The following is a 138,415-nucleotide window of genomic DNA, read 5'->3' as shown; positions in this document are numbered from 1 at the left end:
AAGGAGTCAGAAGCCTGGGAGGGACAAGGTTGGTTTCACTGGCTGGAAGTTTTCCCAGCTGGAAGCTTTCCCTGCCCCCCTGCTTTCCCTCACGGTCACCCCGAGTCAACGGAACAATTGGGGGAGCTTCTCGGGGGCCCATTATAACTCACATGCTGTGTTAAAAGAAGCTACGAAGCAAGGGAAGCCTTGGAAAACACAACTCCTTCTCGGGGCAATTGAAGTCTTAGAACAATTAATCACATTACGGGGGGACTTTTGTGTCTTCCTGTAACCCTCGTGACAGGGCAATGACTCAGGCGGGTGAATTCCTCCATCGCTCCGGGAGGTGACGAGGTCAAGCCGGAATCACATGGACCCCCGTTTGGCAGGACGAGGAAACCGAGGTTCACAGAGGACCACATTCTTAGGTGCGCCTTCAACAGGAAAAGCACATCGGTGTGGCTAACAACGGCCGCGTCGAGTGACCTGAACTGAAACGCACCCCGTGTGTAGAAGGAGGCGCCCCCGGATGAGGAGAAGGAGGCGGGCTGTGGGGGGGCTCAGAGTTAGCCGGAAGTGGGGCTGAGCCGGGCCAGGCCTGCACGGCCTCCTCTGTGCCTCGCACGGCAGCCACTTCCTGTGATGAGACTGGCCCTCTGCCCGGAAAGGGGGCCGACGGGGCCCCCGCCACCCACCCCTGCTTGGCCTGGGGCCCTGGGGAAGGTGTGCTCAGCTGGTTACGCCCCCCCCCCCCACAGCAAGCACCCGCTTCTGGAATTCTCTTTGGCCAGCTTGGGGTTGTGTTTCAAGTGCCCAGCGGTGTTTGGGGTCACCAGGGGCTCCCCTTTGGTGGGGTAGATGGTGGAGCGGCTTGCGCGTGGCCCTTGGTCCTCGCTGGCCTCGGGCCACCGCCTGGGCTGCCGGGGAGAGCCGCCTGTGGACAGGCAGGGCTGCCCCAAGCTCTCGGGTCCAGCTGGCCTCTGGCCAGGAGGGCCAAGAGGCGGCTGCGTGGCCAAGTCCAGCTCACACCGAGCGTGTCCTGGTCGTCGTGGGTCTCTCTGGTCCAGGCAGACCCCTGACAGCCGTGGGCGACTCGGGTCTGGGCGCAGTGCTAACCGGCTCCCCTTTGGCAGAATTCTCACACCTCTCTGTGCAAGAGGTTCTTTTTATTTATTTTTTTAAAGATTTATTGTATTTATTTATCTCTCCCCACCCCCTTGTTGGTTTGCACTTGCTGGGTCTGTCCATCTTCTTTGTTTCTTTAGGTGGCACCGGGAACCGAACCTGAGATCTCTGATAAAAATTGTATTTTATTTTTTTAAGCCTCCTCCATTCCCTGCTTTGTTCTGTCTCTCGTTATGTTTTCCCTCTTGTGTCTCTTGTTGTGTCCACTTGTTGCGTCAGCTTGCCATGCCTGCTCACTGTCTTGCTCGTCCTCTTTAGGAGGCACCAGGAACCTCTGCTCCCTGCTTTGTTGGGTCTCTCATTATGTTTTCCTTCTTGTGTCTCTTGTTGCATCACCTTGTTGTGTCAGCTTGCTGCACCTGCCTGTCACTCTAGCTCACTGTCTTCTTTAGGAGGCACCAGGAACCCAACCACGGACCTCCCCTGTGGTAGGCGGGAGCCCAATCGCATGAGCCACACCCGCTTCCCTAGAGGCTCTTCAGTCAACTCTGGGGGCTCTCCCTCTTGGCAGAGTCAAACATATAAACACTCTCACACACACGTGCTTGCACACACGGGCCACGATGCACACTCACAAACACATACGCACCTGCACTTGGCACATACACTCACACACACGTACACAACAGCACACACTTGCATGCCTACTCACACTTGCATGTGCGCGTGCAAGCTTCTCCTAAAAGCACTTGGGCAGCGCGTGTCAGGAGCCTTCAAAACCGTGAGCTGCTTTGGGCACCGCCACTGCCTTTCTGGGCATCTGTGCAAAGACCAGAAAGACAGAAAGGCTTGGCGGGCAGAAATGGATTTCCCGGCGGTTCTTCTTTCATTTTATTTTATTTTTTAAAGTTTTATTTATTTGTTTCTCCCCCCAACCCCAGCCGTCTGCTTCCTGTGTTCACTCACTGTACATTCTTCTGTGTCTGCTTGTCTTCTCTTTAGGCGGCACCGGGAACTGATCCTGGGACCTTCCGGAGTGGGAAAGAGGCGCCCAATCTCTTGTGCCACCTCAGTTCCCTGGTCTGCTGCGCCTCTTATTGTCTCTCCTCTGTGTCTCTTTGTTGCATCATGTTGCTGCACCAGCTCTCTGCGTGGGCCAGCTCGCCTTCACCAGGAGGCCCCAGGAATTGGACCCTGAACCTCCTTTATGGCAGACGGGGGCCCAATCTCTTGAGCCACATCCGCTTCCCCTCGGTGGCTCTTTAAACAGCCAACAATTAGCTGTTGCCTAAACGCCCCACAATGGCGTGAGAGCAAAATAACTTGTGGTAGAACCATAGGTTAGACTGTGAAATCAGCCACAAAGGAAGTTCGCAACTACCTTCTGAGAACTGCGGGCCCAAAACAACAAAATACGCGGTAAGACACGTCACACAATTCTGTGAAAACTTTAAAAATGGAAATACATGTGTAATAACGGGAAAAGAAAGATATTGGAATGTTAATAGTAGCCACCTCTGGCTGGCTCTCAATCATTCCAAATTTTCTCTGTTGGCTGATATTACTTTCACAATAAGAAAAGCACGGTCCTTGAAATGTACTTTCTCTTTGGGTAAATACACTTATTATTCATGCACATAAACAACACACCAACAGGAAATACACGGAGGGAACAGAGGCGGTTCAAGCCATTGGGCACCTCCCTCCCACACGGGAGGTCGCGAGTTGGGTTCCCGGAGCCTCGTAAAAAGAAGACGAGCTGCACAACGAACAGACACAGAGAGCAGGCAGCGAGTGCAAACAACGGTGGGGGATAAATCAATAAAATGAATATTTACAAGGAAATACATGGGGGGCAGAAGTAGCTCAGTGGCTGAGCATCTGCTTCCTGTGTACGAGGTCCTGGGTTCAATCCCCGGTACCTCCTAAAAAAAGAAAAAAAGGAAATACACGGCTAGGGAAGAAGCCAGAGACGCAAGGCCACATATCTGACTCCAGGCATATGAACTGTCTAGGAAGGACAAATCCGGGGACACAGGAAGCAGACGCTGGTGGTGGCTGGGGGCTGGGGGAGGAGGGGGACCCCGGGTGGTGGCTGAGCTAAACAGGGGATGAAAATGTTCTAAATTTGGTCGTGGTGACGGTTGTACAAACTGCACGAACACATTCAAAACCACTGGGTTGTAAGCCTTAAGTGGGTGAATGTTCCAGCACAAGTGTTAAAAAAAGTTTTTTAAAGGCAAAGAGAGTGAATGCAAAGGAACCGTCACGTATCACCCGGAGGCGGAGCCCCCTGTGCAGAAGGGGTCCACTGTGGACGCGAGCTCCTCGGTGGGAAGTGGAGCCGCCCTCTGAAGCCCCTGCCGGTGCTGCGACACCCTGGGTCCCCCAGGGATGCCTCCCTTGGCCCCCCGCCCTCCGGCAGCAGCCCTTCCTGCCCCCCCACCCTCCCCCAGTGATGCCCCGTCTCACAGGGCCTCTGTCCTGCAGCTCACAGGCACCCCAGGAAAAGAAAAGCAGCCTCTGTGGCTGCAGCAATGTCAAGTGACTGCAGCGGCCTCGGGGAAGTCAAGCCGCACAGCCGGGCTGCTCTGTGCCTCCGGGGGCAGAGGGGACACTGCCAATGGCCTCACTCTTCCCCAGCAACCAGAGGGGACGGAGTCTGCAAACCAGACCAGCTTTAGCAGGAAGAGGCTCTGGTTGACACTCCCTCCCACCCACCATGTTTTACTGACCTGCCTGAGAACTTCCTGCACGTGTGAAACCCAAGATGTTACCCCAAATCAGGCACGGGTGCCCCTGATCTCAGGCCATCTGCCCACCTGTCCATCCATCCACCATCCGTCATCCATCCACCATCCATCCACCTTCCTTCCATCCATCCATCCATCCATCCACCATCCATCCATCCATCTGTCCAGCCATCTCTCCATCCCTCCATCCATCAATCTGTGTATGCTTCCATCCATTTGTCCATCCATCTATCCACCTGTCCATCCATCTACACATGCTTCCATCTGTCTGTCCAATGTCCACCCACCATCCGTCCACCCATCCATCCATACACCATCCATCCATCCGTTCATCCTCCATCCCTCCATTCATCCGTGAATGCAAACTTCCATTCATTTATACAGTCATCGCCATCCGTCTGTCCATTCATCTGTCCATCCACCATCCATTCATCCATGCATGCCTCTGTCCATCTGTCTGCCCATCCATCTGCCTATCCACCATCCATCCATCCACCCACTCATCCATCTGTCCAGCCATCTGTCCATCCCTCCTTCCAATCCATTCATTCATCCATTCATCTGTCTGTCCATCTGTCCAGCCACCTTCCATCCACCCATACATCCATTCACCATCTGTTTGTCCATCTAAGCATATTCCATCTGCCTGTCCACCCATCTGTCCATCCACCATCCATCTATCCATCCATCCACTATCCATCCATCTGTCCATCTGTCCTTCTGTCCATCCACCATCCATCCAGCCATCCATTCATCCATGCATGCCTCTGCCCATCTGTCTGCCGAGGGGTTGGATTCCAAGGAGCAGCATTTTCCCAAGGCCCCCTCCTCAGCCCGGGCTCACCTCTGACAGCCTTCCAGGGGCCCCAAGCCCCCCGCCTGGGTGCATCTCCCCACGCCCCATCCTCCGGGGCGCCCGCCTTTCCCCAGCCTGGCCTCGGCCGCCCCTGCGCCTTCCAGCGCTCGCCCTCGCTCGCGGTTCTGTCTCAAAGGGTTTGAGGTGCCTCATCTCAGCTAAAGGGCTCCAGTGTCGGCTGTGTTTTCTTGCACTTGTTCCTGGGGGCCCTGTCTTGGGGGGCTCTGCCTGGGACCCCCTCCCTGGACCTGGCGCAGCGCACACCTTCCAGCCCTGGCTGCCCGCATGCGAGCCGCGTAGGTGCCCCGCTGAGCCACCGTCCGGCTGGCCCCCCTCGCCTGCGCGAACGCGCGTGGTGGGCAGAAGCCACTGGGGTCCAGAAGCTTCCATGTCGTAATCCCCCCTGGGGCTGACGGACTCAGAAGCCTCGGGCGAAAACAATGATCCCTTCCCTTTTCTCAAAATAGCCGGGCTTCTTGAGAAAGCATCGCGGAAGGATGACACCTTCGGTGCTGGGGTGGCCCGAAGAGACTTGACCTTAGACCCCAAGCAAGCACCCACGCCGCAGGAACGACCCGGGGCCGCTTCCTTCTTGGCAAACAGCTGACAGGCAGTCAGGGCTCCGCGGGGGAAGCAGCGTGAGTCACGCACCTCCACGGCCGCGGCGCTCTGACTGCACCCGGCAGAGCTTGCCACACTCTTCCCTGGAATCCCAGCCTCATTTCCCGGGAGCTTACAGGCAGCAGAGCCAGAGCAGACAGCTTTACCAGGCGCCCCCCAAACCAACGGCCGGAATCAATCTTCTGTAGAATAAAAACACCTCTGCGAAAGGCACAAGAGCCTGGAATGTCAGTGGGTTCTAGGGAAAGGAAAATAGGGGAAGGGGGGGTGTGCTGATGGCAAGTTGGATCTTTGGTGTGCAGGCTCTTAATTCAGATGTGGCCACTTCTTTTGGGGTGAGTCTTAATTCTCTTACTGGAGTCATTTATAAATGGGATGAGGACTGAGAGAGGGAAAGCCATAGAAGCAAGACGCCGAAATCAGCGGAACACTGATGAGAAGGGAGGGGCCGGCAGGTGCGCCCACGTGCCCTGCCATGTGTCGGGGGAGCCAAGGGTCTCTGGCAGCCGGTCTTCGGGAAGAAAGCATCGCCTGATGACGCATGCCTTGGTTTGAATACTTCTGTGGCCTCAAAGCTGTAAGCTTCTGAGCTAATAAATTCCCATTGCTCAAAGCCAACTCAGGGGGAAGCAGATGTGGCTCAAGCGATAGGGCCTCCACCTACCATAGGGGAGGGCCTGGGTTCCATCCCTGGGGCCTCCTGGTGAAAAAGAAAAAGAGAATGTGTGCCTGCGCGGCGAGCCAAGTGCCCGCGTGGCGAGCCGAGGACCCATGCAAGTGCCAGCGCAGCGAGCCAGTGCCCGTGCAAGGGAGTCACACAGCAAGACGATGACGCGCGACAAAAGAGAGACAAAGGGGAGAGTCAAGGTGAAGCACAGCGGAGACCAGGAACTGAGGTGGCGCAAGAGACGGGGAACCTCTCTCCACATCAGAGGTCCTGAAGATTGAATCCTGGTGAATCCTAGAGGAGAGAGGCGAGAAGACCAAAAGAGAAATAGATACAGAAGATCACACAGCAAACGGACGCAGCAAAAACAGCAGGGGGGGAGAGGGGGAAAGGAGGGGAAGGATATAAAGAAATAAAATAAAAAAGGACTTTAAGAAAAATCTTTAATTTAAAAAAAAAGCCAACTCATGGAGAGGATTAGCTCAGCGGTTAAGCACCTGCTTCCCATGTACGAGATCCAGGGTTCAATTCCCGGTACCTCCTAAAAAAACCACAAACATAAAGGCCCGTCCATTTCATGGTATCTGCTTTCAGCAGCCTAGGAAACTGAAATGGTAAATACGGTAAGCCCCTGAGGAAGCAGCCAGCAGCTGAGAGGAACGGAACCTGGAAGAGAAGGGAAAGGCCGGGAGAGGCTGCCACTTGCCTTGTCATGTGTCGGAAAAGCCAAGCCCCGAGGGCTGCCGGCAGCCGACCCCAGAACGCCGGTCTCCAGGAAGAGAGCCTCTCCTAGATGGCACCCTGGTTTGGGCTTTCTCTTTGCCTCAAAACCCTGAGCTGATAAATGCCCCTTGTGTACACAAACCCATTGCATGGTACTTGCTTGAGTAAGCAAGGAAACCACTCAGCCCGCGGTAGCACTGTGCCTGAAAAAGCAGCGTACAGACCCTGATTAAAACACGGCCCAGAGCCGCAGAGCGAGCACGCGCTGTGGGGAAAACGGCGCCGGTCGACTCGCCTGATGCCGGGTGGCCCAAGACCTTCGATCTGTAAAAACCGCAATATCCACGCAGCGCCGTGTGTCAGGCAGCCCAAAGGGGTGCCGAGGCAAAGCACCAGAACTCCGTCGGCCTTTATAAAGGGTATTCATTTGGGGTCGAAGCCGACAGTCAGCAGGCCCTGAAGAGTCCAACTCAAGGTACCCTAAGAGGCACTTTCTCCCCCAAAGTCACTGGCCACGTGTTGGGGCAAGACGGCGGGCGACGTCTGCGCGGCCCAGCCTCCCTCTTCCTCCTAAGGCTCTGTGGGCCCAGCGTCCAATCTCAGGTGTCGTCTGGCGTAGGACTCGCCTCTCTCCCCGGGGCTCGTTTCCTTCCGCGCTCCGCTGCTCTGGTCTCTCCATAAGGTCAGCTGTGGACTAGAGGCTCCTCTCTCTTCCTGGGCTGCAGGCTCCTGTGTCCACTTCCGTGGGAGAGCCCAAGGGGCTGCAGCTCCACGGGGAGTCCCACTCTAATGAATCCTAGCACAATCTTCACATAAGTTAATCAAAAGTCCCCACTGAATCTAATACAGTCAAAGGCTAGCAAGCCCAGAGGAAGAGACCAGTTGACACACACTATCCGTATCTCTTTTTGGAATCCACAGAGAATATCGAACTGTCACACGCGATAAAGCGGAACACGAGAGAGCAAGGCGCACCTGTAGCCCCGAAGAGGAATTCCGGGGTCGTGGGTCAGTGCGGCTGAAATTCCACCCGTGGCGGGAGGGTCCCTGTGGTTCAGGCTTCTCACCCAATGAACAGTCAAAACCAAAAGGCAAATCATGCATTTGCACCAGCTCCGTTCCGGACCAGCTCTCTCCTTCCCCGCCTTGTCTTCCGTGCCTCCAGCACCTCCGGACGGCGTGCTGACCCCAGGAGCCATCCGCCCCGCTGTCTGGCTTTCGTTTTTGCCCCGTACAGCCCTTTCCCACCCCAGGGGCTGGCTGGAATTATCTAGAATAAAATTCTTGCCGAGACTTGTGGGGCTTGGCCTGGCCCGGCCCTCCCCGGGTGAATGTCCTACTTCTCAGCCTCTCATTCCCTTCCTATTTGTTTCTCAAACACCCCAGGCAGAGCTGGGCCCAGGGCCTTTGCACACGCTGCTCGCTCTGCACCCGTGCCTGACCTGGCCGGCTCCTCCTTTTCATCCAGATCTCGGCTCACGCGGTACCTTCTAGAGAACGTTCACCGGCTCGCCTGCTCGTCCTCCTCTTCTGGCCCCGTTGCACCTTCTTCACAGCTCGCACTCGGATCTGGAGTTGGGGTTTGTTGACAGGCTTACTGTCTGTCTCCCCTTCGACCGAGGGCCCCAGGAGGCCAGGGACACCCCCACTGGGGCTGCTAACCTCCAGCACAGGAACGGGTCCTTCGGGGAGCACAGAAGGAGGAGGGCGCTCTCGGGAAGCGGGGCGGAAAAGCAAACGTCCTGGAAAAGCGCCTGGGAACTTGGACTCGGGGGGTCCTACCCCCCGTCTGGTTCCCACCGGTTTGTGCTGGACCCCTACTGCCCACGTGGGGACTTGGAAGTGGGTCTGTGCCAGGCAGAGCTGCCCACCTGATCGGCCCCTGATAAACACTCTGGTGGCCTGGGAAGCGGGTGTGGCTCAAGCGGTAGAGCGCCTGCTCCCCATGTACGAGGTCCCGGTACCTCCTAAAAATAAAAAAATTGTAAAAACCCAGTTCCATGTACAAGGTCCTGGGTTCAAGTCCCAGTACCTCCTGAAAAAACAAACAAACCAAAACACGACTCCGGCTGCTGAGTCGCTCACGAGCTTCCCTGGGAGATGGAGCCTCATACGCGCCGTCACCCCGCGCTGCTGGAGGAACTCAGCGCACCCCGCACGATCGCTCTGTGAAGAAGACCCCGAAAGCTTCTCCCGGGGACTTCGCCCCCTGCGCCGTTTCCCTTTGCTCATTGTGCGCTGGGCCCTTTTGCAAGGATAAATCGGAGCTGTGAGTCAGACGATATGTTGGGGGGGGGCGGGTGTAGCTCTGTGGTTGGGCGCCTGCTTCCCACGTACAAGGTCCCGGGTTCGATCTCCGGTACCTCCTGAAAAAAAAATAAAAAATAAAAAAAAGACGATGTGCCTGGGACTGTCAGACCCCAACCCAGAGCTCACGGGTTTCGAGACCTCCCGGTGTAATTGTTCGCACGCCAGCTTGTTAAACTGCCTTTCCCCACGGCTCGCTGACGTGACTGATACTCCGTCATGCCGAGAGAACGAGAGCCTCATCTGCCCCCGCAAAAAAAACCAGCTTTGGGATCGTCCTCTCCAAACGGCTCTGGGCCAGGCAGGTGGGTGCCCCCGATTTGTGATAAAGGAAAACCTGGAGTCTACGAAGAGCCCAGCAGCCTCCCCCCAAGGGCACCCAAAGTTAGGGACAGGACAGAACCGGAATATTGGGGCTCCGATTCCACAGTCCCCGCTGGGTTTCCTTCCATCGTGCTACTCAAATCCCAGGCTGCTGCCCCACGTCGAGGGGCGCCTTAGGCCCCACCCAGCCTGGAGGTCTGTGGCCTCAGACCCCTGCTCGGGGCGAACCCCGTCTAGCGGGCGCGTGGTCTGGCCCTGCCTGGCCCCGCCAGCCCCCCCAGGGCTCGGGGTCCGCTCCGGGCAGCCTCTGCCACCTTCTTCCCAGGAGCACGGGAAGTCTCTTCCCGAAGCCCCCCCGCCCCGGCCGGCCTCTCCTCGCAGCCTCTCGTCCAGGCTGGGCCCCCCATGTCCCCCCGTGTCCAAATCAGCCGCAGGCGAGGGACGTGAGGCCAGGGTGGCTGCCTTGGGTCTCGAGTTGCAGGGAGAGGAGTGCGCCCCACACAGAGCCGGCGAGGAGACGGGGCCCCACGACTCCGGGGACCCCAGCCCAAGGGGGGCGATCTGCTCGAGACACAGCCTCCGGGGCACCCAAATCCAAGGGCAATCACAGCTCCTAACCCTGCACTCAGGCGAGCTTCCTCTCGTGCACAAAGAGGCTGCGGTTCTTCCCCACAAAAGCGTGAGAAGCTTCATGTGGGGAGTGAAATTCTCTCCACCCCGACGTGCAGCCCCGGCCTCAGGGTGCTGCCCACTGCCAAGGCCCTCACGGGGTGGGAGGCCAGTGCCACGGCCTCGGCCCCGAGGAAGGAGGGATAACCAGTGAGACTTTCTCCTCTGGACTCAGGCCCTTACCGCAGGGCCCCAGCGGAGACGGACGTTGTTGGACGTGCTCCACCTGCGAGGTCAGGCTTCTTGGCTGGGCCGCGGTGGATCCCGGGGGCCGGGTCTTTGGGGTGGGGGTGGCCCGTGCACTGTGGGGGGCCGAGCCACCTCCCTGCCCCTCAGCCCCAGTTGGGACAACCCGAGGTGTCTCCGGAACTTTCTTGGGCTGAGAACCCCTGGTCTAGCACGAGCGCCGTCCTGGGGCGCCAAGCCTCGAACCTCGATAAAGGACACGTTTTGATTGTGTGTGGCCCTGAGCAGTGACTCTTAGCCCCACTGAAGCTCGAAGCCGGGCTGAAGCGGGGACAGCACGGGCGGCAGGCCCCGTCCTGCCTTCTCCAACAACTCCGAGGACAAGGACTTCTCCGGCGTTTTTTATTATTTTTAAAAAGATACTTATATTATACAAAAGCCGCATAAAAAACATAGGGGGGAAGCGGCTGTGACTCCATCAGTTGGGCTCCCGCCTACCATATGGGAGGGCCTGGGTTCGCGTCCCGGGGCCTCCTTGTGAAGGCAAAGCTGACCCGTGTGCCGTGGAGAGCTGAAGCAGCAAGATGACGCAACAAAGGGCGACAAGCAGACACAGAAAAAATAAAAAAACACGCAGCGAATGGATGCAGAGAACAGACAGCAAAAGATATATATACGGGAGGGAGCGGATGTGTCTCAAGCAATTGGGCTCCCGTCTACCACATTGGAGGTCCAGGGTTCGATGCCCAGGGCCTCCTGGTGAAGGCGAGCTGGCCCGTGTGGAGAGCTGGCCCACGCGGAGTGTTGGCCTGCACAGAGCACTGCCCCGCACAGGTGTGCTGGCCCACGCGGAGAGCTGGCATGGCAAGATGACACAACAAAGAGACACAGAGGAGATACAATAAGAGACACAGCAGATCAGTGAGCTGATGTGCGCAAGAGATCGAGCGCCTCTCTCCCACTCTGGAAGGTCCCAGGATCGGTTCCCGGTGCCGCCTAATGAGAAGACAACAGACACAGAAGAACACACAGCGAATGGCCACAGAGAGCAGACAGTGGGGGGAGGAGGGAGAAGTAAATAAGTAAGTCTTTAAACATATATAGGAGATTCCCACATGCCCCGCTCCCATTTTCCCACATGAGCAACATCCCTCATTAGTGAGGTACATTTGTTGCAGTTGGTGACCACATTTTGGAGCATGGCCACTAAGCATGGGCTAAAGTTTCCATTGTCCTTGACACTCTCTCCCACCCAGTTCTGGAGGTTATGGCAAGATTTATAACGGCCTGCCTCTGCCATTGAAATGTCATCCAGGACGATTCCCAGGTCCTAAAAATGCCCCCGTATGACCCCTGTTTTCCCTCCCCCTGCCCTGAGCACCTCCGGCGGCACCGCCTCCACATCCATGATGTAATTCCTTCCATCGCTGGAATCCCACTAAGTCTAGAGGCGGACACCAGTAAGTCCACCCAGGCCGCAGCTCATCCCCTGTCCGCCCCCTTTGGCTTGCCCCGCTAAGGATTTCTTCATCCGGTTTTAGCATTAAGCAGTGGGGAGGCTCCGGGGCCAGGCTCGGGGTCGGCCTGACGTACGGGGGACAGGGGGACGCCACCGTAGGGCACGGCCGCCCCGTCCTCCCCCGCCACGCGGTCATCGGCCCGATGGCGTTCGCGGAGCGAGGCTTCCGGGCAAATGGCCGGGATGCTGGGGACAGCCTAGGAAGTCCGCGACGCGCCACCTGGAGGCAAGGTGGCCGGGGAGGGGGGCGTCCGCGAGGAGGGGCCCGGGTGGCACGAGGACGGAGAAGGTGAGCCCCGACACCCACCGGAAGGGGAGCCGGCCAGGAAATGGTCGTGGGGGCTGCGGGGAGAGGGTGGGGGCCGGGATGGTGGGAGGGCCTTCCCAGCCAGCAGCGGGCGTCATTGTGGCCGTAGGTGCGAGGGGAGAAGCTGGAGGCCACGCGGGGACCCGGTGCACCCCCTCATCTGCAAAGCCCGCGCCCCGCAGGGGGCTGCAGAGCAGAGCTGATGGCGACCGAGGCCACGACCCCGGACGGGAACACGCCTCCCGCCTCCTCGGTCGCCGCAGCGCCCCCGCCAGCGGCCGGTGGTCTGGGAGGGACGGTGAGTCACCGTGGGGGAGGAGTGAGGTCCTCGACTCTTCTTTTTTTCCGGATGGCTCACCTTTCGCAAGGTTTTACGAGGAAGCTGAGCGCTTCCCTGGAAGGGGGTGAGGCTCCCCCTCCCCCGTTCTCCAAGAGGGTCTGGCGAGGCAGGAGTGGGGGACGGAAGGAGGGGTGGGGGAGAAATGGAAGGTTCCGTGGCTTCCCTGAACTTGGCAGTGGCCGGAGCGGGCGGAGACGGTGAGACGAGGTTCTTCCGGGGGGGCGACGGGGCTCCATGTCTTTAGCTCCCAGAGAAACATCGGGGACCCCGCACCCATGGAAGTTTCTAGAGACATCCCGGACGACGCACACGGCTCGGCCAGAGATCCTGCTCCAAGCTACTGTGGCCAGGGGAGAAGGTCCCGTCCTAGGTACGAGGGGCAGGCAGCATGGGGAACCGGCAGGATTTAGGGATTTCGAGCAGGGGGCAGCCAACTTTTTTTTGAAGGGCCAGAGAATAAATATTTTTGACTTTGCCACCCAGTTGGTGGTGGCGGCAACTCCTCCACGCTGCACCTGCAGCACAAAAGTAGCCACGCTGGCCGTCTTGATACAGAGGTGCAGTGGACACAACCATCCCAGGGTCCACAGGACGGAGGGATAGAGTATGGATTAGAGTGGACTTGCTGATATTCTATTCATGAACTATTGTGATTAGTAATGGAAGAAATTACAGCATTGATGTGGAGAAAGTGGCCACAACAGCTGCTGAGGGGAGGGAGAGGGAAGAAGGGGTGTGCTGTGGGGCATTTTCAGGACTTGGAGTTGTCCTGGGTGGTGCTGCAGGGACAGATGCTGGACACTGTACGTCCTGCCATGACCCACTGGGTGGACTGGGGGAGAGTGTAAACTACAACGTAAACCATTATCCATGTGGTGCAGCAGTGCTCCAAAACGTATTCACCAAATGCAATGAATGTGCCATGATGATGAAAGAGGTTGTTGATGTGGGAGGAGTGGGGTGAGGGGGGTTGGGGTGGGTATATGGGGACCTCATATTTTTTGAATGTAACATTTAAAAATAAAGAGAGAAGAAAAAAATTAATTATACTAAAAAAAAGTAGCCACATTGATGGCATGGATGCAAGAGGGTCTTTCTGTGAGCTAGAGCAGATGTACCTCCCTATTGCAGGGTGGTGGGAATGTGGAGAAGCGTGGGTAAACTACAACTGGAGTGGCCTATGGACTGTGGTTAGCAGTAATACCATAATATTTGGGCATCAACACCGAAGATGTACTGTGTTGATACTGGGGCAGTAGAGAAAAAGTGAGCCAGATGTATGCTCTGGACCATGGTTAGTGGTTAAGAGTCTGATATCATCTCATAATCTGTAACAAATGTTCCACCACGATGTGGTGTGTCGGTGAAGGGATGTTGTATGGGCATTCTGCACATGTGCGTGATTGTTTTGTAAGTCCACAACTTCTGTAATAAAAATATAGTTAAAACAAAGAAAAACAAAACAAAACATATATATATATGTGTGTGTTTTTAAAAACATAAAAAAGGGAAGAGGGTAAAAAAAAAAAGTATCCACAGGTGATATGGAAAACGAAGGGTGTGGCGGTGGGCCCATAAACCTTTATTTACAAGAACAGGCGGTGGGCCGGATTTGGCCCGAGGGCCGTCAAAGGGCCGGCCCCTGATGTGGAGGGAAGAGACGGGGTAGTGCTTGGGGGCTGGATGGACCCCAGAAAAGCACGTTCTTAAATCGACTCCGCTCCTGTGGGTGTGAGCAGCTAGTAAGGAGGACATTTTGCTGAAGGGACTTCAGTTAAGGTGTGGCCCAGCTCAATCACGATGGGTCTTTTTTTTAAAAAAAAAAATTTATTTTATTGATTTCTCCCCACCCCCTTGTTGTTTTGCACTTGCTGTGTCTGTTCATCGTCCTCGGTTCTTTAGGGGGCACTGGGAGACGAACCTGGGACCTCAGATACGGGAAGGAGACTTCTAATCGCTGGAGCCGCCTCCGCTCCCTGCTTTGTTGTGTCTCTCCACAGGGAGGGGAGGGGGCGCAGGCGGTTAGGCTCCTCCCACCCACATGGGAGGCTGCGGGTTCGGTTCCAGGCGCCTCCTACAGAAGGAAGACGCGCACACAATGAACAGCCAGCACAAACAACGAGAGGGTGGGGGGAATAAATAAAATACATCTTTTTAAAAAAACCCTATATTAAAAGAATAGTGATCTTGAGTGGCAGATCTCACTTGGGGACTTGGGGGCGACTCTGGACCCAGGGGCCACTGGGCGGCGTCCATGGGCAGTTTCGGTGGTCAGCGAGGGGCACCCAGGACGGCCCCTGCCACGGAGCATGATCCAGTGCCGGGCGTCGACCACGCCGATGCCGAGAGACCCCAGGGGAGGAGGCAGGGCTGGGGTCCCCCGGGCCGGGCCGGGGGGGCGGTCTTGGGAGCCCGGCCTCCCACAGCGAGAGCGGCCGAGGCCGCCGCCCCTGCCCCCGCGTCGGGCTCCAGGCCCAAGGGGCCTCCCACGGCTGAAGGCCGTCACCTCCCGTCTTTTCTCCACTCCGGCGCCAAGGGAGCTCAGGTTCAAACAGCCTTTTCCTTTTAAAGACAAAGAGTCGGATGAAAGCTGGGCCCGCCTGCCCTGCCCCGGCCGCCCGGGTGTCCCAGCCCGGCTCACGCGTCCCAGGCGTCACGGGTCAGCGCGCACGTGCCTCCGGCGGCCCCGCAGCTGCTGAGCACCCGGGCAGGGAAAACTCGGAAGCTGGGCCTTTGTCCTACTGTTCGTAGCAAAAGAGCTACCAGCAGGCGACCTTTACTTTTTTTTTTAATGGACCCCCGACAGCCTGTATTACTCAGGGCTCTCCAGGGAAACAGAAGCTACAAGAGCTATCTGTCAATAGTATGCGATTCTCTGAGAGTCTGTCACGCAGCCGTGGGGACGCACGAGTCCACGTTCCGCAGGCAGGCGCAACCAGAGGCTGCAGTGAAGGCTCTTGACGAGTTCTGGGAGATGCTGGCTGTCCAAAGACGAGCTGGGAAATTCTCTCCCAATGCTGGAATCACTTCCCCTTCTAAGGGATTTAACTGATTGGGTTAAGCGTCACTCACTGCTGATGGCAGTCTCCCTGACGGATGTCATTGTAACCAGCTATCTATGATTTACCACCGCAGTAAAGTCACTGGTGACGGAAGTCCACAAATGCCCTTGTGGTACAGTCAGCCCAGGGCTTGCTTGACCAGACAGCTGGGCACAATTACCTGCCTGAGATGATACAAGAGCCTAACCATCACAGCACCTTTTTTTAAATTAAGATTTTATTTATTTCTCCCTGCCCATTGCTTGTGCTTATTGTCTGCTCTCTGTGTCTGTTCGTTGTGTCTTCTTTTTTTTTTAAGGAGGCTTACTGCGTCTCTTGTGTTTCCTTGCTATGTCATCTTGTTGCATCATCTTGTGCATCAGCTTGACACACCAGCCCATTGCATCAGCTTGCTGTCTTGCTCTTCTTCTTTAGGAGGCACCAGGTACCGAACCTGGGACCTCCCATGTGGTAGGCAGGCACCCAACTGCTTGAGCCACCTCTTCTCCCTGCTGTTGTGTCTCTCATTGTGTCTCCTCATTGCATCAGCTCACTGTCTTGCTCGTCTTCTCCAGGAGGCACTGGGAACCGAAACCGGGACCTACCACGTGGCGGCGGACACCCAATTGCTTGAGCCACATCCGCTTCCCTGACCTTTAGATTTTAATTCAGAACTCTTCCTGAACTCCCGTCTCCTTTTCACTTATACTCAGGCTCCTGAGACTCACAGAACCTGGGAGAAGGGGAGAGGGGAGAGAGGGGCCATTGAGGACGGGGCAGTGAGCTGCCCTTTCTAGGCTTTTCTAGCAACCAGGACACAGGGACAGATGGCAGCCGATTCCAGCAAACACGAGAATTCACCAATCCCTGAGCAAACATGGAAGTTGGTGATGGCTAAGCGAGGAGAACAGAGGGGAATCTAAGACATGGCGGTTGGAATCGTGAAGCAAAGCGAGCTGGGAGAAACGAGGCGGCCCTCTAAAACCACACAGAGGACACGGGCAGGCTGCGTACCAAGATGGGGTTTTTACTTTAATCTTAAAATCTTCGCTTTGTGTTGAGAGTCGGTGCTTTGAAAACGGAGGGCGGGGCGAGCCTTTTCCAGCTGAGGAATGAAAGGTCACTGTGGGCCTTTGGAGGTGCCATGGGACCTGGAGAATCTTTTTTTTTAAAGGAGGTACTGGGGATTGAGCGGGCGGCCTCGTATGTGGGATGCAGGTGCTCAACCAAGAGCGACATCTGCTTCCCATTGAGAGTTGTTTTTTTTGTTTGCTGTTTTTAGGAGGTGCCGGGGATCGAAGCTGGGGCCTCATATACGGGAAGCAGGTGCTCAACCGCTTGAGCTACATCCGCTCCCCCGAAGAATCTTTCATTCATTTATTTTTATTGAGGTGCCAGAGCTGGGGATTGAGTTGGTTTTTCCATTTGTTTGCTTGTTTGTTTTTTTTATACTTTGGGGAGGTAGCAGGGATAGAACCCGGGACCTTGTACATGGGAGGCAGGTGCTCAACCACTTGAGCTACCTCTGCTGCCCTGAAGAATCCGAAAGCTCATTTTGCTTTTGCAGGCTGCTCTAGGGAAAATTCAGTCTGAACAAGACACGTGACGGGAACCTGGAAGGACTTCTCGGTGGCCTGCGACTGAATTCATCCACTCTCGGACAAATTCCTCTGCAGGGGGTCAGGGGTTGTCCCAAGAGCTGGGGGTGCAGCAGGGAACAAAACTGGGGTGCTTGTGGGCTCTCTGGACAACCGGGGAGACTTGCCATACTGGGTTCTGGTCCCACGTGTGCCAACGACAGGTGGGAGGGGGGCACGCACCCCCGTTTGGACAGGGAGGGGCGCAAGCTCAGTCTGAGCCGCTGCCCGCACTCTCCACCGCTTTACGCTGCACCCACTTCACCTTCTGAGGGCGGCGTGCAATCCCTGACCTGAGGTTTCACGCACATTCAATCTACTAACCTCAGAGGGGAAAGCAAGGAGCACGAGGCTTAGGAACACTCCTTCCACGCGTTTTCCTTATTTTCCCAGCACTGCTCAGTTATTTACCCGGGTCACGGGATCCTCATCCTCTCACCTCCACAACCACACAAAAGAGCACATTCTCCTGAGAGAGAAAGTTAAAGGAGCACTTGAAGATGCTTTTAATTGGATGCTTTTTTTTTCTAAAAATTCTCAATATATATGTTGGGAGACCTGGACAAAAGATAAACTATAAAAGAAAACTGTTAAAATGAAAATAAAAAATAAAGAGACAAGCGAACAAGAAAAAAAAAAAAGGAAGAGGAAATGAAAACTATTAAAAACTCTGAAACAGACTACGTTTAGAAAAAACATATATATCTCTGTAGCAGTTTGGTATGGTTATGAATTCCAAAACTAGATATTGGATTGTGTTTGTCATCTGATCTGTCCCTGGGCCTGATTGAGTTATGATTAGGGCTTTGATTGGGCCACGTCATTAGGGTGTTGTGTCCCCACCCTTTGGTGGGTGGGGACTCACAGATAAAAGGCAGGGCAAAGGACAGAGTTAGAGGTTTTTGGTGTTGGAGTTTTTTTTTTTTTTAAGATTTATTTATTTATTTAATTTCCCCCCCTCCCCTGGTTGTCTGTTCTCGGTGTCTATTTGCTGCGTCTTGTTTCTTTGTCCGCTTCTGTTGTCGTCAGTGGCACGGGAAGAGTGGGCAGCGCCATTCCTGGGCAGGCTGCGCTTGCTTTGGTACTGGGCGGCTCTCCTTACGGGGCACACTCCTTGCGCGTGGGGCTCCCCTACGCGGGGGACACCCCTGCGTGGCACGGCACTCCTTGCGCGCATCAGCACTGCGCATGGGCCAGCTGCACACGGGTCAAGGAGGCCCGGGGCTTGAACCGCGGACCTCCCATGTGGTAGACGGATGCCCTAACCACTGGGCCAAGTCCGTTTCCCTGATGTTGGAGTTTTGATGTTGGAGTTTGATGCTGAAGCCTTAAGCTGGAGCCCCGGGAAGTCAGCTCACAGAGGAAAGAGAAGCCAGCCCCAGGAAGAGAAGAACCCTGAACCCAGAGAGAAGCAAGCCCTGAGAAGACAGGAACCCCGAATCCAGAGAGAAGCAAGCCCTGGGAAGAGAGGAACCCAGGAAGCCTGAACCCTCGCAGACGTCGGCAGCCATCTTGCTCCAAATAGACTTTGGTGAGGGAAGTCACTTATGCTTTATGGCCTGGTATCTATAATCTCCTACCCCAAATAAATACCCTTTATAAAAACCAACCCATTTCTGGTATTTTGCATCAGCACCCCTTTGGCTGATTCTCTTTTGGGAATCTACTTATGCCCTAACGTTTATGAATTAATTTTTGGTTCTAAAATGGATACATTCAAAGTCCAAAATACATACTTTGAAAAAATTTAATTTACCATTTTACCTGTGATAGGCTCTAACACAGCAGAGTTCTTTCATTTGAACAGTTTTCCTTAAAATACACTTAACCGGTTAAGTTTTCATTTACAGTCCAGAGCTGCCACTCAAAATTACCTTCGAAGGAATTCTTTCAATTGATCCCCAAAATATACTGAGAGGGGCCCTTGAAAAAGAAACAACAGGGAGCAGCTGTGGCTAAGGCAGTTGGGTGCCCACCTCCCACATGGGAGGTCCTGGTGCCTCCTAAAGAAAAACAAACAAACAATGAGGAAACAACAAGCAGACATTGAGAGAAAAACGAGCAGATGAGCATACAATGAGCAAAAACGAGCATACGACGAGGAAAAAAAAAAAAGCAAGCGAGCAAGACACATTAACACTCTAACAGGAAAAATTCATCTTAAGCAATCGTGCGCTAGAATAGTGAGTGACATGAAATGTAGGTCTTCCGAGGTGTTTCCCAGGTGTTTCACGCAATGCTACTTTTGGGCGCCGCGTTGGAGGAGGGGTCCATTTAGGGCCCCCCAAGCACCTCCAGCCTGTGCGCCTGTGACTCGAGCTCCAGCAGACGGGGCTGACCTTGGCGTGTGAGGTTGACGTGGAAGTGTCTGGAGACCCGTGGGAGGGTGGAAGGTGGAGGCAGATCTAGGCGAGACCAGGACATTTTAAATCTGGTTGCAGTCGTACCTGACAGGGCGGGGGCTCTGGGGCCTCTCAGGAGCTCTGTGGCCCCTGGGAAGATTTTTGGGAGCTCTGGGTCGTCACTCCTATGCCAAAGACACCCGGTCACCTATTTTCTTGGCTTGCCCACTCAGGGCAAGGCTTCTCAAATGGTTTTTTGATGTCTGGAGAATATCGTCCTCAACCACAATCTGATGAGTGGGCCAGGGGGCAGGCAACGGCGTAAAGAACGGAAAAGAGGGACTTGGGGTTGTCCTGAGTGATATTGCAGGGACAGAGGCAGGACATCATATACCCTGCCATAATCCACTGAACGGAGTAGGGGAGAGTGTGAACCACAATGTGAACTATAATTCAGGCGGTGCAGCAGTGCTCCAAGGTGCATTCAGCAAATGCAATGAATGTGCCACAGTGAGGAGGGAGGCTGTTGATGTGGGAGGAGTGGGGGGGTGTTTATGGGAACCTCTTATGTTTCTTACTGTAACATTTTGTGTGATCTATGTATCTTTTTAAAAAAAGATAATAAAAAAGGAGAGAGGGAAGCAGATGTGGCTCAAGTGATAGAGCTTCCACCTACCTTATAGGAGGACCTGGGTTCCATCCCTGGGGCCTCCTGGTGAAAAAGAGGAGGATGCTCATCTGCATGACGAGCCAGTGCCCGCGCGGTGAGCCAGTGCCCGCGCGGTGAGCCAGAGCCCGCGCGGTGAGCCAGAGCCCGCGCGGTGAGCCAGTGCCCGCGCGGTGAGCCAGAGCCCGCGCGGTGAGCCAGAGCCCGCGCGGTGAGCCAGTGCCCGCGCGGTGAGCCAGAGCCCGCGCGGTGAGCCAGTGCCCGCGCGGTGAGCCAGTGCCCGCGCAAGTGAGTCATGCAGCAAGATGGTGATGCAACAAAAGAGAGACAAGGGGAGAGTCAAGGTGAAGCGCAGCTGAGACCAAGAACTGAGGTGGCGCAGCTGACGGGGAGCCTCTCTCCCCATCAGAGGTCCCCAGGATCGAATCCCGGTGAATCCTAGAGGAGAAAAGATGAGAAGACAAAAAAAAAGGAGGAAGATCACACAACGAATGGGCACAGACAGCAAAAACAGCAGGGTGGGGGGAGAGGAAGGGGAATAAATAAATACATCTTTAAAAAAAGGGGGGGGATGGAAATGACACGGTTCTGCCAGCTCCACCGCCTCCCTGGGCTCAAATACGCTGCCCTGCGGTGGGACAAAGGCCCTGCCTGGACTTTGTGTCAGCTCCTGCACATCTGAGCCTCATTTTCCCCAAAATACCTGCCTCACAGGATGGCCGTGTGGGCTCACTGGGACTGCAAGTGTCCAGAACCTCCACAGAGCTCGAGAGCCAGAGGTTATTATTCTCCAGCACAGAGTTTGATGGGGGGCTCCAGCCGAGTTGCCAACTTCCTGACCCCCTCTAGAGGAAGGAATTCAACTTACCAAAATTTGTGCCCAGGGAAGCAGAGCGGGATTGAGGAGTTGGGCACCCGCCTATCACACGGGAGATCCCAGGTTTGGTTCCCGGTGCCTCCTAGAGAAAACAAGCAAGACAGCGTGCTAACTCAGTGGGCTTAGCGCTGTGAGCTGACACAACAAGGAGACACAAAGAGGAAATACAATGAGAATCACAAGGCAGGGAGCGGAGGTGGCGCAAGTGATTGAGCACCTCTCTCCCACATGGGAGGTCCCGGGTTTGGTTCCTGGTGCCTCCTAAGATAAGATGAGCAGACAGAGAGAGCACACAGTGAATGGACACAGCGAGCACAAACAACAAAGGGGGGCGGTAAAATCTTAAAAAAAAAAATTGTACCCGCAGCTTCTCCTTATGGCAAATCAAGTGGGACCCCAGAGCCCAGCAGTCGTCATACTTAGACTTAATCAGGAACACAGAGATGCCGAGGCAGTCCGCTACGGAGTACCAGTGGGATTCTGACAAAACTGCTAACAGAAGAAATGAAACCACAGCTCTGGCCGGCTGTCATTTTCTGCTGGTGTAGACTCCCATCTGACAGCTCGGAGATGGTGAGTGCCACTGCGACTGCCGCACTTTGGTATTTATGAATTCCAAAAATAGATACTGGCTTATGTTTGTAGACTGACCTGTTGCCTATTAGGCTGGATGGGATTCAGAGGTTTCACTTTTACTTGATTAAATCATGATTAAGGCTTTGATTGGGCCAAGTTGGGAGGATCCTGAGTCCCTGCCCCCTTGGTGGGTGGGTTCTCACAGAGAAAGCGACAAGGCAGAGGAGAGAGCGTGAGTTTTAATGCTGGAGCCCTGGGAAGTAAACACGCAGAGCAGCAGATACGTGAGGAGGGAGAAAAGGCTGCATTAGACACGGCAGAGGCCCCGGGAAGAGAGACGAACCGTTTGCCTGACAGCCTACAGCTGGCCTTGTAGAGAGCAGAGCGCCTGAGCCCAGAGAGAAACGAGCCCCGGGAGGGAGATGAGGCGTACCCCAGCCTGCAGCTGAGATGGAGGAAGCTGGGACCACGGAGCCTGAAGAGGAAGCCTGAACCCCGGCAGACGTTGACAGCCGTCTTGCCCCAACACGTGGCAACAGTGTTTGGTGAGGGAAGTAATTTACATTATGGCCTGGTGACTGTAAGTTTCTAGCCCAAATAAATACCCTTTATAAAGGCCAACAGATTTCTAGTACTTTGTATCAGCACCCCGTTGGCTGACTAATACAGTGATTTAAACACATGCAGAGCCTCTTGGGGTTTCTTTGGCTGCTTTGGCCTCACGGCCAAAAACTGCACCCAGTGCTAATTAAAAGCACCGCAGACGGCAACTGTCCACCTGGGGTTTAGCCCTAGCTCTGAACATTCAAGACCCTCACGACTGAACTCTAAAAAAAGACTTGTCAATTCGTAAGACTGTATGAAATAAAATAAATGATCATCAATGTGACCTGACTGCAAATTTATCTTATGCCTTCACAGGGAAACATGTATCCAATCCTTAAGTGACTGACAATTAAAAACTGAGACCCTCACTCTATTTATGGATGGATGGATGGGTGGAGAGGTGGATAGATGGATGGATGGGTAGATGGATGGGTGGGTGGATGGGTAGATGGATGGGTGGGTAAATGGGTGGGTGGGTGGATGGATGGATGGGTGAGTAAATGGATGGGTAGATGGATGAGTGGGTGGATGGGTAGATGGATGGGTGGGTGGGTGGCAGGAACATTTCTGTCCAGGGATAGAGTTATCAATTTTAAGAACAAAGAAAACCTACTCAAAAATCTGATGGAATAAACTGTTGTCTTTGCTTTAGCAATTCATGAATTGGGCTTTGGAAATGCCATTGCCCAAATGCTACCAGGAAGCTGGAATTCCCCAAATCTGTCACCTACTCAGTTTCTCCATAGAACATTACAAAAGAAATATATACTTTGAGAGCAGCGGAAGTCATTTTCCCCCAAGAAAGTCTGGTTAACTTAAAAAATCATTCAGTTAATGCAGAATATCTCATTCCAAGGTTCTGTGAGGATGACATTTATTTTGCTGTTTCTCATGTTTATACTGAGTTAATATGGACTTTTTACTCAAGGAATATTACACACTTTCTCGAGGACAATTATTATTATCACGGCCAAGCTTTATTTTCTCATAGGTTATCTCCGGCCAAAGACCTTGAAAAATACTGAATTTGCATCAAGTTCAATTAACCAGTGGAACACGTGGCTAAACTATTTAGTAAGGAGCCTCCGCAGGTGAAACATCTATGGTTTATTTGAATAGAATTGCAAGCTTATTCGAGGTCTACCAGGTAACCTGTTCCTGTTATTTTGAGAGAAGGAAAGTGATCAGTGGCTACAACCCTCCAAATGTCAAACTCACAGGGTATTAAGAAACACGGAATATTAGTCCTTGGAGAGGATTTTGCCTCTCAGAACTCAGAATGAGCATGGCCTCAGAGCTTCTTTTATTTATTTATTTATGTATTTACTTATTTTCATAAAATTTTATTGAAGTATATCATTCATCCATGGACATAGATGAACAATAAATGTATAGTAAAAACCGTGAACTTACAAAACAAATGTGTATGATCATACAGAGCTCCCATACATCACCCACCACCAGCAAATTGTTTTGAAACATTTATTCCAAACTATGAAAGGACATCGTCAATATATCACTATTACCTACCACCCGTATCTTACATTTGGTGTCTTTTTCCCCCAACTCGCCAGTTATTGACACCCTGTGTTAGTATTATGTATTTGTTACCGTTCCTGAGAGAACCTTCTCATATTGGCTGTTAACCACAGCCCACAGTCCCATGCCTTGGACAATCCATTCAAAGTGCACACTCGGGGAGTTGCGCTGTCATCACCTCAGTTAATTTCACAACATTTTCATTTCTCCAGAAGAAAAAAATCCCATACCCTCTTACGCCCCCTTTTGGGGAAAATTATTTTGACACTCAGTTCATGGTGGTTTCACATCCTCAGTTACATGTACATTGTGTCATCCACGCAGAACACAAGAGAAATCGCTGCGCTAAAATGCATATGTACATTAATTCAAAGAAGTGACAAACTCATCTACTGAAGCTCTCAGCAACGACCTCTTTTAACAGCGTAAATGGCTCAGTTTCTCCTCTGAAAGGTAATCTCAACAGAAAGCAGTGGTCACATTATTCTCCACACCTGGTAGAAGATGTTACTGGAGAAGGAAAGAGAGGAAAAAGACAAAGAAAAGAGCGAGCTAGCAAGCAACCATTTTCAAAAGTGTACATAGCCTCTGACAGAGTAGACAACCGAGGCCAGTTTCTTTAAATAAACACAGGCGATCAGAACATCACAAAGGATGATGGGAACAGAAGCAAACATAAAATAAAAATTAAATGCGATGTTCCAGGAAAACAGGTCATTCATTCTTTCCCTGATAGAAAATCCAGTACTAGCGAATATTACACTTGAGAAGGCACTCTGAGGGCAGGAAACATTAGAGGCACCTCTCATTTCCACAATCCTCGGTTCCAACCCATGGTTTGTTTCTCTCGATGATTTAGTAAGAACCAACAGGGCAATATCGCAACGAGTGGCCTGCAGGGAGGGCACTAGCTTTCCACCATGTGGAAGTGGAAAACACTAGCCTCTGTCGGGTTCCAATTTATTGACATGCGGCAGTGATAAAATGAGCAGCCAGCGCCTCCCGTTCAGCAGAAACGACCTCGGGCTGCCTCGGGGGCTGCTGGCATCTGTGATGGGCTCAGCGAGGCCTGGGAGAAACTCAAGAGGCTGGACCAGGCTACCAGCTGGAAACTGACCCAAGGGTGATGAAGGAAAACTTCTGGGAGGTTGGGGTGGGACGGCCAGCCCTGTATCCCTACCGGGACTTGGGTGACAAGCCAAAGAACAGCCTCCAGAGTTGCTGGAGAACGGGGGTGCGTGGGCGCAGCGCGGGGTGAACGCCTGTGCCCGCCCACCCTTCCCCTGTTGACTCTCCCCCCCACCCACTCGCCATCTGCCTCCGGGCTCCTTTCCCACCCTCGCTTCCCACGCCCAGGCTCCCGGTCCTTCACTCGCTCGTAACTATCCAAACAATACCTACTCCATCGGGTTGCCGGGTCCCGCTTCCCCTCCCGCTCCTCACTGTCCTTTTCCCTAGAAGCCCCAGATGCCAACCCTCTTATGGGGGCCTCAGGCCCCCCATTTCAAGTCTCTATCTCCCCCGTCACGCCTTAGCCTCCCCCCCCATCCCCAGGTCTCTATCAGGGAATGGGGGTCTCTGGGCCCCCCAATCAGGGGTCTGTTCTGCCCCTCCCCCTGCCCTCCCAGGTCCTCCCCACCGCCCACCGCAGGTGCCGGCGCCCCCCGGTGTCAACCCCGTCCCCAGGTCAGACCCCTCAGAGCTGAGCCCCTCTCCCAGCCCGGCTCAGTCTGCTCCCCCTTGCCAGGTCCAGGGCCCTTCTCCACGCCAGACACCCCCTTCTCCCCTAGGCAGACACAGTTCGGGGTGGCGGGCGCCCCCGCCTCAGCTGGAGCAAGCCTTCCAGCCCGCGGCTCGCTCTGTTCCGGCCGAGCCCGCACACCCGCGGGCTCCTCTCGTCACGCGGACCGCAGGCGCGCGGAGCCGTCAGAGCCGCCGGCCGCCATCTTGGCGTCTCCACGGCGCGGGACGCGACCCAGGGAGGCGCGAGAGGCGGGGCCACCGGCGCGTCCCGCCCAGGCCCCGCCCCCGACGCAGAGCCCCTCCTCCCTCCGACCACTCAGCTGTGCGGGCTCGGCTCCGCGCGCTAGGCCCCGCCCGTGACGCAAGCCCCGCCTTCGTCCGACCTCCGCTGCGGGGGATCTCTGCCCCGCGCCCCAGCCCCGCCCCTGACGCAGAGCCCCGCCCCCTCCGGCCGCGCAGCCCTGGGGATCTCGGTCCCTCCCCTTCTTCAGAGCCCCGCCTCCCTCTGACTGCGCAGCCGCGGGACCCTCGGCTCCGCCCCGCGTCCCGGGCCCCGCCCCGGAAGTGGGCTTCGAGGCTTCCCGCGCTCCGGCGAGCGGTTCCGTGGGTGCCCGCGTGCCCTGGGGCGCTTCTCTCGGCGGGGAGGTTTTACATGTGCCCCAGTTCGGTGGGTTTAGGAGCCCCGCTGCGGGGGGTGAGCAGCCCTGGGGACGACACTGCTTGTGGCTTCAGCGGCCCCTCCGGGCCACGTGGCCATGTCCGAGGACCCTGCACCCGGGGGAGGAGGGCACCCGGCAGGCTGCACGGCACGGGCGCCGCTCAGCACCCCGCAGTGCGCAGGACGGCCCCGCCCAGAGGAGCACGCGGGGCCCCAAACGTCAGTACTGCCGAGACGGCCATCGTGTTGCGAGAGAGTTGTTTTTTTTTTTTTTTAAGATTTATTTTTATTTTTATTTATTTAATTCCCCTCCCCTCCCCTGGTTGTCTGTTTTCTGTGTCTTTTTGCTGCGTCTTGTTTTCTTTTGTCCGCTTCTGTTGTCATCAGCGGCACGGGAAGTGTGGGCGGCGCCATTCCTCGGCAGGCTGCTCCCTCCTTCACGCTGGGCGGCTCTCCTTATGGGTGCACTCCTTGTGCGTGGGGCTCCCCTACGCGGGGGACACCCCTGTGTAGCAGGGCACTCCTTGCGCGCATCAGCACTGCGCATGGGCCAGCTCCACACGGGTCAAGGAGGCCCGGGGCTTGAACCGCGGACCTCGCATGTGGTAGACGGACGCCCTAACCACTGGGCCAAAGTCCGTTTCCCACGAGAGAGTTCTTGAACCATCTGAGAACGGGCCGGGTCACTTGGGAGCAGGAGTGAGCAAAACCGACATGGTGCCAGCCCTCGGGGGACTGAAAATCAGAGAAGCAGACCGGAACCAACTACTCATACAATAATGGGCCTTTTGTTGTAGTTGTTCATAACAGCTTTATTTACTGAGATGTAGTTCCCTTGCTACACATTTCACCCATTGAAACTGTACAATTCAGTGGGTTTGACAAAGTCAAAGGATTGTTCAATCATAACCACAATCAGTTTTAGGACACGTTTGTTCTCCCCAAAAGAAATCCCATAGGCACTTGCAGCCACTCCCCATCCCCCCTTCCTCCAGCCCCCAGCAACCACTAATCTACAGTCTGCCTCTATGGATTTGCCTATTCTGAACAGATCCTATAAATGGAATTATGCAATGTGTGGCCTTCTGTGTCTGGCTTCTTTCACTCAGCATCATGTCTTCCAGGTTCATCCATGCTGTAGCCTGCATCAGAACTCCATTCCTTTTTACAGCTGAATAGTGCTACATTGCATGGGTGGACCAGAGTTTATCCACTCATCCATGGATGGACAGTTGATATATTTTGAAAGCCTGGGAACTCTAGAGTGCTAAGGGACCATAAAACCCTAAAACTGTTTCCGAGCTGAGTAATGAGTAAGAGTTACCTGGCAGAGAGCTTGTGTGCAGCCAGACATCTCGACTTGCAGGTGTATCAGGCAGGAAATACAGCAGGCATTTTCCTTCATTGGGAGGAACCCTCGTTCAGCCCTCCAGTTGGCAGCTCAGATGCAAGAAGACAAGATCCCTGAGGCTTCCCAGCTTACCCCCCCCCCCAGGTGCCCGTATATACATTGTGTGACAACTAAATTGACATTGCTTCTGGGACCCCTTGAGGGACATGTCCAGTTACAAGAATATCACCACACGCAGGGGAGCCTGAAGCTCGGAGGACCCGATCAGATATTTATAGTTCATTTATCATTTCTCCAAGGCTTGATGCTTTTTAAGTCTCAGGGGCCAATTTATCATATACAGCCTTGCCTAGAAACATCATGGACATTTTAGTTTTATCCTATTACCAGGACAACAAAACTAGGAACTAGGAAACGTAATACAGTCAAATTCTCATCCAAAAGAGGAAAGCGTTTTGTTAACCTGTTCCCCACAGCAAGGATGGAAGAATGTTCCAGAGAGAGCGAGCAGATTTGGCAAAGACTCATTCCAGCCAATGTCTGGTTTAGTTCTCCTACGTGAGTATATATTTTCTTTTTGAATAAACTATGAGGACAGTGGTTGTTTCTAGTTTCTCTCTGCAGCATCCAGCTCATAGTAGGTGCACACACACAAAAAAAACATAGCTTGATGACTTACCCGTTTATTAAGCAACTATTTATTGAGTTCACACTGTGCTCCAGGTTATGTGCTTAGGGCTGGTGATGTGTAAAGGGAGGTGACAAGGAAGCAGACTTGGCCCAGTGGTTAGGGCGTCCGTCTACCACATGGGAGGTCCACGGTTCAAACCCCGGGCCTCCTTGACCCGTGTGGAGCTGGCCCATGCGCAGTGCTGATGCGCGCAAGGAGTGCCCTGCCAAGCAGGGATGTCCCCTGCATAGGGGAGCCCCACGCACAAGGAGTACACCCATAAGGAGAGCCGCCCAGCACGAAAGAAAGTGCAGCCTGCCCAGGAATGGCGCCGCCCACACGGAGAGCTAACGCAACAAGATAATGCAACAAAAACAAACACAGATTCCTGATGCCGCTGATAAGGATAGAAGCAGTCACAGAACACACAGCGAATGGACACAGAGAGCAGACAACTGGGGGGTGAGGGGAAATAAATAAATAAATAATAAATCTTTAAAAAAAAAAAAAAGGATGTGAAAAACAGGCGCTGACATCATAGAGTATTTGTGTATGCTAAACTCTTTGCACGAGTTAAACTGTTGATTTTCTTGCAATCATGCTGCCGGTATGTAGCAGATTCCTAGGGCAGCCCCCTGGACCCTGCCTCTTGGTGTGCAAGACGTTGATTATTCCCTCTCCCTGAGGAGGTGGGTGAGAAGTTCCTTAAAAGCAGGATGGGGGGCAGAAGAGGTAGTCAGAGGGATGCAATGTGAGTGTTCATCTGGCCATTGCTGGCTTCTAGGACAGCAGAAGGGGCCATGAACCAAGGCACACAGGTAGCCTTTAGAAGTTGGAAAAGACAAACAGATTCTCCCTTAGAACCTCCAACAGGCCGTAGCCTAGTGAGACCTGGCTTTCTGGCCTTTAGAACTGTAAGATCGTAAATTGGTTTCAGGGAAGCGGACTTGGCCCAGTGGTTAGGGCGTCCGTCTACCACATGGGAGGTCCGCGGTTCAAACCCCGGGCCTCCTTGCTCCGTGTGGCGCTGGCCATGCGCAGCGCTGATGCGCGCAAGGAGTGCCCTGCCACGCAGGGGTGTCCCCCGCATAGGGGAGCCCCACGTGCAAGGAGTGTGCCCCGTAAGGAGAGCCGCCCAGCGCGAAAGAAAGTGCAGCCTGCCCAGGAATGGTGCCGCACACACGGAGAGCTGACACAAGATGACGCAACAACAACAAAAAGCCGACAGATTCCCAGTGCCGCTGATAAAGATAGAAGTGGCCACAGAAGAACATGCAGCGAGTGGACACAGAGAGCAGACAACTGGGGGGAGGGGGGAAGGGGAGAGAAATAAATAAAAAATATATATCTTTAAAAATAAATAAATAAATCGGTTTCGTTTTAAATCACTGCATCTGTGGTCATTTGTTACAGCCACAGTAGGAAACTAATTCCTCAAGGCACATGACTCATTCATTTGCTCATCCAGTGGCTACTTATTAAGCACTTACTACGTCCTAGTCACTACACTTTATCCTGTTCTAGCCCCACTTTTGTTTCCCTCTTCTTTATTCCAATGAGGTACAAAAACTGGCCAAGCCTGGCTTGGGTCACAGCAGCAGCTCCTTGGAAGTGTCCTCAGCACCACGGACAGCTCCCAAGTCCCTATCCGAGGGGAAAGACTGCCCTTCAAAGGCCTCCAACCGCCCTCTGCGAGAATGTCTTCTCTCCCCCTTCTCCACCCATTGGTCTCCTACTCACTCCTCAAAGCCTACCTCACATCGTCCCCTTCCCCGCCCAGCCCCGGGAAGCCTTCCCAAGCACCCCCCGGTCACACCACTCTAAAGGGATCTAACCGTCTAGAATCTTTGCCACCGTCTCTATTTCTCTTTTGTGCCAGGTGATTCTGCCCTGTAGAGGCAAACACAACCGAGTCTCTGCCCTCCTGAAATGTATATTCTAGTGAGGGAGCCTGAGAATTAACAAAGAAATAAGTAAGTAGGGTTAAGTGCTATGGGGGAAAAATCAGATTCCTCACAAAGTTAAACGAAGTTGCCATATGACCCAGAAATATCATGCCTACGTACAGGCCCAAGATAATTGAAAATGGGAATTCGACCCAACACCTGGCCATCGCAGCGTTGTTCACAATTGCCAACAGGTGGCAACAACCAGCGTCCATCAGCAGATGGAGGGGTGAACAAAAAATATGGTCCATGCATAAGAAGGGATATCATTCAGCCACAAAAAGGAATGAAGTATGAATACCTGCCACGACACAGGTGAACCTGGAAAACGTGATGTTCAGCGAAAGAAGTCAGGCACAAAAGGCCACGGATTGTCTGATTCCACTTATATGAAATACCCAGAATAGGCAAATCCAAGAAGATTAGAGGCTGCTAGCGGCTGGGAGAGGGGAGAGGCAAGGGGCTGCCCACGGAGAGGCGGTTCCCATTTGGGGAGATGGAAAAGTCTGGAGCTAGATAGATCGATGGTTGCTCTGCATCAGGAATGTCCTAAATGCCACGGCGTTACATATTTTTAAATGGTTAAAGGGTAAATTTTATTTTGCGTATGTTACCACAATAAATAAAAATACATTATATTTAAAACACACAAAGCAGACTGGGCAGTGGGGGGAAAAAAGGTGATTGGGGGGAGGGGCAAGGGGTGAAAAGGGAAGGCCTCTCTGGGTGCGTAACTTCTGGGCTGATGCCTGAATAATGCGAAGATCTGGGGAAGCTCATTCCAGGCTGTGGGAACAGTGCATGCAAAGACCCTGTGGTGGAATCCGCAGTTGCCTGTGCAAAGGCCCTGTGGTGATGTGTCCATAGAGCAGGCAAAACAAACAAACCCACAAACCCCAGCACAGTGGTCGTGAGGGGGCGGGGGCAAGCCACGGGCCTCTTGGGGTTCTTAAAAACGCTAAGCCCCCTTCTCCTCATCCCATCAATCCTGAAGGGGCAGAAGCCCTAACGTCGCTGTTTCATAGAGGAGGAAACGGAGGCCCCGGGAGAGGCGCGATCACTTCCCCCAGCTCCGCGCTAGGGAGTGGGGGGCCGGGCTGCAAGCTCGCTTGACCTCTGGCCGTGCTCCCAACCCTGTCGCCTTCCCCCTACCCCCCTCCCCGCTCCCCCCCCCCCCCACCCGGGGCAGGGACGCCTCCACGCGCAAACCCAGGGGCCCGCTTGGGCACGTGAGAAGTTTCTGTCTCGCGGGCACCAGCCCAGTCCGCACCGGGGACCTCATTTCCACGTCCGCGTAGACCGCTCCGAGGCCGCCCGCCGCCTCGAGAACAGGGGGTGCGGTAAGCCCCTCCTCCCCCGCCCCTGCCCCGCGTTTCCTAAGGAATGGGGCCCTCGCCGGCCTCGATTTGCTGACGCGCGCGCGCCGTGTTTTGTGGCGCCACCGGGAAGCCCTCCCGGCTCGCGCCCGCAGCTCGGCGCGGCGCTCGCGGCTCAGCCAATGGCGAGGACGCGAGGCGACAGGGGGCTGGGCCAGGGGACCCGGCCTGCCCTCCTCCCCGCCCACCCGCACACAAAAGCGCCGTAACTCCCCGGCCCCGGGGAGCCGAGCCGCCGCCGGCCGGACGCTGGCACCGGGGACGCACGTCGGGGGCGGCCCGAGCCCGGGGGAGCCCACCCGCGCCCCCCGCCCCACCCCGCGACGAAGGAGCCCGCTCGGCCCGGCCGCGGCGCCCCGGATGACCGTCCTTGGCCGCGGCGCGCGCCCCTGCGCGCATCCTCCCGGCGCGCGCTGAAGGCCGGGGGGCCGCGCTCCGCGGGCGGGGGGCTGCGCGGCGGCCGCGGGCCACGGCTTTGTTCGCGGGGGTCGCCGAGAGGCCGCGGAGGCGAGCGCACCTTGCGGAGGTTGGTCCGGCTTCTCCCTGCTGCTTTCAAGCCCCCCTTCCCGGCGGGTGGGGGCGGAGAAGCGGGTTTGGGGGTTCCTGGGGGGGGGGGGGCGCCCACGCCTCTATTTGTGGCCGGGGGGGAAGCGTCCCTGCCTCAACACACCCACAGCGGGCTTCCCTGGGGGTGCCGGTGTGCGCCCTTCCCGGGACGCGGCGAGAGAGGAGGTGGGCGCGACCTCGGGGCGGCGGAGGGGCGCGGCGCCCCGCTCTGCGCCTGTCAGCTCGCGGTGGCAGTGGCTTTTCGACATGGAGACGTCGAGGCTGGCGGCTGCGGACAGGCCGGGGGAGCCCCCGCGGCGGCGAGCGAGGGGGGCGGGGGCCAGAATTCCGCGGCCCCCCCGGCTTGTCGGCCTCCGGCGCGAAGCTGGGATCTGGGGACCCACCCACGCCCCGCTTTGAGAGGACGTGTGTGGGCGCCAGCGCCTGGGCCGAGTCGGGGCGCCGCGTCCCGGGGGGGGGGGGGGCTGGGGCCACACCCAGCCGGGGCGGGGGCCGGGTCCGCAGCGGGAAACGCGGAGGCCACCGCCGCGGGGACCTCTCCCTGAGCCCACGGGCAGCGCCGCGGCTGGGTGGCAGCCGCTTTATGCGGACGAGGAAGGGAATTTTTTTATTTTTTTTTGGCCTTCTGCGTCTGGCTCGTACCCTCCCCCAAGAAGGAATGACGACATTCCGCATTCAGGACAGTGACGCGAGTCTGGGGAGAAGCCGCCTTCTCTGGAGCGGGGAGAGCGGCTGCTTTCCACCAGCCCGGCCCTTCCCCGCCATCGGGCGCCCCCGGGGTCGCCCTTCCTGAGTCACGCTGGCGCCCAGGCGCCGCTGCGGGGATGACACGCCCGAAGTGCCAGGCGGGCGCGGCCCCGAGGGGCGTGAGGGGCGAGGGGCTGGGGGGGAGCCTAGGTGCTGGGAAGCGCGGGCACCCCGGGAGCTGTGTGGAGGAAGAAGTGCTGTGTGGATGGCAAAGGCCGCGGAGGTCGCGCAATGCTCGTCCACCAGCCGCAGAGAAACTCCCTTCTGGTTAAAAGAGTCGCCGCCTTGGCTTGATGGACACAAGGGACCCAAATCTGAATGAGTCCGGGGTCTCCGGGGAAACAACCCCGGATGTGTGTGTATACAGAGATGTATTTGAAGGGATTAGCTTCCGCAGTTGCAGAGGTTGGCAGGTCCAGAATCTGGAGGGCAGAGCAGCGGGCTGGCAATTCCGGGAAGCACGAGGTTGAAGCTTTGAGTCGGAAACCTCTGGGGGAGGAGGAGAAGGTGGGGAGCTGGAGTCTTGGGGCGGGATTCCTTCTTTCTCGGGAAAGCTTAGTTCTTTGCTCTCAGGGCCTGCAGCGCCTTGGATGAGGTCTGCCTGGGGATGGAGAGGCACCTCCTTTGCTTGAAGTCAACCGATTGGAGACGCTAATCTCGTCGACGCAGTACCTCCGTGGTAGCATCTAGGCCACTGGACGCCCTAACCGGGCTGTGGGGACACGTAAAATCAGGGGTTCTTTATGGCGGGGGGCGCCCTGGCCACTGTAGGGTGCTGAGTAGCTCCCTGGCTCCCGCGCGCAGGTGCCAGCTGCCACACACACCGCCCCAGGCGTGGTAGCCCAGCGTGTCTCCAGACCCTGCCAGGAGGCCCCTGGAGCGGGGCAGTTGAGAAGCCAGGAGTTCAAAGGCCAGCTGCGAGGTGTTGGCTGGGTCCCAGGATGCTGGGGTGTGGTGGCTGAAAGTTTTCAAGAAGGTCATCTGTCGTCTTCCGGGCAGGTGGCGGTGGGTCGGGGCTGAGCGGGTCCTCTTTTAGATCCAGGTCCCGCGGGGACGTTGCACTTGAAATAGGAATGCTTCGGGCAGGGTTTATCACGTCCCCGGTGGGGTCCACGGGAAGGGTCCGCGTCCAGACACCCGGGGAAGGCGGTTGTCAGAGCTTCCCAAGGGGGCGGGGGTGCTGCGGCCAGAGGCTCGGCCCCCTCCCCTGGGTTCGAACTCCAGACCCTCCTGGAAACACGCGGTGGGTCCCCGCCTCTCCAAATCTCCCGCTCCTCGCCTGGGCAATGAGGGTGAGGAGAGAGGCGGGCGCTGCTTGTAGACCGAGCTCTGAGGCGCTGCCCACGAGTGGGGAAGTTCTCATTACAATTATCGTCCAGGAAGACCCGGCCGTCCGCCCGGGGCTCCTCTGTGGGACTCGCTGCTTCGAGCCGTCGCCTCTGATCCGTTCCCATGGGGACCACGGAGGCCACCCTCAGGATGGAGACTGTGGACGTGAAGGAAGAGTGGCAGGACGAGGACTTCCCCAGGTACGGCTGCCCCGGGGCGGGGGGTGGGGGGAGTCCGCCGGGGAGGGAGTGGGTCTGGGGTCTCCCCGAGGTGGGGGACGGCAAGGAGAACGTCCGTGGCCCGCGTGGCCCTGAGCGGGGACTTGGCGGAGGCGGGCTCCACCGCCAGCGGCCCGCCGGCTCAGCTCCGTTTGGAGAGCTGGAGTTGCACCCTTGAGGTTTCTCCGCCACGCCAAGTAAGAGCCCAAGGAATATGTTTGCGGCGTTCAGATGCGTTCTCCTCCCCGCCTCAAAGCCACCAAAAAGGCTCCCCGTTTTAAAAATTCTAAACATTTTCCGAAAACTACCCTGTGGACGTTTGCAGCCTTCTTCCCTGGGTTTGCGCTTAGGAATCTGTGTGATAACGTCTTTTTGTTACCTGCAGCAGCCAGGGGGACTGGGTCAGATTCCTGTTTAAAACCCCTCCTGCAAAAAACAAAAAGGAGATATTTTTTAAAAACAAAAACCAAACCCAAAAAAAAAACAAAAGGTGGGGAAAAAAACAAACCCTCCTGCAAGTGCTCATCCTGTTGAGTGCCCGGGGTCTAGCTGGCGCCTGCTTCTTTGACCTTGTCTCCCATCACTTTCCACTCTGTTCACGCCCCTCCAACCACACCGGTTTCCTTTCCGGGCCTTTGCTTTGTCCGATTGGCTCTTAACCTTCAGACTTTGCATTGACTCTTCCCTCTGCCCTCCATGCTGTTCCCTGTGATCTTTGCCCAAAGGTTACATTCTCTGGGAGGACCTGCCTTCTTCCTTCCTCATCCTATTTTCCCATTCCCTCATTTGTTTCCTTTCTAGTTCTTTCCACCTGCAGTCAGCTGAATAATCCCAGACCTTGCAAACATCACCTTATATGTCAAGGAGGCTTTGCAGATGGGCTTAAGTGGAGACTCTTGAGATGGGGAGGTTCACCTGGATTATCTGGGTGGGCCCAATGCCTTCAGAAGGTCTTTTTTTTCAGGAGGTAGGAACCAGGATCTCATACATGGGAAGCAGGTGCTCAACCACTGAGCCACATCCACTTGCCAGTGAGAGTTGGGTTTTTCATTTGTTCATTTTTAGGAGGTATCGGGGATTGAACCTGGGACTATGTACATGGGAAGCAGGTGCTCAACCACTGAGCTACACCCGCTCCCTACAGGGTGTTTATGAAGGAAGGAGAGGGAGATTCGACTGCACAAGTAGGAGATTCAGAGGTGGCCAAGAGCCAAGGAACGTGGGTGGCTTCTCGCCCCGTGTCCCCCAGAAGGAAGCAGCCCCGGTAGAACCGATTTTGGACTTCGGGCCCCCCAGAATTGGAAGGGAATACATTTGCATGGTTCAAGGCCGCTAAGTTCCTGGGCCACTTGTGAACCAGCCCTAAGACACTGACACCCCAGCCAACGTGCCAAACCCCGCACTCACTTCACTCTCCACCAGGCGGAATTCCGCGAAGGCACACGTCTTTGTTTTCATCCCTGCTGTATCCCAGCACTAGGACTGTGCCTGGCATACAGTAGGTGCTCGATAAATGTGGAATGAATGGGTGCTAACCACTGGCAGCCGTAAAAAAAAAAAAAGCCACGTTAGAAGAACGCCGTGCTCGTTGGCTGCCGAGCTGCGTGGTCCAGCAGGAATTCTCTCTCCTCTCCGTGTTCTCCTAGGGTGCAGCGCATTTTGTCAGCACAGCCTTCCCCTAATTCGTTGACCAGGTAGAGATGGCTCAGCCCCTCTCTCTTTACATGCAAGGGGTTTGTGCCAGGAGATGACGGGCAGATAGTTAGTTATACAAAAAGGAGCTGGGCGTGATCTGCCTGGAAAAGAGTATTTGAAGAGCATTTCCAGCTCTCAGCCACGCTCCGTCTGTGGCTGCCGAGGACAGAAGTAGAAGAGACTTGGGTTCGAATCCAATATAGAGAAGCGCTTTGCGGCGATTGGTCCTGTCCAAAGCCGAAATGGGCTCTGGTGGAAACGGCGGGCATCCCGTGGGCTCACGGCCAAGCAGGATCGTCTTCCCAGTCTAGCCGCTGTGCATGTACCTTGTTTCCTCTTCTCAAAACAGCTGAGAATCTCTTGCTTGCGCAGTACTGAGGGCGGATTTTCTGCGTGGATTTTCCGCGGGAGTAGGCGAGAATTTGGGTCTAGCTGGTGCCTGCTTCCCATGCGTCTCTTCACTTCTAGAATTTTCTTCTCCCTTCTGCATTCCTTTCTCTAATTTACCTCTTCACCTTAAGATAAGTGAGGTTGAATTCCAAGATATTCCACCAGGGTGCCCGGAATTGGCAGTTCAGGCGAATGAAGGAGCTTTTTTTAGCAAGAACCTCATGGTGTAGTTTAAAAAGCATCGATATTCTGGGCTTGGAGAAACTTTGAATTCCACCTCACGTCTCCACACAGCAAAACCCAAACTGCCCTAGACACGTGTTCTGTACCACACTTACCCGGGAAAACCTCATTTTAAAAAATTTTTAAAGAAGCTTTAGATAAATAAATGTTACATCGAAAATACAGGGGATTCCCAAATGCCCCGCCCCCTCCCCCTCCCCCACTCTCCCCTTTAGCAGCATCTTTCATTCGTGTGACTCGTTTGCTACAACTGAGGAACACATGTTGAAGTCTTGCTGCTAAGCATGGTCTAGAGTTTACATTATAGTTTACCCTTTGCACTGCACAATTTTACAGGTTTTGACAAAATGTATCCTGGACCCCGTTATACAATGGTGGATGGATGTGTCCATCATTGCAGTGTCATGCAGAACAATCCCAGTGTCCCCCAAATGCCCCGTGTTACACCTAGTCTTCCCGCTCCCTCCCCTCAGAACCTCTAGTGGCCGCTGTCTTTGTATCAGTGTGATAAGTTCTTCCATTGCTAGAATAATCCTGAGTCTACTCTGGTCCATAGTTGACTTGCCCCTTTATGTGTGTTCATTCCTCCCTCTTGAGGATTTGAGGGTGCTGATGGCAGCCACTCTGCTTCCGATCGAGAGGGGACTCAGCTCCCGTGGGGGCAGATGGATGGAACTATCTTGCTTGCGGTTGTAAATACTCTGCTGTTTTTTGGGATGGGCATTGTCCATCATCATCCTTTTGTTAGTTGTCTCGGGTGAGTCCGATGAACTGGGGAGTAGGTGTCATTTTGGAGCAGCACAGCATCCCAGAAAAAAAAAAAAAGTGAGCTTGAGGGTCACACGGCTCGGTGTCCCATGCTAATTCCCCAGCAGACTTGCTTCCCTGGAGGAATTCTTTGGGCCTGTTTCCTGGCCTGTAAAATGGTGACAAGAATCCATCGCGCATGAGGTTTCCATGAGGGTTGGATGAGAGAAAAAGGATGTGATGGTCGAGGAGGGGTGTGTGTGTGTGGGGGGGTGATGGGTGCTCAAATGTACCAAATGATCCCCATCACTGTACTAGCTTCATCACGTCTGTCCAGTTCCTTTTTTTATTCTCCTATATTTTAATGCTACCCCCTCTCCCAAGCCTCCTTGAGACAAAAATGGCGCTGGACGCAGCTGCCACCGGGAGCCGGTTTGGAAAGGGGGGTGGCCGGCATGAACAGGACATGGGGGTGTCTCTCAAGGGAACTTCTCCCAGCTGCGGGGGGGGTCCCTCTTCTGGGTCAGCAGCTCCGAGCTTGCAGCATAGTGGTCGTGCTGTGCAGCCGGGGGCCTCGGAGCTGGCCCTCGCCCAGCGCAGCCGCTGCGATCACAAGGCTTCTGTCTTCTGCTTCTTTGGAGGGAACGAGTCCTGCCCCAGGCCGAAGCGTCCAGCTGCACCTCCACAGAAGCAGCCCTGTCTGGCTCCAGACAATTCACAGATCTCTCTCTTCCAGCCGTGGATCCCATCTTCGCACACGCGCAAGGGAGGGAGAGCTCCGAGTCCCCTCCAGGGCCCACCGCCCCCTTCCCTCGCCGGTCCCGCTGCTGTAGTATCTGCTAGTGAGTTGTTTCTCCCCTCCCCTTCTGCAGACCCTGGCCAGAGCCAGAGCCGAGGGTGACCTGAAGGTAACTGGCTTCACCTGCCTCGATTTTCCTTCATTCCATGGATCCGTCCAGGCCACTGGACGTTGAGGGTGGGTGGAAGAGAAGACGGCCACCTCCAGGGAGCCCCCACAGGCTGTCGGAGCGTAGCCTCACAACCAGCTGCTCCCCGGCCGCTGGGTTTAGGGTGCTCTGAGCCTGCCCAGGTGGGATCTGGCAGTCAGGCTTGAGCAGACCTGAGCTGTGGATGAAAAGGAGTCTGGGGGAAGGGCTAGAGCATTCCAAGCGGAGAGGGCGGCACGTGCAAAGGCCTTGGGTCTGGCAGAAGCAGCTTGAGGGGCTGAAGGAAGGGCGCCTCGGGAGGGCGCTCGGCCAGGGTCTCACAGCTAAGGGACAGCTGGCGCCGGGTCAGGCATCGTTCACAAGTCTGACTCTGGGTTTTGCTTGTCGGTTTGTCCCTTTTTATTTTTATATCATTCCAAACTTAGAAAAAAATTGCAAGTATGGCATCGGGTAGAAGCTGTGAGGGAGAAGGTCTACTTCTCTGCTTCACCCAGATCCACCAGAAGCAAACAGTTTGCTCCCTTGGTTTTAGCGTTTGCTCTCTCCCCTCTCCCTCTTTCTGTCTTTTTGGCTCTCTTTCTCTCTCTTCTCCTCTCTCTCCTTCTCTTTCTCTCTCCCTCTGCCTCCCTCTTCTTCTCTCTCCCTCTCTCTTTCTCTCTCCTCTCTCTCATTCTCCCTCCCTCCCTCTCTTTCCCTCTTCTTTCCCTCTACCTCTTCCTCTCCCCTCTCCCTCTTTCTCTCTTCTTCTCCTCTCTCTTCCCACCTCTCTCCCCCTCCTCTCTCTCTCTCCTCAATGGCAGGCATGATGTCCCTTTACCCCCAAATACTTCAGTGTGCACTTCCTAAAAGAAAGGGCATCCTCTTACCTAACCACAGTCCAATCAAAACCAGGAAATTTAACACGGATGCAATACTATTATCTAACCCACGACGCGCATTCACACCCCAGCTCAGTGGCCCCGCAATGCCTTTCACAGCCACTGAGCTCTTCCACGCCCCCTCCCCTCCCACCTGGCCCACGATCCAGTCTGGGGTCCGTTGCATCCCGTTGCCCGATTTGAGCGCCCTTCAACTTGGAGCAGGGCCTTCGCCGCCCTTTGCCTTTCACAGCACTGACATCTTTAAAGCAACAGACCGGTCGTTCCGCGGAGTGTCCCTCGGCACGGGCTTGCCGGTGGCTCCTCGTGCTTCGGTTCAGGCTTGGGGATGTGTGTCCTCAGTCCGTCCCATCGGGAGGCACGGGATGTCGTGTCCCCGTCCTGGTGACGTGACCCCCGATGACTCGGTTCAGGAAGAGACCGCCAGGGGTCCCTCTGTCAAGTCACTGTGTCCCCTTCACAACGAAGGAGTATCTTGTGGGGAGGCACTCTGAGCCCCGCAAACATCCCGCTCTTCACCCGACGTTCACGGGTTTGTTGGAGCTTCCCGCGTCTTGCCCGGCCCGGTTATCAGCAAGGCGCTCGCAGCTTTTGAACCAAGGCGGCAGCCAGATGTTTCCCTGCCAGACCGGGACTTCCAGCCCTGACCTCAGGGAGCGGTCTCCTGGTCAGGAGAGCTGGAATTCCACCTCCTGGCCCTGCCAGCCTCGGACCCAGGAAGCGTGGGTGCTGGGCAGAGCAGGACCCGCCCGGGCCTGGGGTGTTCTCCCAGGAGCACCTGCCTTGAGCAGGAGTTCCCAGTCTTGGCACAGCTGACATCAGCGCCGGGTCCTTCTCAGGGGTGGCGCCGTCCCGGGCACCGGGGGATGTCCAGTGGCACCCTGAGCTTCACCCTCCCCATGTCACACCCCCTCCCTCCAGTCGTGACAGCCTCAGATGTCTCCAGTGTCCCCTGGGGGACAGAGTGGCCCCCGGTCGAGGCCCCTGTGCCCGAGTGACTGAGTTTGGAAAGAAAAACCTGGTGAGCGAGACAAGATTCATTTTTTTTTTAAGCCCAGGAAAGAAGAAAGCTTTCCCCTCTATTGTTAGGAAATGTTTCCTTAGAGCTTACAAAAATTCAGCGGACAATGTGCTTGGGGCCTTTACCAGGTGCTCATTCCAAAACTCAGAAGGTCTGGTTCCCAACTCCAAGGAGTTGGTATTTTTATTAATATTATCACTATTATTACCATCATCATTTAACTATGTTTGGCGTTATATAATCATTTTACTAACATTAAACCATTTGTGTTAGTCAGCCAGTGGGGTGCTGATGCAAAACACCAGAAACTGATTGGTTTTTATAAAGGGTATTTATTTGGGGCAGGAGCTTACAGATACCAGGCCATAAAGCATAAGTTCCTTCCCTCACCAGTCTGTTTCCACGTGTTGGAGCAAGATGGCTGCTGACGGCTGCGAGGGCTCAGGCTTCCTGGGCTCCTCCCTTCCCGGGTCTTGCTTCTCTCTGGGCTCAGGGTTCCTCTCTTCCCGGGGCTGCTTCTCTTTCCTCTGTGCGCTGACTTCCCGGGGCTCCAGCTTAAGGCTTCAGCATCAAACTCCAACATCAAAAACCCTCCATTCTGTCCTTTGCCATGCCTTTTATCTGAGAGTCCCCATCCACCAAGGGGTGGGGACCCAACGCCCTAATGACGTGGCCCAATCAAAGCCCTAATCATAACTCAATCAGGCCCAGGCACAGACCAGATTACAAACATAATCCAATATCTATTTTTGGAATTCATAACCATATCCATCTGCTACACTTAATCATATGAGGGAAAAATGATATAAAATGAATATTTAAAATTGTTTATTATGAAATCATTACATTTTGTGTGGTTAGATATTAAATAACTATTCATTAATAATACTTATTAAATTATTGTTCGTGATTAATTATTTAATCCTTGAGTTGTTTCAGATATTAGTAAAATGCTAACATTTCGAGCATTCATAGCTGGGCTGGATGCTGTTTGTTACACTCATTTAACCATCCCAAAAATCGGGTAGGGGTCGTTATTTGCACACCCATTTCACAGAGGAAGAAACTGAGGTTCAGAGACCTTCAAAGGCAGGGAGCCCCGGGGCTGTGGTTTCTTTCCTCCTGGGTGGCAGTGCAGGACGGAGAGCAGCACATCTTGGTGAGCTAGACGTCCCTCCACCTTGAAGGAGAAAGGAAAGCAGAGGGGGAAGTGTGGTGTGTGTGCAGGAGGGGGGTGTGTGCAGAGCCTGGAGGGGTGTGTGGGGGGTGCGGAATGAGGAGGACGGTGGAAGAGGCAGAAGGAAGCTGCCCAAGGCCAGGAGGGGACAGCTTGAAGGGAAGGTGTGGGTCACAGCTCAGCGGCCTGGAGGGGCTGGGAGGAGGAGCTGGTGAGACACCAGCCGGGTGGGAGGGCCGTGGCGTGCAGGGGAAGGGGGGCCCTCTGTCCGGCCAGGCCTGCCCTGCTCCGGCTCAGGGGCCTCCCCGTTGGCCTCTGTCCGCCCCGAACACAGCGCGCAGGTGTGCGCTCCCCCCCGGCCCCGCGCGGAGCTGCTTTTGTTTTGCACAGAACTGGGGCCCTGGGGCCTTGGGGTTTGGTGGGCGCTGACCAGCCCCGGCGTCCTCTCCCTTCCTCAGCTCTCCCTGCTCCCTCTTCCCCCCCTCCTGTGCTCCCATCACCCCGGGCTCATGGCTCCGGGCGCTGCCGCTGTCCGTGGTGCTGATCCCGCGCACCGCCCGGAGGCGCTGTGTGGGTGCGCGGAGGCTCCGGGAACCACTGGAGGAAAGCGGGCTTTGTGGTCTGGGCCTCTTTTCTTTCTTTTTTTTTTTTTTTTAAGATTTACTTATTTATTTATTTCTCTCCCCTCCCCCACCCCGGTTGTCTGTTCTCTGTGTCTATTTGCTGCGTCTTCTTTGTCCGCTTCTGTTGTTGTCAGCGGCACTGGGAATCTGTTTCTTTTTGTTGCGTCATCTTGCTGTGTCAGCTCTCCGTGTGTGCAGCACCATTCTTGGGCAGGCTACACTTTCTTTCGCGCTGGGTGGCTCTCCTTATGGGGTGCACTCCTTGCGCGTGGGGCTCCCCTACGCGGGGGACACCCCTGCGTGGCAGGGCACTCCTTGAGTGCATCAGCACTGCGCGTGGGCCAGCTCCACACGGGTCAAGGAGGCCTGGGGTTTGAACCACGGACCTCCCATGTGTAGACGGACGCCCTCACCACTGGGCCAAGTCCGCCGCCTGGTCTGGGCCTCTTAAACCATCAAGGTGGCCGAGAGATAAACTCCGTCTCCCTCTCGGCAGTTCCCAGTCTCTGCTCGCCCGGTTTCATGTTCTGGGCGTCTACTTGCCCAGCACGGGCCCTGCTTCGTGGCTCAGAAGGGCCATTTCTTGCCATTATGGTGCACCCAAGTGGCCCTGGTCAGGACAGGTCGAAACAAGCCAGGAAGTCCCCCAGGGGGGGAAACTGAGGCAACATGTGCCCATCTTAACAGTCTTCCAGGCAGGAATGGAGAGTCTCCCCTCTGGAAGACCTGGGCCTGGGTTGAGGGCAGTCAGGAGAGCCAAAGGTCCTGGGGCCACCAGTTAGTCCCTCTTCCGTTGCTTCAAGACCAACGCTAGAATTCTGAGGGTCGAACTGGACCCAGGAGCCCCTGTGGGGCCAGAGCTGCGGGAACAAACAGCTGTTCCAGGTTGGCGGGTGTTTCTAGGTTTTTGACATTTCCCCCTTACAGAGCTACTCCTCATTCAAGTCTTTCTTCAGCCAACCTTAGCTGAGGACTTCTTCTCCGGGCCAGGTCTGTTGCTCACCAAGGTGGGACAGGAAGAGGCACTTCCTTGGAAAGGTTTCACAGACTGTCCAGGATCCAAGCTACCAGCACTAAGCACTAGTGCAGGGGGATCCGAGGCAGGGGAGGGGCTTCCTGGAGGGGAACCAGAGAGCTTTAAAGGCCAAGCCGGGAAGCAGATATGGCTCAACGGATAGAGCGTCCACCTACCATGTGGGAGGTCCAGGGTTCAAACCCAGGGCCTCCTTGACCCATGTGGAGCTGGCCATGCGCAGTGCTGATGCGTGCAAGGAGTGCCCTGCCACTCAGGGGTGTCCCCCGCGTAGGGGAGCCCCACGCGCAAGGAGTGCGCCCCGTAAGGAGAGCCACCCAGCGCAAAAGAAAGCGCAGCCTGCCCAGGAGTGGGGCCACACACACGGAAAGCTAATGCAGCAAGATGACGCAACAAAAAGAAACACAGATTCCCGGCGCCACTGACAAGAATGCAAGCTGACACAGAAGAACCACAGTGAATGGACACAGAGAGCAGACAACAGGGGGGAAGGCAAGAGAAATAAATAAAAAATAAATGTTTAAAATAAAATAAAAAAGGCCAAGCCAAGTTCACCGAGCAGAGGAAGCAGGAAACCGCATCCTAAGCAGAGGGGACAGAGTGTGCAAACAGGTCGGGGGAGAAAGGAGACTGTCGTTAGAGGAAGACGCGCTGGGTGGTGGCTAAGAGGTGCTGTCGGAGGGGTTTGTAGATGCACTCCTGGCTGAGCAGTTTGGATTTTACACCGGGAGCATGTATTCATTTCCTACGACTGCTGAAAGAAAACGCAATGGATAGGGTGGCTTAGAATGATGGAAGTGTGTTTGTCTCCCAGTTCCGGAAGGGAGTCTAAAATCGGGGTGTGGGCAGGGAGCACGCCTCCCTCTGAAGGTTGTAGGGAAGGTTCCTTCCTGGGCCTTTCCAGCTTCCTTGGCTTGTGGCCGTGTCACTCCAGCCTCCGTCTCCATCCTCACGTGAAACTCCTTCCCCGTGTCCCTTTGTCCAAATCTCCCTCTTCTGTCTCTTAGAAGGACACCAGTCACTGGATTTCGAGCCTACCCTAGTCCAGTCTGACCTCATCTTAGCTTGATTGCCTCCGCAGGCCCCAGGGAGTGAGGACTTGAGCATGGCTTTTTGGGGGCCCACAGTCACCCCACTCCAGGAGGACAAAACCACACCATGCGCCTTGCACATTAAGGGAAACCCACCGCTTGCACAGCTGCCCACAAACTCCCAGGGCGAGCTCGGCAGCAGCGGGCAGCCTGCCTCTATTCCGGCGCCATGGGGAGCTCTTCGGTTTCTGCATAATTTGAGGATCCCCTGGGGCTCGGGGAAACACAGGGGCTCCTCTGGCCTCACAAAACCACAGCCCCATGGGCGGGCAGGGAGGGCATTTGCTCCATCTATGTTGGGAAGCTGTGGCTTCTCCTCCAAGGAGCCTGGAGAGCTGGTGATCCTGCTTCTCCCATTCGCATCATCTCAAACTTGTATTGAACGTCCACTGCCTCCCGGGGGCTGTGTCAGGAACCTCAGCTTGTGACCCCAGCCTGCCCCAAATAGCTGCTCCCCCTCGCCATCTCCCTCCCCACCTCCATTGTCCAGCCCCTGCTCCCCGGTCCCCACTGTCCTTTCTGCTTCTGACACCCTGACCTGTTATTTGGTCTGTTCTTAACTCACCAAGTTCACATTGGCCCCAGGACCTTTGAGCGTGCTCTGCCTTCCTCCAGAATGTCCTCCCTCTAATCTTTACGTGACTGCCAGCCTCCAGCTTTCAAGGCTCCTCTCTGGCATCCTCGGCTCCTCGCCACAATGAGCTACCACTTCCCACACACTAGGATGGCTCTCATGAAAGGAACAGACAATCCAGATGTTGGCGAGGATGTGGGGAACTAGGAACCCTGGTGCATTGCTGGCGGGAGTGCAAAGCGGTGCAGCCGCTGCGGAAAGCAGTTGAGGGTTCCTCAAAAAGTTCAATATAGCATTACCATAGGGAGCGTCCGCCTACCATATGGAGGGTCCAGGGTGTGATACCCAGGGCCTCCTCACCCGTGTGGCGAGCTGGTCCACGTGCAGAGCTGCCACCCGCAAGGAGTGCCGTGCCACGCAGGGGTGTCCCCTGCATAGGGGTGCTCCATGTGCAAGAAGTGCACCCCGTAGGGAGAGACACCCCGTGTGAAAAAAGCGCAGCCCACCCAGAAGTGGTGCTGCACACACGGAGAGCTGATGCAGCAAGAAGACACAACAGCAACAAAAAAAGTGACACAGTTTCCTGGTGCTGCATGACAAGAATGCCAGCGGACACAGAAGAACACACAGCGAATGGACACAGAGAGCAGACAACTGGGGGTGGGGTGAGGGCAGGGAAGGGGAGAGAAATAAATAAGTAAAATAAATCTTTAAAAAAGAATTACCTGGCAATTCCACTCACAGGTGTAGACCCAAAAGAAGTGAAAGCAAAGGCTCAGACAGAATGCTTGTATGTGTGTGAGTGTAGCAGCATTATTCGCGATAGCCAAAAGACGGAAACAACCCAAGGGCCTTTCGACAGCTGAACAGAAAAACAAAACGTGGTCCATCCATACAGTGGAATATTATTCAGCTGTAAAAAAGAAGGGATGTTCTGAATCACACTGCAGCACGGACGAGCTTGGGGACACCACGTTGCATGAAAGAAGGCAGACACAGAAGGACGAACGCTGCATGATTCCACTTACATGACTTTCTAGAATCAGCAAATCCATAGACGGGGAGTAGGCTAGAGGTTACCAGGGCCAGAGGGAAAGGGTAAGGGGAGTTTTTGCTTCATGGGAACAGGGCTGGTTTGAGTGGGTGAAAAAGTTTTGGGAGCAGATTGCGGCGCACGCACCCAGCATCTGTCTGACAGCTCTGCCTCTCACAGCCAGGACACCTGCTCTGTATTTGCTAAACGAATGTTCAGAGGTCCTTCACTGTGCCCATTTTGCTGATAAGGAAACTGAGGTCCAGAGAGGGCAAGGGCTCTGCCCAAACTCCGGGCTCTAGGGCGTGGTAGAGCTGGAGACCTTCTCGGGCGTCTGCCCTCTTTCCTCGGTTTCCCGGCCTGTGCCCCGCCGCTGAGATGTTTTCTCCACCTTAACGTCTTGGCCGTGGCCCCATGACGGCCTACCAGGTCAGCCATGGACGCAGGACCCCCGTGACCCGACCGAAGTTAGGGGGCTGATTCGTTCCCCTTCCGGTGAGACTCCAGGAAGCGCTGGCTGCTAAGTGGAGTTTTCCTCTGGCCGGGGCGGTTGAAAATACCTTCCGCGCGTACCGCCAACCGGACACCAGGGGGCGGCAGAGGGCAGCGGCCGGGAGCTCAGGGCCCACTGGCCCGGGCAGGCCTGGGTGGATGGACTCAGCTCCGCCCTGGTCCAGCCTCAGTTTCCCCTCCTGTGAAACGAGGCTTCTATCTGCTTCAGAGGCTTGTGCGGAAGATGAAATAAGATCATGCCGTAAGCGTCCCATCGTGGGCCGTGGACGCACGGTGTGTGTTATGATTCTAGATCATTCTAGAACAGCAGGGATTGCAGATCCCAAAGCTGGTGGGGCGGCAGCCAAGCAGCGTACGTGAGAGAAGGGGCCGGACGGAGATTCTTTTCTTTTTTTTTAAAGGTTTATTTTTATTTCTCTCCCCTTCCCCCCCACCCCTGCTGTCTGCTCTCTGTGTCCATTTGCTGTGTGTTCTTCTGTGTCCACTTCTATTCTTGTCAGCGGCACGGGAATCTGTGTTTCTTTTTGTTGCATCATCTTGCTGCACCAGCTCTCCGTGTGGGCGGCGCCACTCCTGGGCAGACTGCGCTCTTTTTTTCACCCCGAGTGACTCTCCTTGTGGGGTGCACTCCTTGCGCGTGGGGCTCCCCTACGTGAGGACACCCCTGCGTGGCAGGGCACTCCTTGCACACATCAGCACTGCGCATGGGCCAGCTCCACACGGGTCAAGGAGGCCCTGGGTTTGAACCCTGAACCCCCCGTGTGGTAGGCGGACGCTCTAACCGTTGGGCCAAGTCCGCTTCCCTGGAAGGAGATTCTGACACCCGGGGCAGCTGCTTCTTACCTCTTGGGGAAGGCAGATTTCCTGATTGGAGAAAGGATGGAGATTTCGGGGTTCCGACTGGGCACCACATTCCACGTGTCTTTACAGGCTCTGTGGGCAAGACAGAACTAGGCTCGGTGCCCGAGTCGGCAGGCTGCAGCCTCTGTAGCACCTTTGGGTGGCCTTGTAAGTGGGCGCTGGGCCGGCGGGATTCCTGGGTCCTGGACTGGTTCGGGTGGCGCCAGCTCCCTGGTTGTCTGCGGCAGAGATGGGCAGGTAAAGACGGGGCGCGGCAGGAGAAGGGGTGACACAAAATGGGGTGGATCTCTTTAAAATCTGACTTTATTGGAAGCTTGCTTATTTTTTTAGGGTTGAAAATCACATAAACATAAAACTAACCATTTTAACGTGAGCAACTCAGTGGCAAGTAGTCCACGTGCTGTAGTGTGCGACTGCCGCCTCTGTGCGGCTCCAAAACATTTCCATCACCCCACAACGGAAACCCCATGCACGCTCACTCCCCACGCTCCCCCCTCGCCCAGCCCCTGGCAGCCACGAATCTGCTTTCTGTCTGAAGGGATTTGCCTCTTCCGGACAGTTTCTGTAAAAGGAATCCTACAATAGGTGACCTTTTGTGCCTGGCTTCTTTTTCTGAGCATTATGTGTTCAGAGTTCACCCCTGTTGTAGCATGAACCAGAAAGTCATTCCTTTTTTTCTGTAAGATTTATTGTATTTATTTATTTCTCCCCACCCCCTTGTTATTTGCATTTGCTGTGTCTCTTCATTGTGTGCTGGTCTTCTTTTCAGGGAACCCAGGACCTCCCATGTGGGCAGCGGGGGCCTAATCATTTGAGCCACCTCCACTCCCGCTCTGCTGTGTCTCTCATTATGTTTTCCTCCTTGTGTCTCTTGTTGCATCATATTGTTGCGTCAGCTCACTGCACCTGCCTGTCGTGTCAGCTCGCTGTCTTGCTCATCTTCTTTAGGAGGCCCTGAGAACCAAACCCAGGAGCTCCCGTGTGGTAGGCGGGAGCCCAATCGCTCGAGCCACATCCGCTTTCCCATCGTTCTCTTTTAAGACTGAAAAATCCTCCATTGCAGGGATGTGCCACAATTTGTTGATCCCATCATCCTTTGATGGGCATTGGGGTGGCTTCCGTGGTTTGGCTATTGCAAATAACGCCTCTGCGAACACTCGGGTACAAGTCTTTGTGTGGACGAATTGTTTTCACTTCTTGTGGGTCCCCACTCTGCTTCCACCTGTGACTTCTAGGAGAGCAGATGCGTGTCTTTTTATCCCAGGTCCCGCCGTGCCAGGTGCATCAAAGAACATCCGAGGAATGGGTGATGGGAGAAAGGACGGAGGGAAGGGAAGAAGCATAGACTCCAGCCTGGAGAAGTTGCCTGCTCATGTCCTAAGAGGAGCAGAGGGGAGGGAATAAATATTTAGGGGGGGGGGGAGGAAAGAAAAAAGCACCCTGCCCTTCTCCCCTGTGGACCCGGCTCCCCTGTCTGCTGCGCTGATGCTGCTCAGTTGCAAAGCTGAATTAATCGCCGCAGTGCCCTTTCCTGCATCAGCAGCCCCTGGCGCCAGGACCTCAGGGCACCCGTCCCAGGCCATTCTCTCTGCAAAACGTCTGGAATCGAGTATTTCCCTGGGCAGGGAAGGGGCCGGGGTGCATGGGTCAGACTTAGGTGGCATGAGCTGTCGCTCCCAAAAAAATTAAAAAATGGTGTCCAGGGATGGCCAGAGAACCGGGTCTTGTCCAAAATGCATGCTCGGCCAAGCCAGCTCCACAGAGGAGCTCAGGACTGCACCCAAGGGACGGAATGCCGCTGGCTGCATTTTTTAAAAATAAACTTCCTATTTTCAAACATGTTCAGATTTACAGAAAAGTGAAGCTAGGATAGAGTCCCCAAATCCCCTGCATGCGGCACCCCCTATTACAAACATCTTCTATTAGCACGATACATCGATCGCCCTTGACGAGCCAATACCGACACCTTTTTATGCACTAAAGTCCCTATTTGATTTCCCCGAATGTCCTTTTTCTGTCCCAGGACCCCCATCCGGGTCTCCTGAGCGGGGACAGCTCCCGACTGCCCTTGTTTTTGATGACACGACAGTTTTGAGGATTAGCTGTCGTGTGTCGCAGGAAAGTCCTCTCCGGGGATTCGCCGGAGGTTTTTCTCGTGGTTTGACCGGGGCCGGGGGGCTGGGGGATGCTTTCTCGTCGCGTCCTGTCGACGTGGCTCGGCGTGGCTGGTGCTGACCTCGCCACCTGGCCGCGTTGACGTTTGTCAGGCTTCTCCAAGGTGAAGCGACACCCCCACTTTCCGTCGCGCCCTCTGGAAGGAAATGACTTGGAAGGTCCGTTCCACCTCCTCGAGGGCGGGAAACCCACTTGCATCATTAGGAATTCTTCTGGACAGGGCACTGGCCTCCCCGCCCGCTTTATTTATTTATCCAGTCATTGTTTTATATCAGGACGGACACACGGACATTTATCTTAGACTTTGGCTTCCAACCCAATACGGCATTATTTCTTTGCTTGCTTGATTTGCCCCAACTCTGGCCCCTTCCACTGGCTCCGTGTCCCTGTGACACACCGCTCGCCGCGCCCTGTATTCCAAAGTGCGGGGACGTGGGTGAGCCGGGACGTGGCCTCGTTCCCGCCGGGCCCGGAACAACGAGAAGCTTCATAGAAATCAGGTGTTTGGAAGGGAGTCCTCCAGCCCTGACGTTGGATGAGTTTCTGTACAATTAAATGTATGTTTTTACTGTTATTATGTGTTCAGTATTTATCATTATCTTATTATTTTATTTGCTATTTATAAATATTATATTTATGGTATTTCATTCCTTTATTTTACTATTTATGTTTATTTTACTTATTGTTTGTTTCTTTTATTATGCTTTTATTTTATTAATATTTATATTCATATTTTATTTATCACTTATTTATATTGCATTCGTTTATTTTGTCATTTATTCATAATAACATTCTTATTATTTCATTTACTTATCTCTTGTTATTTATTATTTTATTTGTTATTTATAAATCAGCTTTACATTATTAATTACCTATTTTATTTTTATAATAACATTATTTCTTGTTTTATTTACTTAATTAGTGTGTGTTCTGTATTACATATTTATCCTTATATTTATGCTTATTTTCTTTATATTTAGTATTTATAACTATTTTATTTTGCAGTCTTTATTGTACTTCATTTATCTATTTTATTATTGCTCATTTCTAGTTTTATTTATTTTTTTTGTCATCATGATTAAATGTGTTTTGGTCACAAGATCCCTAGACCTAAACTTACGTTGTTGCTGTTGTTTTTTTCCTCTGGCCGCACCTGGCCACACCTGGCCACACCTGACTGCACCTGGCTGCACCTGACCACACCTGGTTGCACCTGACCGCACCTGGCTGCACCTGCCCATGCCTGACCACACCTGGCCACACCTGTCGGCTTGCTCCATGCCCCGTGGCGGGATCCTGATGCCTGCTGGCTGATGTCCCCATTCTGGGTGGGTCCACAGGCCTCTGCCAGAAGAGACAGGAATGGAGTCGCTGGGCAGCCCCACTGAGGACACATCCTGTAAGTCTCTGTGCTCGCAAGGCAGGCGTGGCCCAGGGACCCGGGTGCAGTGCTGGGCTCGGGCTCTGCTGGAGAGAGAGAAGGTGGTGCTGTGGTCCGTGCAGCGGACTCCAGGGCTGTGTGACTTCCAGCTGATTGCTCAGCCTCTCTGTGCCTACAGTTTCTCGCCTACCCAGTGCAGGTAGTGAGTGCACCAAAAGCGCCCGGGTAAGGTTTAAAGGGTGCTGCTGCAAGGATCCCAGCGGGTGCCAGGTTGGAAGTCAGTGCTCACTGCAGGTACCTGGGAAAGGACTGCTGCCTCAGTGCTCACAGGCTCTGAAGAGCCAAAGCACTAGACACCAGGGAAGGGGTCCTGGGAGGCTGGAGGGGCTGCGCCTGGCGCCCCCTACATCTACCCCCACCCTCCCTCTCCCCATGCCCGTGAGAGAAGAGATCAGAGAGGGGCAGCTGCCAGCCAAAGTCACACAGCAGTGAGAGGCAGGTCCACTCTACCCCAAACCCTGTGCTTCACCCTGAGAGCCAGGACAGGTGACCAGTTTTCCATGGCCTTTCACAACAGTCGGTCACCCCAGAGCTGGCCACTGGCTCCGCCCTGGCACCCCACGTTCCTATAAGAGACCCTGGACAAGTCCCTCCACCTTTTGGAACTTGTTTCCAACTTCTGTAAAATGGGGAGAGGGGGGAGTATAATAATAGTCTCCCACTTCCCAAACGGGATAGGTACAAGAAGAGTCTCCCCAACTATGCCCACGCCCTAATTCCCAGTATCTGTGGGTGTTTCCTTATATGGCAGAAAGGACTTGAAATGGGAGAAGGGGGTGTGACAGTTTAATATTATTTGTGAATCGTAAAAAGAAAAAGTTTACGTTTGTAAACTGGTCTGTTCCTCTGGGCGTGATCTCCTTCGAATACATTAGAGTCCACTGGCGTGTCTTGATTATATTATCTGTTAAGATTAGGGCTTTGATTCCACCACGTCAGGAGGGCGTGGCTTAGGGCTGAGTCCCCGCCCCTTGGTGGGCTGATATAAACAGACACTCACTCAAGAAGACACGTGATCGCCATAGAGGCCGGAGGAGAGAAGGCTCAAACAGCTAAAGCCTTGGGAAGAGAGAAGAGCCATTTGCCTGATAGTTAGCAGCTGAGCAGCTGAGAAGGCCTGGAAAGAAACGAGCCGTGCGTCAGATTCTTATAGGCAGCCCTGAGAGACGAGCCCTGGGCCAGCCCACAGCTGAGAGCGGGAGGAGCTGGGCCCACGGAGCCCCGAGAGGAAGAAGGAAGGAGGGACCCGGCAGAGCTCGCGCGCCGTCTCGCTTCAACGCGTGGCAGCTGGCTTGGGTGAGAAAGCAGCCTCGAGGTGGGCTCTTTAGGGCCTGGTGACTGTCACCTTTTACCCCAAATAAATACCCCAGTAAAAGCCAACAGAGTTCTGGTGCTTCGCATCAGCTCCCTGTATGCTGATGAATACAGGGGATTACCCGCAATTACTCAAGGGACACTGAATTCCTTACTGCCACGTCCCTCCGTGCTCTGTGCCTCAGTTTCCACCTTTTGTAAATTGGAGGACAACCTCCGTCTCTTCCTTCCTCCTCTCCGGAAACCCTGGAGCAGAAGCTGAAACCCAGGGGTGCCTCAGCCCATTGGGTGTTTTCATTCTCCTCCAGAACGGGGATTCCAAGGAGCAAACCAGCCGGGCCGCGCCAGGTAGCGCTACGCTCCCAGCCCTCACAAGAAAGCGGCATTTGGGAAGCAGATTTGGCTCAACAGATAGAGCGTCCGCCTACCACATGGGAGGTCCAGGGTTCAAGCCCCGGGCCTCCCTGACCTGTGTGGAGCTGGCCTACGCGCAGTGCTGATGCGTGCAGGGAGTGCTATGTCATGTAAGGGTGTCCCCCATGTAGGGGAGCCCCACGCGCAAGGAGTGCACCCCGCAAGGAGAGCCACCCTGCGTGAAAGAAAGCGCAGCCTGCCCAGGGAATGGCACTGCACACATGGAGCTGACACAGCAAGATGACGCAACAAAAAAAGACTCAGATTCCCGGTGCTGCTGACAAGAATGCAAGCAGACACAGAAGAACACACGGTGAATGGACACAGAGAGCAGACAACGGGGCGGGAGGAGGCGGGGAATGAATAAAAAATAAGTCTTTAAAAAAAAGAAAGCAGCATCTGTCAAGTCACCGTGGCACTGGCACGTCCTCTCCCGTGTTCTGGGCACCGGGAACTGAAAGGACGCACAGTCGATCCCTGCTTTCGCAGTTGTTACGTTCTGTAAAGGCACAGCGGATACCAAGCCACGGCAGGGAAATAACGGGGTTAGGCTCTGCGAGTTCTGGGCACATCTTCACGAACCCGTCGATGCGTTCCCTTGTTTTACGTGCACTTCTGCTTCAAGACACCTTAGTGAATATATATTGAGATTCATTGGCACGGACAGCTGATGACCCTCAATCTCCTGCCCGAGGGAGCGGAGGTGGCTCGAGCAGTTGAGCGCCCGCCTCCCACATGGGAGGTCCTGGGTTTGCTTCCTGGTGCCCCTAAAACAAACAAACAATTGTGGCTGAGTGGTTGAGTGCCAGCTTCCCACATACGAGGTTCCTGGTTCAATCCCCTGCCCTGGGAGCTCAAAAAAAAACAAGAAAACAAAAAACACGCACACAAAAAGTAACTCGTGCCTGAATAGAGCTTCTCTAGCTCCCCTGTTTTCTCCGTCAGGCACATCGCAGTTTTCTTGCGTTTGGGAACGCTAGACAGCTTGGCGGTGCTATGCTGGGGGCAGGCGTCCGCAAAAAGCACAAAAATGCAAAAAAGAAAAACCACGTGGCACTCAATAGACCATGTTTATAATATGAGAAGGCCTTGTACAGCCTGGGCTGGCAACACGTGTGTTGGGGACACGCATATTTTAGCCACTCTCTGTGTGTCCGCCAATGACCTCAAAAGGGCCACGAGTACCGATTTGGGGACGAAGGTCAATGTCAGAGCAGGCGACCTCGCTGTGCGGAACTTGCGAGTAACAAGGATCGACGGTACCTAGTTCATCTGTTGGTGGGTCTTTGGGGACAGGGCTCTGTCACCCCAAATCCAGTGCCTAGGACAGGCCGGGGTTCCCTCGAGGAAGGAAAAGGGCAGCCCCGGGGGGCAGTCAGGGAAAGGCACATCTGTACGTCCCCAGGAGGCGGCCAGCAGCCGCCCCTCTGGACGGTGCCAGGTGTTCTGGCTGGCTTCCTGCTGAGAGTGGCACACGGACACCTGCTGCCTTCCTGCCATGCCGGTCAGCTGTGCCCTGTCAGCGCCAAGCTGACCGTACCACATCGCCCCCACCGCACGAGAAGGCAGGGTGCGGGGTGCTGGTACCCGAGACGCCGGGGTCACGCCCCAGCACTGCCCCCCCACCGTTAGGGGTTGTGTCCCCCCAAAAGCCCTAACTCTCTGTGGGTGAGAGGAAAGGGGGTCCATGAAGATGAGGCCATATAGAATTAGGGTGGCCATGTTAGTCAGCCAAAGGGGTGCTGATGCAAAACACCAGCAATCTGCTGACTTTTATAAAAGGTACTTATTTGGGGTAAAATCTTACAGTCGTGAGGCCCTAAAGAGTTCAGCTCAAGGCTACTTCCTCCCCCGAAGTCTGTCGCAAAGTGTTGGAGCAAGACGGCGGGCGACGTCTGCGCGGGCCCAGCCTTCTCCTTCCTCCTAAGCCTCCGTGGTCCCGGCTTCTTCCTACCTCAGCCACAGGCTGGGCTAAGGCTCGTCTCTCTCCCGGGGCTCGTTTCTCTCTGGGCTCAGCTGCTCTGGGCTCTCCACAAGGCCAGCTGGAGACTGTCACAGAATGGGCTGGCTCTCTCCCCAGGCGCCAGCATCAAAACACATTCTCTGTTCTCCTTCTCCGTGTGTTTCCTTCCACGTGAGTCTATTTTATCCCCACTGAGGGAATGGGGACTTGTAGCAGTTTGATATAGTTATGAATTCCAAAAATAGATACTGGATTATGTTCGTGATCTGGTCTGTACCTGGGCATGATTAAATTATGATGAGGGCTTTGATTGGGCCACGTCATTAGGGCGTTGAGTCCCTGCCTCTTGGTGGGTGGGACTCACAGATAAAAGGCAAAGGACGGAGTTGGGGTTTTTGATGTTGGAGTTTGATGCTGAAGCCTTAAGCTGGAGCCCTGCAAAGTAAGAACACAGAGGAAAGAGAAGCCAGCCCCAGGGAGAGAGGAAGCCTGAGCCCAGGAAGAAGCAAGCCCTGGAAAGAGAGGAACCCAGGAAGCCTGAGCCCTGAGAGAAGCAAGACCCTGGAAGGGAGAAGCCCAGGAAGCCTGAGCCCTGGCAGACGCCAGCAGCCGTCTTGCTCCAACACGTGGAAATAGACCTTGGTGAGGGAAGTAACTGATGCTTTATGGCCTGGTGTCTGTAAGCTCTTACCCCAGATAAATACCCTTTATAAAAACCCACCCATTTCTGGTGTTTTGCATCAGCGCCCCTTTGGCTGACTAACCCAGGACACGACCCTGCCCCAATCTTGATTTAGTAAAGTACAAGTGAACCCTGTGACTCTAATACAATCTAATACGCCCAGAAGCACAGACCAGTTCCCATACACAATCCAATATCTATGTTTGGAATTCGTCAGCAATACCAAACTGCCGCAGTGAGCGTAATCCAACACGACTGTCTTTGTAAGAAAGGGGGGAGTTGCGCACAGACGGGAGAACGCCGCGTGGCAGCGGAGTGGGGACGGAAGGCCGCAGCCGGCCGGGAAGCCGCAGGGGCCGGGGCCAGGCGCGAGGCCCGCCGACATCGACGGCGAGCTCCCGGCCTCCCGAGCTGGGAGAAAATCCGTGTCCGGGGTTGTAAGCCACCCCGGTTGTGGGACTCGGGTCCAGGGGCTGGAGTGAGGCCCTCGCCTCACTCTCCTCATCTGTGAAATGGGCAGCAATTCCTGCCTCACAAGTTCATGGTGAGATTTGGAAATCAGATCAGCTCCTAACAGGTAATAGGTGATAAATTAACATGGCCATTTAAAAAAATCATTTTATATGTGTGTTTATAGCATGGTGTCTCGTGAAGCGGCGAGCCCGAGCCTGCTTGCTTAGAGACTGAGCAACTCAGGGAAAAATACTTGAGGAGCTGGTCCAGTGAGATAAATGAATGTCTGAATTCGGTAGCAGAGGATCGAGACAGACACGCCTCTCCCAGCTGTTCATTTATTTTGCCGTCACTGGTCATGTCATGAAACGGGGAGTAGAGGTGGGTCCCCGGTATCTCCAGAGGGCCAGCCTCTCCTCCTGGAGCTGGGGTCAGATGTCGGTTTTTCTCGAAGTAAACCACAAAGAGCCAGTTCCGCTTCATGTGTTCTTATATCGGCCCCCGCCCCTCGGGGGACAGCCCAGGAGGGGAAACCGCCTCAAGGGGGACCCCAGAACCCACGCTGGGGGACTTCGGGGAAGATTCCATGAGGAGTGTCGGCCCTGACCCATTCTGGAATTCTCTCCAAAGACCACGATCCCCTGTGCCTCAGTTTCCCCATCTGTTCAAAGGCTGCCGATCGTCATTCCTAAGGGATGTTGAGAGGACGAAGGCAGGGAGAGCTTAGCAGAGGGTCTGACCCATGTTGTGCGGTCAATAAATGTTCGTTGTCCAAAAGTCCTCAGAAAGTTAAATACAGAATTGCCGTGTGGCCCGGCAGCCCCACGTCCAGGTATAGACTCAAAAGAACGGAAAGCAGGGACCGAGGCAGTTATCTGCACACCCATATTCATCACGTTTTCACAATCGCCAGAAGGGGAAGCCGCCCGAGCGCTTCTCCACCCACCGGCTAACGGGGAAACCACAGGTGACCTGTCCTTGCAGTGGACTATTACACAGCTGCGAAAAGGAATGACGCACTGAATCATGCCACGACTGAAGGAACCTTGGACGTGCAACGCTCAGTGAAGGAAGCCGGGCACAAAAGTCCACTTATTGTCTGACTCCATAGATATGAGATGTCAGAATGGGCAAAATCCCTGGAGACAGGAAGAAGACTCGCGGTTGCAGGGCGCTGGCGGAGGGGGGACGGGCACAGAGTTTCTGTTTTGCTTAATGGAGGCAAAGTTTCTGTTGGGAGGGATGGAAAAGTTTGGGTGATGGACGATGAGGGTGGAAAGGAATGCCACTGAATTGTGCCCTTAAAAATAGTTCAAATGGCTAATTATTTCATATATATATATCTACAGTAATTTTTTAAAAAAGTTGGACATCACAGACAGGTAAAAAGGAGGATGTGAACATTCTCTTTGCTCACTCCACAGTGTTCTCTGGGACCCTGAGGCAATTGTGGGTACTTGTCGGCTGGGACGTGCCCCACTGTCTGGGGCTTCTGCCTGCTTTCTAGCCACTGTAATATCGCTATCACTTTGACCCTCTTACCCACTGCAAGTCCCGTTTTGCAGATGGTAAAACTAAGTCAGGCTCGGACAGGCGAGATAGTGCACCAGTACCTAGCAGTGTCAGGTTTTGAACTTGGGACTGTGCAACGACCCAGCGCCCACCCTTGACCACCCGGCTCCCTAGCGGAGAGCGGTTGTAGCGCTAACTGCTGCGCCGGAATGACATCCTCTGAATTCCACAGCTCCCCACGGTGGGATCCAGTGTGGCCCCCTCCCCTACCCCCGGCCCCGTGCTCCAAAGCAGTCCTCCCCGACCTGGGGTGGGGGAAAGGGGCAGAAAAGCAACCGCTCGTGTGCTGTGCTCTTCGCCGACAGCCCCGCCCAACACGTTAAACTTCAGCGGCGCTCATCGCCAGAGAAAGACGTTGGTGGCCCCAGAGATTAACATCTCCCTGGACCAGAGCGAGGGCTCGTTGCTGTCGGATGATTTCCTGGACACCCCTGACGACCTGGACATCAACGTGGACGATATCGAGACCCCCGATGAGACCGACTCGCTGGAGTTCCTGGGCAATGGCAACGACCTGGAGTGGGAAGGTAGGTGTCAAACCAGGCACCCTTGCTCGCCCGCAGCCTCCCCAGCCCTTGGATGCGTGGTCCGGTCCCTTTGCTTCCTGGCCAGCTGGACAGGACAGCCCCTTAAATCTGAGTCTTGCCGGAGCCCCCTGTCCATTCCTGCCAGCTCAGAGAGGGGTAGGGAGAGGTGGGCGGGCGGGCAGGGAACAGCCCCAAGAAGGTGTCTGCTCATTGTGGCATCTGCTCGTTGCACCATCTTGCTGGTTGTGGCGTCTGCTCGTCTTCTTTTTTTTTTTGCTCATCTTCTTTAAGAGGCTCCAGGAACCGAATCCGGGACCTCCCATGTAGGAGATGGACACCCAATTGCTTGAGCCACATCTGCTCCCTGGGATGTGAATTTTTACCAGGTTCTCTGAGGTGACCTAGGACAAAATGAAGTGCATTCAGCTGAGTCAACAGATATTTGCAGGGTGTGCATTTTTGGGGTATCAGAGGTAAAGTGGGGCATGGGCAGCCAGAAAGACAGACACTGGCTAGCGAGACACAAATATGCACGAGCTGACCACAGCTAAGGATGAGTGAGGCATATGTGGAAAGCAAGGGGAGGCGATGGGATGAACCAGGGGTTCTCACAGGGCGATGTCGGGGGACACATGTAGCTGTCACGACGGGGAAGGCGGAGCTCCTGGCATGGAGTGGGGGGAGCCCAGGGAGGATGCTCAATACCCCATCGTGCCCCGGACACCCGCATCCCAGAGAACGACTCTGCCCCAATGTCAGTGTCAAAGTTGAGAGCCTGTGCTATCGTAAAGTAAACTTCCCCAATATTAATCAAGCCTCTTTTTATTTTTCATTTCATTTTAATAATATTAGAGAGGTTGAAAACAGTCATGCACGTGTGTGGAATTCCCAGACAACACCCCTCCACCAACACATTACACTGCTGTGAACATTTGTTGCAGTTTATCACCAGGCTCTTACCACCAACCATGGTCCATAGCGTACATTTGGCATATTTTTCCCATATTCCCCCTATTAGGAACACAGTACATCTTTGGCACTGATGCAGGAATATTAATCTTGCTGTTGACTATAGTCCATGAGTTACACTGAATGTGTATTTCCTGTGCATCACTGTATTCTTTCCACCCTGCAATAGTGATGTACATCTGCTCTAGCTCACAGAAGGACACTCACACACCTGTACCATAAACCACGATCCTCACCCACCTCTGGGTTCGCTGTGTTACTCAGTCCCTAGATTATTCTCTGAGCTTTCTTTCCGCTGACATTTATGTCCCTAGACCACCCCTTTCAGCCACGGCCCCATTTACTCAAGCCTCTTCTACTACACCTAGTTCACTGATTCTCTCTCCCCTCCCCCCAGAGGACACTGGGTGATGGCACGACTTGGGACAGGGTGGCGGGTGCTCCTGGCATCAAGTGGGGGGAGCCCGGAGAGGCCGCTTCACCCCCTGCAGTGCCCAGGGTGGCGCCACCCCGGAGAATGGCCCATGCCCGATGGCAGCCGTGCCACAGTGGGGATCCCTGAGCTAGGTGGCTGGGTGGGAGGGGGCTGGGGGGAAGCCGCGTGTCTTTGACAGAGGCGATGGTGGTGGGTGCAGGGATGCAGAGAAGGATTCGGGGCCTCATTTGGAAGCAGCGTGTGCCACCGGGTGAGACACCGAGGATGCAGGGAAGGAGGAGGCGAAAACAATACTTAAATTTTTGGCCTGAGCAGCTGGGTGGAGAGTCGTGCCATTTCCAGAGGTGGGCAGACTGCAGGATGAACAGGTCGGGGGGCATAGCTGTTTTAAGGGTGGTTAAGAACGTTGAGTAGGCCCTCCTTTGATGGACGGGGCTGCCACGGCCCAGAGAGGGAAACAGCATGTGCTAAGTCACACAGCAGTTGTTGGCAGACCAGTTCTCCTCACTTCTACCCCCACAGTGTTTTCCCATATTCCGTGCTCTGAAAAACAAATGATGTGAGCGTGACTATTAGCCTCCGAGACACCCCGCCCCCGGTCCTGCCAGCCCCACCCCAGCCCTGCTGGTCAGTAAAGCGTGGGACAAGGGATTTTGCCCATGGCCCGTGAGGAAAATGGGATGCTGACACGGATCACACAGAGACCTTCCATGAACGTGGCCTCAAGCTGTGCGTGTTTGTCAAAGGAAACAGACATAGAAACTGACCATAGAGAGAGCCATGGCCAGGGCGGGGCTGGCAGAGGGCAGCCTTGGGGTGCAGTCAAGGAAGGCTTCCTGCTGGAGGTGGCACTTTGTACCAGGTCTTTTTTTTTTTTTTAGGAGGTACCAGGGATTGAACCTAGGACCTCAACATGGGAAGCAGGTGCTCAGCCACTTGCACCCTTGCATCATGTCTTTTTCTTAAGATTTATTTTATTTATCCCCACCTACTCATTGTTTGCATTTGCTGTGTCTGCTTGTTGTGTGCTCCTCTTCTTTCTAGGAGGCACCCGGAACCGACCCGGGACTGTCAATGTGGGAGGGAGGCACCTAATCGGTTGAGCCACCTCCACTCCCTGCTTTGTCGTGTCTCTCATTATGTTTTCCTCTTGTCTCTTGTTGCGTCATCTTGTTGCATCAGCTCGCCGCACCTGCCCATCGCGTCAGCTCGCTCTCTTGCTCGTCTTCTTTTAGGCGGCACCGGGAACCGAACCTGGGGCCTCCCGCGTGGTAGGCAGGAGCTCAATTTCTCAAGCCACATCCACCTCCCTTGCACCACATCTTAACAAGTGTACCTCTAGAAAGCAGGTACACGTGGCCTTCCAGTGGGTCTCGTGGCCGCCTCTGGGCTGGCAAGGGGACGGCGCTGGGAGAAGACCCACTCCTCACTCTGTGCCTTTTTGTAGCTTCGGAATTGTGTACCCCGTGCAAGTATTCTGCATCCCCAGGGCCCGTAAAGAAATCCGTATTTTGAAGACGCAGGCCTTCCAAGATGAAGGTCTGACATACGTACGGGCTCCGAGTCGAGGCGCGGCGTCTTCGGGGAGGGAAGTTTGCCTGAGCCGGGGGTGGGGGCCAGAGCAGAAGGGAGTCCAACTCTAGCCCGTCCGTGGAAGGCGGGAGCCCCTGGAGGATTTTAGGCGAGAGGGTAGCACGACCCGCCTTGGGTTTTGGGAAGAACTCTCCGGCAGCTGGGCCTGGCTCCAAGCGAGAGAGAACCCAGACCAGGCGTGTGGAAACAGAGACGAAGAACCAGGCAAATTCGGGGGCCACCGGAGAGCGGAAAGTGGGGTCGGGGAGGCCCAGCATCTCACCAGAGCCGTGGCTGGACTTGATCCTTGATCCCATCTTTCTGGGCACCAGGCCCCAAGGAGGGTAAAAAAAAAAAAAAAAAAAAAAAAACGAGCGAGGCTTGTCTCATGCCAGGAGGGGGCCCTGAAAAACCCTGGGATGCGGGAACGGAAACCAAGAGTGCCAGCGAAGGGGACAGCCCGGAGGGCTTCCTGGAGGAGGTGATGTTTGTGCCGGCCCTCGGAAAGGGGGAGAAGGAGAGAAAGATGGGCGCGCAGAGCGAGACAGGCTTGGGAGAGAGGGGCAGGACTCGCGGCCGCCTGCAGCCCCGAGAGGAAGCCCCGGTGGGGAAGGGGCGCGGGGCCCAGGGGGACTCAGACGTCCCCTCCGCCTGCCCCCCGGCCTGCTTCCAGACGACACCCCCGTGGCCACAGCCAAGAACATGCCCGGGGACAGCGCGGACCTGTTTGGGGACGGCACGGCTGATGACGGCAGCGCCACCAACGGGCGCCTGTGGCGGACGGTCATCATCGGGGAGCAGGAGCACCGCATCGACCTGCACATGATCCGGCCCTTCATGAAGGTGGTGACCCACGGAGGTGAGGCCGGCTCCCCCAGGCCACTGGGCTCCTCGGAACCTCGGTCTCTTCTTCTGGCCCACGGGGACGTTGAGAGGCTGGAATGGGGATGGAACGTGGACGTGTCGGGCACACGCCGGGGTCTGGGATGGTGTAGACACGGGTTGGGGGGTGGCTGGACCCTCCTGAGCTTGGGGGACGTGGGAAGGGGCCGGTGTGTGAGGAGCTGGGCGGACGTGCGCCCAGCGGGGACTGGGGGAGACACGCCACTCACTGCCCACCCGCCTCTGCCCAGGGTATTACGGCGAAGGGCTCAACGCCATCATCGTCTTCGCCGCCTGCTTCCTCCCCGACAGCAGCCTCCCCGACTACCACTACATCATGGAGAACCTCTTCCTGTGAGTCGCCAGCTCTCTCCGCGCCGCCGGGAACGGTTCTGAGAAGTCCTGGGCCGGTGGGGCGGAGCAGGCCGCGGGAGCCACGCCGGGGGCTCTGAGCGCCTCTGCATGCCCCTTCCTCCCTGCGTGGCTCTTCTGGCCTCCGTGTCCTCACCTGCTGCTACCAGCAGCAGCATCGTCATCATCTACCATCACTGCTGTCATTTATTGAGCAGATCCTGTGCCCAGCCACGAGGCTAAGTGCTTCATCACCCGCCCTGACCATCCCCTGGGGGGGAGGTCCCGTTGCCTCCATGTCCCAGGTGAGCCCCCGAGGCACAGAGAGGTCAAGTCACCTGCCCAAGGACACACAGGTGCAGTTTTATTGTGGCAGACACAGGTAGCCCATGTGAAAGCACTTGACAGATAGAGTAAGAGCTCAGGTAATAGTATTCCTCTTATATGGCAGGGCTTAGGTACCAGGTAGACCTGACAGCCAGAGGGGGCAGGGCAAGAAAGAGGGTCTGCGGAAGGCTGAGGGTCTGAGCAACCTCATCTACTCATCCACCCATCCACCCACCCATCCACCCACTCACGTACCCATCCATCCACCCACCCATCCACCCATCCACCCACTTACCCACCCATTTACCCACCCATCCACCCATTGATCCATCCATCCATCCATCCATCCATCCATCCATCCATCCATCCATCTATCCATCCACCCTCTCATCTACCTGTACACCCACCCATCCATCCACCTATCTATCCATCCATCCTTACACTCATCTGTTCATCCATCCATACATCCACCCACCCATATATCCATCCACCCATTCACCCACCCATCCATCTATCCATATATCCATCCACCCATTCACCCACCCATCCATCTATCCATCCACTCATTCATCCACCCATCCATCTATCCATATATCCATCCATCTATCCATCCATCCATCCTTCCACTCATCCATACATCCGTACATAACATTCACTCACCCATCCATCTAGTCTTCCACCCATCCACCCACCCATTTATCCATCCATATATCCACCCACCCATCCACTCACACATCCATCCACCATCCATCCACCCATCCATCCATCTATCCACCCATCATCCATCCATCCACCCATCCATCCACTCACTTATCCATCCCCCCATCCACTCGGCCATCCTTCCACTCATCCATACATCCATATATACATTCACTCACCCATCCATTCATTCACCCATCCACCCATCCATTTATCCTTCTATCCATCCATCCACCCATCCACTCACACATCCATCCATCCACCTTTCCACCCATCCATCCATCTCAGTGATTCTCATTCTAAAGTGATTTTGACCCCAAGGGACATTTGGTGATGTCTGGAGGTAGGGGGAGATGCTTCTGGCATCTTCTGGGTAGAGGCCGGGGGTTCTACTCGACAGCCTCCAATGCGCAGGACACTCCCACCATAGAGAATGAGACAGCTGCAGCGTCAGTAGAGCCAAGGATGAGAAAGCTCGATCTATCTCCACGCCCAGCATGCCTCCAGCCCTCCCCTCACCCATCATTCACTCAGCATTTCTTGAGGCCCTGCTGGGGGGGGTGGGTACTAGTGAATCTAATCCTGTCTCTTCCCCCCAAAGATCTCACAACCAGTGGGGGAGACGGAGCACATAACCAGCCCTGCTTCCCGCCTCTCCCTAGCCCTCCCACCCCCACAGCTGGCAAGTTCTGTTGATTCCTGTCCCAGGATTATCAGGCCGTGGGAGGCGTGACTCTGAGAGCCTTGGATGAGAGGGGTACCCCTGGAAGAGCAGAGCAGAAAGTAGCCTGACACGCACAGAGCCCATTCTCCTCAATTTACAGACAGAGACATAGAGGGTCAGAGAGAGAGGATTTTCCTGAAATCACTCAGGGAGAGAAGGGGCAGGGGTGGACCCCAGGCTTCTGAGGGTCCGGGGCAGTGTGCTGTCCGCTGCACCTGCCGCTCTCTGGGGGCTCCTGTTCCCTGGCTGTCAGGAATGGTGGGGGCGGGGATTGAATGAGAGAGATTGCACGTAAAGGGCATAGTAAGTGCTCAGTAAAATGGTCACGGCAGCTATGATTACACCCAGTGACAGGAGTCTGGAGGGGGCTGGGGTCGTCCACGCCCACTCCCACCAGAGTTTACCGGGATAGCCGACAACACCTGAGCAGGTGTGGCTGACACACCTGGGGCAGGTGTGGGAGCAGAGAGGGCAGGTGTGTACCCGGTGTGCGGTCCCAGGAGCTGGAGCCTCTTCTGACCCTGCCTCTGCCACCCACGCTGGGCCCCCCCGTCTCCTGCCCCCCGCGGCCAGGTACGTGATCAGCAGCTTGGAGCTCCTGGTGGCCGAGGACTACATGATCGTGTACCTGAACGGCGCCACGCCCCGGCGGCGGATGCCTGGCATCGGCTGGCTCAAGAAGTGCTACCAGATGATCGATCGCAGGTGAGTCGGGCAGAGGGAGCCAGGGGGTGGGTGGGACACGTCTCGGGGGGCAAAGCTCCAGAGCCCGGGGTGAACGTCCGCCTCCAAAGCAGGGGACCCCAAGGGCCGAGGTCAGAACTGAGGGCGCCCCAGGAAACCTTCTAGAAATGGGCCAAGAGCTGGGCTCTAAGTTAAGAGAGAGCAGCAGGGTTAGAAGTGGGCTCTGCTACCCACGAGCCCCAAGGAGGGATTCAGCTTTGCCTGACCCCTCTTCCTCCCCTGAAAAACGGAGGTCATTACGGAGGCCAATGTGAGCACAGAGGAGAGGCTAAAGCTGAAATAGCCAGCGGGGGAACAGCAAGTGAGAGCGTGGAAAACAGTGCCCCGAGGGGACTCTCTTGGGCATCAGTCACGGTTGCCGAGACGAGAAGGTTCTCATCAGTCACGGGCAGCGTTTTCTGCCCATTCCAAGCCCCCCGCGCATGTTTCTCCATCTAGAGCAGAGATTCTCAGCCAGGGGCGATTCTGAATCCCCCGGAGGCAACGGGCCGTGCCTGGAGACGTTTGTGTTTGCCAAGACTGGGAAGTGGGGTGCTCCTGGCATCGAGTGGGAGGAGCCCAGGGAGGCTCAACACCCCCCAGGGCCGAAGACAGACCCCCGTAACACAGAGCTATCCAGCCCCGAACGCCAAGAGTGAGAAGCTTTGCTCTGGAGCCTGCACTTACCAACTTGCCGCAGACGGTGGCTCGCCCCGCCCCCACCCCGGAGCGGGCCCGGGCCTGTCCGCAAGGCTGGCTCACCGCCCGCAGGGAGGAAGGAAGCCCTTTTCCGTTTCAACGACGCTCCGAGCTGGGGGGACCCTTTGATCATCTGAAGGAAGGATGACTGCACCCCTTCCGAGCCCCTTCCCGGCCTCCCCACTGACCTTGAGCCCTGGTCAAGGTCAGGAAACCTGCAGGAAGCAACGGAGCCAAAGCCTCGGGCTCCACGTGGCGTGCCCCTGGGGGAACGGAGGGAGGCTCGGGGGCGCGCTGGGCATTTCGCGGAGTCAGGCGCTGGCTTCGTCTCCCGGGCACCGCGCAGAAATCCAGAAGTCCCGCAGCAAGGAGTCTGCAGGGCCGTTCTCCCTCTGGAACTGTCGGGAAGAGCCCTTCCTTGTCTCTTCCGGCTTCAGGTGTCCCTCTGCCGTCCTTGACGTTCCTCGGCTCGTGCATGCGGCCCTCGAGCCTCTGCCTCCTCCATCGACACGTGGCCTCCTTTTGCCCTGTGTCGGTCTGTCCAAAGTTACGCTTTTTAATGACACTAGTCATGTTAGATTAGAGCCCACCCCAAGACAGTCTGTCCTCTTTTTTTGTGTTTTTTTCAGTTTTTTCTTTTTTTTAAACTTTCACAGGCCTTTTAAAAAAGATTTATTTATTTCTCCCCACCCCCCCATTGTTGTTTGTGCTCGCTGTCTGCTCGTTGCATGTTCTCTGTGTCTGCTCGTCTTCTAGGAGGCGCCAGGAACCAAATCCAGGACCTCCCATGTGGGATGGAGGCGCCTAATCGCTTTAAGCATATCCGCTCCCTGCTTGTTGTGTCTCTCATTGTGTCTTTTCGTTGTGTCATCTCATTGTGACAGATCACTGCACCAGCCCATCACATCAGCTCACTGTCTTGCTCGTCTTCTTTAGGAGGCACCAGAACCAAACCCGGGAACTCCCATGTGGGAGGGAGGTGCCCAGTTGCTTTAACCACATCCACTCCCTGCTTGTTTTGTCTCTCTTTGTGTCTCCTCGTTGAGTCAGATCACTGTCTTGCTCGTCTTCTTTAGGAGGCATCAGAAACCGAACCCGGGACGTCCCATGTAGGAGGCGGGCACCCAACTGCTTGAGCCACATCCACTCCCCCTGTCTCTTTTTAATGGTGGTGAAATGTACAGAACATACAAACATTGTACCCATTTTAAGGGGATGATTCTTTGATGTTGAGTGCATTGACAGGACTGTGTGGCTTTCACTAATATTTCCAGACTATTTTCATCATCATTAACCAAAATCATACTTATTTAGCTATAACTCCCCATTCTCCCCTCTGGTCTGGACTCCTGGTCACCCCTGTCTTGCTTTTTTTGTCTCTGTGAATTTGTGTTTTGTATAAGAGAGGTCATATACTAGTTATCATTTCCTGTCTGGCTTGTTTCACTGAACGCAGTGCCTTCAAGCCTGGTCCGCCTTGCAGCTTGGACCGGCGCGTCACTTCTTTTTACATCTGGAGGATATTGTGTTGCATGATGCACCACGTGTCTAGCCATCTGTCTGTAGATAGAACGTGCATTGCTTCCACCTCTGGGCTCCTGTGAATCACGCCGAGATGGACACGGGTGTACAAATATCTGTCCAAGCCCCTGTTTTCAGTTCTTTGAGGTGTGGGATTGCCGGGTCATACGGTAATTCTAGGTTTAATTTTCTGAGGAACCTCCATGATTTGATGAATCACATCTTCAAAGACCCTATTTCCAGATAAGGTCCCATTTACAGGACCGGGGCCTCGAACTTGAATGTGTCTTTTCTGGGGGGACGTGAGTGAACCCCAAGGAGGTGGCGAGAGAGCAGTGCCGGCTCCTCCAACCTGCCCTCCCCGTCTGCCTGCTCGGCACACGGGGTCCCTCCCTCCACCTGCCCTCGGGGTCTTAGGGACCCGAGAGGTGTGTCTTTATGTCCTCGGGGCACCCCATCTCCCGGGTGGGGGCAGAGATGGGACAGCCATAGGGAGGGTACGGGGGGATGAACGGGAGAGTGACGGGCACGTAGACACTGTCCCCTTCCCTTCTCCAGAAGCCCCCACTTCCCTCCAAGGGCTCGCCCCTCGAGCCCCCCTTTCCCTCTCTGCTCCCCCAGATTGCGGAAAAACCTGAAGTCCTTAATCATCGTGCACCCCTCCTGGTTCATCCGGACCGTGCTGGCCATCTCCCGCCCCTTCATCAGGTGAGAGGGACCCATCGGCACTGCCCACCCGCGGGGGTGGGGGGGTGGAACCTGCGCTTCCAAGTCGCTCCACGATGCAGCTGCGCAGTCGCTTCTGCAACAAGAACGAACCAGGTTTAAATTATGAGTACTTTCAATGAGCCACAAGGCACGCCCATTGCACGGATGGGAAAACCGAGACCCAGCACGGCCAGGGAGCTTGGCATCACACAGCGAGGTCGCTAGCCACCCTCCCCACACCCCAGAGGTAATGTGCGTGTGGCACATAGAGATGCCAAGCGGCGTTTCCTGCGCCCACCCCCCCCGCCAGGGGCCGGTGGTGGAGGAACGCTGCGATGTACGTGTGTGTGAGCTGGGAAGGGGCCCCCAAGACGACCCCCGGGCTCGAGGATGCAGAAGAGCCTTTCTACACGCGGCTTTGATTTATTTAAGAGGGATCCAGATTAAAATCGGTGAAGGGGGGAGCAGGTGTAGCTCGGTGGTTGAGCGCCTGCCTCCCACCTATGAGGTCCTGGGTTCAATCCCCGGTTCCTCGTAAGAAAAAAAGAAAAGAAAATCCGCAAAGGGCAAAAGGCGCCTGGAGCGGGGTCCAGGGGAGATGGGGTGAGGGTTCCGCTTGCCCCCTCCCCGTGGAGGTGGGCGGACAGTGCTTCACCCTCGTGACAATGACGCGTGAGAACGGGCTCTGAGTGCTGCCGGCCAGGGGAGCCCACCTGAGCCCCGATGTCACACGGGGGCCGCGTGAACTGAGGCGCTCAGTCTCCAGCCGCCCCAGAGATGAGTTCGACTCCCCGTGACCGAAGCCTCGCATCGATCCCACTGTTAGCATAGACCTGTGGTCCAAGGCCTCGGGCGGGCAAAGGTACTCTTATCCGGCAAGGCGATTCAAGGGGCTCAGAGATCACCCCCCGAGGGGCCAGTCAAGGGCCAGTCCTTTTTTCTGGAACATTCAGAGTTTGAGCCCTTCAGACCTGCTGGGTTAACCCTTTACTACCCAACACGGAAAGACCCGGGGGAAAAAAAAACCAACCAGATCGAGTCAAACGAAATTCATCCTGTCATGCCCTCTTCAATCAAATAACGCTTAGTATCAAATTCTTTTCATTAACAAATAATTTAATTGAATCTAAAACACCGATTTAAGCCAAGATCCTTGATTTCCCCTTTCCCGATTCTGAATCTGTGACTTTTTTTTTAAAGACTTATTTATTTTATTTATTTATTACCCTCCCCTTGCCCCCGCAGATAATTCTGTCCTCTGTCTGCTCACTGTTTGCTCGCCTTCCTACTCCAGGAGGCGCCGGGAACCAAACCCGGGACCTCCCATATGGGAGGCGAGTGCCCAGCGGCCAGAGCCACATGCACTCCCCGAGATGACTTTTAAGGTTCTGATTTCTAGAACACTTGAGCACTCTTCTGTTTGCACTTTAGCAAAATCGGGTGAGCAACACACTAACTCTGGTTCCTCTGTGCTGATGATTAACCCCCCATGAAAAACGGGTGATAGGTCCGTGGGTCTAACAGAACGCAGCTGGTTCTCTGTAGTCCATAACGGGGGAGGTGGGCGCAGAGGAAAGCGCGCTTCCGCGTGTCAGAGACAAGGAGGCAGTGACTCTGAGCTGGGAGCTGACAGTGGGCGACGATGACTCAAAGGAAAGTCCCGTTTGTTCCATGATGACCTAAAGGTTGAGAATGTGCCGATCCCTTGACTGGAATTCTCACCCCCACCGAGAGCTCACATTGCCTCGGCCAGGACGGGGACATCAGCTTGCAGGGATGGCTGCGGCGGGTATCACCACGTATCGCCATTGCGGGACGTACGCCTGTATTGACAGGCCAGCTTTCCAAGCGGCAGGTGTTGGTTCTGTATGCTATAAAAAAACACAAACTTCCTAACAAGTCAGATCGGCCCATGATGGAACCCTCTGCATCTAGACAGACAGGTTGTGCGATGCGTTTCCAACTCTTTAGCCGGACTTAGGCCAAGTTCCCTGGCCAACGACCCAAGCCTCACAAGGCCACCCTCACTTCAGGCCCCAGCCACAAGCTGGGGGGGGTCCCCAGGGCCTCCCGCACTTCTGACCAGCGGGCTGCAAATTCGGGTCCTCCCAGCACCCCCTCAGTGTTGATTCCTTTCCAGCACAACTCAAGGGACTCCAGAAAGCACCATGCTTGCGAATACAGTTTTATTTTAGCAAAAAGGAAACAAAGAAGCAGCAGCCAAAAGAAGGGGTGCACAGAGTGAGGTCTGGGAAGGCCCCCCAAATGCAAAGTCCCCATGTCCTTTCCCCCGGAGGCGCCTCCTGGCATAGCGATGGGTCTCGCCAGCCAGGGCAGCCCACCGGGCTTTGGTGCCCAGGGTTTTTATTCAGGGCTCATGCAGTAGTTGAACCCAATCTCCAGCTATATCCCCCCACCAAGGTCCAAAGCCACATCCCCTCATCACCCGCTGCTGCTTTCCGGTCTGGCCAGCCCCCTCTAAAACCACCTGGAGTCCTCATTAGCAGAAACTCCCAGGTGTGTGGTCTGGGAGGCCCACCGCCGATAGCACAAGGCATTCCTGTCACTTGGGGAACCCAAGGATATCCAGGCCACCCCTCTCGCTCTACAGGGATGGCCCTGCCTCGTAGGCTGGGGTCAGGGTCCCTGCCCTTTCCGCCTGGAGTTCATTCTCTGTCCTTTTGCCCTTTACCCAACTCTCACACCAACCGCAGGGGGACCCCCTGTGTCCCAAGGATAATTTTTTTCCCTTGTAAAAACAAATCTGAACTTTACAAAAACAGCCAAATACGTGGCTCTGTGCAGTAAACGATGACCACTCTGCCCACGAGGAAAATGCCTCTCATATGCCTCAGTCCGTAACTCTTGACCTTCTGCTAAGCAACTGGTTTGTCCTGCCCGTGGGGCTGCTGTGAGTCATATTAATTCATCATGTGTTCCCTTTTGCGCTAATGCTGGAAAGCCTGAGCCAATTTTTTGTCTAATCTCTACAAACTTCTCTTGAACTTCTCAACGTACATTTGGGTACCTGTGGCTCATTTTTGCTTCTCTACCATTGTATTCTCTTGGCCTTATATAACTTGTCAGTAAACATTTACTTTTCTTTGAAAAAAATCATTTTACATTTTCCCAACTATGAGCTTCACTTGTTTTTTCTTTTAAATCCACGAGTTCGAAGCACAGTGCTGGGGAGAAAAGCACGTCATGGTACTAGGCAAAAATCGGAGTTCTCGTTAGGACAAGAAGTAGCATTTGTCACTCAAGAGTTGGGAACACAGCAACCCAAATGCGAGACGCAGCAACCCAAATGCCAGGATGATGTCCTCAGGGAAAATTAATGCAGATGGGCAATTCCTAGAGATGATGGAAAAACAGGCTAGAGTGCAATAGGATCTGCTCGCCTCTGCATCCCAGGCAGCCTTTGCTCTCCCCTGCCCTGCCCACGCCACGGGGATGGAGCCCGAGCAGAGAGGGAGGTTTGAGCGCAGGTACCCGGGGCATGCTGGAATAGGGCCGTGTGTGTCTCCTGCCCCCGATCATCCTTTCTGGGCAAACTTGGGTAACCCCCAAGGGCTGGGTTCCAGGCGTCTCCCTCCTTGTCCTTCCTGCCAGCATGAAATTCATCAGCAAGATCCAGTACGTGCACAGCTTGGAGGACCTGGAACAGCTCATCCCCATGGAACACGTCCAGATCCCAGAGTGCGTGCTACAGTGAGTGTCCTTGTGCCCCCAACTCCAGTGGGCAGCCCACCCCCACCCCCAACAAGCCCCAGGTCTGAGTCCTTCTTCCTGTGCGCCTCGCTTCCTGGTTCGTGCCCCCACTTCCTGTTTCCGGCCGGTTGCCCCGGAACCGGAAGTGAGAGGAAGCGCGGGTGGAACAGGGGAGCCCAGCCGTGTTTCCCGGAAGCGCTGATGTTGCGTTCAGCTGCGTGCCTCGTGTCACATCAAAAACACCTCCTCCCCATTTTTCATATTGTATAGCCGAGTCTCCTTAAGCATCTTTTTAAAAAGCTGTGGTTAGTGTGTGTGTGTGTTTATATAACAAAACACCATTTTTAAGTGCAATTAAGTGACATTAACTATAGTCATTATGTGGTGCTGCCATCACCACCATCCATTACCAAAACTTCTTCCACCACCCCCCAAACAGAAACCCTGCACCCATTCAGCAATAACTCCCCCCTTCCACAGGCCCTGGTAACCTCGAATCTGCTTTCTGTCTTGATGAATTTGCTCATTCTAGATATTTCATATAAGTGGACTCGTGCAATATGTGTCTTTTCGTGTCTGGCTTATTTCATTCAATATGGCATCTTCGAGATTCATCCATGTACCACGAATCAGAAGGTCATTCCTTTTTACAGCTGAATAATATTCCATTGTACGGCTAGACCACGTTCTGTTTACCCACTCATCTGTCGTGAACACTTGGGTGGCTTCCCCTTCTTGGCTACTGTGAGCTACGCTGCTATCAACAATTACATACAAATATCTGCTTGAGTCCCTGCTTTCAGTTCTTTTGAGTCTATACCTAAGAGGGGAATTGCCAAGTTGATTGGTAGTCCTGTGTTCAACCTTTCAAAGCACTTCCACACGGTTTTCCATGGTGGCTGTACCATTTTACATTTCCATCAGCAGTGTATGAGGGTTCTGTTTCTCCACATCCTTGGCAGCACTGTTATTTTCTGTCTTCTTTTTATAATAGCTGTCCTAGTGGGTGCTTAAGCATCACTTCTAATGGTTGTGTGACATTCCACTCCATGGAAGGTGCAATTCTAGCAAGGCCAGCTCTGGGGTCTCCCAGGCCCCAGCAAAGCAGAAGTACAGTGAAGCAAGCACACGTCCAAGATCAGACAGCAATGTGGGAACACTTAGTGCTGTGCAGAAGTCAGAAAAAAATGGCCCTTCCCAGGGGCCCCATGCTTTTTTTTTTAAGATTTATTTATTTTGGGAAGCAGATGTGGCTCAACTGATAGAGCATCTGCCTACCATATAGGAGGTCCAGAGTTCGAAACCCAGGGCCTCCTGGTCCATGTGGTGAGCTGGCCCATGTGCAGTGCTGATGCATGCAAGGAGTGCCTTGCCAAGCAGGGGTGTCCCCCATGTAGGAGTGCCCCATGCGCAAAGAGTGCACCCTGCAAGGAGAGCCGCCCCGCACAAAAAAAGCGCAGCCTGTCCAGGAGTGGCATTGCACACATGGAGAGCTGACGCAGCAAGATGACACAACAAAAAGAGACATGGATTCCTGGCACCACTGACAAGAATACAAGTAGACACAGAAGAACACACAGCGAATGGACACAGAGAGCCGAGAGCAGGGGAGAAGGGGAGAGAAATAAATAAATAAATCTTTTTTTATCCCACCCCCCCATTGTCTGCTTTCTGTGTCCATTCATTGTCTGTTCTTCTGTGTCTGCTTGTTTTCTCATTGGGTGGCTCTGGGAACTGATCCTGGGACCTTCCAGAGTGGGAGGGAAGTGCTCAATCTCTTGTGCCACCTCAGCTCCCTGGTCTGCTGCATCTCTTGTTGTCTCTGCTCTGTGTGTCTTTTTGTTGCGTCAGCCAGCTGCACCAGCTCTCTGTATTGGATGGCACTCCTGCGTGGGGCAGTACTCCATGTGGGTCAGCACTCCGTGCAGGCCAGCACTCCACGTGGGCCAGCTCTCCACACGGGCCCGCTTGCCTTCACCAGGAGGCCCTGGGCATCAAACCCTGGACCTCCTATTTGGTAGACGGGAACCCAATTGCTTGAGCCACATCTGCTTCCCCATGCTTGTTTTTGTAAATAAAGCTTTATTGTCATGCCGTATATTAGGGTTCTCCAGAGAAACAGAACCAACAGGATAGATGGATTATGAATGGATGGGTGGATGGGTGATGGAGATATGGATATAGATGGATACATTTTTGGATAGGTGGATGGATGGATCAATGGGTGGATAGATGATAGATGATGGATGGATAGATAGATAGATTTAGAGATACTAAGAGAAGTATTATAGGAATTGGTTCATGCAATCATGTGGATTGCCAAGTATTCTGTAGGCAGGCTGGAAGGTGGAAACTGCTTTGAAGATGAAGTTGAATTCCCCAGGAGAAGGAGGCTGGCTGATGAAGAGGCCGCAATTCTTCTTTCTGACTCCTGAAATCCTCAGTTTGCCTTGATGCCCTCCAATGGATTGGATGAGGAGACCCTTCGTGGCTGAGGGCAATCTCCGTTGTTGATTGTAGATGCAATCGGCTGTAAATGCGAGCACCTGACTATACGTGCAGATTTACCTAAAAAATACCTTCTCAGTAGCATTCAGGCCTGAGCTTGCTTGCCCAGACAACTGACACCATCACCTAGCCAAGTTGACACTCGAAACTAACCGTCATGCATAGCCACTCCCCTCGTTCATGTATGATTTTGGCAGCTTTCACACAGCGGCTGAGCTGAGTGTCGCAACAGAGGCCGTGCAAAGCTGAAAATATTGGCTCTCAGACCCTTTACAGAGAAAGTTTCCTCAGCCCTGCAGTCTGGTGTGTGTTCAGAAATGACAATGACAAGGTTTCCTGGCCTCCAGAAAGAAGGAAATTCCCCAGGCAGCCTCTCTACAAGAAGACAAGGCTGTGTCTGATGGCCTTTTCTTTCTTCCAGGTATGAAGAAGAAAGAATCAAGGCGAGGAAGGAAAGGTAGGAGCGGGGCAGCGACTGATGGGGTGGGAACTTAGAGTTTGTGACTGAGCAGTGCCCTCGTTTGGGGGTGACCTGGTGGCTGTGGCCTTGGCAGGGACCAATGTCAGGCACCCAGACTTTCGCTTCTCCTGAGCTCGGGAGGAGGAACTGCGTTCGAATCCCAGCTCCTCCACTTTTTTTTTTTTGTCATTCATGAAGAGCCAAAAATTTATTATTCATGTTTACCTACTGTGACAGCTTGAATTTGGTGAATCCCCAAAAGATCATGTTCTCTTTTTTTTTAGATATATTTTTTAAAGACACATAGATCACACAAAATCCCCCACTTCATAACAACCCAATATGGGCAGATAGAAAGTTCACCACTGCCTGGTTGGGGGTGGATTGTGAAAATCCTGGAAGATGTAATGTTCTCAGCGCAAATGTGGGTGCAGAATACGCACTCGATAAAGATAATAATAATTGCAATCAGACTGAGTTCTCACTTTAGAGTATCAGCCCATACCCCTGATAGTCGCAGAAGCACCCCCTTAGTGACTTGGCTTTCTTTAGTGACACAGCCGTCAGCAGCACTCGTGGAACTTCCGGGCTATTCCAGCCCTTCTCGGCAGGGCGAGGAGCACTGCTAACCGCTCCTTGTGGCCCAGGAATCCAAGGCTCAGAGAGGGCAAGTTGCCTACTCAAGGTTGCACAGCACATCCATCAAAACCATTTGTCACCCCAGGCCCCACACCAGCCCCGGGGAAAACAGGCAAATCAGACAGAGGTTCCAACCCAACCCAGAAGGTTCCTCGATACCTTGGCACAGCCCAGTGTTAACAGGCGGCTGGATGGGAGCAGGCAGGGGGCTGGGGGATGAAGCTGGGGGGGGATGGGAACAGCCCTGTGTCCTCCCCTCTCCCATCCTCCCTTCCTCCTTCCTTTTTCTGTTTCTTTCTCTCTTCCTCCCTCCTTCCCTTTTCTCCTCCCTTCCTTCCATTCTCTTCTTCCTCTTTCCCTCCCTTGCCTCTTCCTTTCCTTCTTCTCCCTCCTTCCTCCCTCCCTTCTTTTTCTTCCTCTCTAGCTCTCTTTCCCTCCCTCTTTTTCTTCCTTCCTTCTTTCCTGTCTCTTTTTTTTAAGGTTTATTTTATTTATTTATCCTTCCCCTTGCTGCCTTGCGCTCACTGTCTGCTCTCTGTATCCATTTGCTGTGCGCTCTTCTGTGTCTGCTTGTCTTCTCGTCTCGTCTTCTCTTTAGGAGGCACCGGGAACCGTTCCTGGGACCTTCCGACGTGGGAGAGAGGCGTTTAACCGCTTGAGCCGCCCCAGCTCCCTGGTTTGCTGTGTCTCTCATTGTCTTTCCTCTGTGTCTCTTTTTTGTTGCGTCATCTTGTTGCGCCAGCTCTCCGCGCGGGCCAGCTCGCCGTCGCCAGGAGGCCCCGGGAACTGAACCCGGTACCCCCATGTGGTCAACAGGAGCCAGTCGCTTGTGCTTCCCACGCTGTGTGTTTCTCTCTCAAATTCCCTCCCTCCCCCCGTCTCTCCCTTCCATTCTCCCTCCCTCCTCCCTTCCTTTTCTCTCTTTCCCTCTGAGTTAAGTGCTCTCGTCCCACCTGCCAAGCCTCAGCTGTGGACGGGCACAGGGGAGACGCACGCAGGCACGGCACTCACCTTTCCGGAGCTGCGGCAGGGGTGGGGGGTGGTGAACACAGTGCCCGTGCAGTGACCGCGTGGGTGTGTCTCCAGGGAAAAGCCGGGGTCGACCGCCTTCTCCCTGCCCCCCACTCCTGCATCCTCGCAGCTAGGCCCCCCCTCGCGCCCCCGAGGTGAGCTCTTCTCCCCCCACCTTGGGGCCATCTCCACCCTCAGGGGCCCGACATCTCCAGGTGGGCGGCCCTTGGGCCAAACTCCAGCCATCGCCATGCGTCTCCTCACTTTCTCCGTCCACAGCGCGAGGCCCCAGCCAGAGTTTGTCCTCCCCAGGCCTGAAGAGAAGCCAGAGGTGGTGGCGGAGAACAGGTGAGTGTGCAGTGTCCTCAGGTGAGCAAGTATGCAGGTGACTCAGGTGAGCGTGCAGGTGTCCTCAGGTGAGCAAGTGTGCAAGTGACCACAGGTGAGTGTGTAGGTGCCTGCAGGTGCACGTTGCAGGTGCCCAAGTGAGCATGTGCAGGTGACTGCGGGTGAGTGTTAACATCTGCCCAGGGCTGGAGTCCTCGGGGGAAGGCCGGGAGCCTGCGAGCAAGATGGGATACACAAATCACGTGGACACCACACCAGGCATGTCAGATTCCCACCAAATCCACCCGTGGAACTCAGTGCAGTCCTGGGCAGAGGGGGCTTCTGGGAACAGCATTGCTTGGGCCGATTCTCCCAGAAGGGGATGCCCCCAAATTGTTCTGCCCTTGCTCCCAGGGTGCTTGGTAGACGGGAGCCGAACCACAGCGTCGGGCGGGGAGGTGTCCTGGAGAACCTGGAGTGGTCCCAGGAGGAGTGGGAGCTGAGGGCGTGAATTGCTGGGTCCCCCCGTTATGGATTAAATCAAGCCCCCCCAAAAAACATGTCCAAGTCCTGACCTTTCGTCTCATGACTGTGAACCCGCTTGTGAATAAGATCTTTGAGGGCCACCTCAACCCAGTCCTCTGGAGATGAGTTCCCATCCACAAACAAAACGCACAAGGGAATCATCCACCATGAGTGAAAGCCAGCAGATGCAACAAACAGCAGAATTAGACTTTCCCCTTGGGAGTCTAGATAGAGATGATAAGATAGTCATGTTTAGAAAGATTAAAGAAAGAAGAATTTAAAAATTAATAAAACAAACAAAAATACAAAAATAGAATGCTTAAAGACACCTGGATTTTGGACTTCTAGTCTCTGACACTTTGAGCCAAAACGTTCCTGTTGTCTAAGCCAACCAGTGGGTGATATTTGTCATAGCAGCCCTGACTGACTAAGACACCCCCCAACCTTCATCGCCCAGAATGACTCAACTTTTAAGAGCAGAGGTTTCCCAGCCAGACAGCAGGGGTTCAAGTCTCAGCCCTGACCTTTTCCTGCCTGCGTGAACTTGGGCATGTCTGCAACCGCCGTGGACTTCCTTGTAGTCATAAATAAGGTGAGAGTGATGACAGGGCCCCTGTGGGGCTTGAAAGAAGGAATCCACATGAACCTAGTGTCCAGCTCAAGGTGGAGCACACTGGAATTTCCATTTAAAAGTGAGCTGTTTTGATGATGAGCTAAGAAAATGGGCATGGCACCTGCTAAACTGTCATACTCAACTGATGACCATTTCTCTGCCCAGTGGCCCATGCAGTGTCTCCTCTGGCCCCCGTAACAAAACACAGAGCACCTTATGTGTGTATTTATTCCCCATGGCTGCTGGAAAAAATGACCACAAACTGGGAGGTTTTAAACAACAGACATTTATTCTCTCACAACTCAGGAGTCTAAAATCAAGGTGTGGGTGGGGCTGCTGTCCTCTGAAGCTCTGGGGGAGGGTCCTCCTTGGCCTCTCCCACTCACAGGTGCATGACTTTCAGTCCTGCCTTCATTTCCACCTGGCTGTCTTCTCCCTTCCATGTGTCCACATTTCCCTTTTCTTATAAGGACACCGGTCGTATTGGATTTAGAGCTAATCCATCCTCAAAGACAAACTGTCCACATCTCCAACGACCCTATTTCCAAATAAGTCCACATTCGCAGGACTAGGGGGCTATGACTTGAACATATTTTTGGGGGGCCCCAATTCAAACCCATATGACTAAATTTATTTGGCATTCAGGAACAGGTGTGGCTCCAGCAGTTGGATGCCCGCCTTCCACATGGGAGGTCCCAGGTTCAGTTTCTGGTGCCTCTTAAAGAACATGAGCTGATGCAACAAACTGACCCAACTAGCTGACACGATGAGTTGACACAACGAGCAGAGAGTGGATGTGGCTCAAGCGGTTGGGCATCCACCTCCTGCATGGGAGGTCCCAGGTTCAGTTCCCAGTGCCTCCTAAAGAAGACGAGCAGACAACGAACAGACACAGTGAACAGACGCAGACACAATGAGCAGACACAGCAAGCAGACAACGGGACAGATGAGGGGGCCATCTCGGGGTGGAGGGATAAACACTATAAAAAATGTATATGTACAAATTGTCATTGAAAACAATTTAAAAGTTATTTCCCCGGTTGTGCTTGCCACACTGCATGTGCTCACATTTTGAACAGCCACGTGTGACTGGACAGCGCAGACACAGAAACTGCCTATCATTCCAGAAAGTTCTATTGGACAGCAGCCCTCTCCAGATCACTGTCCTGGATCTTCCTCACTCTCTTTTTTTTTTTTTTTATCCACTAAATGTATATTGGAAGTCTTTTTGTGCCTCGCCCTGGGATACCTGGAAAAGCATGGGCTGACCCCAGCCCTCCCCCTGGCCCCACCAGGAAGTCTCTACTTCCGGGGTCTTTCGGTCCAGGTCTACCCCCTGCGTTTGAACCTTTGGCAAACACCACCTGAGCCAGTTCTGTGCCTTCTCCTGCCCAGAGCCCCCTGAGGGCAGTGACTCCATTCCCTCCTCCTCCTCATGTCCAGCACACAGGGGTACGGGCAGCTGGTGCCAAGAGACCAAGTTCTGACCTCCGGTGAAGGTTCCGGAAGGTGACCTCTGTCCAGTTCCCAGTGGGTGGGTTTGCATCCCCAGGCCTCGGGGTGGTTTCATTTTGCACTAGCAAAGGGCCTTGGCTGGTCTCCTTCTGGCTCATTTGTTATGCAGCAGACGCTCACTGATGCTTGCTTTAAAATCAAAGTGGCATCAGTCCTCACGGAGCTCAAGGTCTTGACAAGCTGGTAGGAAATACCAGGGCTCCTGAAAATAAACTAATAATCCAGACACTCCTTTCCTCCTCCACAGTTCTGTTCCAGTCGCAGAAAATCAGGAAACTAGGTGAGTGTGAAGCAGTAGTGTTGGTGTTTTTTTTTTTTTAACCCATGTATTATCCTTTTAAAAATCTAAAGATACTACAGAAAAGGCTAAAGACACACTGGGGTTTCCTCTCCTCCTCCCCGGAAATCACTGCTACTCTCAGTTTGATACAGATTTTTCTAGGCCGTTCTTTGTTCATTTTATTGTGGTGGCATATATAGAGAACACAAAATTTCCCATTTTAACCATTTTTAAGGGTGCGATTCGTTACATTCATAATGTTGTGCTACCATCACCGCCATCCACTATCAAGAAACTCTGCACCCCTGAAGCAGTAGCTCCCCTTTCCTTCCTCCCTCTGGTAAACTCTAATCCACTTTCTGTCTCTACGGTTTTGCTTCCTCCAGATATTTCCTTCATGTAAGTGGGATCATAACATATTAATCATTTTGTGTCTGGCTTCTTTCACACAACATCATGTCTTCAAGGTTCATCCATGTTTTTTTGTTTGCTTGTTTCTTTTTGGATTGAACCCAGGACCTCGTACATGGGAAGCAGGTGCTCAACCACTCCAACCACATCCACTCTAGGCCTTCATTTTTCGTTTCTTCAAAATGGTATTAAGATATTATCTTGATGACTGGGTTTTTTGGAACCCCTCAGATTTGACCTCAAGGCATCCTAGCTAGACCTGGCACTGTCCAGAATGTAGTAGGTGCCTAATAAATGCTTGTAGGCTGAGGGATGGTAAATACAGTGTATGTAAAATCTAACACTGCTATTGCACAAGGGAGCAATAAGTGTCTGCCAGACCCTGTGTGCTAGGTGTTTTGTTTTTTTTTTAATATTAATTTCTTTAAGCCTCACAAAAGCCCCATAAAATAAGTTCTGTTATTATTCCATATTTTACTTGCAGAATCCAAGGCTCAGGGAGGCTAAGTAACTTGCCCAACATAGCACAGTCAGTGAGGGGCAGAATGTAATCTCAGGGTGTCCGGCTTTGATTAACCCAATCTGAAGCCCAGAAGGTAACGCAACGAAAGGGCGGGTTGTCTGCGCACAGCCTGTCTCATCTCCAGATGCCAGGAAAAGCCTCCCTGTGTGTTAGGGGTCCCCAAGATCACCCTCCATTTTGATGACTCACTAAAAGAACTCCCACAAAAAGAAAACAAACAAACAAAAACAAATTAAAAATTAATAAACAAACAAACAAAATAAAAGGACTCCCAGAACTCCGAAAAGTTGTTCTACTCCCGTTTGTGGTTTATTATTGTGAAGGATACAGATTAAAAACAGCAATGGGACAAGACACCCGGGACAGAGTCCAGGAAACACTAGTCTCCAGCTTCCAGTTGAGTTGTTCTCTCCCAGTGCCGGCGTGGAAACATTTAAGCCCCCTGCGGCCATGTGTGCCCACACGCGCTGAGTACTGCCGACAGGGACTCTCACCTGAGCCTTGGTTTGAGGTCGGTCATATAGTCATGACAGACCTGAATCTCCAGCTGCCTCCAAAGATCAAACTGATACCCCAGGGCCAAGATTCCACCATAAATTTCATCAGCAGCATAGACTACTGGGGGTGGCCCAAGGCCCCCAGATAAACAGACGCTCGGGCAGGCTATTCCAAGGACTTCTCTCAGGAGCCAGGCAGGGCCCAACCTTGCTTTGAAAGGTGCAAAATTAATCCTTTACTGCACACACCGCTGCAAACCTGTCGCCATGGCCGACCACATGCCTTTACACCCAGGACTCCCCAAGCTGAGACAAAAGCATCAGGAGTGGTTTCGCCCCTCCCCGTGGGGCACTGAGTAGAAGCACGTTCTCCACCCCATTCTGTAAAGAGCACCTCAACCCCAGCCCTCAGGAGATGAGCTCACATCCACAAGCGCGAAACACACAAGGGAATCCTCCACCATGAGCAAGAGCCAGCAGCCAAGCACGTGCTTCCCATATGCGCGGTCCTGGGTTTGATCCCTGGTACATCCTGAAAACAAAAAATCCAACTCTCACTGGGGAACAGATAGAGCTTAGTGTGTGAGCACCTACTTCCCATACGTGAGGTCCTGGGCTCAATCTCCAGGATCCTCTAAAACAAAAAAAGTCGACAGACACAACACTCAGTAAGATCAGACCCTCCCCCAGGGCCAGAGATAATAGAACAATCACGTCTAAAAGGATCAAAGACACAAAAGAAGGAATTATGGGGAACCATGGATGGATGGATAGGCTGAAGCCTCCTGCTGGTCTGTTTGGAGGCGTCATGAGTCCCTGGACCCCAGGAGAGAAGCCCCCTTCAGAGAAGGTGTCAGCAGGATGTATCACTCTTTTGGATTCCATGCCTGTGGAAGAGCGTTTTCCACTTTCTTTAAAAAAAGTAAATAACTTGGCCTGTGTTTCCCCCTCTCCAGCATGTCCTGAGGCGGCGCGAGCATTGAGAAGGACACGAAGGAAGACTCCAGGTTCCGGAAACTTCTATCGGGCGCCCTCCCGGCACCGGATCTCGTCCCCCATCTCATCCCGAGTCACGATCTTCCGAGGGTGCCAGTCTCTCCCACCCATCTCTGAAACTCAGTGTCCTTTCTTAGCTGCTTGGAAACCTTTTGTTTTTTTTCTTTGAAACGGTTCGGTATTCGTGCATTCCTGGAAAGGACCTGGTTCTCAGCCCTCCCTCCTTCACACTCACGAACTCACGGCCGAGGAGCGTGGGGGATGCTGTGGCGTGGCCCCAGAGACCTCTCCCCGTCCCAGCCGGCCTCCGGCCAGCGCTGGGTGCAAGGTTCTGACTCTAGACCCTTCCCTTCCTCGTCAGCTGCCCCAAGTCGCAGCCACAGACGCCCACCGGCACCCCGGTCAGCGCTGGGTGCAAGGTTCTGACTCTAGACCCTTCCCTTCCTCGTCAGCTGCCCCAAGTCGCAGCCACAGACGCCCACCGGCACCCCGGCCAGCTCTGGTTTTGCTCCTGTGCCTTTCCTCCCAGAACGGCGCCCAGGTCTGGAGCTCGCCTCCAGAACGTCTGCCCTGGGGAACTCCCTGTCTACAGCCTCTTGTCCAAAAGCCACATCCCTGGGTTCCCCCTGATAGCACCCGCCTTCCGCGAGAACGTCGGCTCCCTCACCACGAGTGAGACCTACTGCTGATCCTTGTCTCCGGTTGCAAAACGACACCCCCCTGCATCCAGAACGTTCTCGAGCCCCTGCAACCTGGACTCCACGCCACGGGGCCGTCACGACCGAGACTTCCGACCGAGGGAACGGGCTGTCCCCGCGTCACACAATCCGTCCAGCACCAGGGCGGGACGTGCCACGTGCGGATGGTGAGAAGCCGGCCCCGAAAAGGGCGCGTTCCAGAGATGCCAGCCTGGCGGGAGGGAGACACAGGGAGTGGGCTGGGTGGCGTTTCCAAGACCTGATGCCCAGGATGCCTGAAAAGTGTTCGGTTCAAAGCTCAGCGCGGCGGGTCCAGGTGCAGGGGCCCAGGCAGACTTTCGGGATGTAATCCAGTCACCGGTCCGGCGGCCCCTGGAGGGAGTGAGCCCCCCGCCTCTGGAGGCATGTAAGGAAAGGCTGGAGGATTCTTGCGGAAGGATTTCCTCCCCGGCACGTGCTCTGGTCCCCCCTCTCCCTGGAATTTTAGGGTTCAGTTGGCCAGCTCCCCCCCCCAAGCTGCAAATCTGGGGTTCCCAGCCCCAGCCTCACTGGGACTGGTGAATATGTCTTGACCTGGGGTGACACGGGCGGTGGCAGTACTTTGGTTCTCCCAGCGACGGTCAGAGCTGCCGGACACTGCAGCGGGTGACCTGTCCCATCCCGAATGCGGTGTCCGGAGGAAGCCGCTTCGGCCTGCGAACCCCACCGACAAAGCCCCGGGGCTGTGCCGGGAGTGCCCCCCGGGTCCCCACACCGTCGGGGCATCTGGGGGCTTCGACGTTGGTTTCCCCAAGGGACGGAAGCGCAGAGGGCAGGGGCCGCGTCCCGGGACCCCGCGGCGGAAGAGCCTGGCGTCGCCAGGGCCAGCCCCTCCTCCCGCCCCTCCCCGGGGCACCTCCTGTGGCGACAGGCGCTTTGGGCAAGCGGGGGAGCCGTGAGTGGGGGGCCAGGGACGCCACGGGGCCCGGGAGGCCCCAACCCCCCCCCCAGGTGGCCCCCGGCGAGCCCCTCGGCCCGCCGAGTCCACTCGTCCAAGTCCGGCCCCAGGAAGGGGGACACGGACTGCGGCCACCGTCCCTCCCGGGCCCTGGCCGTCACCGAACGCCTCCCTCCGCGTCAGACAGAGCCGCGGCGAGAGGAGCCGGCTCACCCCGCGCCTCGGCCGCACCCCTGCCTTCCCCACGCCAGAGCGGCGGACGACACAGACCCCCGCGGGCCGGCCTTCTAGAAAGATCCCCGCGCAACCGAAAGGCCAGCGGGGACCGGCCGTGCCAGCGCCCCTCCGGATCACCAGCAGACTCAAAGAGAGGGCGCGGAGTCCAGGACCCCAGCTCGGGCCCACAGAACCTTCCGGGAAAAAAAAGAGAGACCAACCCACCCCACGCACCTCCCGCGAAGGCAGGACGCAGAGTTGGATTGGCTGCGCCGAGTCCCCCCCGCGTAGCTCCGTCCAGACGGGGCCACGGCGCCAGGCGGGCTGCAACCCGCACCGTGCCCGCATCAGCTTGGCGTGCGTGGGCCCCCGTGCGACGGGCACTGCGGAGGGACCGCGGCCTCCCGAATCCTGCCCCCCCAAGCCCGTGACTCTCGAGCGGCCGCGCTCCCCTCTTCCCCACGGTGAGTTTTGCGGTTTGAAAAAGAAAAAGGAAACTCCCGGTGGGTCCTGGCGTGACGTTGGTCCGTCCGTTCCGTGAGCTCGGGGGAGACTTGGATGTGAAATAAATCATGTATCACCGGGAAGGGCGGTTAGTTATTTTTGTTCAGGCCGCGCTGGGATGGGGGTTTCTCAGCCAGGGCCACCCCCTCCCGTCCGCCCTGGCTTTGGTTTCCCGTCTGCTGAATCGGGGTTCAGAATTGGGGTTCTCTCCGAGGCCCCCCCTTCCCTCTCTGCGCTTCCAAATTTCCTTGCCCTCGAATGAAGATGATGGTCCCAGCCGGTGCCAACCTGGCAGGGTCAGGGCCACGTGGCTGGCAGGGAAACTGAGGCACAGAGGGCGACGTGGCCCATCCGAGGTCACCCCGTGACCGAGTGATGGCTTGTTTCCATGCAGTTTCGCCCCACGGGCCGCCCTGTTCCCCGGCTGGGGACCCGCAGCCCTCTGTCCGCTGTGGGAGAGTCAGGGGGCCATGCCCCTCAAAGGTTGGCAGCTAAACCTCCCGCACCAGGTGACTGTGGGGCCTCCTGGCAACAGAGAGGCCACAGCAGGTCATCCCCCCGATGTCTGCCCCCGTGACGTCACCCCGGATGGCAGGCAGCAGAGGACGAAGGACCCCTCTCCAGGGGGCTGGCTTCGGGGGGCTGCCCGGAAGGGCCTCGTGGAGAAGGGGCAGGGGCTGTGAGGGACACGGGGAGCTGTGGAGGGCGGGGCTGGGGCAGGGGTGATGCGGGGCCACTCGCCATTTGGGGGTGACGGGTCCACCCCTCTGAGCTTACCCCGACGGGTTCCTTGACAACCTCACTCATTCATTCATTCATTCATTCACTCACCGGGCATTGGGATACAGCGGGGCACAAGAATTCCTCACTTTGCCCGTGGAGAGAAAGGACCCTCCCTGCCCCCAGACCCGACGGACACAGAGCACTTTCTAGAACCAGAGGAGGGGAGGCCTCCCCAGCAGAAGGACTGGCCATCACAAATGGCTCGCAAGCAGGACGGGGGCTGGGCGGGGCTGGGCGGGGCTGGGGGCTGCGGTGGGCGTTTCGGCTGAACCGGCGCTCAGTTGGGGGCATGGCTGGTGCTCGCTGACCTTGAACCTCGGAAGGGGGTCGGGGGCAGGTGGGCTTCCTCTTAGCACAGCTGGGCCAGGCGGACCCCGGCAGAGCTGTCATCCGGCCACGTCCCGGTCACCTGCGCCCCGGGCCACGTGTCCCACATGGAGGCTTGCAGCTGAAACGGCCAGAGCTCACACCCCAGAGCTGGGCCCTCCCACCAGGCAGCCTGGATGCCCGACAGAGTACTGGGGTCCCATTGGCCCCTGCACTGGACTAAGCCATGCCCCGCCCCCCGAATCCATGTCAAACCAGAACCTGTGAACATGGCCTTCCTGGAAAGTAGGTCTTGGCAGAGGAATCAAGTTCAGACAAGGCCAGCCTGAAAGAGTGCGATGGCTAATTTCACAGGTTGACTTGCCCAGATGACGGTGTCCCGTTGTTGGGTCAAGCCAGCCGTGGCCTGAGTTCCTGAGAGGGTATATTTCGTGGATTTAAATCAACAGCCAGTTGATTGCATCTACAGCTGGTTGCATCTACAGCTGATTGCATCTACATTCAACACGGGAGAGTGTCTTCGCTCGTGAGGGAATGAACCCAGTGTGAATTCATTTGCTACGGCCACCCTAGGGACCTAGGACAGATGCCCTGCCACTCTGTGAAATGGGGAAACTGAGGCCCCAAGAGGGACAGAGCAGAGGTGGGGGGAGTCAGGGACCAGCTGGGAAGGACTCCTGCCACGGCCTGGCAAGGGTGACCCCCCGCCCACCCCCTCTCCCAGCAGACCAGGGAGGTTTGCCCAGGTCAGCCCAGCCTGTGGGCGGGCGGAGCGGCCCGCAATCTGGAGTCACGGGGTCGAGGACAAGATGAGCTGCTCGCTTGCTGCCTCCACCTGTGGGAGACCCCAGGCAATCCAAGTTGGGGCCTGCGGCTGTTTGGGCCGCTTGGAGCCCAGTGCCCGGCCCGGGCCTGGCAGGAATAAATGGGATGCGTCAGCGGAGGCAGGTGGGCAGGCGACAGAGGGGAGGGCCTTGGGCTGCTTTTATTTATTTATTTTCTTTTTATTTTTGTTTTTTGTTTTTTCTTTATTTTGTCTTTTTTTTAAAGATTTATTTCTTGCCACCCCCTCATTGTTTGCATTTGCTGTGTCTGTTCACCTTCCTTGTTTCTTTTATTTATTTATTTTTGTCTTTATCCTTGTTTCTTTTAGGAGGCACCGGGAACCGAACCCGGGACCTCAGATATGGGAGGGAGGCACCTAACCGCTTGAGCCACCTCCAGCCCCTTTTCAGTGCAGTGGGGGAGGGGCGCTCAGGAGGGGTCAGGGCAGGGGAGGGACACGGTCTGATCTGGGTTTTGCTGATTCTTTTTCTTTTAAAGATTTATGTATTTCTCCCCCACCCCCAGCCCCATTGTCTGCTCCCTGTGTCCATTCGCTGTGTGTTCTTCTGTGTCTGTTGTCTTCTCATTGGGCGGCTCTGAGAACCGATCCTGGGACCTTCCGGAGCGGGAGAGAGGCGATTACTCTCTTGCGCCCCCTCAGCTCCCTAGTCTGCTGCGTCTCTTATTGTCTCTCCTCTGTGTCTCTTTTTGTTGTGTCATCTTGCTGTGCTGGCTTGGCGCACGGGCCAGCTCGCCCTCACCAGGAGGCCCTGGGCATCGAACCCTGGACCTCCTAGATGGTAAACGGGAGCCCAACTACCTGAGCCACATCTGCTTCCCTGATTCTTTTTTAATGTACTAAATTTTTTTTAATGGAGGTAATGCTTAAGGAGTGCAGAGTTCCCATTTGGGGAGGTGGGAAAGTTTTGGGGATGGACAGTGGTCCCACACAGTGAATATAATGCACGCTGCTGAAGGGACACTCAAATGATGAGAACTGGGAACCCTTGTGTCATATACACGTTAGCATCAGAAACATTACCAAAAAGAAATAAGGCTAGGAAGCGGGTGTAGCTCAGTGGTTGAGTGCCTGCTTCCCAAATACGAGGTCCTGGGTTCGATCCCCGCTAGTTCCTAAAAGCAATGAGAAAACAAACCATCTCTCGTTGGAGAGCAGACGTAACTCAAGTGGTTGAGCGCCTGCTTCCCACGTACAAGGTCCTGGCTTCAATCCCCAGTACCACTTAAAAAAAATAATAAAAAGCTAAAAATAATAATAAATAAAATCCACCTATCGATTTAGTTAAAAAAGAAAAAAAGAAAGAAGACTAACTTCACATTAGCCATGGGATGCAGGAGCTTAAAAGAAAGTTCACATCTGAGACATGCACTTTGAAATCAGATAGACCCAGGGACGTCACCAGTCCTGCCGCCTCGCGATCGCTCTGCTGCTGGTCAGATTAGGACAATCATTGTCCTGAAGATCAGGAAGTCTTTTCCCCCCACAGAACATCATCTGAGTGGTCTCCCTGCGTGGCTGGACCTATTAGAAAATTATTTTGATGGCTGCACAGGCGTCCATTGCTCAAACACACTAAACCCTGATTTATCTCCCTAACGTCCTCTGGTTGGCGAGTTAGGAGATTTTCATTTTCAATTGGTGTCCTCGTTGGTGCTTTGTTGTGAAACGCAGCCTTGAGGATGCAGAAATTCTCCTTCTACCCCGCGACCTGTTGGCTCGGCCCCTCTCTCGGACGATGCTTGCAAATCCCTGCTCTCTCCTCACGCCTCCAGCCCCTCCGTCCCCAGCCTTTCCCCCGGTTCACTGCCCATCTGGATTCTGCTGCCACGTGGGGAGGGGGCAGCGGCAGAGGCGGCAGGGAGGCCCAGGGGGCAGAGGGAGGCGGCCAGGCGAGCAGCAGTGGCGACGATGAGAGGGAGAGAAGTGGGTGAATTTGAGGTAAAATTGGGAGGAGAGGGCGTGGTGGAACCGGGTGGGTGGGTGTCTTAGTTTTTCCAAAGGGATGCCGATGCAAAGTACCAGAACGTTGTTAACTTTTATAAAGGGCATTTATTGGAGGTAAAAGCTTACCATCCCAAGGCTGTGGAAAGTCCAGCTCAAGGCACCTTAAGAGGTGCTTTCTCACCCAAGTCAGCTGCCACGTGGTGAAGCAAGATGGCGGGCAACGTCTCTGCCTGGTCTCTCCTTCCCCTCCGGCCTTCCTCTCTCAGGCTCAGGTATTCCACTTTCTTCATTATTTCAGCTGCAAGCGGGCATAGGGCTGACTATTTCCGGGCCTCCTATACCCGTCTTGGCTGTTACACTCTCTTCCCAATCTCAGCTGTAAGCTGTCAGGCAGATGGCTCATCTCTCCCTGGGGCCTCAACTGTTTAAGTCTCTCCTTTGTCACACGGCAGGATCAGAAATGACAGCTTTTACTGTGTCTGTCCGTGTGAGTGCACATTTATATCAGATCCACAAGGGGGAAGAAATCAGCCTGAGTCACACCCTGCTGACTAAATTGAATCAAAAGCCACAAAATAATCTGAATGGATAATGTAATCCAAGGCCCCTCAAATGAATTTAGGGCAATCAAAGGGTGTCACACCCAGAGGAAGAGAATAGTTTACAAACATCTTCTTTCTCTTTTTGGGACTCATAAAATAATCTCAAACTGCCACAGACACATTGCTATTTTTCATCAAAAATATTATAGTTAAAATCACTTCTCATGGTGCTTATTAGCCTTAAAACTTAATAAACGTTTTCACATTTTCTCAGTTTTAAGTTATGACACTATAAATATTATTGATGATTATAATCCAATTAAACAGAAGATCCTTAGGGACCTCAGTGTTTTTTTTTAATTAGAATAAATATACATAACATAAAATTTACCATTTTAACCCTTTCGAAATGTGTTATTTGCTGGCATTCAGTGCATTCACAATCTTATGCAAACATTGCCACTACCCATTTCCGGAAATTTTCCAACACCCCGATCAGCAACTCTGAAACAGCAGTCACCCCCCATTTCCACAGTTCCGACCCCCGGCTCTAAGGATTTGCTTATTCTATATATTTCATATAAGTGGAACCATACAGTATCCGTCTGTTTATATAGTTGACTTATTTCACTCAGCGTTGATGTCTTCAAAGTTCATCCGCATTGTCGTATGTATCAGAACTCCATGCCTTTTCACGGTGCCTCATATATCATCGTATGATGAACATTCTGCTTCTCTGTTCATCTGCCGGCTGACACCTGGGGGGCCGCCACCTTTGGCAATTGCGGATCTTGCCGCGGTGAACGTCGGAGAGCAAATACCTGTCTGGGTCCCTGCTTTCAATTCTTTTGGGTCTTTACCTGGGAGGGGAATTGCTGGGTCATCCGGGAATTCTGTGCTGAACGTTTTGAGAACCCTCAGTCATTTTTTTTTTTAAGACTGCCAAGAGGTCCTGAGACCAAAGAGTCCCAGCTGCAGGCTCTCCCCCAGCCCGGGGTCCGAGCCCCCCGAAAGCGCCTTCACGCCCGTGTCCCTCCCGCGTGGGTGGGCGACACTGTGCATTCACGTGCGCGCACACACGGGGTTACTGCGAGGCAGGGTCACGCCGAGACGGACGTCCTGGCTGCCCCCGGCGACCGCTGCAAGGAGCCTCGTGATTCACCGCCCCGAGTCTGGGAAGCGGCGTCCCCGCCTGGCCTGGCACCGCTGCTGTCCTCCAGGCCACCGGAGCTGGTTAATGTCAGGGTCAGGCCTGGACACACGCTGCCGCGGGATATTTTTAGGGAGGGAGAGTGTGTGGTCGGTTATCTGTGCCCAGGGCTCCCCGGCCAGGAGTGGGCAGGAGGGGGGAGGCCGCGGTGACACGCGAGGTCCCTGCCAGCAGGCCCGTGACTAATTTAGGCAAAAGGCTGCGGCGTGGGTTCTATTTCCATCCAGCAGGAACAGGTGCGGCGGCCCCGTGCCCCGCCCCCGCGCCCCGTGGCCCGCAGCCCCCATAGGCCACGGCGGGGGCTGCCCCGGGCTATAAAGTCGCCGGGTTTTCTCAATGAAGTCGGCCACCGGCCACCGAGCGACCGTGACCGCGGGGGTCCAGCCCTTCTCCCTCCCACCGAGATGCAGATCATCGTGGGCATTGGAGGGTGAGTGGGGGGAGGGCTGGGGGCCACGGGGCCCCCGGAGCCTGGGGTCGCAGGGGCCCCCGCCGCCCAAGGTCTGCCCGCCAGCCCGGTCTCTTGGGGCCTCCATTGCACCCCATCTTTTTAAACTTTCCAAAAGGAAATGTTTTAGTCCAGTTATACCGCCTTGCAACCAAAAATCCGACGGGACGGGAGAGGATACAAAGATCAGGGAGCACCCCAGAAGGCACTGAGCCTCCCCTGGGGGAGGGGCTCCCCACAGGGACAGCCACCTGGGCAGGGGAGGGGTCCCCGAAACGGCACTGGCTGAGGCTGTGTGTGGTGGACACTACCTCTGGGGGACCTCAGCTTATAGAAGCGGCCTCCAGCCATCTGTCACCTGCAGATTTAATCCCGCCAGTATCTACGGCTTGGAAGGCGATGCCCGATTTGAGCCCGAGCACGGCCGGGCTCTGCGGGCGCCCGGCTGGGTTCACCACTCTGCCGTCGCCCTCTTGACGCTCCTAATACGTCTCGGGTCAAGGGAACGCCCCGCGTTTTCATTTCACACCGGGCCCCGCAAATTCCCGGGGCCGGGCCTGAGCACAAGGTGTGCCCTTCAGGGCCACCCCCAGTTCCCACAAGGCACGTCCGAGCTGCTTTGCCCACTTCCTCACGGAGGGGCGTTTAGCAGCTGCTGCTCCCAAATCCTAGAATGACCCAGGGGACGCTCCTTTCCAGGGCTTTAGAAAGCAGAGCGCGGGTGCCTCCCAGAAAGTTCTAGCAATCGCCCCTCCCTGTCCTTCATCAGTTCTAAGTCTTGTCTGGGTTTTCCTGGGACTGAGGGATTTCCCAGGATTGGGAAATTTCGGTACCGAAACCAGAAACGTCCAGCCAACTGGGAAGAGTTGGTGCCAACTGCTTAATTTTTATTTTTTATTTTTCGCTCTTTCTTTTTTGTGGACGAGGTCGTACATCTTAGCATAAGTTGACTGCCTCTTTCTGGTTTGAAGGGAACTCCCGTTTTTCTTTTTTCCTATTGCAAATATTTCCCCCCCGTCGGCCCTTGGCTTTTCCCGTGTTCCCGTAAGGCCTGCCGAGGCTAGGGCGGGCTTGGGACTCAGTTTCCCCGTCCTAACGGTGCCATGTCCCAGGGCGGCGGGGAGGGTGCCCGGAGCGGGGACATTCAGGGTGTCCCCGGCACGTGGCCAGTCGGCGTTCGCCGTTTTTGTTTGAATCTTCCCGCCGCCCGGCCTTTCCTTCTGCCCCCGGGGAGGGAAACGCTTGTGGCCTGCCCTGCGGGGTCACGGGTTTTGTTTTCCATGTCAGCCGAACCCTGGGGTGCTGGTTTGGAGGGAGCCCCCAGCCCCGGCCGTCCCCCCCCCCCCCGGCCCCGCCGTCCCCCCCCCAGCCCCAGCCGTCCCCCCCCCCGGCCCCGCCGTCCCCCCCCCAGCCCCAGCCGTCCCCCCCCCCGGCCCCGCCGTCCCCCCCCCCAGCCCCAGCCGTCCCCCCCCCGCCCGCAGCCGCCGCCGTCCCCCCCCCCAGCCCCCGCCGTCCCCCCCCCCGGCCCCGCCGTCCCCCTCCCCCCGGCCCCGCCGTCCCACCCCGGCCCCGCCGTCCACCCCGGCCCCCCAGCCGTCTCCCCCCCCCCGGCCCCCCGCCGTCCACCCCCCCCAGCCCCCGCCGTCCCCCCCCCGGCCCCGCCGTCCCCCCCCGGCCCCGCCGTCCCCCCCCCGGCCCCCGCCGCTCCCACCGTCCACCCCCCCGGCCCCCAGCCGTCCCCCCCCCTCCCCGGCCCGACCCGTCCCACCCCCCACCGCCGTCCCCCCCCCCCGGCCCCGCCGTCCCCCCCCCCGGCCCCCGCCGTTCCACCCCCCCCGGCCCCCGAGCCGTCCCCCCCCCGGCCCCGCCGTCCCCCCCCCAGCCCCCGCCGTCCCCCCCCCGGCCCCGCCGTCCACCCCCGGCCCCAGCCGTCCCCCCCCCCGGCCCCGCCGTCCCCCCCCCAGCCCCCGCCGTCCCCCCCCCGGCCCCGCCGTCCCCCCCCCGGCCCCGCCGTCCACCCCCGGCCCCAGCCGTCCCCCCCCCGGCCCCGCCGTCCACCCCCAGCCCCAGCTGTCCCCCCCGGCCCTGCCATCACCCCCGGCCCCGCCGTCCCCCCGCCCGGCCCCAGCCGTCCCCCCCAGCCCCAGCCGTCCCCCCCGGCCCTGCCATCACCCCCGGCCCCGCCGCCCCCCCGGCCCCCGTGGCCTCACGCGCCCGCTCCTCCCAGCGTGACCAACGGCGGCAAGACCACGCTGGCCGACCGCCTGCTGCCGGCGCTGCCCAACTGCTGCCTCGTCCACCAGGACAGCTTCTACAAGGTGACTGCTCCTCCAGGGCGGCGGCCCCCGGGGAGGGGACAGGCCTGGGCGGCGCCCTCTGCCGTCCCCGTTGGCCCGGCCGGGCCAGGAGGGTGAGGGCGGACGCCCCCGCTGGCCGGGCACCTGCTGCGTCCGAGGGGGGCCAGGCCACGGCGGGGCCACGGCCGCCCCGTGGGATAATCCCACGGCCCCGTCCCCATCCCATCTGGAAAGCGGGGTGCTGAGCCCACGCCCCCGGTTTGGAGGAGGGGTCCCCTCCTGTCCCCTCCTGAGGGTCCGAGGCCAGCCGGTGCCCCCCAGCCACCGGGCGCATCAGAGCCTTGAAGCATCAGCAGCCCGGGAAGGAGGCAAGCAGCTCTGGGCCCCCCAAAAGTGCCGGCACTCCCCAGGACGGGGGTACAGGGGGAGAGCGGGGAACGGGCCCTCAGCTGCGGTCGGGGCCCCTCTTTCAGCCCCAAGACCAAATCGCCGTCGGGGAGGACGGATTCAAGCAGTGGGACGGTAAGGACGGCCCCCGGCCCCCTGGCCCCCCGGCCCCCCGTGCCCCCCGTGCCAGCGCGGGACCCTGGCGCCCTCCACCCACGCCCGCTCTCCCGCCAGTGCTGGAGTCACTGGACATGGAGGCGATGCTGGGCACCGTGCAGGCCTGGAGGAGCAGCCCCCCGAAATTTGCCCGCGCCCACGGGGTCGGCGTCCGGCCCAGCCCCTCGGACACCCACGTGCTGCTTCTGGAAGGCTTCCTGCTCTACAGCTACAGGTGAGGGCCGGGCCAGGGCGGGAGGTCGGGGCCTGGGACAATCACCCTCACCTCCGGGGGAAACTGAGTCCCCCCGTCCTGAGCCTCGGCCTTCCTCGGGCAGATCGGGCGTCGGGCTTTGCTGTGTGAGCCCAGGCAGGTTGCTGCACGTCTCTGGGCCTGTCCAGATGGGAGGGGATGATTCTAGGCCCCAGAGGGGATGTGCCTGGTGCACATCCCGGAACCCCCGGACCCAGAACCCCCGGACGCTCACGTCCCACCCCACCTGGAGAAGGCTGCGCCCCGGGGCGGGCTTTGTCCAGGGCCCCCCGGGGAGGGCAAGCCCCCTCGGGGCTGAACGTGCCCCCCTCCCTGCCAGGCCCCTGGTGCCCCTGTACAGCCGCCGGTACTTCCTCACCGTCCCCTACGAAGAATGCAAGTGGAGGAGGAGGTGAGGCTGCAGGGGGGCTGTGGAACGTTCTAGAAGAAGCCGGGGCTCCGGGGTCCATCCTGCCGCCCCCCCCGACCTCTCCCTGCCCACCCGTCTCCTTTCCCAGCACCCGCAGCTATGCGGTCCCCGATCCCCCTGGCCTCTTTGACGGCCACGTGTGGCCCATGTACCTGAAGTACAAACAGGAGATGGAAGCCAACGGCGTGGAAGTGGGTGAGCCCCAAGCCCAGCCCCGCGTGGGAACGTGTGGGAGGCCTGGAAGTCCCTCCTCGAGTCTCACCCCTAGTCTCGCTTGCTTTTGGCCCAGGAGGCCGGCCCGTCCCCCTCTGAGCTGGCCACCCGGGGCTGACCGGGCCCTCGGCCGGTTCCCCAGCGGCCCCCTGACCGCGCCCTTCTGGTTTTAGTGTACCTGGATGGCACGCGGTCCCGCGAGGAGCTTTTCCGCCAGGTCCTGGAGGACATTCAGAACTCGCTCTTGAACCGCTCCTAGGAGCTGCCGGCGCCCCCTCGCCCCGCCGCCCGGGCCTGGGTGCCCGTTTCCCTCCGGGGACATCCGTCCCTAAGAGGGCGGGCCCGGGCCTCCCCCCGGGCTCCCGGGTCCAGCCTCAGAGACCCTCACGCGGCTTCCGCGTCCATCCCAGCCCTGGTTGTTGTCGGGGTCCTGCGTGTTTGGTTGGAGACACGGAGGGGCCCCCTCCCGTCCCCTCTCCTTGATCTTGGGGCGGCCTCTGGGGACAGCACCGAGAGCTCCGGGCGGCTACTGACAACACCTGTGGGACTCGGGGCCTGTGGCGGTGGCGCTGGGCCTCAGTTTCCCCAACGGGGAAATCTCCTGCTGGCTTTCAGCGGGGCCGGGGCTGGGAGTCCGAACCCAACATGCCCATGAAGCACACGCCTCATGGTCCCCCGAGCCAAGCCCGACCCCTCTCCCTCGGAGCCCACCTCTCCCCGGCCCCTCGCAGCCAATTCAGTGGGCCAGCCCCCATTTCACAGAGGGGGAAACCGAGGCTCAGGGACGGGCCGCGGCTCGCAGGAGCAGGGACCTGAGCCCACGTCTCTCCAAGGCCGGGCTCCCTGCTCAGTGGGAGGCTGCAAAGTCCAAGGATGCTGGAGCCCCGGAAGGGGGGACCCGCGGCTCCCCTCAGCCTGAGGGCGACACCCCGCGGCCGGGCGTGGAACTGCAGCCGCCCCCGGTTACTCTCTGCCCAGAAGGGCAGGAAACCTTCCAGTCCAGATTTGGACAAAACCACAGGACGTTCAGAAATCATGGGGGAAAAATAAATAAAAATAAAAAAGAACCAATTACCATCTGACCTGGCAAACTCACTCCTACGTGTAGACCAAAAGGGATTGAAAACGGGGACTCAAAACGGATACTTGGACAGGAAAGTTCTCCAGCAGCCAAAAGGCACAGGCCACCCGGGTGTCCTTCCACCCATGGAGGGAGAAACAAACGGGCGCCGCCCATGCGGTGGAATAGTATTCAGCCATGAAAAAGGAACGCAGAGCCAACACATTCCACTGCACGGAGGAGCCTTGAAATCCCGATGCTCAGGGATAGAAGGTCGAGGCAAGAGGGCAGCTGCCTGAGTCCACTCATGTGAAATGTCCAGAAATGGGGAAATCCGTTGAGACAGGGAGCAGAGCTGTGGCTGCAGGGGGCAGAACGGGGAGTGACGCTAATGGGTACGGGGTCTTCCTTAGGGGTGGTGAGATGTTTGGGGGGCTTGAGAGAGGTGGTGGCTGCATGACATGGTGAATACAGTAAATGCCACGGAATTGTACCCTTTAGAAGGCTGCGTTTTATGTTATGTGGGTTTCACCTTGGAAAGGAAAGGAGGGAAGCGGATGTGGCACAACAGATAGGGCGTCCGTCTACCACCTGGGAGTTCCGCGGTTCAAACCCTGGGCCTCCTTGACCCGTGTGGAGCTGGCCCATGCGCAGTGCTGATGCGCGCAAGGAGTGCCGTGCCACACAGGGGTGTCCCCCCGCGTAGGGGAGCCCCACGCGCAAGGAGTGCACCCATAAGGAGAGCTGCCCAGCGCGAAAGAAAGTGCAGCCTGCCCAGGAATGGCGCTGCCTACATGGAGAGCTGACGCAGCAAGATGATGCAACAAAAAGAAACACAGATTCCCGGTGCCGCTAACAAGAATGCAAGTGGACACAGAAGAACACACAGCAAATGGACAAAGAACAGACAACGCGGGCGGGGGGGGGGGAGAGGGGAGAAATTTTTTTTTAAATCTTTAAAAAAAAAAAGAAGGAAAGGAAAGGAAGGTGGGGGAGGGAAAAGAGGGAGGGAGGCCCCTTCTCCGAGCTCCCTGCAGTGGGTCCCTGGTGGGGGGTGCCATTGGCTCCGGGGCTCCCCGCGTGGGCTGGGCGGCGGGGGCCCATCCCCCAGGCTCCACCCCTGAGGGCGCCCCATCTCGCCTCAGGCCCAGCCTCGGGGCGGGGGTCCCAGTCGCCTGGGAAAATGCTCTCTTCTCGCGCCCCGGCCCAGGCGCCACCCCAACTGCCCCTGTCCCCTGAGCCGCCGCCTTCTCCAGCAGGACTCGCCCCGCCTTGCGGGCATTGGCTGCCCTTCTTTGTCCCTCTGGACCCCAGACCCAGTGAGGGACAAGGTCGCTAAGCAGGCGACCGAAGGGCAGATGGACAGTAACTGGCCCCCCACCCCTCTCGGCCAAGCCCAGCCCCAGCCCCCAGCACGACCCAGCACTGCTTCCCATGGGGACCTCTTCCCTGCCCGGCGCTGGGGTGGGGACGGGGGCCAACGAGGGCAGGTCTGGAGGGACCCCGCAGGCTTTGGGGTCTGGGGGCTCGTGTCCTGCACTTCGAGGCGCCCTTCCCCCTGATCCGAAGACCCCATCTGGGCCGCTTGTAGGGAGACCACCTCGTCCTGGTTTGGCCTGGACCGTGCTGGTTTTAGCAGGGAAAGTCCAGTCTCCCATGACCCAGGGCGGCTGGTCAGCCCAGCTGCTTCCCCCACAGGGGCCACCAAGGGAGAGATGAAAGGGCCACAGGCCACGGCGGCCGAAGGGCCCCGCTTCTCATCTCAGCTCTGTCAGCAACCCCCCGGGGGTTCTTTTCAAGAATCTGAAAAGACAACCCCCGGAACAGGAGAGAATATTTGCAAATAGATTATTGGATTAACAGGCTTGGAGCCAGAATATATAAAGAGTTCTTGCAACTCAACAAGAAAGAAAACAAAGAATGCAAATCAAAAATGGGCAAAGACATGAATGGACATTTCTCCAAGGAAGACCTACAGATGGCCGAGGAGCACACAGGAAGATGCCTGACTCCATCAGCATCTGGGAAGTGCCAATCAAAACCCCAGAGGGGTACATCACACAAACCAGGATGGCTCAAATCCAAGAGTCAGATAATAACAAGTGTTGGCAGGATGTGGAGTAAATGGGCCTTCACACACTGCTGATGGGAGTGTAAAATGGGGTAGCTGCTTTGGAAAAGTCTGGGAGTTCTTTCAAACATTACACAGAGTTACCACATGACTGAGCAAATCCATCCCCAGGCGTCGACCTACTGAAGGGAAATGAAAACACCTGTCTACACAAAAACAGTTCACAGATGGGTTTTTGGGGGTGATGAAAACGTTCAAAAATTGATTGTGGTGATGTTTGCAAAGCCCTATGGATACACTGGGGAGGAATGTAGCTCAAGTGGTTGAGCACCTGTTTCCCCGGTTCGATCCCCGGTACCTCCAAATCAAAACAAACGAACGAAAACCAATTCTCTTTGGGGAAAAAACAAACTCTCATTGGGAAGTGGATGTGGCCCAGTAGTTGAGCGCCTGCTTCCCATGCATGAGGTCCTGGGTTCAATTCCTGGTACTTCCTAAAAAAAACAACAACAATACCCTGTGAATATACTGAGCATTGCATTGGATGTGTTAAATGTGTGACTCCCATGATATGCTAGTCATAAAGCTGTTAAAAAAAAAAATCCTTCCCGGAATGAAAAATATCCTTCAGGATTTGCTATGAAAAAAAAACAAACAAAAACACAGTTATAAATTTTGTATCAGAAAATATTTCCAAGACTTGGGACTTTAATCAAAAAACCCATTAATGCGGGGAGTTACCGTTCATGGGTGGAGTTTCCGCTTGCGGCGATGAGAAAGTTTTGCTCCTGGGTGGTGGTGGTAGCCTATACTGTAAACGTAATTAATGCCACTGAATCGTACGCAAAAAAGCTTAAAACGGCAAATTTTATGTTCTCTCTCTGCTGCCACAAAATTTTTAAAAAATGCATTAATGCCTGTCCACTCATTAAAATAGAACTCCCAGCACATCACCGCCGCGCTAATAAATGAACAGGGCACTAAACGTCAGTTCGCTCAACCATCATTTAACGGGCGCGAGGCCCGGCGGTCCACGGGGCCAAATCCACTGGTGTCTGCACGACCTGGGAACTAAGAGACGGTTTCTCCCTTTGTCAACGGTTGGAAAGAAAGTAAAAAGTAGAGTTAAACCGCACGGCAGGTGGAACTGATAAGGCACCCGCCTTGCAGCGTCTATAAATAAAGTTTTATTGGCACATGGCCACGCATGCTCATTTTGCAAACTGTCAGGGGTGGCTTTCGCGCGCCACGCCGCGGCGGAGTCGAGGAGTCGCGACAGCAGCCGGCTGACCTGCGAAGCCCAAACCACGGGCCGTGTTTCTCTCTGCAGAAACCGCTGGCTGACCGGGGCGGTGGGCGGTCTGGGGGGACGGCCCCGGCGGAGAAGGAAGAGGCCTGCGAGCTCCTGCCATGGCCTGCCCTTTGCCACCGGCACGGAGCAGAGCACAGATGATCGCTGGGCCCGAAATAGCCCAGGACGGGGCGGGGAGGGGGCAGAGGTGGTTCCGGGGACAGCTGGAGCCCTGCCCTGGCCGCCCAGGCAGCTTGGACAGAATGGTGTAAAAAACAAAAAAGGTTGACCGGAACGTTTTGGGTTTTAGCACCAAAAAGCACGACATGCTGGTAAACCCGTCCTGGGCAAATGGAGACAACTGGTGACTTTAATCAGGACCGACCGCCTTGAGAGGTGAGATTATCCTTCTGACCTATTTCTCTAGGGTCCAGAGATAGAGATTGACTTGCCCAGGGTCACACAGCAGAGCTGAGACTTGAACTTAAGTCTGCTCACTGCCAACCCTGTGTTTTGCTGGCCCGGAAAGTGTGGTCAACGGTGCCTCCTGTCACCCCAGGCCAGGAAGAGCCCGTCTTAACGCTTCCAGAATTCTGGGGTGGGGGGGGGTCCCTCGCGGCCCCCCGTGGCTGGGCAGCCGTGGCAGTCGCGTCCCACTTGCTAGAGCCTTTCCTGCAGGTGGCACCTGCCCCCCTCAGGCCAGGCAGTGGCTCGAGCTCCCCAAAGGCCAGACGGTTTCTGCTCAGAGCCCCCTGCTCCCCCCGGGCAGGGCTGGCCGGTGCCCCTGGACTCGGAGTTTGCACAGACCGGCGGCCCCCCGCGGCCTTGGCTGATCCCCGGCTCTGCCACGTCCTAGCGAGATTCCTAGCGAGATGGCCTGGGCAGGTACGGCGTCTCTTCCGTGCCTCAGTTTCCCCATCTGTGCCTCCGACGCAGCACCGGGCTCTTCTTTTCATCGTTGCCACCGTTTTAACGTTGCCAGCGCCGTTTGTGGCAATGACGATGACAGACCTGAGGCCGGTCCCCCAGCCAGGTGAGTGGGGGAGGGAGAGCCGTACCTGCTGGACATCTGTCGGCGTCCAGGAGGGCTCACACTTCTCTCCACCGCTCGTGAGATGCGTACAATTTCTTTTTGCAGATGGGGAAACTGAGGCTTGGGGAGATGGCGTGCATTGTCCGAGGCCTCTTGGAGGAGATGCGCCCTGGGCCCGGCCATGGAACCCACCCCCCTCCAGCAACGCCCACCCAGGGGTCATCTCCCTCCCAGCTCCCATGGCCTTCCACCCCCTCGGGTTTTCCAGAACATTCCACAGAGCCCAGCCTGACCCCAGGGCCTCCCGGGACCTCCACCGAGGCGGCAGCCCCCAGCGCCGGCTGGCCAGCCACGCCACGGTCCCTCTTGCCTCCACGTGGCCGTGGCCGCAGACCACGGACGTACTGGTGGCCCTTCGGCATCTTGCTGGTGTTTTGCTTCTTAAGTCCTTGTCTCGGTGACTTGTCCACTGTGTTTTGAGAAACGTGAGGTGCTTTGTGCAGCCTGTCGAGATGGCGGATGTGGATTTCTTGGCCTGGTAGGTGAACTGGCTTGGTTTAGGTCCGGCAGTCCCACTCCTCGGTAGAGACCCAGAAGCATCAGGACAGGCATTTGCCCACCGATGTTCCCAGCAGCACGTGTCCATCGACAGGTGAGTGGACAACAGAGGGGGTCAGGCTGTCCATCCAGACGGAAATATTATTCAGCCTTAAAAAGGAACGAAGCGCTGGCTCACACTATGTAAGGAAGACATCAGGTGGCGTGAAACAGCCAGACACGAAAGGACAGATACTGCACGATTTCTTCTCTATAAAACACTTAGAATTGGCAAATTCACAGACAAGGAAAGCAGGAGAGGACCAGGGGTGGCGGGAGAGGGAGGGAATCCCCATGAGCGTTGAGTTTTGATTTGGGATGATGGAAAGAGTCGGGATATGGGCCGTGGTGCAAGCTACAGTCTTAACGTACCGAAGGTCCACTTAAAAGGGTTATGATTTCTTATTTGTATTTTACCACAATTTAAAATTTAAAAGAAAAAGGGCAGGCAGATAGCCTGTGCCATGTCAGAAAGGGGAAGTTACTTTTTACAAAAGTCATGATGCGAGATGCATGAAAAACATGAAATATGTCTCTTAATGTTGATCTTTTAAAAGAATAATTTTATTTGAATCACTAATCCAACAGCCCTTGGATTCCTTCCTTAAGCAAAGTAATCGTTCTAAACAGGGTTAAACTTTGGGGTAATTTTAGTGATGGCTGGTCTTGCCCTCCCTCTGAAGCCCAAAAAGGGGAGATCTTGCTACAAGGAACCGAGTCCGCCACCGCATCTTCCTGAGGTAAGACGAGCTGGAGCTGCTGGCCCCAGGAACGCCCGCCTCGGGGTTTCTCAAGGCTACAGAACTTTTCCCGCAACTAAAATTTGCTTTAGGCAGTTTCGTATTCCATTTGCCTTTGTGTCATGGGCATTGTTAGCCTCCACTCCCAAATTTTTAAGTTTTTCTCAACAAGGATGATTTCTTAGACCTCCTTTTTGTCTCTTACATAGTGGTCAAGAGAAAATGTTGATCAGTTGATTAAAATTAGGAAAAAAAAAGGAACATATAACACAAAACAGTGAGCCTCAGTGTAAATCATGAACTGTAGTTAATAGTACAATTATATGTTGTGGAATTTTTAAAACCTAATGTTGATTGATTGTTATATTACCAGTAGGCGTAGAAAGTGATGAGGTCATTTTGAAAAACTTTTGACATGATCTTGTCAAGTTAAATGGGGAAGTGGATGTGGCTCAAGGGACTGAGCTCCCGCCCACCACATGGGAGATCCCAGGTTAGGTTCCCTGGTGCCTCCTGAGGAAAACTAGCACGAGAGTGAGCTGACGCAGTGGACTGGTGCAGCGAGCTGATGCAACAAGATGACACAAGGAGGAAAACATAATGAGAGACATGACAAAGCAGGGAACAGAGGAGGCTCAAGCGATTAGGACCTCCCACAAGGGAGGTCCTGGGTTTGGTTCCCGGTGCCTCCTAAAAGGAAGACAGGCACATAACGTACAGACACAGCAAGAGCAAATAATGAGGAAGTGGGGAGAAATAAATAAATCTTAAAAAAAAATAATAAAGTTAAATGCCCACCTATGATGCAGCCATTCAGCTCCTAGGTGTCCCAAGAGGACATGTGCCGGAAAGTTTGTTGTACCTGGCTCAATCCTAATCACCCCCAACTAGAAACACGCAAAGAGCCAAAAACAGTTGTACAGATAAACAAATTGTGGTGCAGCGTGTTTACTGATCAGCAACAAAAATGAGTGAACTACGACAACGTAAGATCACGTGGACAGAGCTCAGAACTGTGATACTGAGCACATGGAGTCCCCGCTACAGGGCTGCGTCTATAAGGAGCTCTGAAACAATCAAAACGAATGCTAGTGGAAAAAAACCAGGGCGGAGCTGTCCCCGACGGTGGTGGGCTTGTACTGGCCAGGAAGAGATCATGGAACTTTCTAGAGGTTAAAGTGACTTTCTATATGCCTGGTAGAGGTTTGAGTGGTACTTAAAGATTCGCCATATGAACATTTTACCTCGAAAAGAATCGAACGCTCTCAATAATTACTGAGCCCGAGTGAATGATTATCCACACGGGGGTATTAGGGGTCAAGTGTACCCTCTGATGTTTGCAACTGACTTTGAAATGCATTTAAAAACAAAACAAAACAATGGATGGATATGAGAAGAGGGTAAGGGATGATAGTTATATAATAAAGCAGAGACACGACAAAGCCAAAAAATAGAATTTTTTTAAACAATACAAAACAAAAATCAAGCAAGGAAAGTAAAATATTTGCAACTATATCATTGTAGAGTTTAGGCAGAAGGGGTTGGGACAGTCACTGTGTGACTCTTTCAAACGTTTCGTAGTTTTGAAATATTTCATTATAAAATGTCGGGGGAGAAAAGAGAAGATACAAACGAGCACCATAAAGAATTGTCTTCTGACTGCCCAGAATTAACGTCTATCAGCATGTTGCTGTATTTCTACTTCTTAAGTCTTTTAAGAAAACGCAGACAGACAACGCTTCCAGGAAATAAAAACCACGGGGGTGGGAAACGCTCCCCCACGTTTCGCCTGAAATCGTTCCGGAGACGCCCAGTGCTAGGCATCCCCCGCCCTTCCAAGTTCAAAACTGTCACCCTCAGGACAGGGGGTCTCCCCGGGGGCGATTCTGCACGTCTGGGGACGTTTGGGGGTGTCACGACTGGGGGTTGCTCCTGGGGTCGAGGAGATGGAGCCCGGGGGTGCGCTCAACACCCCGCAGGGCCCGGGGCGCCCCCACCCCCCCGTGAGCCGGCCTCAAGGTCAGCGGTACCGCAGGGGTGAGACCCCGAGCTCCTTACTTAGCGGAGAAAATCAGATTCCATCCCTGCGCCAGAATCAACTCCCGACGGGTGAGACAGTAGAAACCGGGGTGACCCCCAGTTTCTGGGGTTCCCCTCCTTCCCCACCCTAATTGGTTTGTGCATTTAAACGAGCGCAGCCTCCTGGGCTGGCAGCAGGGCGGGTGATTATGGGGTGCAGAGGGTCGGGGGGACAGTTGAGTCCCCTAAACCAGAGGCTCTGAACTGGGGCCATTCTGTGCACCCCCAGGAACATTAGGCCATCTGGGGGGACATCTGTGGCTGTCACGGCTAAAGGGGGTGCAGCTGGTATCGAGGGGGGAGCTCAGCGCCCCACCCCAGGGAACGACCCCGATGCCAGCCGTGCCCTGGGACCCCTGGCCCTGGAGCCGCCAGGAGGGCACAGCCCTGGCGCGCCCCCGGGCCGCCCGCCGCGCGGCTGACGCCTGGCTCCGGGCCCCCCCTCGTCCCCGACCCCGGGTGACAGGGCACCCACCGGGGCGACCTTCCAGGCGAGGAGACCAAGGGGGGAGGCTGGGCCTGGACAGCGCCTCGGGGCTCCGTGGGGTGGGGGGAGGCAGGGCCCCCATCGGGAGGCCCACCTGCAGCCCCCCACCCTACAGTGTGAGGGGGCAGAGCGGGTCCCACCTGAGCCCGCCCTGGGAGGTCTGCTGGACAGACACACTGACCGACCGACAGGGGGCAGGGGGCCTTCCCCTCGGGTGCAAGACCCCCCAGGATCTGCCCTTCCTGCCCTGTCCCCAAATGTCCTCGCAGAGAGAGGCACGAAGGGCCACCCCGGAGGCGGCGCGGGGGCCCGGCGAGGCGGGGGCGAGGCGCAGGCCTGCCCCGCCCCTCCCCCCACTCTATTTTGGGACCGCCCCCCCCCCAGCATCTGCTGCTCCCGTCAGCTAGCACTCGGCCACCCCTTCATCAGCGCTTTCTCGGCCACCCCCCTCACCCCAGATTCCACAGGGGTAGCCTCCAAGGGCGCCCCTGCCCGGGCGCCCCGCCCTGCCGCCGCCAGCGCCTGGGGGAGAAGCAGGGCAAGGGGGGCACGGGGGGCCGCCGGCCTCAGCCTGTCGCCGCCGGGAGGCCCCCAAACCCGCCCGGGCGAGTCGGGGGCGGCCTGGGGAGCTCCCGAGACGCGGCCTCGCCGCCCCCGTCCTGTCCGGGCTCTTCTCCGGCCTCCAACAAGGTCACGGGTGGAGGCGGTGCGGGGCTCAGGACACCCGGGTCCGTGGAAATCGGCCGGAATGGGGCGCACTCGAGGGGGCCTGAGTGACCCCCAGGAGGCTGGTGGGGGTGGGGGAGCCGGTCCCCGTGCCCACCCCCCACCCCCACCCTGGGGGCCTGGCCCGCGCCGGCCGGGACAAGTGGCTGCGTCACTGCCAGACAGACATGCACCTGCTGCCCCCAGCCTGGGGTGGGGGTGTCCCCGGCTCCGGCGCCTCTCCTCCCGGCGGCCGTCCCCCCGACATGCGGGCTGGGCCGCCCCGGCAGGGACGGACGTCGGGGGCCCCCGAGAGCTGTGCATCAGAGGGTCCTGGAGGGGGGGAGGGGGGCAGCTCGTTTCACCACTGTCGCCGGTGTCGCGTGTTTGGGGCCGGGCGGAGATGGGGCGAGGTGGTTTGGGTACTTACTTGTCTTTTTGTCTCACAACAGGGGGTTACAGAGCTCGGGGGCTGGAGGAGACGCTCGGGGCGGGCGGGCCCGGCTTTATAGGGGCTGCCCGGGGCCCTGGGCGCGCGCCCGCCGCTATTAATAGCCGCGGCCCGCGCCGGCGCCTCATGCCCAACTACGGCCAAGAGCGCGGCAGCTGCGGCGTGGCCGGCCCAGCCCCCGCCTCGGGCCCCAGGGGCCGGACCCCACGGGCTCGCCCCGAAGTCACGCTTTGGAGGACCCTAGGGGGTGCTGGGCCCTGACACACGCTGGTTGGCATCTGAAGGGGCAGGTGGAACCCGGGTCCCGGGAGGGGACAAAATTGGCCTTGAACTCAGCCTCCTACATCATCAGCAGGGTGATGAATAAAAGCAGCGCCAAGGGCGGGTGACCGCGAGGACACGGGCGACAGGGAAACTGGGGCGGCCGCCATGGAAAGGAACACGGCGTTTCCCCAAAAGTTCAGCCCAGGATTACCGTCCATCCCAACAATCCCACTCCTTGGTCTAGACCCAAAAGAATTGAGAGCAGGGACTTGGACAGAGAGTTGTACATCAGTGTTCACCATGCGTCACCCGCAATAGCCAAGAGGTGAGGCAGCCCACGTGCCCGCCGAGAGACGAATGAAGGGGAGCAGGTGTGGCTTGAGCAGTGGGTGCCTGCCTCCCACATGGGAGGTCACGGGTTCAGCTCCCAGTGCCTCTTCAAGAAGATGAGCAGATGCAATGAGCTGGCACAACAGAAACAACGAGCAGGGAGCAGACATGGCTCAAGCAGTTGGGTACCTGCCTCCCACACAGGAGGTCCCAAGTTTGGTTCCCAGCACCTCCTAAAGACAACGAGCAGGGGCAATGAACTGGCACAACAGACAGGCAAAATGAGCAGGAAGCAGATATGCAGGCACCTTCCTCCCACATGGGAAGTTTCAGGTTCAGTTCCCAATGCCTCCTAAAGAAGATGAGCAGACACAACGAGCTGATGCAACAAACGGACACAACAAGCAGGGAACAGATATGGCTCAAGTGGTTGGGTGTCTGCCTCCCACACAGAAGGTCGCAGGTTGGGTTCCCAATGCCTCCTAAAAGAGGATGAGCAGACGCAACAAACAGCGAGCAGATCGAGTGGAAACTACGAACAGACAGATGAGGGAGCCATCTCAATGGGGGGTTAATTTTTAAAATTCTTTAAAAAAAAGTGATGAACAGAAAAGCAAAATATGGTCCACCAGACAGTGGAATATTATTCAGTCGTAAAAAGGAATGAAGCTGATATATTTGGGGACATGGGTGAGCCTTGACGACATCGTGTTGAGGGGAAGAAGCCAGGACAGAAAGACTGACCGCTGTCTGATCCCTCCTCTAGGAACCATCTAGAACCAGCAAATTCAGACAGGCAGGAAGTCGGTCTACAGCTCCCAGAGGCTGTGGGAGGGGGCCGGGGGAGGCGGGTGCTGCTTCATTGGCGTGGAGCTTCTCTCTGGGAGATGAGCTGCTGGGTGATGGCTCGCTGGGAATGTGAAGAGCGCCACTGAACTGCACACATAGATGTGCTGACACGCACATCTCGTGCTATCTCCCCGTGACCACAATGTGGAAGGAAGAAGACAGCTGGCAGAGGCACGTGGCGCCGCTGGCCCAGGGCAGGGCCCACGGGGACGCGGAAGGCAGCGCCGCCGCCGCGCCTTGCTGGCGGAAGGGCACAGAGCCCGGGAGGCTGGCCCGGGCCTTCGGTTCCAGGCCGTTCCACGCCTGCCCGGTGCTAGTCCCATCCAGGACACTCGGCCTGGCTTGTCCCTGAGCCTCCTGCCCGGACCTCTGACCCCCGAGAGCCCATCACTGGGGGGCGCGGCACCGCACGGACCGGGCAGCCGGGGTTCCGTACCCAGGAGCTTTCCAGGAGCCGAGCCCCGGCGCGTGGCGTGTTTCACCAGCGCGAGGGCTGCAGCGCGTATCCGAGCGCCCTTCCTCTTTTCTGCAGCTAAGTGTCATCCCGTGCACTCATCCGCCGATGGGTGGCCTCCGCCTTCGGCACGTGGGTCACCCGAGGACAGGCGTCTGTCCGCGCCCTGCCGTCAGCTCCTGGGGTCCAGACTAGGGTGGGGTTGCCGGGTCGCGCCATTCAGCAGTGAGCTTGCCGGGGAAGGCCGGCGGTTTCCCGCCTCACCCCCGCAGCCGCGCGGGACTCCCGGGGCGGCAGGGCGCTGCCTTTCCTTTGTGTAAAAGAACGGCCGTCCCAGGGGCTGTGAAGCGAGCGCAGCTCCCGCGGCCTCCGCCCGCGGCCTCCGCCCGCGGCCTCCAAGGGGGTGGGCTGCACAGGAGGAGACCACCCGACGGAATACCCGGGGGAGGGGCGCAGCTGCTCACTCAGGACACGCCGGGCCACCCTGGCTCACACCAGCCACGCCCCTGTCCCACACCAGCCACGCCCCTGTCCCACGGTGTCCCGAGCCGCCGCCCCCAGCCAGGCCCCTAGACACCCGCTCCTGCCTCGGCCTCCCCCGGCCCCCCGCCCCTGGCACGGCCCAGCCACCTCCCGCCCACGTGAAGGCCTTCCCAGCAGGGCCTCTGCCAGGCCAGAGACCAGGGAAACCGAGGCCCGGCTGGGTTCCCCTAAGGCTGGCCCAGCAGGCGGGGATGGGGACAGGTCTGCTCTCCAAGCAAGGCGCCGCCCACTGCCTCCTGCACCCACCGGGGGTCGGCCCCGCGGGGAGAAAGCTCCTAAGTGGCACTTACGCCCGGGGTATCCCGACAGCGTGGGTAGGAAAGACCCCGCTCCAGCGTGACAGGAGCGCCTCCTGCCGTCCCCCGGGGGCCAGGCGCCTGCCGGCGGGGAGGTGGCGCTGACGGGCGGGCTCCGGGCTGTGGCATGAGCGAGTCCCCACACCGGGTGCCCCCTCCCCACGGGCGCTGTGGCGTCCCGGTGCCTGCGAACGCACTGCTCAGGCCCTGGTGACTTAGAGGGGGTGTGGGGTGCTCTGCTGGCAGCGGGCCCGCGCAGGGCCTGAGTGCGAGGAGGTGCGTGTTAGGAGACGCTGGGGGAGAAAGGCCTGGAACGCCGCGCGGGCGGTTGTTTCATGTGGGTTTTTTAAAAATTACGCAGGCGGGTGCACAGGTACCTTTTCTGTGATGAAATAATTTTAAAAGCAATTCGACACTGTAACAAGAGAACAAACTACCCGACTGATAGTAAAGATAATAAAATAAAAATGATATTTTAAAAGGAAATCCAATTCATAGTAAAAACACAAGTTATTTGGCTCAAGGATAAAAATAATACACAATTAAAAAAATAAAAGTTACAGAGACAATAATAAAAAGGAAAATTTAAAACTGGGCAAAGGGTCTGAAAAACCACTTCCCCAAGATCTGGGCGGGGTAGGGTCAGACGTCGGGAAACACCCGTCAAGACCAGGGGCCGTTTCCCACCGAGGGCGGCTACTTAGACAAGACGGCCCCGAGTGCTGGCGGGACGGCGCAGCAGCGGGAGCCCTCGAGGCTGTGGGGGGGCAGGCGTGCGGAGGCGCAGCTGCCGGGGACCCCATGCGACGAGCCCGCAAAGCGTCACACAGAATCCCCACTCCCAGGTGGCGACCCCACAGGGGCGGAGGCCGGGACATGGACAGACAGCCGCCCCGATGCCCGAGGCTGCGCTGTTCCCAACCGCCAGCAGCGACCCAGCGCCCGCAGCATGTGCGGGCTGAGCCACCCGGGCGCAGACGACGCGGGAACATCCCGAGACGTGGCGCCGAGGAAAGCCCGCCACGTGGAACGGCCGCACTTGGCAAACCCAGGGACACAAGGCGGGGGCGGCCAGGGGCTGCGCAGGGGTGGCGCGGGGGGCGGGCTCTCAGGTGGGGGTGGCGCGTGAATCGTGTCCCGCTCCGACAAGGAAGAAGCCTCTGCTCGAGGCGGGACGCCTGTCCCCCATGCAGGGAGCACGTCCCGGGTGGGCTCTGGGAGGGGCAGGAAGGCCGGGAGACCCTGGGGTCGACCCCAGGGGTGGCGCTGCGGGGACGCCAGGACAGACGAGGGCGCCAGGACAGACGAGGGCGCCGCCCCAGGAGGTGGGGGCCACGCACGACCTGCAGCATCTGCCCTGGGGCCAGGGGCCAGGCACGCCCCCAGAGCCGCCAAATCGTGACAACAGAAAGAATCAGAGACCGGCTAAGGCCTCGGGGACTGTCGCCGGGTGGCCTGCCCTTCCCTACCCCACCCCCCATGCAAAAGCAAGCAGTGGGCAGCAGGAATCAAGGCCAGCGCCGAGGCCGCCACCTCCAGGAGCTGCGCCGGGGTGGCTGTGCCCCGCGGGCGCGAACCCCAGGAACCACTGCGTGTCGGGCCAACGGGAATTTTATTTGCTTCTGGCCTGACACAGGAGCCTTGCCACACAGGCGTGTTCACGCCTTCCATTGGAGCTGGGGGTTCTGCGCCAGGGCAGCCCCCCGCACTGCATCACGGTGGGCGGCCCACACCGGCCAGCAGCCTAGGCCCGCCACCCCCGGTCCCCGCACTGGGCCCCGCCTGCCTGTCGCCACGGCTCCTCTTGGGCCCACGGGGGACTGCAGAGGCCCCTCCCTGCACGTGGTCGGCATCCCCGCCCCACAGGTAGGAGGCCCCGCCTGGCCCCCACAGGCCTGTCCGAGGGCGACACCTAGTGGCCCGCAGTGGCACTGCCACCCCCCAGCCACCGGGGACGCTGGGGCAGGGGTAAGCCCCTGGCCTGAGGGCCGGGGGATGCGGCCTTCTGTCGCTTGGCTCTGAGACACTCCACGGAGGAGACACCCACGCCGACGGGGTGGCCTGCCCTTCTGCAGGGCATCCTGGGGACGCCATCGCGTGCAGCCACCCTGAGCGCGGGGGACTGAGCGCGTGGCGGGGGCCGGCATCCTTCCCGGGGGCGTGGGGACGTGGGGTGCTGGGGTGTGCGGCTGGAGGCTCGCGCCCTGCGTGGTCGGGGAGTGGACGGGGTCCTCCCAGCCACCTCCGTGGGCACCTGGCGGCACGCAGGGGCCTGGTGCCACCATGCAGCCCCAGCGCCGCCCCAGGGGAGTCACGCTCCGGCCTCTGGAGTTTCCTCCGCCTGGTCGGGAGTCCCGTCGCCTCCACCTCCAGACGAGCATCCTTGAGGCCTTGGAGCAAGGCTTCGCCCCAGTGGCCGGGCCGCGCCCGTGCACGCTCCCCGCAGGCTGAGGCCCCTGCGCCAGGCCAGGGAGGGTGTGCAGCAGCCCGCCCCAGGCGGCCCCAGGCGGCCCCAGGCGGGTGGGCGGAGTCTTCGTCCACTGGGAACAGTTCCGACCCAACAGTTCCATCCGGGAGGCTCGGCGCTCCTGGCACAGCTCCAGGGAAGCCAAGAGTGGCTGCCACAGCCAAGGGCACAGGCCGGGGGCCAGGGGGACCAGCGCTGCAGGCCACGCAAGCTCACCAGACCTTCCTGCTTCCCGCCCCTCCAGGGACAGGGCGCGGGCGCTCACCGGCCCCGGCCCTGTGCTCTGAGGGGCGGTCCGGCGCCCCCGCGACCCGCCGGGAGGGCCCGAGACGGCGTGGCTGCAGGGCTCCGGGGCGGCGCGGGGCCTAGCGGAGGCCGCAGTCGCCGCCCTGGAGCTTCTCCTGCTCCATGGCGCGCACCAGGTCCTGCACGAAGCGCATCTCGGACGCCACCTGCTTGGCCAGGGCCTCGTAGCGGTTCTCGAGGCGGCTGAAGCGCCGCCGGAGCCCGCTGGCAGCGAGCAGCGCGCCCTTGGCCTCCTCCTGGGCCTGCCGCTTGAGCGCCTCGGTGCGGTGCAGCTCCTGGCGCAGCCGCCGCAGGTCCTGCCCGACGCTCTCGTGCTCCTCCCGGTACCAGGCCTCCTTCTCCTCGTAGATGGCGGCCAGCGCCTCGACGTCCTCGCGCAAGTGCCGCGTGCTGCGCTCCAGCGCGCGCAGCCCCTCCTCGGCCGCCGCCACCCCCTCCAGCGCCTGCGAGAAGCGCTGGAAGCTGGCGTAGGTGTTGTTGGGCGGCATGCTCGAGTGCGACTTGAGGGTGTACTCCTTCAGGCGCGTCGTCTTCAGCCGCCGCCGCTCGGGCTTCCGGCCGCTGTCCTCGCTCCGCACGTTCCGCCGCTTGATGGCCTGCGGGGGCGGGGCGGCGCGGCCTGGAGCGGGGGACCACGGCACCCCCGCCCCGCCTGCTCCTCTAAGTAAAGCTTCCTCGCACGCGGCAAGCGCCGCCCCTCTGCGCCAGGCCCGCGGCGGCCGGTCAAGCGCTGGCCGAGCCCGGCCGGGCCGTCGCCCTGAGAGGTCCCTGTGGGAGCGCGCCAGCTGGACGCGCCACTGGGCACCCAAGCCAGGGCAGGCAGAACCAGGAAGCCGAGCGCCAACCCCTCTCTGCCCGCCCCCCCTCTGGCCCCTCGAGGCCCTCCCAGAGCCGACAGCACATCTCTGGGACCCCCGGGGACCCCCCGGAGAGGGAGGCTGCAGGAGGGGCTGGGCCCCAGCGGTGCCCGCGGCTCACCTTGATCCAGGAATGCTCCAGGCTCTGGGCAATGGTCATCCTCCTCCTGCAAGACGCACCCGCCTGTCAGTCGCGCCACCTGCACCGCCCTGGCCCCCTCCCGCCTGCGGGCGAGCCCCTGGGCCCGGCACCTCCTGGGGGCTGTGCTGCGGCAGCAGCCTGGCGCGGGGGCCCCAGCAGGTGCAGCCAGGCAACGAGACCCGGAGAAGGAGCACCTGCCCAGGAGGGGACTCAGGGCGGCCGGGGTCTTAAGAGTTTTCCAGAAAGGAACAAACGTCTGGGGTTTCGGCTGAAAGCTTATTGGGCTGGTGACACACTTTCAAATCCTTAGAAATGCCGGCACGGCTGCCCTGCGGCCATCGCTGTGCTCTCCGCGGCCCCGAGGGGACACAAGTCCGGCTCCCACCCTGGGGGCCGCCAGGAGGGCACGGCCTCCGCCTTCCCTGCCGGGCGCCCCGGGGCCCCAGGCGCGTACTTGGGGTCTTTGACGAGCAGGCGGCGGATGAAGTCCTTGGCCAGCTCGCTGGTGTTGCTGAAATACTCCTCGTCGAAGTCGTAGTTCACGGCCGAGATGTTGGTCAGCGTCTCCTGCTTGGTCTCGCCCAGGAACGGCGACGCGCCGCTCAAGCTGGAAGACGCGCAGGGCGCTCGGCGGCCGCTCCCCTCCCACCCGCCGGCTCAGCAGCCCCCGCCCCAGCGCTCGGCCTTCCACGCTGGCCACGCTCCTCCAGGCCATGAGGGACACGGCGAGGCCGAGGAACCGGCCCAGATCAAGGAGACCAAGGGGACGTGGCGGGATCCGGGGCCAGAGGAGGGACATGAGCAGAGAGAGTGCGGAGACGGACAGGGCTGGGGGGGGGGCAGGGGGGCGGCTGGGGGCAGCAGGGGGGCAGCTGATGGGACCATTGCCAAATCACTTCCAGTGTCACCGCTGCACTGTGGGGGATGAGCTGCCAGCACTAGGGGAGGACGGGTGAGTGGTTCACAGGAACTCTGGGCTAGTTCTCAGCTTTTCTGTAACTCAAAGCGAGAAAAGCTCACCGTTTAAAAAATCACCACTCCCTGGAGCCTTTGGGTCAGGCTGCCAGGCCCAACTGGCAAAGAAGGGAATAAAAGAAGGGAGAAGCACATTTACATGGGAAGAGAGATGAGGGAAAACCCAAGCGGTCGTTAGGGGGCAAGTGGGTTGGTGACACGGGCTGTCAGCTGTATCGGTGCTAAACTCTCGCACCTGACCTGACTGCACTGAAGCTGGTCAGGTAAATGGGTCCTCCTGTCTCAGGAAAAACTCACGGCAGTACCGCGCATTCACGGAGCTTGGCGTGCTCGAACTACACTCAAGTGTTGAAAAAAAGGACTGACAGACTGATGGACAGAGGTACAGGTGGGTAGTAGGTAGGTGGATGGACGGACAGAGAGCCAGACACCCGGGTGACGGACGGGTGGACTAGTGGCTGGAGAATGCCACGGCAACTGCGGCAGCTGTCGGGAGAGGTGGGCCTACCCTGCAGGGGCTGCTGGCCTCTCCTGTACAGGGTTTGTGTTACTTTGGCAACCGTCGCGTAAGTTCGAAATTATTTCAAAATGAAAGTTAAAAACCAAAGCCGGGGCTCTGAGGCAGCACTGGGGCCGCACCCCTCTTCCCCCCCCGGCATGGCGGGTAGGCGGGCAGGACGCCAGCCCCCAGCCCAGGGCGCCGCTCCAGAGGCAGGGGCCGCTCGACACGCCACAGCGACAGGAGCCGCGCCCCTCTCTCCCACACAACCCGTCCCTCCCCCGGCCAAGCCCCCCTGCCGTGTGGACAGGCTGGCAAGGGACGCGAGGACGCGGGCGGCGCGGCAGGTGCTCACAGGATGTACGTGATGACGCCGATGCTCCTGCGGAAGGAAAGACGCGTCGGCTGGGTGGCCGGGACCCCGGGCCCCCCAGCCCCGGCCCTGGCCCGCCTTGCTCAGGCCCCGCTTTCCCGGCTGGGCGTGGCCCAGGCTCTGGGCGGAAAGGGCCGGCGCCGGCACAGGTGACGAGGGGGAAGGCGGCGCCCGCCCGCCCCCTCAGGTCCCCGGGCCGGAGCGGTCAGCGCCTCTGCCCCGTGTTCTCCCCTTTCGGGCACAGCCCTCCAAAGAGCGCTTCTCAGGGGCCTCGGCGAGGCCGGGAAGGGGCTCAGGGGCCGCGGGGTGCTGGGGCCTTGGAAGGCTACACCTCACCCGCCTCTGACGCCCCGACAGCATCGAGACGCCACAAGGACAGGCCTCGTGCCAGCCTGCCGGCCCAGCCGCTCTGGGGGAGCAAGGGGGCGAGGGGAGGAACCGGGGCCGGGCGTGGGTGCCCGTGGGTGGGTGCCGGGCTCGGGGCGGCGGCCAGGCGGGGCCCGGGACCCCCACCGCCCCGGCACTCACCACATGTCAGCCTCCAGGCCCAGCGGCTCGTAGTTGACGATCTCGGGAGCTGTGGGAGGCAGGAGGAGGGCGGCTGAGGGCGGCGCGGGGCAGCGTGGAGCGGTGAGCACCCCGCGGGCCCTGCCCCGATCCCGGCACCCCCCGCACCCCGGGGGCCCCGGCACCTCACCCACGAACTCGGGGGTGCCGAAGATGTTCTTGAACTCGCTGCCCGCCTCGATCTTGTGGGCGATGCCGAAGTCGATGAGCTTGATGCGGGGGCTGGGGGCGTTCTTGTCCAGCAGCATGATGTTTTCCGGCTGAGGCGGGGGCGAGGGGGCGGGCGTGAGCAAGGCGGCCGGCCTGTGCCCGGGAGGAGTGCCCAGGGTTCCCCAGAGCCCCGAGAGCAAAGGCTGGACTCGAACTCGGGACCTGGCTGCCACCAGCAGAGGGAGGTCGAGACAGACAACCAAGAGCATGCCCGGCTACGGGTCCCCGTGAGACAGCTGGGCCGAGGTCGCCCCCTCGGCCATGCGGCTACGAGAGCCGAGAAGTCCCGGAAGGTTTCAGCCGCCCTGTCTGGGGCACGACACCAAAGCTGTCCCCATCCGGCTTCGAGGGACACAGCGGCACCTGGCGAGCAGCCGCTTTGTCAAGGGCGAGCAGGGTCTCCAAACTGGAGAGTGAACCAGACTGAGACGTCCAAAACTCTTAGAAAACGGGGGCCCTGGGAAGACAGGCACAGCCCAGGGTGGTACGTGCCCTCCCCGAAGGCAGAGCCTCCGCGCAAAGAGGGCAGAGCGCGTCAGGGGCAGCTACTGCTGACGCACGCGGGCCCCAGCCACCACGTTCGGCTGAAGGAAAAACGAAAACCTGAAAGAAAAGCAGGTACAGAGCGCTGGGACTGTGCCACCACAGCCGCCATCCACAGAGCGGGCGGGCGCGGCAGGGGCGGTTCCGGAAGGGGCTACAGGCAGGGCCCTTGGGAGGGAGAAGACGCCGGGCCCGCAGTGGCGGCAAATCTCATCAGGCGCCAGCATGGAGAACACAGCTGCTCTGGAAAGTTCTCTGTACTATCTTATCGCAGGAAAGCACACTAAGTCCTCCCAACTGCCTCTCGACAAAATGCTTTTAAGAACGTTCAAGGGATGCGGACATGGCTCAAGCAATTGAGCTCCCGCCTACCACACAGGAGGTCCGGGTTCGGTTCAGGTACCTCCTAAAGAGGACAAGCAAGACAGCAAGCTGATGCAACGAGCTGGCATGGCAAGCTGATGCAACAAGATGACACAAGAGACAAAAGGGGGAAGATATAATGAGAGACACAGCAAAGCAGGGAGCAGAGGTGGCTCAGGCGATTAGGCGCCTCACTCCCACATCAGAGGTACTGGGTTTGGTTCCTCGTGCCTCCTGAAAAGAAGATAAGCACACAACAAGCAGACACAGCAAAAGCAAATGAGGGGTTTGGGAGAAATAAATGAACTAAATCTTAAAAAAAAAAAAAAAATTGAGGCTTGCAGAGTCAAAATAACAGTCTCCTGCCCCATCTCCTGCAAAATTACCATCCATTTGACTAACTTTGAAACAAGTTATTTTTCTCTGTTAAAAGTCAATGTAGGCAGCGGACTTGGCCCAGTGGTTAGGGCGTCCATCTACTACATGAGAGGTCCGCGGTTCAAACCCCGGGCCTCCTTGACCCGTATGCAGCTGGCCCATGTGCAGTGCTGCTGTGCACAAGGAGTGCCGCGCCACGCAGGGGTGTCCCCCGCATAGGGGAGCCCCACACGCAAGGAGTGCGCCCCGTAAGGAGAGCCACTCAGCACGAAAGAAAGTGCAGCCTGCCCAGGAATGGTGCCGCACACATGGAGAGCTGACACAACAAGATGATGCAACAACAACAAAAAAACACAGATTCCCGTGCCACTGACAACAACAGAAGCGGACAAAGACGATGACGCAGCAAATAGACACAGAGAACAGACAACCGGGGTGAGGGGGAAGGGGAGAGAAATAAATCAATCTAAAAAAAAAAAAAAGCCAATGTACTAGGGAAGCGGCTGTGGCTCAACCGACTGGGCTCCCGTCTGCCATATGGGAGGCCCTGGCTTCGCGTCCCGGGGCCTCCTGGTGAGGGCGGGCTGGCCCGCGACTGTGCAGAGCCGATGGCCCGCACCTGCAGAGAGCTGTGCAGCAAGATGACGCAACAAAGGGAGACAAGCAGACACAGAAGAACGTGCAGGGAATGGACACGAGAGCAGACAGCACGGAAGCGGCAAGGAGGGGAATAAATAAATACAATAAATCTTCAAAAAAAAAAAAGCCAATGTACTAGGAGCAGATGTGGCTCAAGTGGCTGAGCGCCTGCTTCCCACACAGGAGGTCCCATGGGAGGCCCTGCTGCCTCCTAAAAACAAAAACAAGCAAAGAAATGAAAAAACCAACTCAGGGAAACGGATGTGGCTCAGTGGTTGAGCGCCAGCTTCCCACATACAAGGTTACAGATTTAATCCCTCGCCATAGTACCTCAAAAAAAAAAATCAGGGGAAACGGACTTTGGCCCAGTGGTTAGGGCGTCTGTCTACCACATGGGAGGTCCACGGTTCAAACCCTGGGCCTCCTTGACCCGTGTGGAGCTGGCCCATGCGCAGTGCTGATGCGCGCAAGGAGTGCAGTGCCACACAGGGGTGTCCCCCGCGTAGGGGAGCCCCACGCGCAAGGAGTGCACCCATAAGGAGAGCCGCCCAGCGCAAAGGAGGGAGCAGCCTGCCGAGGAATGGCGCCGCCCACACTTCCCGATCCGCTGACGACAACAGAAGCGGACAAAGAAACAAGACGCAGCAAAAAGACACAGAAAAACAGACAACCGGGAGGGGAGGGGAATTAAATAAATAAAAATAAATCTTTAAAAAAAAAAAAAAAATCAATGTACTGGGAGCAGGTGCAGCTCAAGTGGTCCCCACGTACGAGGGCCTGGGTTCAATCTCCAGGACCTACTAAAAAAAGGAGTCGATGCCCTAAAGCCATCTATGGATCCCAAGCAGTCCCTATCACTATTCCGGCAGGCTTTTTCACAGAAATGGAAAGGGCGAGCCTCAAATTCCTAGGGAACTGCAAGTGGCCCCGCATAGCCGGGGTATTCTGAAGAAAAAGAATGAAGTCGGAGGGTTCCCACTTCCTGATTTCGAAACATACGACGAAGCTACGGTCATTAAAACAGTGTGGTGCTGGTCTAAGGACAGACCCCAAGCCTGATGGACGAGACTGCAGAGCCAGGGATCAACCGCCCACCCAGGCCAGGTCCACTCGGCGGGGAAAGAGCAGCCTCCTCCCAAGCGGCGCTGGGCCCCTGGAAGCCACAAGCAGGGTGGGGAGGACGGGCCCGACCTCTCGCCGTACACAGGAATTAACCCAACAAGAGCCAACACTACCAAACGCTCGTGAGCAAATGGGGAACGAGCTCCAGGGCCCTGTGGAGGGCAAGGGATTTTCAGATTTTACCCGAAAAGCACACATCGCAAAAGAAGAGAGTCAACATGGACTTGGCCAAAATTAAAAACTTCCGTGCATGCGAGGAAGTGAAAAGACAACCTACGAAAGGACATACCGTAGGGCTGTGTTACCATGACCCAAACAGACTGTGTCACGTACTGCAGGATTCAAAATATTTTTTATATGTATCCGGTACATTTAATTGAGAAGTGGGTGTTTTTATTCAACTGTGTTTTCTTTTTAGTTTTTAAGTGTTTATATTTTCAATTATTAAATGTATACGATAAAGTTAATTTAAAAAAAAAAAAAAAGACAACCTACAGAATGGGAGAAAGTACTGTGATTATACCAGGCACCTTTGATTGTACACTTTGGAGGGGTGGAATGTTTTATGAATGTGGATCGATAAAATTTAGTTTAAAAAAAAGAATGGGAGAAAATATTTGGAAACGACGTGATAGGGCTTTAATATTGAGAATACACAATGAACTCCTGCACCTCAACAAGAAAAACCACCCAGTTAAAAAAGAGGCCAAGCTGGGAAGCAGATGAGGCTCCAGCAATTGAGCTCCTGCCTACCACACGGGAGGTCTGTGGTTCAGTTCCTGGTGCCTCCTAAAAAGGAGAGAGCAAGCTGGCATGACAGGCAGGCACGGCAAACTGACACAATAAGACGATGCCACAAGAGACATAAGAAGAAAAACATGATGAGAGACACACCTAAGCAGGGAGCGGAGGTTCCAGGTGCCTCCTAAAGAAGACAGCGATATAGGCCATGATGTGAACCATTGTCTATGAGGTGCAGAGGTGCCCAAAGATGTACTTACCAAATCCAATGGATGTGTCATGATGATGGGAACGAGTGTTGTTGGGGGGGGGAGAGGGGGGGGTGGGGGGTTGGGGTTGAATGGGACCTCACGTATATATTTTTAATGTAATATTATTTGTAATATTATTACAAAGTCAATAAAAATAAATAAAATAAAGAAGACAGCGAGCTGACGCGACCAGCAGGCATAGCAAGCTGACGCAACAAGAGACGTGGGGAGGAAAAACATAATGAGAGACACAGCAAAGCAGGGAGCAGAGGTGGCTTAAGGGATCAGGTGCCTCCCTGCCACATTGGAGGTCCCAGGTTCGGTTCCAGGGGCCTCCTAAAGAAATAAAAACGAACAGACACAGCAAGTGCAAACAACAAGAGGGTGGGGAGAAAAAAATAAATTAAAAAAAAAAATAGGCCAAGGATTTAAATAAACATTTTCCAAAGAAGATATTCAAATGGCCAGTAAGTATATGAAAAGATGCTCAACATCATTAGCCTTTAGAGAAATACAAATTAAAACTACAATGAGACACTTCACACCTACTGGAATGGCTATTATTAAAAAATTGAAAAGAACAAGCGTTGCTTTTGCCTCTCTGAGCAGTGCTGTGGCAGCTGGCAAGTGGCAGTTGGCGACAAGTGCCTTACAGAGGGCGGCGAGGAGAAAGCAAAGAAGAACGCAAACTGCAGCTGATGGCCTTCAGGGTCGCGTCTTTGAAGTGAGCCCTGCTGATCGACACAACGAGGAAGTTGCATTTAGAAAATTCGAGCAAATCACTGCCCACCCACCGTCTATGGATGGCTCTTACCCGTGACAAAACGTGCTCCATGGTCAAAAAAGTGCAGAGCGTGACCGAAGCCCGTGTCGATGGGAACACGACCAACGGTTATTTGCTTCGTCTGTTCTGTGCTGGTCTTACTAAAAAACGCAACAATTAAATTCAGGAGACCTCAGGAGACCCAGCGCCAACAGGCCCGCCAAATCCAGGTGGTGATAGAAATCGTGACCTGAGAGATGCGGACAGATGACTTGGAAGAAGTGGGTGATAAACTGACTCCAGGCAGCGCTGGTAAAGACACAGAAAAGGTCTGCCAATCTATCTGTCCTCTCCGTGACACGTCCACTAGAAAATTAAAAATGCTGAAAGAGCCCAGCAAGCTTGAACTGGAAAAACTCAATGAGCTTCACAGTGAAGGGAGGAGTTCTGGAAAAGCAACTGGGAATGAGACGGGTGCTGAAGAGGAGCTAGCGGATGGGTGCGAGCCACCAATCCAAGACTCTGTTCAAAATTCAGCCTTTCAAAAGCGACTAATGGAGCTGGCGTGGCTCAGTGGTTGAGCGCCGGCTTCCCACACACAAGGTCCCGTGTTCAATCCCTGGCCCCGGTAGATTAAAAAAAAAAAAAGTGACAAATAAAACGTCTTATTTGTGATGGTCTGCTAAGAAAGAAAGGAAGGAAAGAAAGGAAGGAAAGGAAGGAAGGAATAAAGAAAGGAGTAAGCGTTAGAAAGAATGCAGAGAACTGGGACCCCGCGCACTGTCGGTGGGAAGGGACCGTGGCGCAGCCGCTGGGGGAGACAGGCTGGCAGCTGCTCAGGAAGTGAAACGCAGACTCACCGCGGACCCAGCGATCCCACGCCTACACAGAGAACAAACAGAACTTAAAGCAGGGACCGGGACGGACACTGGTGCGCTGACGCTGACTGCGGCCTGAGCCAAGGGCTGGGGGCCACCCCGTGCCCGTCGACAGATGAACAGCTGAACCAAATGTGGTCCCGCACCACAGAACATTATTCAGGCGTGCAAAGACGGGACCTGCTGGTCCACGCTACAACGTGGGTGAACCGCGAAGACGTCGTGCTGCGGGAACGAGCCAGACACGAAGGGATAAACAGCCTATGATTTCTCTTACGCAAATTTCTTAGAACAAGCAAATTCAAAGAGCCAGAAAGCCAAACAATACTACCAGGGGTGGTGGGAGTGGGAAACTGGGGAGCTACTGCTAAGCTGCGCTCTTCTTTAAGATGACGAAAATACTCTGGAAACGATGAAGGTTCCAGTCTGGTCACTGCACTGAATGTCAAAGAACCATCCACTTAAAATGGTTACCGTGAGGGAAGCAGGCGTGGCTCAAGTGACTGTGCTCCCGCCTACCACACGGGCGGTCCCGGGTTGGGTTCCAGTGCTTTCTAAAGAGGGTGAGCAAGACGGCGAGGTGGCACGACGGGCTAGCACAACAAGACGACGCAACAAGAGACACAAGGAAAACAGAACCAGAGGCACAACAAAGCCGGCAGCGGAGGCGGCTGAAGCCATGCGGCGCCTCCCTCCCACACGGGAGGCCCCGGGCTCAGTTCCTGGTGCCTCCTAAAAAGAGAAGACGAGCGCACAGCACACAGAGCAAATGCAAACAACAAGGGGGTGGGGAGAAATAAATAAAATAAATCTTAAAAAAAAAACACACAAAAACTGGTTACCATGAAGTCTCTGGGAAGGCATGGAAGAGGTGCACGTCCACGGTGGTGTGGGTGACCAGCAGTTACGTGGCTATGACAGTGGCTGACGGGAGAGCCTCCGTCATTTAGCTTCTCCCGGAAGGAAAGCTGCAGACGATTAACGTGGGACTGACAGCATAGGAAAACCTCCTGTAAACCGAGATCAAGGCTGACGGAACACACGGAACTTTACCGACTACGGATGCAGATAGACCAGAGGGCAGGCGGGAGAACGCCGCCGTGACGGCGGGGCGGTGCAGCAGAGGGCCGAGGGGAGGGGGGCTCTGTTAATTGTTGTCGTTATTGGTGGAATGGGGAACGTGCTCTAGGAACCACTGAAGTGACAGATGCACAAATGTGTGGCTGCACCCAAGGCCACTGATTGACACTTCGGGTGGATTTATGCTTCGTTACTATGTAGCAATAAGACTGATTGGTTTAAGAAATGGCTACAGTGACATTTAGATTATGTACTGTCTATCAAAATTATATTTTTATAAAGTGGGAGAAAGAAAAACACAAGAAAGGTCACGAAGCAGAAACCCTGGAAACTGACGCGCTTATCTCAGAGCACCACCGCTGCGCTCAAGGCCTGCTCCATTTCGCTGACGTACACGCGGCCGGGACACACGCTAACCTCGGGGACTCGCCACGGGGCGCTGCTTCCTAGGCAAGGCCGTTACGCCGTCGCCGCGGCCCCGGGCGGCCTCACCTGCACGTCTGCTCGGTTACACCAGACCCCGTGAACACTAACCGCGCATGGGGCCCCAACTGGACCCCACGACAGCGGGGGGGACGGGGGACAAGGAGGGGTGGCGCGCGGGTGAGGCGCGCGGTCTGGTGCGCGGTGGCATAGGTGGCTCCTCTCTCAGCGGCCAGGCAGGGGAGATGGGACCACGGGGTGAGGCTGGCGAGGGACAGGCAGGGGCCCTGCGCCACCTATCCCACCTAAAGTTATCCCACAGGACGTTCTTTTCTAAAAACGCCAAGAGGGGAGCGGGGGTAGCTCAGGGCTGAGCACCTGCTTTGCATGTATGAGGCCCTGGGTTCAAATCCTATACCTTAAAAAATTTTTTTCAACAAAAATGCGGTTTTAAAAGGCCAACAGCGTTTGCCGCTGCTCACCCCCGCCAGGGCCGCCTCTCACTGGGCGCTCGGCCCAAGGGGAACGGGAGAGCAAGGTCGTCTCTATGTCACAGCTCCGCAGAGCAGACTGCCTGCAAATGGACCAGCGGTGAACACCCGGGAAGCGGCTGCCTACCAGAGCCACCGCGAGGTGCGCCCTCTGCCGGAGGGGTGAAGAAGCCACGTCGCCACCAGCCTGGCACGCGGCACTCTGAAATCAGGCGCTGTCACAAGCCCACTGCACCTCATTCGGAAACTTCCCTTCCAGCGTCCAGTGCGAGCAGTTGCTCAGGACTTCAAACAGACCTGTGCTTCCAGGGCACAGCTGTCGGGCAGGTGGGGCAAGTGGGGCCCATCAGGTCGGCCTTTCGGAAGACACCAACCTGTGCGCGAGCCGTGACAAGGTATGGCAATTATGCCAAAAGCCACGCAGCTAGCGCACGGCAGACACGGAGAACGCGCTTAAGAAGCCACTGGGAAGGGAAGCACTTCACCCTCAGAAAAACAACTTTCTTTCTCTTCTTCCTGTTATGGGTAGTTCTGAACGTTAGATTTTCCTTCCCCATGGGGTCAAAAGGTTTCTAAGTTTATGACTTAGGAATGGAATGGAAAAATAGGGGACAGGAATCAGGTATTGGCAGTTTTCCCATTTGCATTTGTTTTTTAAATTTTTTTTCCCCATTTGCATTTGTGTGGATTTTTAATAGAAATGTGGGCACATAAAGCATTAATGCAAACCAAGACATTTGAACAGTTCAACTTTACGGCAATTACAGATACACCTATTAAGTTTTTCTGGACAATGCCTGCATTTGGATTTTTTAAAAATCAAATCAGTTTCTTATTGATGGCAACTAAACCAGGTTTGGAGCATTTTTATCATACAACAGATTCCATCCATTCACTATACTTTTCTGAGTTGTCCAACATCCAAGCACCTGGGGTTTTTTTGTTTGTTTTTTGGGTATTTTTTTGAGGGACCAGGAACCAGGGACCTCGTACGTGGGAAGCGGGCGCTCCACCACTGAGCCGCATCGGCTCCCCTGAGCTGGTTTTATGGTTTGTTTGCTTGTTTGTTTTTGCTTCTTTCTGGGAGGCACTGGGAACTGCACCCTGACCTCCTGTGTGGGAGCCAGGCACTCAACCGCTCGAGCCTCGTCCGCCCCCCCGCCCCAAGCACGTTTTTAAGGTCGTCTGTCCTCTCTGCGTCTGTAAGTCTGCTACTGGAATACATTAAACTAAAATAAATAAGGACAAACAGGCCACTGCCGCCTCCAGCAGCTGAAAAGAGGTCCGCTCAGCGGGGCGGTGGCCGGACTCGAGCCGCCGCCACTCACCTTGAGGTCGAAGTGGGCGATGCGCTTGGAGTGCAGGTAGTGGACACCGTCCAGGATCTGCTTGAGGAACTGCGTGGCCTCGTCCTCGGTCAGCGACTCCTTCTCGGCCAGGAAGTCGAAGAGCTCCCCGCCCGAGACCAGCTCCAGGATCAGCGCCACGTCCGTCCTGTTCTCGAAGATGTCGTGCAGCGTGATGATGTTGGGGTGCCGGATCTCCCGCAGGATGTTCACCTCCCGCTCGATCTCCTCCCGGCTCACCCCGCGCCGGCTGGACGACAGGCGGCGCTTCTTGATGAACTTGGCCGCGTACTCCTTCCCGGTGCCCTTCTGCCGGCACTTGCGCACGATGGCAAACTGGCCGCTGCAGGCCGCCAAGAGAGGAAGGAGGAGAAGCGGGGTGAGCGGGGGGTGGGCCAGGGGAGCAGGGGAGGTGAGGGGAGCCGGGGAGGTGAGGAGAGCCAGGGAAGCGAGGGGAGCCAGGGAGGCGAGGGGAGCCAGGGAGGCGAGGGGAGCCAGGGAGGCGAGGAAGGCGAGGAGAGCTGGGGAGGCGAGGGGAGCCGGGGAGGTGAGGAAGGCGAGGAGAGCTGGGGAGGCGAGGGGTGCCAGGGGGAGCCGGGGAGCCAAGAAGAGCCAGGGGAGGCTCCCTGCAGCCCCGCTGACCCGCCTGGAGGGGCCGAGCCCACCTCCTCGGCCACACCTCCACGCCTCCCACCACCCGGAGGCTCCTTTCCTAGATCCAAGCACCCGGTGCCATGAGGTGACCCAGCAGGTGTAGCTGGACGGGTCACGGTGCCCCCCGTGATACTGTGATCCCCGGTGCGGTTTTGGAAGAGGCAAGGACTGGAAACAGCCAAGTGCTTGTTGGAAGGGAACTGGAGGACGTGACGGTAGGTCCAGGGGAATTTTTTCTTTTATGGAGGTACTGGGGATCGAACCCAGGATCTCGTACATGGGAAGCAGGAGCTCAGCCACTGAGCTACACCCACTCCCCGAGAACTGGTTTTATCCTTTGTTTTGTTTTTAGAAGGTTCTGGGGATTGAACCTGAGATCTCATGCATAGAAAGCAGGGGCTCAACCACTTGAGTTCCACCCTTTCCCCGACCCGGTGGACTTTTAAGCAGCCCTGATAAACAGTGAAGTGGCTCTCTACGTACTGACAAAAGCGCCACGACTGCTAATCGAAAAAAGCCAGGTGCAGGGTGAGGGGGGAGCGGATGAAGCACAAGTGGTTGAGCGCCTGCCTCCCACATATGAGGTCCTGGGTTCAATCCCTGGTACCTCCTTAAAAAAAAAAAGAACGTGCACTTTCTGTTTACAAAAGGTAGGTCTTGCACACATAAACACAGATGCCTGTGAGCATCTAGACTTAGGGGCGAACGTCTAGAAGGACACACTGCAACGTGCTGATAGGTGCCCCTGAGGAGGAGGGCTGAGGACAAGGGGGCAGGCAGGAGGGAGCATACTTTGCGTCTGAGACTTTCACCGACTAAAACGTGTTCCTGACAGAGCTCAGTTTCTTACTTTTAAACAGGAAAGTGCTCCTGCCACAGCAGGCAGGTGGAAGCAGGGGCCACGTGGGCGAAACAAGTTGGAGTTTGATGCTGAAGCCTTAAGCTGGAGCCCCAGAAGTCAGCGCACAGAGGAAAGAGAAGCCAGCCCCAGGAAGGGCGGAATCCTGAGCCCAGGAAGAAGCAAGACCCTGGAAGGGAGGAGCCCAGGAAGCCTGAGCCCTGGCAGACATCAGCAGCCATCTTGCTCCAAATAGACTCTGATAAGGGAAGTAAAGTATGCTTCATGGCCTAGTATCTGTAAGGTCCTACCCCAGATAAACCCCCCTTATAAAATGCAGCAGGCTGCTGGTACTTTGCAGCCGCGCCCTTGGGCTAACACAGGGGCAGAGCCAAGGGTGCAGGCCGATAGAGGGCAGGCCCAGAGCCTGCCTGAGAATCCCAGGGGTCGGCAGCCTTTTTCTTGAAAGAGCCAGAGAGCACGCTGGCTCTGCAGGCCGCACGGCTTCCGTGCTCGGGACTCCTCCTCAAGGCGGCCGCCCAACGCGACAAGCAGCTACGACACGCCGGCGAGCGAGCGGGGCTGCGTCCCACGTTGACCACCCTGACGTGGCGACAGGCTATCACGCCCACATGTCACGGAACCTACTACTTCTTTCCGTTTTTTTGCCCCAACTGTGAAAAAATGTACAAACCATGGAACTTCCAAAACTAAGCCTCAAGGAGCGGGGAGAAAAGAAAGAGGAAAGCGGCAAGCTGGCTGTGGCCCTGGGCCACAGGTGGTGCCGAGTAAGTGACTCCATAAGCTGAAGTGACGGTGTGACCAGGACAAGAACTTGGGAAATACTAAAGAAAGAAAAAACTAACTCCAGCTCCCAGCTAAGACCAACCCACGACCAGCGCCTTGAGTATTTTAACGTTCCCAAGGCCCCACAAATAGGTAGAAGTCCCTATTTATAAAAACTGTAGCACAGCATTCTGCGCCGGTGATCTTTGGTCTTAGGTATCTCACAGACGGTTCCAGATCATTACCTGCAGCTACACTGTCCGCATCAGCCATCACTGGCCACATGCCCTTGAAATGGGGCTGGGTCAAACTGAGGTGCGATGAGTGTGTAAACAACACACCAGCTCTCAAAGGCCTCGGACAGGAAAAAAATGCAAAACATCTCACTATTCTAAAACATGTCAAAAAGATCATCGCTTGGATCTATTGGATTCAATAAAATATTATTGAAATTCATTTCTCCTGTGTCTTTTTCCTTTTTAACACAGCAATTAGGAAATTTAAACACAGCACCCACGCAGTTCGCAGGGTATTTCCATGGGGCAGCACTGACATAGATTTGCCGGCTACAGAACGACATAATGTTCTGTCCACGGCTGTGGTGGGCTGTGGGTGGCCAGGTCTGCTTTATCCACCACCGTTTGGGCAACAAGCCCTGTTTTTAAATCACCAGGTCTCTACGTGTTTGCAGAGAAGTAGAAGCTGAAGTGGCGAGTCAGAAGGAAATGCACCGTTTAAATTGTGTTGCCTCCTGCCAATCGATCCGCCCGTAGGAGACCCTAAGACACAGTCAAACGATAAAAGGGTGGAATCTTCTGGGGTGGCGGTGGGGGGCTGGAGAAGCGGGGGCTGGCTTCTCTCCTATTCTAAGAGAGAAATTCCCAAAGGAAAGAACGAAGGCTCCCAAAGGCGCCCGCAAAGCTCTCTGCCCAGGCCTGTCCGATGGCAGCCACCGTATTTACATTCCCTGCAGGTGACATCATGGGGCCGGCCAGGGCGGCTCTGGGAAGGCCGGGGGAGCAGTAAAGTCACCAAATAAGGTGTGAGGCGCCACGGAACAGGGCGGGCCCAGCAGGCTCGGCTGGTCTGGGGGGTGTGGTTGAGGGGGAGGGGGAGGGGGAGTCCTCGAGGGACCCTCTGAGGCCCAGCCAGGCAGGAAATGGGCCCCCTCCCTGGCAAGGGAAACCTCAGCTCTGCCCACAAGAATGTAAAACCACTGGGGACATGGGCCGGCCAAGAAGCCTTCCCTTCAAACGCTGAGGAAACCACTGCAGTGCGTCACCTCACATAAGAGGATGAAAGAGAGGGACAGCCTCTGGTAACAAAACAGCGAGCATCTACTGCTCCACTCTTCTGTGCCAGGTGCTCCACTGAGGCGGCGATTCTGTTTTCCCCCCAAAGGAAGGGCACACGGATGTCCGAGTGAGAATTCTGGCCCCAGCTGTCTGCCCCTGAAGCCCAAACTCATCCCACCAGTGTGGGCTACGGTCTCGTTTCTTCTTCTGAAAAAATGCCTTCCCTTCCAGAAAATTCTGCAGCTCTTCTTCCTCACCACCAAAGCCGCCCCCCCCCCCCCCCCCCCGCCCCCATTAGAGGAAGACGGCTCACCTGCCCAGTTCCTCCCCCATCTCGTAGTACTGCTCCACATCCTCCTGCCTGAACGTGGACATGGCGGCCAGTCTGCCTTCCAGAGGCTTCCGCCCTAGCGGAAGCAAGTCACTGCAGCCTAGGGACAGGACTCGGGGGGCGTCCCCGCACCGTGAGCCTGGAGGAGACAGCGAAGGCAGGAGCTCAGGCGCCAGCTCTTTCTTCTCCCTGAGCAGAATGACCCATTCACCAAAAATAAGTCTCACATCACTCCCCACAGAAGCATCTAGCGGGCTGGGCACTTCCATGTGTCACCTCTTTAGACCCTGCCAGCACCCAGAAAGGCTGGCTTGACCCACTGGGCCGCCCCATCCACACTGGGTCCTGCAAGCCCCCTGGGCCCTCAAGTCCCTCCGCCTCCCCTGACCTAGGGAAATGCACCTCTTCCTCCTCCCACGTACCGAAGGCCCCCCAATCGGAGTCTCCCCCACGCCCAAACGAGCCCCCTTGGGGCTCTCCACCACCACCCCCAAAAGGCCACCGTCCTTCACCCCAAGGGTCCCCAAGGTGCCCCCAACTCCTGACCTTCTTCCTCAAGCCCCCCAGAGGCCCTGACGCCCCTCGCGGGCCCCGGAAGGCCCCTTCGCCGGGTCGATCAACCAGGGGGTCCCCAAAGCGAGCCCTCCCCCGCGTCCTGCCCCTCCCCCCGTCCTCTAGGAGGGACCAGCGCGGCCACGCCGCCCCTCCGAGCCCTCCCCGAGCGCCCCCGCAGTCCGCACCCACCCCTCGGGCCTCGAGCCGAGCCCACTCCGCACCCTCCGCGGTCCGTAGCGCCCCGCCGCCGCGCCAGCTACCGCCGCCACCTTCAGGCTCCGCCGCCTCGACTGCAGCGACGTGCCGGCCGGCGTGACGTCACCGCGTCCCCCAGAGCCCGCCTCCCGAGACGCGAAGCCCACGGACCATTGGCCGGCGCCTCCCGTCGCTCCTCTAGCCAGGCCCTCAGGCGTCCGGAACGCCTTCATCCAGATGCGGCTTCGCCATTGGGCGACGGGCTGGTCTGCCCGCAGCTGATTGGCTGAAGCGGACGTGGGGTACGCTGCCGGAAGGACAGCCGACTTCCGGGCCCTGGGCCGCCCCGCCCTCTCCCCATTGACCCGGGTCCTGAAACCGGAAGGCGAGGCGCTGGAGTCCCGCAGCGCGCTTCCTTCCTTTCAAGAGTCCCCGTCTGTGATTTGTACTGATAAATGACAACACCTAGCATTTATTGAGCCTTGGAATGTACCAACCATGAGCCGTAACCCTAAGAAGTGAGATTTTCCCCATTTTACAGATGAGGAAAGACCCAGGGAGGTTGAGTAATCAGCTCAATGCCGCACAGCCGGTAAACGGCGTAGCTGAGCTTCATGCCCACAGAGGTCTGGACCCAGCCAATCCCGAGCCACGTCCGCGGCCGCTGGGCACAAGCTGCGGCTTCCTCGGCTCTCTGCTGACTGTCTTAGCCTCTCCCCTGCCGGTCTCCCCCGTGTTCGGCCCCTCCAATCCCACCTGCCTTCCTGCTGACTTCAAGCATCTCATTCCTACCCCAGGTCTTTGCACGAGTTATCCCTTCTGGCTGGAATTCCCTTTCCTCTCCTCTTCTTTCGTTAATTTTGTTAGGTGATGGAAGTGTTTTGGCAGCAAGTTCAAGAGTCCAGCATTTTTTATTTAAGTTTCAATGAGGTAGCCTCAGGAGACAACTTTAGGGTTCAAACTATACTTCGAGGGAAGCGAACTTGACTCAGTGGATAGGGCATCTGCCTACCACATGGGAGGTCCGCAGTTCAAACCCCAGGCCTCTTTGACCCGTGTGGAGCCCCACGAGCAAGGAGTGCGCCCCGCAAGGAGAGCCGCCCCGCGTGAAAGAAAGTGCAGCTTGCCCAGGAATGGTGGCACACACGCGGAGCTGATGCAGCAAGATGAAACGAGACACATTCCCAGTGCCGCTGACAATGCAAGCAGACAGACAACACACAGCAAATGGACAGCAAACGGACACACCAGACAATGGGGGGGGAGGGGCGAATAAATAAAAAAGATTAAAAGATATATATTATTCATAATAGCCAAAAAGTGGAAACACCCCAAATATCAATGACTAACCTGGCCCATCCACACAATGGAATATTATTCAGCTCTAACAAGGAGTGGAGTTGATGCATGCTACAACACAGAGGAACTCCGAAAATACGCTGAAAGTAAGCCAGACACAAAGTCAGCTTTTGTATGATTCCTTTTATTTTTTTATTTTTTTTTAAAGATTTATTTATTTAATTTCCCCCCCTCCCCTGGTTGTCTGTTCTTGGTGTCTATTTGCTGCGTCTTGTTTCTTTGTCCGCTTCTGTTGTCGTCAGCGGCACGGAAAGTGTGTGCGGTGCCATTCCTGGGGCAGGCTGCACTTTCTTTTCACGCTGGGCGGCTTTCCTCACGGGCGCACTCCTTGCGCGTGGGGCTCCCCCACGCGGGGGACACCCTTGCGTGGCAGGGCACTCCTTGCGCGCATCAGCACTGCGCATGGGCCAGCTGCACACGAGTCAAGGAGGCCCGGGGTTTGAACCACGGACCTCCCATATGGTAGACGGACGCCCTAACCACTGGGCCAAAGTCCGTTTCCCTGTATGATTCCTTTTATATATGAGGTATCTAAAATAGGCAAATTCACCCAGAGAAAATGTAGATTATTGGTTTGCCAAGAGCTGGAGTTACTGCTTATGTGCAGTTTGTATTCAGGATGATGAAAATTTATGTGGATAGAGGTGATGCTCATGCAAACAAAAACCTCTATAGTTTTTCAATTTTTATTTCTCTCTCCTCCCTGCGCCCTCCCCCCCCCCCCCCCCCCCCCGGTCTGCTCTGTGTCCATTCGCTGTGTGTTGTGTGCACTTGCATTCTTGTCAGCGGCACTGGGAATGTGTCTCTTTTTGTTGCATCAGCTTTCTGTGTGTGCGGTGCCTCTCCTGGGCGGGCTGCACTTTTTCTGATTGAGGAAGTGTCTGCTTTCCACAGTGGCTGCAGCATTTTACGTTATTTCCTCCAATAATGCACAAAGCTCAATCTCTCCACATCTTTGCCAACACTTACTTTTCCCCTCGTAACAGCCAACCTTCTGGGTGTGATGTCCTATCTCCTTGGGGTTTTGATGTGCATTTCCCTAAGGATACTGATGCTCAGCGTCTTTTCATGCTTAGACTGGGTAATCTCAACCTATTTCAGTTCACTGATTCTTCTTCCTACTCAAATCTATTAAACCCCTCCAGTGAAATTTTCATTTCAGTGATTGTACTCATCCATTTCAGAATTTCTATTTAGTTCCTATTTCTATTAATAATTTCCAACTCTTGATTGATTTATCTCTATTTGTTGAGACGCCATTCTTCTGGTAGCTCTTCGTCCTTTTCCTTTAAGCTCTTTGAGCATATTTAAGCAGCTAATGTTTTCCTGGTAAGCAAGCTTAGGCTTCCTCAGAGACAATTCCCACTCAATTTTTTTCCCGTATGAATGGGCCAGTCTTTCCCGTTTCTCTGCATCCTTCATTTCTCTGCTATTGAGTCCTGCAATGTGGCAACTCTGGAATTGATTCCTTCTCCTCCCTGTGGTTCGTTGCTGCTCTGTGGGTAGTGATGGTTGGTTTAATGGTTTTTCTAAGCTCTTTTGTGAAGTCTGTTCCTTGGGTGGTCACTGGAGCCTGTGTTCCATTAGCCTTGTTTTATGCCTTTAAAAAAAAAAAGGCAAAGGGAGCAGATGTAGCTCAAGTGGCTGACCACCATGTATGAGGTACTGGGTTCGATACCTGGTACCTCCTAAAAACAACAACAAAGACCACCACCTGGAGCTAAGAAAACAAAACTACTTTCCCAGTCTTTGCGGATTGGCTCTACATTGGGGGACCCTGTTGGTTTATTTAGGCCTCTTACCACTCTACCTTAGCCTTTACTTCCTGCTTGTAGAGTCTGCCAAACAGCTGTCCATGTAAAGTACCAGAAATCTGTTGGCTGTTATAAAGGGGATTTATTTGGGTAAAAGTTCACAGTTCCAAGTCCATGAAGTCTAAGCTGAGGAACTATCAGAGAAGCTTTCTCACCAAGTCAGCTACGGCTGATCAAGGCATGTTGCCACGTGGTCAAGCAAGACGGCTGCCACGGTCTGTCCAGGCTCAGCCTTCCCTGCCAGGCCAACCTGTTCCTCTTGAGCTGCTCCGTGGGCCCAGCCTCTTGGGGTATCACGCTAAGTGATCCTGCAGTCCTATCTTCTGACACAGGGTTTATATCTTTCCGGGCCTCCTGTATCCATCTCAGCTCTCTTCCCAAGTTCAGGGCTAAGCTACCAGGCATGTAGCAAGGCCGGTCTCCTTGGGCTGCTGCACAGGCCCTGCCTCTTGGGGCCCCACGCTTTATGACTCTTACATGGCAGCGGTTCCTTTTCTTCTCCAGCAAGTCCGACCACAAGAGCTTGGGTCTTCTCAGGCCTCGACTGGGCACACGTGTGACCAGCTCCCCAGTAGACGCGGGAGGCTCTTGCTTTCCAGGCTTTGCAGTCTATTGCTCTCCTTGGCCCAAGGCTGCTGCAGCCATTGGCTCTAAAAGCTTCTCACAAAAGCCAGCTGGGATGCTAGCCCAGCCCTGGAAATGCCAAGTCGGGGTGAGACAGGCAAGCCCCTGTGCCAGTCCTCTAGGAAGCTCCAAGCCAACCACTGCCCGTTCTTTTGAGGTCCACTTCACTGGCTTTGTACAAGAGGTGCGCAGCCACCGCTGACCTGGGGCAGTTGCAAACGGCATAGCCCTCTCTTACCACCACACAGCCACTTCCAAGTTTTCCCCTGGTTGTTTTTTAGTAGACTCCAGAGTTCTGCACAGGTTGATCCCGACGGGTTTTTGCCAACCTGCTGTGGTGGGGTTTTGGGGGGTGGGGAGGAGGGCAAGCACCTGGAGCTCTCTAACTCTGCCATTTTGGTGACATCTTTCCCTTCGTATTAGTTTTTTTAAAGAGTCACAAGTTTTAAAAACATTGAAATAAAAAGACAAACCCTTCAGACAACACAAGGTTAACAGTAGCCAGTATTAAAAAGGGCTTGGCCTGCGCCAGGCAACTTTCTGAAGACTTTCTACATATTTCATTTAGCTCTTCCAACAACCCTGTAAAGACCCGAGAGGAAACAGGCTCAAGGAAGGGAGCAGAGCCGCTGGCGCCGGCGTCAAGCGTATCTGAGCCCAGAAAACCCTGTCCTCAGGCAGTATTCCTTAACCACATCTGGTTTTTGGTTTTTGCATTTTTAAGCAAACTCTTGTTAATAAATATTAAGTCTTGACCCAAATTAGAAAGCCAGTGTCACCAGTCACCGACGAGCACTGGCGGCAGGCTACGGCTTAGTCCCTGGGCCACTCTCCTGGTTAAGGTGAGCGCGTTGAGACGTCGAGGCTGCCGTTTCCTTCCAACTTGCTGGACCTCACCAAGGTGGCAGCACTGTTCCCGGTGTCCCCAGACCACGCGGAAGCCACTCGTGCCCCTGCATGCTGCTACGTAAACACAATCGGCCGCGCTCAAGTCTTGCCAAGTCCCCTTCTGGAAACGTTTCCCTGTGAGATGGGCTCAAGGCTAGCAAGGATCAAGGCTCCCTCGAGCAGAGGGCCAGGACGAGAGCTCTGAGTGGCCACCCACCGGCCCCCGGCACAGGAGGACCCACTGCCCCAAACAGGAACAGCAGGCTGTTCTGGAAGTCTCGTGAAAAAACGAGGGACAGCACATCAAGTGAGTCTTGGACAACCCTCAGAAATACATCTAAGACTTCTCCTGCAGATTTATATGGGATTGATTTTAGCCAACAAACCTACAACTATTTTGTACCTGCACAATATGTTAGTATATTGTACAGTATATTACCCTGAACATGTATCACTAACTTCTTAAGCTCTATTTCTATATAATATATTTTACAAATTTCCTTACTAGTGTCTCACTGCTTTGGCTGCTAGGAAGCTCATTGCCCATTACAAACCCAACTCAGTAACTAAAACCCAAACTTCATTGTTATCTCAATAATTATTCCCCTTTTTGCTCAAATTTACAAAACTTTAGTTGTTTTTTTTTTTTAAAACATCTTAAAACCAACTGTTTCTTGCAGACTGGGCAAATGGTAAGCTGTAGCTGGGGCCTCAGCTGTGGCTGGCGCTGGGCAGTAAAGGGCCACAGGCTGGCCACCCCCTCCCGCTGGTGGCCCCACGTCTGTACTTAATGGGCAAATTCCCAGTTTAAATACCTCCCACTGTTCCTCAAAGGAATCACAGGTTGCCACCAGCCCCGGGGACCCTACAGGGCTGGGAGCACCCCCCCACTGAGCACTGACTCCGTGCTAGAGAGTGGCCACCAGCCGAGATTTACTCACAACAAAGCATTCTGGTCCTTAGCAGCCACCCTGGGGCAGGGGCTCAGGTCTCGGGACAGCTCAGACACTGGCAGGATCACACCAAGGTCCACTGGGCAGCCCTGCCTGGCTGGCGGAGGCTCTGGGTGAAGATGCCAGGGACAGAGGAGCCGTGTTACTGCGTCGAGCTAATGTCCACACACCTGCCTGACCCTAGACCAGGGCCGGGGCCAAACCTGAGGCCACAACCACCTCCCCACGAGGATCCGCCGCCGGCCACAGCCAATGGACCAGAGCGCCTGCTCTTCCGAGCCGGCCGTGCAGGTGGCGGAGAACAAAGGTGCGCTAGATGCAGGCGGTCACCACCATGTAAATTTATTACTCCAATGGCGCCGATACAGCTGCAGGGGCCCGTGGAGACGCCACACAGGGCTTCCTGCCCTCGAGTTTCTGTCCAGAGAGTGAGAGCCGCCCGCTCAGTCGTCCTTTCCGGAGGATCCTGCTACCGGCCGTTCACCCAGATAAACCTCTTAATGCGTTTATTTACTGTTAGTTTTTTTTGGACATTTGAAATTCCCTCTGAAGAAATGGAAAAAAAATAGCATTGGTGCCCCACCCCGTCCCCACCCTGCCAGCCAAATAAGTCCCTGTGCAGAGGGCGTAGCAGCCGCCCCTCAACCTCCTAAAATAAATATCGGCAGAAACGGCATTGAGTGTTAACGCTGAATGACGGCCCGGGGCGGGCCCCGAAACCTTTCAGGCAGAGGGTCCCTGCGTCTGGACAGTCTCGTGGTGCCAGCCACGCGGCCGGGAGCGGGCAGGGCCCGTGGGCGCCTACAACTTGTCCAGGAAGTTGTCCAGGGCGGGGATGCCCTCCTTCAGGCCCTTGCGCTTGCGGGTCTCAGCCACCACCTGGCTGGGGCGGCTGGTGCTGTCGAAGGGGTCTCCAGGCAGGATCTGCCAGTGGTCGAACACGCACTGCGGGAAGGCCTGGCCGCCGGTGTTGGACCTCAGGTCGGCGGTGAAGCCTGCGGGGGCACAGAGGAAGCCTCAGTGGGCAGCCGTGCCAGCCCGGCCACTGCTCCCTGTCCACCAGGTAAGCCCCTCGGAGCCTACAGCCCAGGGCGCTAGGCTCACCCCATGCCCACCCACAAGGGGAAGATGGAATGCCACAGCCCCGTGGGCAGGCCCTCAACGCGCCACCCTTGAGCGCCCCCTAAGCTGGCTTAGACACCACCCTGCTGGGCTCCCCTCCCCTCCAGAGGGGCCTGCGCCTTGACACCCCGGCCCGTGCGGCAGACGGAGCCCTAACCAGACGCCCTTCTTGGCTGTGGGACCAGGAAGCCACTTTCCCTCCAAGCTCGTGCAGTGGGGGCCCACACTGGGGGCTAAGCCTGGCCCCCGCCCGTCTTCAGGGCAGCCTGGAACTGGGCTGCCACTTGCAGACATCGCCACCCCCGCCACCCCCCCCCAGGTCCCCTCCTGGAACAGGGCTGGCCTGAGCATCAGCACACGGGACCAGGTCCCCCAGCTCGGCCGACCGAGTGGCCAGGGGCCTGGGGGCTGCAACCCGCACAGCCACACTCACCGAAGGACTCGTTGACAGGCAGGTAGGCCTTCACGACAAACATGGGGGTGCCGGCCACCTGGGACTCCTCGAAGACGTGGCCCCGCTTCCGGTTCAGAACACCGTAAATGCCGCCGACCACCTGTTCCGGGCACTGTCAGAGAAAGAGGCTGTGAGGCTCTGCTCGGGAGCAGGGGAGCGGCGCCAGCGGCTGCGGGGCAGCCCCTCACCTGGATCTCGACAAGGTAGATGGGCTCCATGAGGCGGGGCTGGGCGGTGAGCACGCTGGCGTAGAGGCAGCGCCGGGCCGTGGGGATGATCTGGCCGCCCCCGCGGTGGATGGCGTCGGCATGCAGCGTCACGTCGTGGACATCAAAGCGGACCCCCCGCATGTTCTCCTCGCACAGCGCACCCTGCGGGACGGGCAGAGCCCGCCGTCACAGGTGGGCAGCCCCCCACCCGCAGCCCACTCCGGGCCCCTTTCCCAGGGCTGCGCCACTATCTGCCGAGCAGCTGAGTTCTCGCAGCAAGTCCCGGGGCGAGGACAGGCGCCCCCGCCACACACACCTCCTTGGTGGCCCACTGGAAGCCGGCCACCACGCTGTCCTTGATCTCGTTGAGGTACTGCACGCCCTTGGTGATGTCGGTGAGGATGTTGGGGCCGGTGCCGTCTGGCCCGAAGCACCAGATCTTGCGGGCCTCGGCCACGTCCCACTCGTACTTCTCGGCCAGGTAGCGCGCCCGCTGCTTGAGCTCCTGGCGGGCAGACACCTCGCCCTTGTCGATGTCCTCGGCCAGGCCGTCGGGGAAGGGCCGCGCCTTCATGTACAGCCGGTTGTGCTTATTGGGGGACTTGGAGAGGCAGAGCACATTCGACTCCTCGCTGACCGTCTCGCGGTACGAGACGACTGGGTCAGATTTCTGCAGGGAGAAACGACAACACGGCAGTCACACCTACTGGCAAGCAGCAGCGGCTTTCCAAAGGGCATCAGGTTTTAAAGGTTCTCCTGGTGAGCGAGGCCACACAGACTGCCATTGACTGCCACAGACAAGCCCGCCTACGGGGCACAGAGCTGTCCCCAAGTAGTGCGTGCAGGGCAGGACCACGGGCCCGTGGCAGGCTGCCTGCTCCCGCAGGACTGGCCCAAGCCCGGGTTGGGGTACACATTGTGTTATTACAGACAACGAAAAATGCTACACTGTTCACATCCCCGAGACAGTCGAGGGCCATCCCTCTGCAACGTGAGAACTTGATCAATGCTTACTTTCTATGGCCAGAAAACACAATGTTTACTTTCTATGGCCAGGAAACACAAGAGCAAAAAGGCTTGAGGCCTGATGAGACTGCGGGAAGCTTGTGGCCAAGCCCCACATCCAGTGGAAAAGCACCTGCACACCTGAGCTCCTTGGCTCTGTACAAAGGGACTGAAACCTGAGTCCGCAGTCCGTGGAGGTCACAGGCTGGCTGCGGACAGATCCCCGCGCTGCCTGGGTGCCCCTGCCCCCGCCCCCGGCAGGTGCGCGCCTGGCCCACCTTGATGGGGATGCAGGCGTGGTCCTCCTCCAGGTCCTTCAGGCAGATCTCCAGGTGCAGCTCACCTGCCCCCGCGATGATGTGCTCCCCCGACTCCTCGATGATACACTGCAGGGAGCCAAGCGCCAGCAGTGAGTGCAGACCCCGAGGTGGGTGCTCCTGGGCCCCAAGTTTCCTGTTCTCTTGGGAAGGTTTCCCGCCACGGCTGCCAGCGGCGCCCCGTGCCCCCCACTCCCCGTCACGCCCGCAGCGGCCCACCTGCACCATGGGATCCGACTTGGCCAGCCGCTTCAGCCCCTCCACCAGCTTGGGCAGGTCAGCGGGGTTCTTGGCCTCCACAGCAACCCTGACGACGGGGCTGACGCTGAACTTCATCACGCGCATGTTGTGGGCGTGCTCGAAGGTGGTGATGGTGCCCGTCTTCACCAGGAACTGGTCCACGCCCACCAGCCCCACGATGTTCCCGCAGGGCACGTCCTCGATGGGCTCCACGTAGCGGCCCATCATCAGGATCGTCCTGCGGGAGGGGCACCGCAGCTAAGCCCACCCGCCAGGTCCCCAGGCCGGGCCCCGCCCCGCCCATCCACCCACCAGGAGCCTTGGCTACCCCCTGGTACGTGGTAAAACGGCCTCCACCTCGGAGGCTGAGGCCCAAGCAGTAAACGGGGGCCGCCTGGACGCCCAAATGCAGGACAGCGGACCCCTACGTCACCCCACCTCCACCAAGAGTGGAACTGAGTCCGAAAGAATGAGCTCCTCGAGGAAAAAGCAGGCAGGCGCCTGCAGGCCCTGCTGCCCCGCGAGGGCCCCTCAGCCATTACGCTCAAGGCAGAAGCAACGAAGTAAAAACACAGAGGCCAGACCTCACCAGAATTAAGAACCTTCGTGCATCAAATGACCATCACAAAAGTAAACAGGACCTACTCGGCAAGTGGAAACACTTGAAAACCCCATGTCCAACCACAGTTTTAATCGTAACCAACATCCTCAAAAGAAATCCTACGTCTTAGTGATAAAAAGACAACCCGCTTAAAAAATTTTCAGATGGGCAAAAAATCGGACATTTCTCCTGATAAAATAGCCAAAAAGCACAGGAAGACAGGCTCAACATCGCTGGCTGTTAAGGAAATGCAAATCATCTGCAAAGCATTTCACACTCACTAAAATGGCACCCATTAAAAAAAATTACAAACTACAAGCACCGGCGAGAATGTGGGGTAGACGCTGGTTCTCTGGTGGTGGGGTGTGGGACGGTGTAGCTGCTGGGGAAGCCCGGTGCTTTTTCAGAGATACAGATGGAACGTTACATGGGCAATCCCACTCCTAGGTACAGATCCCGGAGTGAAAGGCCGGGCTCCAACAGACATGTGCATGCCCGAGTTGTGTTCCCAGAGCCAGAGTCACAACCACCAGAGGATGGACGCCAGCCAGGTGTCCGTCGACAGGTGAAAGGATCAACAAAATACTCTATACAATGGCACAGCACTCAGCCGTAAAAAAGGAACAAGGTCCTGATACCCGTGACAAGAACAAACCTCAAAGCACCTTGATGAGGAATAAACTAAACCCGACATCACAGGACAGGGGCTTTGTGATCTCAACAATATGAAACGACAACAAGCAAAAAAGCAGTCAGAAGGCGCCACCCAGGTTCCTGGGACACAGGTGGTGGCAGGAACAGGGAGTTACTGCTTAAGCTGCTAAGTGTCTACTGGGTTGATGCTCCTCTGACAGTGGCGGCGTGACAGCACTGAATTAGATTACTGGTGGTTACGAGGGAAGGCGTTTTAGGCTGTGCACGTGACTAAAACGCTTATTTACCAAGTCCAGAACCCTCCCAACGCAGTGAGTCTTGCCGTGGAGCCCTGGGTTCTAGGTAGCGGTCCAATTACAACGCATGCCCCCCTCAGGAGCCACCCGAGCCCCGCACCTCGGCCAGGGGTGCTGGCAGGCGGACGTGCTGACGCGTGCTTTCTGCCTGACTTTCCTGTGACTCACATCTAATAAAGCCAAGAGCAGGGGCCGCGGTAGCCAGCCCCCCAGCCCCTCCAGGGAGCCTGCCCACCTGCAGAGTGGACACGGCGCTCGGGGCTTGCGCTCGGGGGTGTGGGGGACAGCCCCGGCGGCCCCGCGCTCACCTCTGGATGGGCTTCAGGTAGAGATCCTCCTTCTTCCCGGGCGTGTAGTTGGGGCCCATGATCCTGACCTTCAGGCCCGTGGACACCAGCCCCGAGAAGACGCGCCCGAAGGCGTAGAAGCGGCCCTTGTCAGAGGTGGGCACCATCTTGGAAATGTACATCATCAGAGGGCCTTTGGGGTCACAGCTTTTGATGCCTGAGGAGAGAGACCCCACGGAGAGTGACTCCTGCGGCCTCGTGCTGCGCTCGCCCTCCAGAGGCCCTGAAGCCGAGCAGCCAATAGACCTCGGGAGCCACAGGCTCTGCCCGGGCACCGCCAACGGCCGGCCCAACCCGGGGCGGCGGAAGCAAGAGCCCAGAGCCAGGCCAGCGAGGCGCAGCGCTGCCCCTACCCATGGCGGCCTCGTCGTCGGGGGGCCCCTCGTACAGCAGCTCGCAGCGGTACTTCTGGGCCGTCACAGGCGAGGGCAGGTGAATGGTGATCATCTGCAGCAAGGCGTCCCCGGCGGGCAGCCAGCGGCGCATCACAGCCTGCACAGGGCGGGGTCAGAGGGACAGCTTTGGGGACAGCTGAGACCCTCAGATCAGGCACCCATCTCCCCTCCCATGGGGAAGCTGAGCACATGGGCGTCATTAGAGCACCGTGACCCCAAGAGCTCGGGGTTTCTGCAACAGGGCTGCAGCGCAGGAGCCCGAGCAAGCGCCCGCTCCCCCTCCCCGGTGGCTGCCTGAGCTCTGCTGGGCAAAGGGGACCACAAGGGCCAGGGCTGGGCCCCCGGGGCCGCCCGCTCACCTTCA

General features: G+C 56.4%; 4 protein-coding genes and 1 long non-coding RNA gene across 14 annotated transcripts in view; 2 read left to right on the top strand and 3 right to left on the bottom strand.

The window, feature by feature from the left end:
- Positions 1-31,831: 31,831 nt before the first annotated feature.
- On the top strand, positions 31,832-82,545 carry ATCAY (ATCAY kinesin light chain interacting caytaxin). Its single transcript, XM_058282115.2, has 13 exons — positions 31,832-31,934; positions 34,102-34,251; positions 50,611-50,669; positions 57,415-57,636; positions 61,287-61,472; positions 61,747-61,849; positions 64,170-64,301; positions 67,161-67,247; positions 70,860-70,958; positions 73,888-73,923; positions 75,856-75,924; positions 78,804-78,836; positions 81,224-82,545. The coding sequence occupies exons 2-13, from the start codon at positions 34,175-34,177 to the stop codon at positions 81,231-81,233; spliced, it is 1,113 nt and encodes a 370-aa protein (XP_058138098.1). The 5' UTR covers positions 31,832-31,934; positions 34,102-34,174; the 3' UTR covers positions 81,234-82,545.
- Positions 82,546-89,548: 7,003 nt separating this feature from the next.
- NMRK2 (nicotinamide riboside kinase 2) lies at positions 89,549-97,242 on the top strand. Of its 3 annotated transcripts, XM_058282112.1 has the most exons (7): positions 89,603-89,701; positions 91,947-92,037; positions 92,490-92,538; positions 92,638-92,794; positions 93,153-93,224; positions 93,331-93,437; positions 93,629-97,242. In XM_058282112.1, exons 1-7 carry the CDS (start codon positions 89,676-89,678, stop codon positions 93,712-93,714), a joined length of 588 nt encoding a protein of 195 aa, XP_058138095.1. In that variant the 5' UTR covers positions 89,603-89,675; the 3' UTR covers positions 93,715-97,242. The 3 variants fall into 3 exon arrangements, with proteins under 3 accessions (XP_004484921.2, XP_058138095.1, XP_058138096.1); XM_058282113.2 differs by lacking the exon at positions 93,153-93,224 and having other exon boundaries at positions 93,629-95,071; XM_004484864.4 differs by lacking the exons at positions 91,947-92,037; positions 92,490-92,538 and having other exon boundaries at positions 89,549-89,701.
- Positions 97,243-98,229: 987 nt separating this feature from the next.
- LOC101416302 (uncharacterized) lies at positions 98,230-104,034 on the bottom strand. The gene is made up of 2 exons (XR_011646572.1): positions 103,949-104,034; positions 98,230-99,618 (listed from the first exon to the last, which is right to left on the bottom strand). It is a non-coding gene; the product is annotated as an uncharacterized lncRNA (long non-coding RNA).
- A 3,119-nt stretch (positions 104,035-107,153) lies between these two features.
- On the bottom strand, positions 107,154-126,910 carry DAPK3 (death associated protein kinase 3). 8 transcript variants are annotated; one of them, XM_058282107.2, is made up of 10 exons: positions 126,800-126,900; positions 126,006-126,212; positions 122,102-122,462; positions 119,622-119,789; positions 113,022-113,151; positions 112,853-112,901; positions 112,307-112,333; positions 110,932-111,084; positions 110,457-110,502; positions 107,154-110,074 (listed from the first exon to the last, which is right to left on the bottom strand). In XM_058282107.2, exons 2-10 carry the CDS (start codon positions 126,065-126,067, stop codon positions 109,538-109,540), a joined length of 1,533 nt encoding a protein of 510 aa, XP_058138090.1. In that variant the 5' UTR covers positions 126,068-126,212; positions 126,800-126,900; the 3' UTR covers positions 107,154-109,537. The 8 variants fall into 8 exon arrangements, with proteins under 8 accessions (XP_058138090.1, XP_058138086.1, XP_058138087.1 ...); XM_058282103.2 differs by having other exon boundaries at positions 126,768-126,885; XM_058282104.1 differs by having other exon boundaries at positions 126,006-126,162; positions 126,800-126,877.
- A 5,826-nt stretch (positions 126,911-132,736) lies between these two features.
- EEF2 (eukaryotic translation elongation factor 2) overlaps positions 132,737-138,415 on the bottom strand; it is a 9,616-nt gene continuing 3,937 nt past the window's right edge. The window contains exons 7-15 of the mRNA XM_058282101.2: positions 138,411-138,415; positions 138,010-138,148; positions 137,618-137,813; positions 135,738-135,996; positions 135,480-135,587; positions 134,513-134,866; positions 134,176-134,358; positions 133,967-134,099; positions 132,737-133,406 (exon numbers count right to left, since the gene is read on the bottom strand). The exon at positions 138,411-138,415 is cut by the window's right edge and continues 109 nt beyond it. Of these exons, the coding sequence (XP_058138084.1) occupies positions 133,213-133,406; positions 133,967-134,099; positions 134,176-134,358; positions 134,513-134,866; positions 135,480-135,587; positions 135,738-135,996; positions 137,618-137,813; positions 138,010-138,148; positions 138,411-138,415 (1,571 nt within the window). The 3' untranslated portion in view covers positions 132,737-133,212. The remainder of the gene's footprint in view (positions 133,407-133,966; positions 134,100-134,175; positions 134,359-134,512; positions 134,867-135,479; positions 135,588-135,737; positions 135,997-137,617; positions 137,814-138,009; positions 138,149-138,410) is intronic.

This window comes from Dasypus novemcinctus, chromosome 19 (assembly GCF_030445035.2).
Source record: "Dasypus novemcinctus isolate mDasNov1 chromosome 19, mDasNov1.1.hap2, whole genome shotgun sequence".
Taxonomy (NCBI): Eukaryota; Metazoa; Chordata; class Mammalia; order Cingulata; family Dasypodidae; genus Dasypus; species Dasypus novemcinctus.
This window is presented reverse-complemented; position numbering and strand designations above follow the sequence as displayed.

What these genes read in the sequence shown, in the direction of transcription:
- DAPK3 (XM_058282107.2), bottom strand. Translation starts at nt 126,067, where the DNA reads ATGTCCACGTTCAGGCAGGAGGATGTGGAGCAGTACTACGAGATGGGG. An exon ending in GCCTTCCCAGAGACTTCATG is followed by an intron (nt 113,152 to 119,621) that starts GTAACCAGTTTT and finishes CCCCCGCCTCAG; the next exon opens with CCGGAAAACATCATGCTGCT. An exon ending in TGGAGCATTCCTGGATCAAG is followed by an intron (nt 110,075 to 110,456) that starts GTGAGCCGCGGG and finishes CCGCCCCCGCAG; the next exon opens with GCCATCAAGCGGCGGAACGT.
- ATCAY (XM_058282115.2), top strand. Translation starts at nt 34,175, where the DNA reads ATGGGGACCACGGAGGCCACCCTCAGGATGGAGACTGTGGACGTGAAG. An exon ending in TACCAGATGATCGATCGCAG is followed by an intron (nt 64,302 to 67,160) that starts GTGAGTCGGGCA and finishes CTGCTCCCCCAG; the next exon opens with ATTGCGGAAAAACCTGAAGT. An exon ending in ATCTCCCGCCCCTTCATCAG is followed by an intron (nt 67,248 to 70,859) that starts GTGAGAGGGACC and finishes CCTTCCTGCCAG; the next exon opens with CATGAAATTCATCAGCAAGA.
- NMRK2 (XM_058282112.1), top strand. Translation starts at nt 89,676, where the DNA reads ATGCAGATCATCGTGGGCATTGGAGG. An exon ending in ATCATCGTGGGCATTGGAGG is followed by an intron (nt 89,702 to 91,946) that starts GTGAGTGGGGGG and finishes CGCTCCTCCCAG; the next exon opens with CGTGACCAACGGCGGCAAGA. An exon ending in TTCCTGCTCTACAGCTACAG is followed by an intron (nt 92,795 to 93,152) that starts GTGAGGGCCGGG and finishes CCTCCCTGCCAG; the next exon opens with GCCCCTGGTGCCCCTGTACA.